Source organism: Diabrotica virgifera, chromosome 1, assembly GCF_917563875.1.
Source record: "Diabrotica virgifera virgifera chromosome 1, PGI_DIABVI_V3a".
NCBI lineage: Eukaryota > Metazoa > Arthropoda > Insecta > Coleoptera > Chrysomelidae > Diabrotica > Diabrotica virgifera.
Window position 1 is genome coordinate 316,557,854 of NC_065443.1, and position 123,876 is coordinate 316,681,729.

At 31.6% G+C, this 123,876-nt stretch overlaps 7 protein-coding genes and 1 non-coding gene across 8 annotated transcripts; 4 read left to right on the top strand and 4 right to left on the bottom strand.

Annotated features, from left to right (window-relative positions):
- Positions 1-11,687: 11,687 nt before the first annotated feature.
- LOC126879241 (zinc finger protein 493-like) lies at positions 11,688-31,268 on the bottom strand. The gene is made up of 2 exons (XM_050642294.1): positions 30,808-31,268; positions 11,688-20,245 (listed from the first exon to the last, which is right to left on the bottom strand). The coding sequence occupies exons 1-2, from the start codon at positions 31,019-31,021 to the stop codon at positions 18,276-18,278; spliced, it is 2,184 nt and encodes a 727-aa protein (XP_050498251.1). The 5' UTR covers positions 31,022-31,268; the 3' UTR covers positions 11,688-18,275.
- A 478-nt stretch (positions 31,269-31,746) lies between these two features.
- On the top strand, positions 31,747-33,851 carry LOC126879245 (E3 SUMO-protein ligase ZBED1-like). The gene has a single exon (XM_050642301.1). It carries the CDS (start codon positions 31,839-31,841, stop codon positions 33,741-33,743), a length of 1,905 nt encoding a protein of 634 aa, XP_050498258.1. The 5' UTR covers positions 31,747-31,838; the 3' UTR covers positions 33,744-33,851.
- Positions 33,852-60,792: 26,941 nt separating this feature from the next.
- Positions 60,793-65,850, top strand: LOC126879259 (uncharacterized). Its single transcript, XM_050642333.1, has 3 exons — positions 60,793-61,511; positions 62,162-62,266; positions 65,473-65,850. The coding sequence occupies exons 1-3, from the start codon at positions 61,044-61,046 to the stop codon at positions 65,833-65,835; spliced, it is 936 nt and encodes a 311-aa protein (XP_050498290.1). The 5' UTR covers positions 60,793-61,043; the 3' UTR covers positions 65,836-65,850.
- Positions 65,851-66,193: 343 nt separating this feature from the next.
- LOC126879257 (putative nuclease HARBI1) lies at positions 66,194-78,920 on the bottom strand. Its single transcript, XM_050642330.1, has 3 exons — positions 78,319-78,920; positions 77,940-78,223; positions 66,194-72,620 (listed from the first exon to the last, which is right to left on the bottom strand). Exons 1-3 carry the CDS (start codon positions 78,531-78,533, stop codon positions 72,061-72,063), a joined length of 1,059 nt encoding a protein of 352 aa, XP_050498287.1. The 5' UTR covers positions 78,534-78,920; the 3' UTR covers positions 66,194-72,060.
- Positions 78,921-80,798: 1,878 nt separating this feature from the next.
- LOC126878657 (uncharacterized) lies at positions 80,799-84,572 on the top strand. Its single transcript, XM_050641500.1, has 2 exons — positions 80,799-81,812; positions 83,622-84,572. Exons 1-2 carry the CDS (start codon positions 80,799-80,801, stop codon positions 84,570-84,572), a joined length of 1,965 nt encoding a protein of 654 aa, XP_050497457.1.
- Positions 84,573-85,010: 438 nt separating this feature from the next.
- On the top strand, positions 85,011-104,309 carry LOC126879250 (zinc finger protein 235-like). Its single transcript, XM_050642313.1, has 2 exons — positions 85,011-86,023; positions 98,295-104,309. The coding sequence occupies exons 1-2, from the start codon at positions 85,795-85,797 to the stop codon at positions 99,479-99,481; spliced, it is 1,416 nt and encodes a 471-aa protein (XP_050498270.1). The 5' UTR covers positions 85,011-85,794; the 3' UTR covers positions 99,482-104,309.
- On the bottom strand, positions 102,991-103,062 carry Trnas-gga (transfer RNA serine (anticodon GGA)). The gene has a single exon. It is a non-coding gene; the product is annotated as a tRNA-Ser (tRNA).
- A 10,522-nt stretch (positions 104,310-114,831) lies between the features above and the next one.
- LOC126879261 (uncharacterized) lies at positions 114,832-121,461 on the bottom strand. Its single transcript, XM_050642336.1, has 2 exons — positions 121,158-121,461; positions 114,832-115,129 (listed from the first exon to the last, which is right to left on the bottom strand). Exons 1-2 carry the CDS (start codon positions 121,387-121,389, stop codon positions 114,837-114,839), a joined length of 525 nt encoding a protein of 174 aa, XP_050498293.1. The 5' UTR covers positions 121,390-121,461; the 3' UTR covers positions 114,832-114,836.
- Positions 121,462-123,876: the final 2,415 nt, after the last annotated feature.

Sequence of the window (123,876 nt, forward strand, 5' to 3'; positions counted from 1 at the left end):
AAACGAAGCTTTTGCGGATATATGATTATAAAGCAAACTGTCATTATTTTTAATGCAGAATTACCCCTTAAAGTTTGTCGAACTTATTTAGTCCCTGAAACACTTTAGACTTATAACACCCTATACTGATGAAGAACATGGCTAGTTGTTAAAGTACATAACTTTTGTATTATCCAACATAAGCGAATGAATAAAAAAACACAATGTTAAGAAAACCTGAGGCTATAGTTGAATTTTAATTTCAGTATTTTATAAATGCTAGAATAATCCACAGAGTGTTGCGAACTTTGAGAAAAAAATACAGTTTGATTCGTACACCCGGTATACAATGAAAATTTACCTGTTTTGCAAAAATATTAATACAGGGATATTGACAAAGAATAGGGCTATAACATATTCAAAAAATCATTTAAATCGGACAACAGGTTTAGGAGATACGCGACATCAAAAATGACCCATTTTTTAGGGTGCCCGTTTTCTATGACGCGCAGTTTAGTTAAGTATTTATTTCGCACTATTACCTCAAAAATCGGGATAAACTCTGGTGAAAATGTTTAACACTTTTATTTCGCACAATGCGTTGTTGCCATCCATATTTAAACCTTACTAAATACATAATACTAGTTCAGTTAAAAGATGTGCAATTCTTTTAAAATTATGCAACAGGTACCTATTTCAAAAGAAAATAATTTTAGTAAACAAATAGTAAATACATAAGTATTACCTACTATTAGGTTGGATTATTTTAAATACTGTAAATCACAATCACAAACGAGTTCTTATTATCTGTTATTATTCCGTAGTGCGTACGATGTTGCCAGTTTATTAAAATTTCCAAACATTAAAATACAGGTATATGGAAAACAATGTTAACTTTTTTTTGGAAACGGTTAACTTTAGAAAAAAATGGTATAGGACTTTTATGTTCCAAATTGTGTATTCTCTCCATACCTTAAAGGAACGCACTATTTTCCGGGACACTCTGTATACAGTCCCTGGCCATATTATTATGACCACCAATGAATTTTGATGTTTTGCAGAATTGCGTGGATGTTAATTAAACACCGAAGTACTTCTAGTCAGTTTTATTTTAAAAGAAAACTCAATAATTCTACAAATAACTTAAACATCAAAATCAACATTTATTTTTCCTTGACACTTATTTTTGCTTACAGTTGACATCTGACACTTATATAACATTGTTTCCAACTACATCATACAATAACAAAAATCCCCTAGATTTGCCGTTGCTTATTTTTACTGGGTATTCAACACCCCCCCTCAACGGTAAATCTCCTAGATCTAAATTAATTTTTTATTCTAAACCTAGCAACTCTCTAAATTTTTTAAACAGAGTTAAACCTAATGGTTTTGTACATATGTCAGCCTGTTGGTCACTTGTATTAAGATATTTTAATACAACAATATTTTCCTTAATTTTATCTCGTACAAAATGAAATCTAATATCAACATGTTTTAGTCTCTTATGAAATTCCGGATTTCTACTAACCCTTATAGCGCTTTGATTGTCTGCATGAATTAGAACCGCTACATAATCAGGTTTTATTTTTAAATCATACATTAAGTATCTTAGCCAACATGCTTCACTCACACATACACTTAGTGCAACATATTCAGCTTCAGTAGAGGACAAACTGACTGTAGACTGTTTCCGTGATGCCCATGACACCGTGCAATTAAAAACTTTGAATACATATCCTGATGTAGATTTTCTATCAGTACGGTCACCTGCCCAATCTGAATCTGAGTACCCTACTATCAAATTTTCCTGTTTATATTTATGTTTATAGTATATCAAACTCATAGTAACTGTGCTTTGAATATATCTCAATACTCTTTTTATTGCTACCCACAAATCGTTACTTGCACATGTTTGATACCTGCTTAATATACCTATAGCTATACACAAATCTGGTCTTGAGCATAACATTGCATACATCAAACATCCTATAGCAACTCTACATTTCTTTTCTATCTCTATGCTCTCAGATTTTTTTCGTTTGAGAAAATCGTGGTGAAAATTATTATCCATTGGTGTTGTTGATGGTTTGCAGCTTGACATGTCAAATTTCTTCAAAACATTTTTTAAGTAAACAGTTTGATTAATTTTTATTTTGCCTTCAGACAAATTTTGAGTTATGCACATACCCAAAAAATGTTTTATTTGACCTAAGTCGTTCATTTTGAAGTTTTTGTTTAAAATGTATTTTATTTTCTCAACTTCTTGATCATTTGTACCTGCCAACAGCAAATCATCAACATACAGCAAAATGTATATCCTACCTTTTTCATTTACTTTAATATAAAGACAATATTCATATTCAGATCTTGAAAAACTCAAATTTTGCATCAAATTATGAAATTTGTCATTCCAATTTTTAGGTGAACTTTTCAAACCATATAAGGATTTTCTTAATTTGCAAATAGTGCCCTCTTTTTCTTTAAATCCCTTTGGGAGTGAAATAAAAACATTTTCTTTAATATCCCCATTTAGAAATGCACTACAAACATCTACTTGATGAATTTTCATATCAAAAGTATTACACATGGCTAAGAAAATCCTTATTGATGGTAATTTTGCTACTGGACTATAAATATCATTAAAAAACATACCAATTTGTTGAAAACCTCTAGCTACCACACGAGCTTTATATTTCACTACTTTACCATTTTCATTTTTCTTTTTCTTGAACACCCACTTGCACTCAATGACTTTTTGACCATCACTACTTTGCACAAACTCCCATGTTTCATTTTCTAGCAACGCATTTATTTCTGATTGCATAGCTTTCTTCCAATTTTTACACTCACTACTGGCCACTGCATCATCATACGTCTGGGGTTCTTCATCATCACTAAAAGTCAACAAACTCATTTCGTCATCATCCAGAACATAATCATCATATCTTGAGGGTCTTTTTATATGTCTTCTCAGGTCATATCCATGCTCCTGCTCTATTTCATTCACATCTTCAACACTGCTATCAGTTTCGAGGTCACTCTCACTGCTTTCTTCTCTATTATTTTGAGGTTCTTCTGCTTCACTGTCATCTTCTTCTGACTTTATCTCCTCACATATCATCTGTATGTTTTTATTCATGTCTGTCTCCCCATTTTTTATTTCTATGGTTTTCTCGGGCAAAAATATGACATCTCGATGAATTTCAACTTTATTTTTGTCTGGGACAAATATTTTGTAACCTTTTACATCCTCACTGTAGCCAATAAAGAAACCAAGCATATTTTTTGCATCCCATTTTAATCTCTTCTCTTTTGGGACATGCACTGATACTCTAGAACCAAAACTCTTGAGTGTAGAAATATTATTGACTTTCTTTTTGTACCATAATTCATAAGGTGTCACATTTTTTATGCTACTAGGGCCTGTTCGGTTTAAAACATACACTGCTGTATGTATGGCCTCTGCCCACAAGTTTTTATTCAACTTTTGCCCTTGTATCATAGTTCGGGCTGATTCAACTAGGGTTCTATTTTCCCTCTCAGCCCTACCGTTCTGCTGAGGCGTATACACTACTGATCTCTGATGTTTTATGCCTTGATAGTCAAGCATCTCCTTTATTTCTTGGTTCATAAACTCTAAACCGTTATCTGATCGTAAATTTTTCATCTTGCAGCCTGTCTCTCTCTCGGCTAATGATATAAAATTTTTAAGGTGTTTCTTAACTTCTGATTTATTTTTCATGAAATACGCGTACCTATAATTTGTATAGTCATCCTTTAACAACAGGAAATACCTATTTCCCCCTAAAGACTCTTCTTCCATAGGGCCACATACGTCTGTATGCACTAATTGTAATGGCTCACTTGCTCTTGATTCACTTAACTTGAATGGTATTCTGTGTTGTTTACCTGTTAAACACTGTTCACACACGAATTTTTCGTCTATAAAATCAATGTTATTTTGCCTTAAAAAGTTTCTCACATATGTAGTATTTTGATGTGCTAGTCTGCAGTGCCAAACTCTCAAACTTTCTGTTGTTTTTGCAGAATTACACTCTGATAAAAATACATCTACTAAACAGCTGTTTTCTTGAACTTGACCGTCAGACAAGTTTTCGTTAGGGGTGCGTTCCGAAATTAAAATATTTGCAAAGGTTTCAGTGTTTTGTTCTTGTGAGAATAACATTTTGTATAATTTGTTATCCCGTGTTGCCAATGCTCTTATTTCTCCTTTGTCATTATAAAATTCACATTTTTCATTGTTTGAAAACATCTTATAACCTTTATCTAAGGCACATCCAGCTGAGAATAAATTAAATTGTAAATCTGGCACAAATAATACATCTGACAGGGTTGACTTTATAAATTTCTTACCATTAAATGCCCATAGAGTTATTTTTCCAATACCTTTAACTGGTAATTTTTCTCCATTTCCGACTTTTACTTGTTTTTTATAGCTTATCTCTATCAATTCTTCAAACAGATCTTGATTCCAGCACATATGTTCGCTAGCTCCTGTGTCCAAGCACCATTCATTTTTATTTTTCTTACTCCCAGTATATACCATGAATGCATTACTGTCAATTTTATTTTCTTCTCTGCTTGTCTGTTGTTTTTCATTTTTATTTTTATTAAACCAACACTCTTGTAAGTTGTGTCCTCGTCTTTTACATTGACTGCATACTTTTATGTCTTTCTGGCTATTATTATCTCTCTCTTTCTTCTTGAAAAAGCAATTTTTCGCAATATGGCCACCTCTGCCACAAAAATGGCACTTTAATCTGGTTTTCTTTTGCCCTTTAAATTCTCTGCTTGTATCACTTTTCATCGCCAATGCTGTGCTGCCCTGTGCTGACTTACTTCTTTCTTCTTCGATAAGTAGTCTTGATGTAAGTTCATCTAGGGTTTGTTTATCAGATGGTACGGATTCCCATGCGGATCGAAAATGCTTATATTCCTCTGGCAATGCCATAAGTATTTTTGTCATGATCATTTTATCGGACAGCTCTTCACCAGCTTGCTTTAGCTTATTTTTTATCTCTTCAAGCTGTGATATGAATGAGGCAACATTTTTACCTGATGAAAACTCCAAGAGAAAAAACTTTTGTTGCATTAAATGAATGCTCACCTCTGACTCTTTGTCGTAGACAGACTTCAACTTTGTCCACATATCTTTCGAGGTCTCACAGGATAAAATGTGTGTCATAGGGCCTTGCTCTATTCTGGTTACTATAAATTCTTGTGCTTTTGAATCACTAGCATCCCATTTCTTTTGGTCATCTCCAGTAGTGCTCGGTCTCACAGACTTTCCTATTACTATGTCATAATAACCACGGCTTTTTAGCACTACCCTTGTTTGAAATTTCCAGGCTACCCAGTTGTCACCACCACTAAGTTTCAACGCAGCCGATGAATTTTCCATTTTTCGGATTTATGTTTTTCTTTTTTTATGTATATATACTCGAGCTTCTTTTTCACCTTTTTTTCAGCTTTTCTTTTTTTTATTTTCGTTGGCCGCGGCAAACTACCGACACAGGCTCTTCAACACTGACTTTTTTACTGGCGAAATACTCACGAAACAAGTGATCTGGGCCATAACCTGATGTTTTGCAGAATTGCGTGGATGTTAATTAAACACCGAAGTACTTCTAGTCAGTTTTATTTTAAAAGAAAACTCAATAATTCTACAAATAACTTAAACATCAAAATCAACATTTATTTTTCCTTGACACTTATTTTTGCTTACAGTTGACATCTGACACTTATATAACATTGTTTCCAACTACATCATACAATAACAAAAATCCCCTAGATTTGCCGTTGCTTATTTTTACTGGGTATTCAACAAATTTTTATAAAAATCAACTATTCCACTAGTTACATTTTGTTTAAAATGTGATTTTTAAATTTAATTTTGTTATGTAATGTTAATGTTATACATTAACGATATTATATTTATTAATAACCACCAATAAAACATTTGAAAATATTACATGTTTATTTATTTTTTAATAATTTGTTGAACTTCTGGCCTTAATCAGATGGAAAATATTTGGAAGCTTATAAACGAGAAATTTCCGATAAAAAGGTCACTAACGAAATTGTTTTGATTAAATGACTAATATATCATTGAAACCACAATGACAAATTGAAGCAAAAAAAAATTTAACTGCATTCAAAGTATGGCAAGACGGATACAAGTGCTAATCAAAGTTAAAGGTGGCTAACAAAATATTGGAAAAATCAAAATATGTGATATTTTTAAATGTTTTATTGGTGTTTTTTATTAAATATAATACATTTAATAATAAACAGCAATAGACCATTTGAAAATATCACATATTAGTATTTTTTTAATATTTTGCTGAGCCCCCTCTAACTTTGATTACCGCTAGTACCCGTCTTGGCATACTTTGAATGCAGTTAAATTTTTTTTGCTTCAATTTGTTATTGTGGTTTCAACGATATATTAGTTCTTTAATCAAAACAAATTCGTTAGTGACCTTTTCATCGGAAATTTCTCGTTTTAAAATCTCCCAAATATTTTCCATCTGATTAAGGTCAGAAGTTCAACAAAATATTAAAAATATATAAATATGTAATATTTTCAAATATTTTATTGCTGTTTATTATTAAATATATTATATTTAATGCATAACATTAACATTGCATAACAAAATTAAATTTAAAAATCATATTTGAAACAAAACGTACCTAGTGTAATAGCTCTTTCTTAAAAATTCATAGGTCATATTAATATGGCCAGGGACTGTATGTGCATCAAATGTTTAACGTCAAATTGTCGTCGCCAAAAATGACAGGCGACTACGCTAGGTGTCGCGTCAGTCATGCACGGAGCGAATAGACTATTAGAATTAGTGACGAGTTATATGACGTCATTATTATATTTGGTGAGATTGTAAATGTTAACTGATGCCTGTAATAATATTGGAGGTTAAATATAATGTCAATTATTGTTTTCAAATTATATTTTATTTATATTTTAACAATTTATTTTTTCACCCTTCTCCTTCCCTTTCCTTGATTGGTCGATTAGGTTTTTAATAGTTTTGTTGCATGGTAGGTTTAGTTAGGCGTCAATTTTAAGAAATGTTGCTGACTAAATGGACACGCAGCTCCCAAAGGACATAAAAGACGACGAAAAAAAAGAATAAGTGTGTACTTTGTACGCACGTAAGAAGTTATACTTCTATTATATGATTTAAACGAAATTAATATACTTTTTATTTATATTTTGTTTAAATATTAAACTAATTTATACTTACTACTTAATACATCTTATAGTTAGTTCGGTTCAAGTAAAGCCGTATTTTATTGAAGAAATTAAGGAAGAACAGGAAAAAGATTCCATTTGTTTAAAATTAAAAGAATATTGTACATCGGGTTGGCCTGAACAAAATAAAATAGAGGAATGCTTAAAGCCTTATTATAATTATAGGTTGGAGTTGTCTATTAGCGATAATCTATTATTGAGAAATTCCCGATTATTTATCCCTAGAAGTCTACAATTTCGGTGTTTAGAATATCTCCACCAAGGTCATTTAGGGATTGAAAAATGTAGAGCGACAGCAAAAGCTTCAATATGGTGGTTGGGTCTATCTACTCAGATCGAAAATTTAGTCAGAAATTGTCCTATATGCATAGAACAAATCCGGTAGAGCCCCTTATAAGGGATCCTTTTCCTGAGCGCCCATGGCAGAAAGTTTCTTTGGATCTCTTTAAACATAACTGTTGGTACTTAATCGTTACTGACTATTATTCCCGTTTCTTTGAGATATTTAAATTAACCACTATGACTGAATTGGTAATAATATCCAAACTTAAAGAACTTTTTAGTCGGTATGGGATTCCGGAGATAGTGCGTTCGGATAATGGGCCTCAATTTAGAATATTTGCTTCTCAATATGATTTCAAACTTATTACCAGCAGTCCTTATTTCCCTCAATCCAATGGATGTATAGAGGCTGCAGTTAAAATAGCGAAAAATCTCCTTAAGAAAAATGAAGACCTTAGTCTAGCTTTATTAGCTTACCGTACCACACCCCTTGAATGTGGATTTTCGCCTTCCGAACTATTAATGTATCGTAAATTGAGATCTCCCTTACCCGTAATTCCAGAACTGTTAAACAATCCCGTTAATACCAATTCGGTGGTAGAAAGAGAAAATAGAGCGAAAGAAAAATCAGCCTCCCAATTTAATAAAAGACATAGGGCCAGGACTTTGTCAGATTTATCTATAGGAGACAGTGTTTGGGTAATTGATTTGAGGTTGTACGGTAAAATTTCGTCCATTTTAAATGAACCAAGATCTTATATGGTAAAAACCAAGTCAGGAAATTACAGACGAAACCGTCATGACCTCATTCCAGCACCATATTACATTGAACCTGAATTTACTCCAGCACTGCCTCTCCCCATTTCTGGTTCTGATTTTAATTGTAAAGAAGGTAGGTGGGAAGATTGTGCGGGAAACAGTGAGTTGTGTAGTGATAACGATAATGTGCTAACAGTTCCAAATACAGAAAATAACTGTTCTGATATGGAACAGGATTCTACCAGTCCGAAAAGAATATCTCAACGGCCAGCTTATTTGAAAGATTATTTAGTTTCATGAAAACTTGTTTGTGTAAAGAGGGAGATGTACTATCGGCACAATCCGGCAACCCTGTAAGTTGTGAAGTCGGTTACTAATACTTCAAAGCCGGGGCCGATGGCAGATCTCATCTCTCCTAACTCCTAACCTGACTGTTGGTATCATGTATCGTTTGTATCGAGTTCAATAAACCTGAGAAAGTGCAAGAACCCTTTTACTTATATAACAGAACATAAACCATTTCCAATACTTGGGCGTTACAATCGAAAATAATGGAAGGCAGGACAAAGATGTTGAAGAGAGGATAAGTAAAACATCAAAACTATTTCATGCAATAAAAAATAGCTTCTTAAACAAAAAGGAAATCACAAGAAAAACCAAACTAACTGTATTCAACACCATATATAGACACGTGCTCACATACGGCTGTGAATCATGGATACTAACTAGAAAACTAAAAAGCAAGATACAAGCATTAGAAATGAAGTATTTACGAAGAGTTAGATGAGTGACAATGAGAGACAGAATAAGAAGCACAGATCTTAAGACGAAATCTGTACTTGAGTATATTGAAGAAAAACAACTAAGTTGGTGGGGACACATGAAAAGAATGAAAGACAACATACCGGTGAAGAAAATATGGGAAGCCAGGATACAAAAGAAAAGAAGTAGAGGAAGACCTAGAGAAGATTGGGATACAGTAGTCGCTAAAATCATCCAAAGGAAGGGGAAAACAATAGCAGAAGCAAGCCGATTAGCATACAATAAGAAACAATGGTCAACATTTGTACACACGTGAAAGGATGTGCCAGTCCCGACACTGAAAAGTAAAAGGGACTCAAAAGACTATATATATTATTATTATTATACAATAATATCGAGCCAAAGCAGAGCTTATATGGCTCAAAGTACAAAAATAATTGTAGGTCTTAAACTAAATAATATAACATAAAACAAATTCTTACAAAATAAAAATTAAATTAAAGTAAATATTCAAAAGAATTGGTTTTCATAAAAGTTGTTACAACAATAGCAAATTAAAAAAGATACAAAAATTAGAAAGTAAGTATACCTAAAAATTACAAATTTTTTTCTCATAAAAGAAAACATAAAATATATCCTTATACTTTACAACAACTATTTTTACAAAAATTGCTAACATTACACATACAATGTCCAGTTAGTTCTCATCAAACCTGTTTTTGAAACTATTTAAGCTTATAGCCCCTACGATGTCATCACTTAAACTGTTCCATTTATCAAAAACTCGATTTACCAAAAAGCTTTGCCTTACAGTAGTTTTAAAAGGTTCCTTTTTCAATGTATAGTGATGACCTCGCAGTCTAGCATCTTCGCTGATATTAAAAAAATTCGATGTCCCCCAAAATTCTCCCCTAAGAATTCTGTAAGTAGATATTAAATCACCTCTCTCTCTTCTATGAGTCAGTGGAGACAACTTAAGCTTTCTTAATCGAGTTTCATAGCTTAATCTTGCATAATTAAAAGGTAGCTTAGTAGCTCTTCGTTGTACTCCTTCTAATAAATTAATATCTCTTTGTAAATGAGGTGACCAAACAGATACCGCAAATTCCAGGTGAGGTCTGACATAACTTTTATAGAGTTTCAAAAACAAGTCTGGAGACATTCTAGGAAAAGCTTTTGATATGAGGTATAAAGCAGAGTTAGCTTTACCGACTACTTTTGCTGTTTGAGTAGACCAACTTAACGTTTGGTTGACAGTAATATATATACATACCTTGATAATGACAAATAGCAATTAAACAAAAAAGTGCAGTCTTTGCAACAACATATTTTTGGGTACACAATTGAAGAAAATTGAAGATATTTTAAGCGTCAATTACTAACGCTTGCTCAGTACTCGAGTGCGGGGCGCGGGAGTTCGGATAACCGGTCGTTCGATTGATCCACGTTCGGATAATCGACGCTCTACTGTATATAATTTGACATGAACAGGCTTTTAAAGCTTGTAGGCTGGGTTTTATTGGTGCAATACCTTTTGTTCACCACCTCAACTTGGTACAATTATTGTTTCGAATTTTTGAGCGAGTCCAGTAACTGCTGCTTTATTTGTTGCAATTCTCTAGTAACACTAGAATTTCGATGGCCCGCTTTGTTTTTTGTGGTAATTTGGCATGCTAAAAAGTCCGTTTTAATTTTTGCCTCAGCTTCAAATAGTATTTCCAAATCTGTATTTTCTTCCTGAATTGGTTGTGAATTTTTCGTACCTGACAAGATATTAAATTAAATAAAAATGTAACCATAATAAAAATTCACAACAGTGAATAATTTTTAATATCCAAATCAGGCATTATGGAAATGTGGATTTAATTAATGGATAGCTTTAAATATTAATGTGCAATAAAGTAGAGAGGAGTATAAAGACAAAAAAAAGAATGTGTGTGTACTTTGTACGCACGTAAGAAGTTATACTTCTATTATATAATTTTAACGAAGTAATTGTATTCTATTTAAATATTAAACTAACTTTCTTATCTACCACTTTCAAAAAATTTTTATTAAAACAACTAAAAAAAAATGAATCGTAGAGGATTGGAACCCGGGACGTTTTGATCTCTGACCGAACGCTCAACAACTAGACCATCGAGGCTCATTTGATTGACACGTAACTTTCGGATATAATTATGAGTGCAGCTGATCTCACTACTACCAACTTTGTTAAATTTCGAAACAGTAATTTCACTTTTATTTAATAATGGTACGGTAAACAATCCTCATTTTTTAATATGTTATTCCTTACAAAAATACCTTTAATTTAAGCACAAATAATTAAAAATCGTAAATTTGGGTCAAAAGTTATTAACTTTTTAAGAATTCCCATAAGAGCCCATGTTAAAATTTAACTTTGACCCTTAATAGTAATTAAACGGCACGGTAAAACATAAGTCTTAGTTTTTTGAAGTAAACTATAACATACTAAAATTTCATGCAAATCCTTAATTCTTTGCCGAAGGTGTAGAACGTCATTAAACTTGTGATATTTTGAAAATTGATCAAATTATTTTAATTTTGAAGTGAAAATGATTTAGAATTGAAAAAATACAACAAAACATAGAGTAAGAAAACAATATATTAGGTGAATATTGATATAAATTTTGATGGTAATCAAATTATATAAATAAAAGTATTACATACTATATATTTTGGCAGATCAAACAGGTAGGTTTATACCTATGATATATTAACAATTATTACGTACCTGTTGCTTTTAAAAACTATTTAAAAGTCACTACAATATTATAAACTTTTTTGTTTCTGTCCTCACAACAATAAAACTAATATATTATACATTTGTTTACCTTTACCTCCAAACCACAGGTGTCCTACAGCTGCCATATTAAATAATTTTTGACATGTCATTTGAACATCCAATCAGAACAAAGTTATAATGCGCGTATGCGCCTGGGTGATGCGTATGTGCCTGGTTTTAACATATAAAAATTCACCCTCATCGCGCGTAAAGAAGTATAACTTCAAAAATTAAGATTGGTAATGATTAAAATTATTATTTTCTTTTTATTAAATTTCTTACCAAAACAATTATGAGATATATGTGAGGATGCATCTTATCAATAAGTTTTCTGCCAAGAAGGTGAACATGTTACAGATACAGTGGAACCTCGATTATCCGTCAGGGACCGGACCAAGGGTATGACAGATAATCGAAAAGACGGTTAACAAAACTTAATTGATCAAACGACTAAGTGACACAATCAATGTTCGAATTTGAATAAAATTTAATTATGGTGACACACAGATATTGACTGTAATAATTATTGTGCTGTGCATTTTTATTTTCAGCTTGCCATTCTAAAAATAGAATTTTAAAAGCAGGGTATTATTTATGACATATTTAAATTGAAATTTAATCCAGAGTTCTGAATAAGAACAAAAATTATTTACATAAAAAATGCGGTGGTGGCATAACTGCACGTGTACATTTCAAGGAATTTCGTTTGGCTTATCGCAATGTTCAAACAAAATGAATTGATGACTAAATTTTTACTTATGTAGGTATGGACCCTGACGGTTAACAGAGGTGACGGTCAATAGAGAGACAGATAATCGAGGTTCCACTGTAATCCACTTTATTAATGAATTAACATTAATTTATGCAAACACACATTACACTCCCTATGGGTTAACTGGCATTTGCAATCTCTGTTTACTTTTTCATGTGGTAAGTTTCTTGACTTTTTGAAGATAACACATATAGTATAAAATCATTGCTAAGTCCTATGTGGCTTTTTGTAAATTTACATGTACACCTTCTGCTTTCAGTGACTTGAAGAATCATAGCTGCAGGGCAGAAACTATTTTAGTACCTTGAGTTTTCAAATATTAGGTACGGTTTTGAACTAAATGACTGCAATACTTGATGTTTTCCTGATGATAAAGATTTATTTCGAAGTGTAATAAATCTTGAATCAGTTTCATTTTCTATACCATTTTTCCATATTTCGAATTCTTCAAAACTTTTAAACTTTAAAATGTCCTGTTCAACATCAATGTCATGTTTACCCTTAACCCTCTACCAGACCAATTTTATTTTCAATGGAAAAACTTAAAGCTTGATAGGTTTTGACTCAAAGGAGTCAATCAATTAGCGCTAACCAAATGTTAGTGTACTAAGGTACACTTAGAGGTATAAAGCAAAAGGCGGGTTTGCATGCTGCAGGCATAAAAATGGCTAGAAATTAAACTACCTTTAGACGGGCTTGCCTGCTAGAAGGTTAAAGGACATTTTTGCTGTTTATTCGATGTTTCATTTTTACCTTCTGAATGCAATTTTAGATAGTAAGTAAACAAGTTTTTTCTCGAAAAATTTCTACCACAATTGCAAGTGTATGAATACAAGATGTTCTGCCTTATACATATTTTAAATGCGATAGTTTAAGATCATTTTCTTAATTTTTTTTGTCGCCTCAAATTAGAAATATCCAAGTAAAAATGTTAAGAGTAATATTTTAGATATAAAAAGATCTAGATACTGGTTTAGATATTGCTCGTCCGCTATAACTTTTCCCATGCATCACGATTCATTTTCAAACAAATAAAGTCAAAACATAAAGTGAAACGAATGTCTATGTGTATATACATTTTGTATACTGTATACTATATAGATACTACACACATCGGCGTACTTGTCACTTGATTTAATTTGTTTGAAAATGAATCGTGACGCATGGGAAAAGTTATAGTGGACAAACAATATATCACAATACTGGTTGCTATATAAGTATTTTTAAAATGTTTGTTTGGGTCTATATGATTGCGGACACTAAATCCATTCGCCAATTTTACAATTTTTTACTTATTATAGTCATTTTTTCGTATACAATCTTATGCTAAAACTAATACCTACTAATATGAATCTGTAATAAATAAGCCTTTTTGTATTTTTTTGAATTGATATCCTCAGAGTTCCACAGCCAAATTCTTCTGCAGCTCTACTTAATTTGAGAGCTATTTTGCTATAGACTGTCCAAGTTCCTCATTTTTTTATATGATACCTATTTTTTCGCTTATTTTATATTGCATCAATTTACAAAGGAATACTTACTCTATATTTACCATTACAATTTAGTTTAATATCTAAAACATGTTTATACAATAGTCGGTATCACAACTCATTGTTTTCAAATGTTAACAAATAGTTTAAATTAATGGGATGGTGGACATCAGTCAAAGAATACAGTGGATTTAAAAACATAGCAACATTATTAGATATAAGAAAACAGTCCAAAATTTTGTGTTGTAGGTTATCCATCTGACCACAAACACTTTGTTTACTATTAGCTAGATTAATTTTAAATATAAAAATAATACTGGGGTTAAATCTCATTTAGTATATAGTTCTTGCTATAAGGTTTATCTGTTATGTAGTTTCTGATTACTCTGTAATCGTTTTCTGTATTTACGTTCTCATAAATATACCTTTCTTAAGCTCTTTGAATATATCTGATTCTATATCTCTAGACATACAAAGATAATGTGTTAACACTTCTTGTGTCACCGCATTTTTTGCCAATTCATCTACTATTTAATTTCCAGTTATTACACAGTGGCTTTTAATCCATGCCAACTTAACAGATTTTCCGTGTTGCTGAAGTTCTTTAGTTTTATTTATTATATATAACTCAATGTAATTAAATTTTCATTTAAGTTTTATGACACTAATTTTATTTAAAGAGCCACTATAAATTATAAACTTAGAGTGATATTAGATAAATGAGTATTTTAGTGGCTGTATTCAGCTGTGTATATTATAGTCATGAAAGAATTTACTTTAAAAATTTGACTGTTATTATTATTTATTTTTTATTACGTATTTTCTTTTTTTATTAGGTTATACATACCTACTTTCGATAATGAAAAAAGTCAATTTCTAAAATATTAATCTTTGTAAGCGTAAATTTTGTTTATTTTTTTTGTTATTTAACTCTGTTTATGTAAATTTGAGATAATACTGATATTTTGGTAAACTATGTTTTATTTCAACATTTGCCTAAAATGAGCTTGTAATCTTAAAAATTATTGATGACATTAATTCTTCAATAAAATCCATATTAATAAAGGATGTAGGCATCCATGCTAATTATAATTGAATAGGTCATTTCAAAAACAACATAAAATTATTATATAAGTCCATATTTGGAGTAAAATGACTTTTTGACACCACAATAATTTTAAAATTGAAATCAACCATTCCGCACGAAAATAATGCAAGTTACTGTTTAAAATATTGTATGGCAGGTCTGTATGTTTTCAGTTAGTTCGAAAAACAATGATTGTCCGTATCCATAACAATGAATTTAAAACATATAAAATTTATGTTTTAAATTCACTAACATTGATATGGATAAAGACATACATTGTTAATATTTTATAATATTATTAGAGGTATATAATATATAAGTTTCTATGTATTTTGACTGTTTCTTGCTGAAAATAAAGACATTTTCTTATTTTTATTGTTTTTTTGTCTTTCAGAAACATAATACTTTAATTTTAAATTTAAATTATTACCTCAAAATACTCAACTATTAATGGAACAATTTTTGTTTCCTGAAAAATTTATATAATTGTGACATGTATTGTTTTCGAAATGACCGATTCAATTATAATATATTATAACCAGATCCTGGAAGCTCGTAATTCTATTGGATTATAAAACAAAATCAGTTTTTTATTCATATTATTTTTGTATATTTTTATAAGGTTATAAGTATGACGTATTTGTCAGTTGTCACTTTATGTTATGTCACTTTAGAAGTGACGTCGCAGTTCTTTTAGTATTTTGTTTTCAGTTGTCAGTGTCTATGTGACGTCACGGTTCCTTTGAGATTTTGCTGCGGTGAGACAAACGTAGGTCTTCTGGACAAAGTCTTTTAGGCGTCTGTCAATTAGTGGAGGGTTGAATAGTTCGTCTATGAGATGGTTTGGATGATCTGCTGTGCGTTTCATGTATCTTCTGGAGTGGTCAGCAATCACATCATTGATGAAGGGAATGTTGAGGTCTGCATAAAGGGTTTGGTTTGACACGTACCATGGGGCTTTAGCTAACATACGAATAGTTTTTGACTGGAATGTCTCTAGTATTTTGGTGTTGGATGGTTTGCTACAGCCCCACAACTCGATTCCGTATGGCCACACTGGTTTGAGTATTGTTTTATAGATGGTCAGTTTGTTTTTTAATGAAAGTTGCGACAGAAGGTTTAAAATAAATTTCCCACTTACGATCTCTCTTTCGCGTGCACTCTCCAATGTAATTTCAAACCAATTGCTCGACTATATTGCTTGAAACAAATCTCACACTTGTAAGGTTTCTCCCCAGTATGCACTCTCAAATTTCACACTTGTAAGGCTTTTTCTCCAGTGTGTACTGAAAAATGCATTTTCAAATGTGCCTTGTTACTAAATTGCTTAGAACAAATTTCACACTTGTGAGGTTGTTCACTAGTGTGCACTCTCAAATGCTCTTTCAAATTTACATTTTGACTAAATTGCTTAAAACAAATTTCACACTTGTAAGGTTTCTCTCCAGTGTGTACTCTCAAATGAACTTTCAAATTCCTTGTTTTACTAAACTGCTTAGAACAAATTTCACACTTGTAACGTTTTTCACCAGTGTGCACTCTCAAATGTATTTTCAAATCACTTGCTCGCATAAATTTCTTAAGACAAATTTCACATGAGTGGGGTTTCTCTCCAGTATGTATCTTGTAATGCATTTTTAAATGTTGTTCTAGCCTAAATTGATTAAAACAAATTTCACACTTGTAAGGTTTTTCTCCAGTGTGTACCCTTAAATGTCCTTTCAAACTCTTTGCTTGAGTAAATTGCTTAGAACAAATTTCACATTGATGAGGCTTTTCTCCAGTGTGTACTCTCAAATGTCTTTTCATATTTTGTTTAGTAAACTGCTTAAAACATATTTCACACTTGTAAGGATTTTCTCCACTGTGCACTCTCAAATGCTGTTTCAAGCGACTTGCTGATGGAAACTGCTTAGAACAAATTTCACACTTATAACATTTTTCACCAGTGTGCACTTTCAAATGTTCTTTCAAATGTCCATTAAGACTAAATTTCTTAAAACAAATTTCACATTTAAAAGGTTTCTTACCAGTGTGACCTATTTTATGTATATCCAAAGAATTCTTATGAGAAAACTGTTTTAAACAAATATCACACTTCTAAGGCTTTTTTCCAGTGTGTATCCTTAAATGTCCTTTCAAACTTCCTTCTTGAGTAAATTGCTTAGAACAAATTTCACACTTATAACATTTTTCACCAGTGTGCACTTTCAAATGTTCTTTCAAATGTCCATTAAGACTAAATTTCTTAAAACAAATTTCACATTTAAAAGGTTTCTTACCAGTGTGACCTATTTTATGTATATCCAAAGAATTCTTATGAGAAAACTGTTTTAAACAAATATCACACTTCTAAGGCTTTTTTCCAGTGTGTATCCTTAAATGTCCTTTCAAACTTCCTTTTTGAGTAAATTGCTTAGAACAAATTTCACACTTATAACATTTTTCATCAGTGTGCACTCTCAATGCCTTTTCAAATTTCCATATTGACTAAACTGCTTATAACAAATTTCACACTTATAAGGTTTGTCACCAGTGTGTATCCTTAAATGTCCTTTCAAATTCCATTCTTGAGTAAATTGCTTATAACAAATTTCACACTTATAACGTTTTTCACACTTATAACATTTTTCACCAGTGTGCACTTTCAAATGTCCATTAAGACTAAATTTCTTAAAACAAATTTCACATTTGAAAGGTTTTTTACCAGTGTGACCTGTTTTATGTATATCCAAAGAATTCTTATGAGAAAACTGTTTTAAACAAATATCACACTTGTAAGGCTTTTCTCAAGGCCTTAAATGTCCTTTTAAACTTCCTTCTTGAGTAAATTGCTTAGAACAAATTTCACACTCGTGAGGTTTTTCAGCAGTGTGCACTCTCAAATGCCTTTTCAAATTTCCATATTGACTAAACTGCTTATAACAAATTTCACACTTATAAGGTTTGTCACCAGTGTGTATCCTTAAATGTCCTTTCAAATTCCATTCTTGAGTAAATTGCTTATAACAAATTTCACACTTATAACGTTTTTCACACTTCTAACGTTTTTCACACTTATAACGTTTTTCACCAGTGTGCACTTTCAAATGTTCTTTCAAATGTCCATTAAGACTAAATTTCTTAAAACAAATTTCACATTTGAAAGGTTTTTTACCAGTGTGACCTGTTTTATGTATATCCAAAGAATTCTTATGAGAAAACTGTTTTAAACAAATATCACACTTGTAAGGCTTTTCTCCAGTGTGTATCCTTAAATGTGTTTTTAAACTTCCTTCTTGAGTAAATTGCTTAGAACAAATTTCACACTTGTAAGGCTTTTCTCCAGTGTGTATCCTTAAATGTCCTTTCAAACTTCCTTCTTGAGTAAATTGCTTAGAACAAATTTCACACTTGTAAGGCTTTTCTCCAGTGTGTATCCTTAAATGTCCTTTCAAACTTCCTTCTTGAGTAAATTGCTTAGAACAAATTTCACACTTGTAAAGTTTTTCTCCAGTGTGTATCCTTAAATGTCCTTTCAAACTCTTTGCTTGAGTAAATTGCTTAGAACAAATTTCACATTGATGAGGCTTTTCTCCAGTGTGTAATATCAAATGCTTTCTCAAACTGCTTCTGTCACCAAACTGCTTGAAACACATTTCACACTTGTAAGGATTTTCACCACTGTGCACTCTCAAATGCTGTTTCAAGCGACTTGCTGATGGAAACTGCTTAGAACAAATTTCACACTTATAACATTTTTCACCAGTGTGCACTTTCAAATGTTCTTTCAAATTTCCATTAAGACTAAATTTCTTAAAACAAATTTCACATTTAAAAGGTTTCTTACCAGTGTGACCTATTTTATGTATATCCAAAGAATTCTTATGAGAAAACTGTTTTAAACAAATATCACACTTGTAAGGCTTTTCTCCAGTGTGTATCCTTAAATGTCCTTTCAAACTTCCTTCTTGAGTAAATTGCTTAGAACAAATTTCACACTCGTGAGGTTTTTCAGCAGTGTGCACTCTCAAATGCCTTTTCAAATTTCCATATTGACTAAACTGCTTATAACAAATTTCACACTTATAAGGTTTGTCACCAGTGTGTATCCTTAAATGGTCTTTCAAATTGCATTCTTGAGTAAATTGCTTATAACAAATTTCACACTTATAACGTTTTTCACACTTATAACGTTTTTCACACTTATAACGTTTTTCACCAGTGTGCACTTTCAAATGTTCTTTCAAATGTCCATTAAGACTAAATTTCTTAAAACAAATTTCACATTTGAAAGGTTTTTTACCAGTGTGACCTGTTTTATGTATATCCAAAGAATTCTTACGAGAAAACTGTTTTAAACAAATATCACACTTGTAAGGCTTTTCTCCAGTGTGTATCCTTAAATGTCCTTTCAAATTTCCTTCTTGAGTAAATTGCTTAGAACAAATTTCACACTTGTAAGGCTTCTCTCCAGTGTGTACTCTTAAATGCGTTTTTAAATGTTCATTTTGACTAAACTGCTTAAAACAAATTTCACACTTGTAAGGTTTTTCACCAGTGTGCACTTTCAAATGTTCTTTCAAATGTCCATTACGACTAAATTGCTTAAAACAAATTTCACATTTGAAAGGTTTTTTACCAGTGTGACCTGTTTTATGTATATCCAAAGAAGTCTTACAAGAAAACTGTTTTAAACAAATATCACACTTGTAAGGCTTTTCTCCAGTGTGTATCCTTAAATGTGTTTTCAAATGTTCATTTCGATTAAATTGCTTAGAACAAATTTCACACTTGTACGGTTCTTCGCCAGTGTGTACCCTTAAATGTCCTTTCAAATCACTATCTTGAGTAAATTTTTTTCTAGTGTGTGTTTCCATATGTTTGTTTAAATAACTTTTACGACCAAACTGCTTAAAACAAATTTCACATTTTATTTCTTCATCAGGTCGACTCGCACCTTCTTCGTTACATGTATGTAAAGCTATTGTTTCCGTAATTTCCAATGTGTTCTTCTCCTCTCCGAGAGGGCCTAAAATAAAAGAAAAGATTTAACACAAGAGAAAGAAAAAAAAAACAACTGAAAAGGTAAAGAAACAACATGAAAAGAAAATTTTAATAACACGTCTCTATTGCCACATTATTTTACTGACAAAATTGTGGCAGTATGGCATTAGGGGGTGTAGTGTTTGACTGGCTTAATAATTATCTATCAAATCGCAAGCAGAAGGTTAAATTCAATAATTTTATGATAGATGAACTTAACATTGATATAGGTGTACAGGGTTATTCACTATATTTTGACCCCCCTGTAAACTGCTTTATTTACAGAATTAGAAAAAAATGTAAAATACAAAATATATTCCATTTTTAAGTTATGATTTTTTTACATATATATCGTACTAGTGACGTCATCCATCTGGGCGTGATGACGTAATCGACTATTTTTGAAGTGAACACTTGTTTAGGGACGTTGTGCACTTTTTGGATAGGGGTAAAAGCATTGAATTCGCGACCGTCATCGCACTTTTTGGATGGGGTAAAAGCATTGAATTCGCGACCGTCATCGCTTCAGCGAAATAAATATTGTGCGTATATATTATAAATATGTATATATTGTTATGATCTGCTTCTTATTAATTTTATATTAATTATTATTTATTTGATTAATTATTTAATTGTCGCAAATCATACATAAAAATGCATAAAAAAATCTCAGGGTGCCTTTTTATAATATCAAGAAAATGTCTAAATTATCTTACGTTATACTTATCTTCTCTCGTGGGTTCAGTATCTCTTAGTTGATCCTAATCGGGATAAAATAGGGAAAAGAAATAAAGCCAAATATAAAATAAACATACAGAATTGTCTTTTATTTATCAAAATCGATACTCTAAAATCTATCAAATCTAAAACCTGTGGACACAGATGTCCGAATGAAATTTCTACCATTTAAATTTATTCTAGTTAAAAGAATATTTATCGGTTTGTTCCCGATGACTTTGGTACAACAAAATAAACAAAACCAAATTATGTATTCGCAAGATTAGCTATACTCCCTATTTACTTTCTGAAATATTGGAATTTTAATTCCTACGCTTTTTACTCAAAATTTTAGTTTCCGAACATAAAAATATCTTTCACATAAGTTGACTGACCTTTTGCTTCAATCACTCTGATGTCTTCTCGTGACCCAAAAACAGCTCTCCCTCTTTGACTATGTTAAAGGCTACTCATCAAAGCCCTCTCCGTTCTCCAGCTTCAAAACTATCAGCATACCAGCACCAATTCTCCAACAAGCCGGGCCTCTTTTGACACGTACTCGATTCAAACAAAACTCCAAAAATTCTCTGCTCTCCTTCTCACAATAATACAGAATCAAAGAGGTATTTCGTCTCAATTTGATCTGTCTCTCGTTCCACTTTTCAGCACTATTCTCCACTATCAAACAACCACTGGTACTTGCTAACTATCTATTCACGAAAACGTCGAACTGCTCCTCAGCGATGCCAAAAACATAATGACTTCTTTCTCAAACTCTCTCAATCATTCAAACCACTTTTCCCCTTCCAACTTGCCAAGAATCAGAAACAATCTTTTCCATTCGACAAACAGTAATTTTCAAAATTATTCCGACCATCCTAATTACTTTCGGGGAACTATACAACATTTACTCGTGTTAAAACAAAGATATTAAAATTCCAAACTTTCTTTTAAACCACTTTTCTAGAAATTGATAATTACCTCTGCCCTGTGGATTTTATAGTTCCCGTAATAAACAATCTTTTTCCATTTTAAATCGAAATACATCGTTATTTTCACTTTAATTATTCACAAAAGTCTTTAATGGTTCATCGGCATTGATAATATGATAAACTGGCCTAGACAGTATAAAGCTGCATTCTTTTAGAAGAATAGGAGGAATCCCATCGGGTCCGGGTTCCTTATTAATATTCAGTTGTGACAATCTATCATATATTTTTGATATTTGAATGTGGTAGGAAGATACATTAACATTGAAGTGGATTTGGTTATGGTAATAATTTAGTCTTTGGTTAGTATACACAGATGAAAAATGATTAGCAAATAAATTGGATATATAATTTCCATGACAGGCAATAGAATCGTTTAGTTTCATTGTGTCAGGTATTATGTTGTTTTCTTTTTTCCTATTGACGAATTTCCAAAATGACTTAACGTTAAGTTTAATGGAGTTTTCAGTTTCATGAATATAATTAGTATAGCAATCCCTTGTTAAAAGTTTACATTGGGCTCTAAGCCGACTAAATTCTACATAGCTTTCAGATGATCTGGTAGCTTTAAACATTTTATGAGCAATTTCTTTGTTATGTATTATTTCTTTAAGATTAGGTGTAAACCAGCATGGAAATTTTTTAGAGCATACTTTTTTTTGTGGAACATACAGATTAATAACATAATACAGAGAGTCATACAATATAGAAATCATTTCATTGAGTTGTTTATTATGTAAGAGATTGTCCCAGTCAATAGATTCAAAACTTTGGCGAATGGCTGTGAAATTTGCACTGCGAAAGTCATAGTAGTATTCCATAACTGATGTTGTGCTTTTTTCAACTGCAAGTTGTAAAGTGGTTACTAGCGGAGGATGGTGAACATCTTGCTGGATCAGAAAATTGTGTGCTTTGTGTACTATTAGTTCTTGTGGAGATAGAATCAGATCAAGAAGAACCCCTCTGTTGTTGAGCACAGTATTAGATTGGAAAAGATTATGAATGGCACATATATTTGAGACTACTTCAACAGCTTCAGCCTCTGCCAATGGGGAGGTCGGTTGACAGGTTGCTAATGAACAGAAATCTTCTATTTCCCATATAGCAGATGGAATATTATAATCACCAAATAGATAAAATGTAGAATTAGGAAATTGTTCACTTGTGGTTAGTAGTTGTTCAGAATGAATTTCATATTTGTTAATTTCAGACCTGGGTGGAATATACAGGGTGTAACAAAAATACAGGTCATAAATTTAATTACAAATTTTGAGACCAAAAATAGTTCGATTGAACCTAACTTACCTTAGTACAAATGTGCATATAAAAAAAGTTACAGCCCTTTGAAATTACAAAATTAAAATCGATTTTTTCCAATATATCGAAAACTATTAGAGATATTTTATTGAAAATAGACATGTGGCATTCTTATGGTAGTAGTATCTTAAGAAAAAATTATAGTTAAATTTGGACACCCCATAAAAATTTTATGGGGGTTTTGTTCTTTTAAACCCCCCCAAACTTTTGTGTACGTTCTAATTTAATTATTATTATAGCACCATTAGTTAAACACAATATTTTAAAAACTTTTTTGCCTCCTAGTACTTTTTCGAAAAGTCAGCTTTTATCGAGATATTGTAAACATTTGTCAAATCCACCACATATTTGTATATGGCTAAGTACGATTATGGAGACTTTGTAATAATATGAAAATTTATTTATGATTTACATTTTTAGGTATATTTTGAACCATATTAAAAAAGAAGTAATATCTCGATAAAAAGTGCCTTCTCGAAAAAATACAAAGAGGCAAAAATGTTTTAAAAACACTGTGTTTAACTAATGGTACCGCAGTAAAAGTTTAATTGGAACATACACAAACATTTGGGGGGTTTAAAGGAACAAAACCCCCATAAAATTTTGATGTAAACATATTAAAAAAGAAGCTGCAACTCGATAAAAACTGCCTTATCGAAAAAATACTAAGAAGCAAAAAAGTTTTAGAAATATTAACTTTAACTAATGGTACCACAATAATAATTTAATTGGAACGTACACAAAAGTTTGGGGGGGTTTAAGGGAACGAAACCCCCATAAAATTTTTATGGGGTGCACAAATTTCACTATAATTCTTTTTTAAGATGTTCTTGCCATAAGAATGTAACATGTCCATTTTCAATAAAAAATCTCTAATAGTTTTCGATATATTCGGAAAAATCTATTTTCATTTTGTAAATTCAAAGGGCTGTAACTTTTTTTATGTGCATATTTGTACTAAAGTAAATTAGGTTTATTCGAACTATTTTTGGTCTCAGAATATGTGATTTAATTTATGACCTGTATTTTCGTTACACCCTGTATACAGCCCCTAAAATTATGTTTTTATTTAACTGAACAAAAACTTGTTCGACTGCTGAATTAGATTGGATGAGACTTGTTGACAACTTCTTGTTAACTGCTATTAGCACGCCACCTCCTCTACTAAGACTACTGGATTCCAGTGAACGATCTCGCCTGTAGACATTAAAATTTGATAAACCTAGTTCAGCATTGTTGATATCAGCTGTTAGCCAAGTTTCTGTGAGAATGATGACATCATAAAAGCAATTTGATACATTAAGACTAAGTTCAGTTAATTTGGTCCGAAGTCCTCTGACGTTTTGATAGTAAATTGAGAGCTTGCCTAAGTCAGTGAGCTTTAGCGGTTTTTTTGAACGATCTTGGGAACATTTTTAAAATATTTAATTGTTAGGTCCTGCTCACCAGCTTGTTGACGATTCAGCAGCTCTGTTTTCACAGACTCTAAAGCTTTTCTTTGAAGCGAAGTTTGATCCAGCTGAATAAAGATTTTTTTATCTCGACAGATGTGTTTGTTTTTTATTACTGCATGGGCGTCCATTGAGGAAGACATTATAACTCTAAGAGGGCGATGTCCATTCTTATTCCTATTTCCAAAGCGAGAAATTTTGATATTATTTGAGTTTATAAGATTGTTTGAAATCGTGTTTAGAATAGATTTAACTTGATTAATATCATCTGTGGCTGTATTTGGTTCTTGAAGATTGAAAATCAGTAGATTGTTTGCCTTTTTTTGACGTTCGTGCAATTCGTTTAACACTTCTTCTGCCGAGAAGGGGGTAGCATCTCTATTTTCCTTCAGTTTCTTGATTTCGGATTTTAGTGAGGAAACCTCAGATTTAAGGTTCTCTATTTCTCTGATTAATTTAGGAACACTCTTAAACGATAATCGACAGTCACTGCAGAAATAGTTGAGAGTTCTTTTCTGTATAATAACAGCACGAAGTTCTGAAGCCGCTAAACCAGTGCAGGTTTCATTAGGGTGCACTGTAATATGACAGCTGTCACACGCTACTAGCTTGTCACCTAATGCATCACCACAATGGGCACAATTATCGCCGGCCATGTTCTAAATTTTACTGGACTATAACGACTGTGTATAAAATATCCGTGATTTTTTCCTGGACTATAAGCAGATAAGTAATTGAACTGTTAATTACAGTAACAAAAAAAAACTGAAGAAAAACTAGTCCTCGTTTACGGTAGTTGAAATATTTGCTATTTATTCTTCAAATACAGATGCAATTTAAACTAAGTTTCATAAATTATTACTTATTGTAGGTACTTATCTGATGTATCAAATTGTAGATAAGAATTAGCTGCTTCTTTTGGTATGCAATTTATTGTAATAGCTTAAATTATTCCACTATAAAAACGTATTTGAAACAGAGCAGCATGTTGACACTACTGATACTATAATGATACTAGACTGAGACTGTGTACTAAATTTGCATTTAGTACACAGTTCTGAAGGCATGGTTATCCTCACTGTTGAATTTTAATTTAATTCAGAAATGACTATTAACAGCTAAATCTTATGTGTAAAATATAAATAAATAAAGATATTAATCCTGATGATGGAGTAGTAGCCACTTCATAAAAATTATGACGTAGTCATAGTGTAGGTATTATCATTAAAATAGATTATTTCACATCTCACAGCATTATTGACGGCAACCAGCAACACTGAACTGTCATTTGCGTTTGAATGTATGAGTAGCGTACGAATGTCTAAAATATTTAACTAAAATAATTATTTTTTGGAATATTGAACTTAAATAATTGTTTTAGAAAATTTATATTATTTATTTATTTATTCACGGGCAAGCCCTTTTCAGATATAAATGTTACAGTGTTCTAAATTTGTTCTAACATTAATGTTAACCAATTATATAACATAATCTAATTTGTGTGACATTTTAATTGTATCATGTACTAATGGACTTCGGTCCGTAAATAAATAATAAATAAATAAATAAATTATCATAATATAACATAACAAAGTGGTTTGAGAAAAAATAATTCTATGAGTAGTACAGTTACAAAAAAGAAAAAAAAAAGAATAAGATAACATTAGGTCAGTACAATTACAAACAAAAGATATCACCTAAATCAATTCAGAAATGTTCCAAGGTATAATGGTTTTGAGTTATCTAATACATACAGGTCATGTAACACTAATCACAACACAAAAGCTCTGGCCGAAAATATTGAAAAGTTAACAGTTAGTTAATAAATGTTTTTGGTTCTTTAATTAATATAATTCTAAAATTCTCAATGTATTCTTTTAGAATTCTGTATTCCTTTAGAATTTTAGAATTATGTATTCTTTTAGAATTATTTAATTAAAAAATATTAATTAAATAATTCTAAAATTCTCAATGTAATCGCGGTTACATTTTTCTTATTAAAATACCATGTGGACGCTTATACAAGATCGGGCAGTTCTGTATTGGTGTCGTATTTTAGCTGTGCTACACAAATTTCAGTTCTAGAATTGATGTTATGGAATATCATTATTTTCGTTAAGATTAACAAATAATATATTTCGGCAATTGATGAAATCCGATTGACATCATTAATTAGAATAAAGAATTAAAGATATTATTTTTCTAGTAAACAAAAACAAAGAAAAATATCTGACAAGTAATGACATTAACGTGGCCATGATAAAAAGTCACATTCTAATGTTTTGACAGTGCTTTTACGTCAGAAATTTTGACCTACGTAATCTTGCTTTTGTAGTAAAAATACTTTAAAAGTCTAACTTTATAACATTTTAAACAACGTCCGGGGTGGCGAATGGGCTAATGCTGGTTACGTAAATCAAATTTTGAGCGGACTGTAGGGATATTATAACAAAAAAATTCTTACCTTATTTAACTGGTAGGTGTTGATGTCTTCAGTTATTACTAAGGTGAGAAAGGAAGGAGAGAGGGTTAATTTATTTTTTAGTATAACTGAACCGGCGATTTGTGGCGACACTTGTTAATTGCCTACGACCGACAACTTTAAACTAGGTATATAAGAAACGACGACTAAACAATGAATGTGTTCTTACTATGTGAAACAATGACTATTTACTACTAATATCTAAAAGTAATTAACGAAAAACCGAAAAATTTAGTACAGTATCTGGACAAGTAAATAGGCCAGGTACTTCGAATAAAATAAATATAATGAGGCCAAAACAACGTCTAAATTATAAAAAATATTTTAAACGTCTAAGGCCCGGCCTTTTCCCCTCCGAATAACTAGTTATCAGGAAGTTTATTTGACACATTTACATGGAATCTGCCGGATAAACTTCACGATAACTATTTATTCGGAGGTGAAAAATATGGCAACACTGTAGGCTCGTTGTCCTAAACTGTAAGCTGTTCGCTGTTGTAAGTTGCCCAATTCTTTACAAGCGGATACCTAGAAATCCTCAGCGGTCGTCCCGGCACAGGAGCGTGTGTGCGAAAACTATTTGTAATTTTAAATCTCACAAGTTGCTATTAGGTTCTCAAATTGTTGGTTACATACAATAAGAACTAATTGTTTTTCTATTTTACTAGTCTATTATAATTAATGGGTTACCAGAGTTGTAGCCAATATTATTCAGACTAGGTATTATTTACTTTTCTGACGATAAAATTAAAAATATCGTCTCTATTATTATATACCTTGGTCAACTTTAGCACTTCCACGATGCATATTAAATTTAATTGACTCAATTAGCAGAATTACTAAATGTATTAACGCGTTAATTTATTTTTAATATAGACAAAATTTATAAAATCTAATAAGTATTAAATGGAATTAACACATTTTTAAATGTGTCTGCCTAACTTTATGCAACCAAGAAAACGTGTGGACTTCTTTTAATTATCATTAAAGATTTTAAAATGTTTATATTAATAAGAGGATAAAGTATTTAAAATGTTTCTGTTATTATAAATAATTACTATTATATTACTATTTCAAAAACCATTTTCGTATTCATAACATGTTGACGTTCAAAACAAAAGTGTAAAAATCATGTCAAAAATAGGCCATTTTAAAAATAGTTCCAAAAATGTTCAAATATGTCAAAATTAATTTGAAATACTATTACTCTTCTACCAAGGTATACAATAATTATTATAACAGAGACGGTATTTTTAATTTTATTGTCAGAAAAGTAAATGATACACCTAGTCTGCATAATATTGGCTACAACCTACAACTCTGGCAACCCATTAATTATAATAAAATAGAGAACCAATTATTTCTTATTGTATGTAACCAACAATTTATTTATTCATTTATTAACGGGCCTTGCCCACTTTTAGTACAATAATTTACAGTTTAAAAACCTCAATAGCATTAGTCAAATAATAAAATCTTAATATAAAAACAATCTAAATACAGTCCAAAAAGTGCAAAAACAATACAACATTGATATATAAAACTGACAGGTACAAAATCTTTAGTTACACGTTATTGCAATATATCACATTGAAAAATTTATATCACAATTTGCTTTAACAGGCTCACAAATTTACTAAAGCTTTCATTAAAAAAATCCAAACTATCAGCATAACAGTTAGCCATTAGTGACACTCTAGGTACAGTTGAGTCCGCGAGTCTTTACCCGTGTGTCATTAATACCTGAAGAGATAAAACACATACTTTTTATCTAGCATCATTCTCTTCCACGCATGAAACTCATGACAAACCAGCTGCGGTTTGTTATTTATTAAGTAACAACACATGTTATTTTTATGAACCATCTAGAGTCAGTGCATTGAAAAGAGATAGGTACAAAAAAAGACGATTCGGTATGTTTTCATATTTTAAGCACAATTTGTTTGACGTTTCTGCTTTGTTTACTTTTGTCGCTGTCAGTCAGTTGAATTTTTTGCGGTTTTTGTCAAATTTTTGCGTTTTGAAGTTTCTTTATATTACACAAACAGTTGTTTTCACAACTAATTTTATATTGGACTTTGAAATTTTAAGGTAAATAATTATATTTTGGCAATTAATATTTAAAACATACAAAGCTAACATCATTCACACAGTAAAGAAATGATTGTGTTTAGATTTCTGTCAAAGTGAATAAAATAACAAAAATAAAATATGTTATTGAATTTTTTTATAAATTGTTTATTTATTTATAAATCAATAATAATAATAGAATTTATTAAGCTACTTTAATTGTAGCTGTAATGCTGCACAAAAATTTTGAAGCAAAACTTACATTTGACATTCTATATATTTGATAACGTCAAATTTTATAATAAAACTCGTAATAGGAACAGTAGCCACTTTCTGTCAGTTGTTGTTGTTGCGTGAAATAGATTTCCGACTTATTTCGTATGCTTTAAATGATGACGCACGGGTAAAGACTCGTGGACTCAACTGTATATAAGAATTAAGGCCAACATTGGTTCTCCTAATAGCTCTCCATAGTTATTCCAATATTAACTTACTATACATGCATTTATTGCTATATCTGCTAGATTTACTTAGGTCCATTTTCCAGATGTAAAAATATCTAATAAACGCAATATTGATTAAATTAAAAATAATAAAAGTAAAGTTGGTATGGGATTCGAACCACAATTATCCACGTCCTGAACTAAAGACCATTTCTCATCACCACCCACTCGAACTGTCAATGCATAATACTCGATAAAGTGGGATAGTCACGTCGTCGATATTCCCGTTAAATTAAAAAGAGACTACCTACCTAATAGGCTCATTTTTCTCTGTCACAACTGTCACCCATTTTAAGATGGCAGGGCGCAATCTGGAGTATTATATATCTATGGTCCCACCTTGACTTTACAGTATAGGGAACATAGGCAATGAAGTTTTTATGAGAGTTTTTAGCACGGTGATGCCGATTTGATCAAAAAGAACTTGTAATAAAACATTAGAGAGATCAAATTAAACATGTTTTAGAAAGATAATCTACAATTTTAGGATTCGTATGCGTTTAAGTTTATTTGATATACTATAGTTGTTAAATAAATAAATAAATAAATAAATAGTTTATTTACGGCTAATACCATTTAGAAAAATACCACCTATCACAATAGGTATAGGTAGTATCACAATCATAAATACATATTAAAATATAGAAACAATACCACTATATAAAGACTGACAACGCATTGTCTTGTTACGCATATGAATCCTAAAATTGTAGATTACCTTTCTAAAAAGTTTTAATTTAATCACTCTAATGTTCGATTACAAATTCTTTTTGATAAAATCGGCATCACCGAACTAAAAACTTTCATAAGGACTGCATTGCCTATGTTCCCTATACTATATTATGTAAAGTCAAGAGGGGACAGACTATAGCAACTTGTGAGATTTAAAAATTACAAATAGTCGCGCACGCGCTCCTGTGCAGGGACGACCGCTGACGATTTCTAGGTATCGGCTTGTCAATTCTTTTGCATGCTTGGGGTGTATTATACCCCATCACACCAATCCAGGATTCGCTTACCTTCATTTGTTTGTTTTACTTGAAGCAGACAAAGTTTATCTTCATCGTATTTTATTTCTGTCTTTAAAGGATATTCCTGCAAGTCATCAGATGAATCCTGTGTAATTTCAGTTTGAGGTTCCGCTTTAATGGTATCCAGAAGAGCATCATTCACCTCATTATTACCTATTTCTATTTTACACGTATTTTCACTAAGTTCTTGTTTAACTTCCATTTGATTTTGTATACTTCGGTAATATTTTTATAAACGTAAAGATAAACAAAATTTATTAATGACCTTTTTTTGCTACGTGGCTACGTCACAGTATAGGAGGAACGCTACGAGGAGCGCCTAAAGATTAGAGCTGTGTAGTTCGCGAACGAACTAGTTCAAAAGATCGACTCTCATAACTGAACTAAAAGATTCAATCACAAATATTAAAAAGATCGAATCATATCGAACTAAACGTAACTACAACACACCAACGAAACGGACAGAGCGAGAGAGGCAACGATGTCGATATTTTCGATTGTCGATCTCGATCTTTCAACTTTCAAGGATTTCAATCCATCTCGCCAACAGCAAACGTTTGTCGAGGTCGAGCCGATAAATATTTAAAGAAAGAGCGTCACAATTTAACCCCACGAGGAAGAGTGAGATGCAGACTCGGTTTACTGAGTTTGATTATCTGATTTGATTTGATGGATGTAGTTTCGAGTTTCGACCTACTGGCACTGGCGAAATAGAAGTAAAGGACAGTAAAGGTTGCGTTATGGGTTATGGGTTCTTTGTTCTTTTTCATTTTATGAGAATGAGATGGAGATGCGATGAAAGGTTAAAGAAAGAGATGCTGAATAATGTATTGTCCTATACTTTTCCATTAATTTTTTAAAAACCGTTATAATTATTGTTAGATTTATTTCGAGGAAAAACTTTTATTAATTAGTCACTTCACTTAGTTGTAGCATAATACACGTCAGTGCAAGGTGTTTGAACTTGTATATTTGTATAGATTTGTTTTGTAGTGATCACTTTTTAGTAGGTAGTAAGAATGGCTCCTAAAAGAAGTGAAATATGGTTTCATTTTGAAATTTTGAAGGACAAATGCAATGCAAAATGCTTGTATTGCAAACAGATTTTGTCGACAAAAAATGGTTCAATGGGTAACCTGAATCGACATATGAAGACTAAACACCCTACAATTAGTATTGCCAGGAAAGGGGTTACTAGTATAGTGTCGTTGGAAGAAATACAAGAAACAAGTGACAGAGACTTTAATTTGCCAAGTACGAGTACCGGTGCCGATGCGATATCTGGTGTTACTAGTGAAGATGAGAACATTCAACACAAACTAAAAAAACAAAAGACGCAATCCGTTTTAACCAACTTTACATACAGTAAAAAACCGCTATCAATAGCCAGATGTAAAGAAATTGACCTTCAAATATTACGATTTATAGTTAAAGGTTACCATTCATTTAGAATTGTAGAAGAAGTAGAGTTTAAGAAACTTTTTGAGATGTTATCCCCCAATTATAACGTACCATCAAGAAAAACTCTTAGCAACAATTTATTGGAACAACTGCACCAATCGAATCAAGAAAAAATCGAAATCGAATTAAGTCAAGTTGAGTACATTTGTATTACGACAGATAGCTGGACATCTATAAATAATGAGAGTTTTGTTGCAATTACTGCTCATTACATTATAGAAGAGCAGTCTCAATTAAAATTAAGGTCCCATCTGTTGGACTGTTTTGCTTACGAGGAAAGACATACTGCACAAAACTTAGCCAAACTTTTAGCTGATAAATTCAAAGAGTGGAAAATTGAATCGAAAATAGTGTGTGTGGTCACTGATAATGCAGCTAATGTTCTTGCTGCAGTGCGAGAAGGGGGATGGAACTCACGTGGTTGTTTTGCGCATTTAATTAATCTTTTAGTGCGACATGGTCTAAAAACCATAGATCCGACTTTAGACAAACTGAAATCAATTGTGGCGTTTTTTAAAAAAAGTTCCTCAGCACTTACAAAATTAACAAAAACACAAGTTCAGATGGGATTGCCTGAACTTAAAATTAAGCAGGATGTACGAACACGTTGGAATTCAACGCTTGACATGGTCAATCGGGCGTGTAAAATTAAAGATGCCATTATTTCAACATTGGCGCTAGAATGTCCCAACTTAAATAATGTAACTGGTCATGAATGGTCCGTATTGGAACAATTAATAGAGGTCCTGCACATTTTTAAGGAGATCACTGATGAAATCAGCGCGGAAAAAAATGTGACTTCCTCAAAGATACTTATTTTTGTTCGTGCCATCTATGAGCACCTTAAAAGTTTAAAAAATAATTTTAATTTGGAGGAAGAACTAAAGCAAGTTGTGGCAGATATGCTGAACCAGTTCTTTGAGCGTTTTGGGGACATAGAAAATAATGCCATTTTGGCTGAATCCACTATTTTAGATCCTCGATTCAAAAAGTTCGGATTTAAAGAGGAGAGCAAATATACAACTGCTGTAGGTAATTTGAGAAGAAAAATAAGTGCAATTTACAATAAAAACAAAACAATACTGCAAGAAATATCAGAGGCTGATTATAATGTACCATCTTCATCAGCTATAAAAAAACCAACCTTATGGTCTCATTTTGACCAAGATGTTGGTAATTTGTTACAAGAAAAAAATTCTACAGCTGCAGCTATAGTTGAATTGGATAGATATTTGAGTGAGCCACTTATTAGCAGAAATGAAGATCCATTAGCTTGGTGGATGACCCGGAAACATGTGTATCCAACATTGTTTAATTATGTAAAGAAAAGACTATGCATTCAGGCAACATCGGTTCCATGTGAACGAATTTTCTCAAAAGCAGGACTAACACTAACTCAAAAACGTTCAGCTTTGAAAAGTTCAAGAGTTAGTAAAATATTGTTTTTAAACTCAAATTTATAAATCATTACTTTTTTATGTTTAATGTTTTTGTTTAAATATTTTTTAAGTTTTCATAAGAATTAAAATATTTTAATTAGATAAATCTATGGTGCTATGTATTAAGAGTATGAGTCAAAAATGAAAAATATTTAATACTGCTCTTTAGAGTATTTATTACCACTGCTGAAATAACTATTACAACTAAAGGTTTCTACATATTATCATGCACTCATTATTTCCAGCACATAGCGTTTAGTTTCCGAAAATATTTATTTTAATGTTTTTAAATATGAACAATTCATACTGACCGGAAAATCAGGTTTTTCGGAGACTATGCTACGTGCTAGAAATGATAAGCGCATGATAATATGTAAAAACCTATATCAAAATGGTAATGAAATATGATTCATAATGGTAGTAATTACCTATTTTACATTCTATTTTGATAATACCTTATTAATTATAAAATTCAAAATATAGAAGAATGCAGAAAAAATGTTTTATGACTTATACTCTTAGTATATAGTACGTTAGAAATGTGTATTATTTGTTTTTTTAAAAGACTTAACTAAAAAATAAGAAAATAAGAGAAATTAAAAAATAATTTTATTTTTTCACTACGAATCGTAAGCTTAAAATTCTTGACAATAAATATAGATAATTTATAATAGGGAGTTATTGCAACCCTATTTTACGTTGTCTTGTAATAAAAGATCTTTTATTTTGACATAACTTATTGTCAAATTATATCAAGCAAAAAAAAGTATATTTATCACATTTTTAATAAAAGTTTTTTCTCAGATATAGATTAATAATGTTTTGACCCAAATCAATTTGAAAAAGAGCATAATTATTGAAATTAGATTTTGAAAGAACATAATAATTGAGTAATTACAAACAGTTTAAGGTATTTAAACATAATTTGTAAACAATTGAAGTGTTTAATAGGTGCAATGATCATATACGTACCTAGAATATCTTTATAACTCATTTATTAAATTCAATAGAATTTGACATGATATATAGATGTAATTTCAATAAATTTGTATTTACAAATATGCTTTAGACATTGTGGAATAGTTTAGGATTTTTTAAAGTTCTGGATCCAAAACTAGAGTATTCTATTCAACAGATAACAAACAACAATAGGTATAAACCTATTAACACAATAAAACAAAGGTGTAATTTTTGAAATATTAATGGCTTATATATTAGCATTTTCAAATGAAATGAATGAAAAGTTCCAGACTTTTGTTTTCGTGCAATCAGCCATTTGTTTATTTAAGCACTGTTAAAAATAATTAATAAACAAACTACATTATAATATTATAAAACTGATATTGATTATTATTCATATGAAATATCCATTATTATTTTTTTCAGTTAAAACAATTTTTTGTTCATACATTTTTGCTATGTAGTTGTGGAACTCCTTTTAATGGAATGTGAAGTAACCTACATTTTCTTAAAATCAATAGGTACTCAATCAATTTACTTAAAATCAAACACAAATATAATGTATTTATTCATAAATTTATTAACAACCTAAATACAGTCCAACAAAATCAAATTATCAACATTAACCATCTACGCTTGACTTAGTCTACCCATGGTACTTTTTAGTACCACCAAATTCTGGTAATACCCTTATAACCTAAGTATTGAAGTAAAAGTAAATCTAATTTGAGAATGTTTTTTTTTTAAATATCATCTATTAGTTATCAGCTGATGCTTAATACTTCAAATGACATTCAAACGATTTCTTTTAAATACACAATAAGATTTGAACCTATTCTAAAGGATTGTTGGGAAAAAACGCTTTTACTTTATTTTAAAAAGTTAAGAATGAAAAAATAAGGGGGACTTAAAAGTACCATTGGTAACTGTCCAAAAAAATCTAAACAGAGACTAAGGGTTAAATAGTGAATAATATTTTAAAACAGACACACAAACATTTGTTGCACTGCACTAGTTTTGCTCCTTGTTGAGAAAATGTACTGCCACATCGCTTGTTCTATATTACCAATATCAACAGCATACTCATTTGCCAGTATTTCAATGTTTTCTCTATTAACTACTGCAATATTATGTACTTAAGAGTTAAAACTAAACAAGCCGTTATTATTCTTTGAACGAAAGGTAACTTGCATCTCATTTCACATATTAAAATGGGAAATCTCTTCAATATACAAAATGTTCTTTCATTTCAATATAACAATTCTTGGAGCCATTTGTGAATATACTATATACTGCACTTCAACTGCTGTCTGAAGGTTCTACAATAGTGCCATTAGTAGTTAAGGACTATATATTCACTATTCCCTAATAATACATTGTCCATAAATTCCCCATTTTATATACTTAGGTACCCATAATAGGCCAAAGTATTTAACAACTCCTAAAACTACTAGGTATTTCTAATTGCACTTCCATATTGTAGAATGAGTATTATAGGTTATGGTATTCTTTAAATGAACTAATTAAATTTAACGTTTTATTCTTTTTGATGATCTTATCAACGAATCTTATTTTAATTTAGGTAACAAACAGTAACAAATACAATTTTATAGATAGGTTACTTTTTGTTTTTATTAAAGTCATTTGTCAAAATTCAAAATAAACGATTCTACTTCGATTCTCCCATCTCGGTGTATGTCATATGAATCAGTGAACTAAATGAACTAAACGAACTACTCTTTTGTACTATTCATTTTAATGAGCGAGATCGAAAGATCGAAATCCACGTAGTGAACTAAACTTCCCAGCTCTACTAAAGATACAGTGCGGCTCCCTACTTTGCGCATGCGTCAAAATATTTACAACGTTGTCATGTTGTTTACACATTGACATCGCCGGGAAATTCAAATTCAAAAACTCCTTGCAAGGAATCTTTTATTTTGACAAATGACATAATATTTTTGTAATGTAAATATAAAAATAACCTATAAAAATAAAATTCTATTTTGTTTTACCTGTACCTGTAAAAGGGTATTAAGAAAATATAAGATCATTGAAAAGAGTAAAACGTTGAATTTAATTATTTTGTCAGTTAAAGAACAACATAACCATCATACAATATGGAAGTGCTATTTTAGGTTTAGAAGTTTTTAAATACTTTTGCATATTATGGGTATATAAAATAACACCATTGCAGAATCTTCAGTCAGACAGTAGTTGAAGTGCTGTATAATCAATCACAAATTGCCTCAAGAATTGTTATAGAAAGAATATTTGGTATTTTATGCAGAAAAGATTCCCCATATTAGTATGTGAAATGAGATGCAAGTTACCTTTTGTTTGAAGAATAATATCAGCTTTATACTTTTACATAATATTGCAGTTGTTAATAGAGAAAACATTAAAATACTGGAAAAGGAGGATGCTGTTATTTAATCGAACAAGCTGTGGCAGTACCTACATTTTCAACCAGGAGCAAATTTAGTGTAACTAAATGTTGTGTGTGTGTGTGTTTGTTTTAAAAGATTATTCTCCATTTAACTCAAGCCTAAATGGTTCCCACATAACAATTTCATGTTCTTGGTAGATTCGATATTCAATATTCGATAAAAATAGACTATTGATTACTTATGTATTTTAGAAAGGAACTACAACGTTAACGGGGTTTTATTGTTTCATATAGTCAATGGACTTTTAAATATGAAAAACCCACGGAGTGCTACCATTTAAAGGGGCGAGTTTTTGAGAAAGGGGTGAATTAATCCCTAGGCACAGGACGAATTAGGGTGAGTTCTATGCACTTTTGGTACAAACACATCTGCAGGAAAATTGTTCTAGGTTAAATTTACTATCGAAACATTACATTTTAAAGTTAAAAATATTTTTTTTACAAAAATATATTCAAAAGAAAAGCAAGAAAAAAAACTTCAATCTTAACTCTTTAAAATGACATTTAGTAGAAGTCTCTATGATTTATGATTTCCAAAATATGATTTTTCAAAGTTCGCCACTCACAGCGATTTTGGCCCATTTTCCTTGTTACTTCTCAAACATTGTTCTATAACTTTTTTCTACGTAGCCTTAGGTATATGCAATGTTACATTTAATAGGAAAAAAGGTCAATTACCTTTAAAAAGTTTTATACTTTTAATGATTTTTGATATATTTTACGATTATTTTTAAATTTCTCATTATAACTTTTTTTATTGTATATGTAGGTATATAATTGGTAGGTATATTATTGTCTAATAAAAAAGAAAGCTTATTTTATTTACTTTAAAATGGTGTATCGTAAAAAATTCTGGGACTATTTTTAAACAAGATTGGAACCCTATGGAAAACTTTTTTATTATTAACTTTATGAAAAAAAATTATGATATAATATGCAATCATATTTTTCTAATTGAAAAAAATAAAAAAAATTTAAAATTTTTCTCAAATTACGGATACTCTTGGATATTCTACGGATATCGTGTTTAAAAATTGTCCTAGAGTTTTTTGCAATACACCATTTTAAAGTAAAGAAAATAAGCTTTTTTATTCCACAATGTATATACTTAAACTTACAAGAAAAAAAGTCATAATGAGAAATTTGAAAAAGCATAACTTCCTTAGAAAGAGGTATAAATAACCTTATACAATAGACTATTTTAAAGGTAATTAATTTCTCTTTCTACTATTGCATATACGTAGAAATGCGCACGAAATAGTTACAGAACAAAATTTGCGAAATAATGGGGAAAATTGCCCAAAAATGCTGTGAGCGGCAAACTTTGAAAAATCCTATTTCGGAAACTATAAATCTTAGAGAATTTTACCAAACTTCATTTTAAAGAGGAAGGATGGAAGTTATTTTTCGCTAAAGCAATGCCTATACCTATATCCCTGTGGAAAATAGTTATGGGGCTAAAAACAAAATTGCTTTCTTTCGTGTTTTTTTCTTGCTTTTATTTTGAATATATTATTTTTGTAAAAAAAAAATATTTTTGACTTTAAAATGTGATGTTTGGATAGTAAATTTAACCTGGAACAATTTTCCTGTAGATGTGTTTATATCAAAAGTGCATAGAACTCACCCTAATTCGCCCTGTGACTAGGGACTAATTCACCCCTTTCTCAAAAACTTACTCATTTCAATGGTAGCACTCCATGGTTTTTTTCTAATTTAGAGACAGATATGAGACAATAAAATCCCGTTAACATTGTAGTTCCTTTTAGTTCTCTTATTTTGAACATAATCAATAGCCTAAAAGGTTTATTCCAAGAATAAACTTTTACGAATATTCTAAGTAACTACATACATGAATGTGCTCAGTATATTTGGTCCGAGAATATTCTTCGAAGTACATGCAAAAAACATGAAATTTAGAATGTTTTTATAGTACATACTATGCTTCTACTACACACATACTAAAAAGAATATATTCCGACGAATGTTGGTAGTGTATGCTTCGAACATGAAAGGAAAATCATTGTTATGTAGTATAATGTTGATAATTTTATTTTTATTGGACTGCAGTTTGTTAATAAATTTATAAATAAATAGGTATATTATATTGGTGACTGATTTGATTTTAAGTATTTTATTATTAGCAATTTATAAATACATGATATTGGTGTTTGATTTTGAGTATCCTTTAAAATTTATTTTATACCATTCTGTTAAAAGGCCTTCCACAACTAGCAAAAATGTATGAACAAGGAAGTTATTTTAAAGGACAAAAATAATAATAGAAAAATTAGCTTTATGGTGTTTTTTTTATTAATTTTTTTGACAGAATGTTTAAATAAAAAAATGCTGATGACATGAAAATGAAAGTAATACATACTTTTGGCTCAAAACTTTATAGATTATGGGACTTATGTCCCCGTTAAACCTCGGTTAGCTAATCGGGACAGAAAAGTACCTCTTTGGGCCTCTTGCGTTGTAATATGTATAATCATAATATCATCATCATTGGCTCCGCAACCCATGGTGGGTCTTGACCTGTTCCAGAATCAGCTTCCTATCCCTCACCTTAGTTTTCCAATTTCGCACTCCTAATCATAATAATAAGTACAATCGTGTTTATGTCTATGTTATGCATACATTTCTGTCCTGATTAAACCCCGGTTAGCTAATGGCGGTTTAACCGGGACATAAAGTACTGGCGCTATATCTAAATAATAAAGGATTAAAATTCCAAAAACCTTTGTTTTATTGTATTAACCTGTTTATATTGTTCATGCCATACGTATATTATGTTATATCTGTTGAATTGAACTGTACTTTTTAATCCAGAATTTTAACAAATCCTAAACTTTTCCACAATTTCACAAGCATATTTGTGCATTCAAATTAATTGAAATTACATCTTATATATCTATACCTACTAAAAATATTTATTTCTACACAAAAATGTATAAATTAATAATTATAAAGAATGTCTATGTGATTCTTGTAAAATTAACAGTTTAAAATTATTTACAAATTATATTTATAGCTTCAATAAATGTCCTTGTTTCATATTGATTTGGGTCAAACCATGCATAATCTGTATCTGAGAATAAACTTTTATTTAGGAATCCTTTTTAATGAATAAAACAGGACATACATAACACATAACCAACTTAGATCCAAAATATAAAAATAAATCCAATTATCCAATATCCAATAATCCAATCAAAGATGTGACAGTGACAGTGGCAAATACAAAATACAATTGAAGTTAGACGCGTTTCTTGTTTCTCAACGTAATTTGTCCTTCAAACTATCTCGGAAACGGCAACGTTGGAGTTGAGGACACGCACGCGCAAATTAGGGAGCCGCACTGTATCTTTAGCCCCTCCTAACGCTACGTGGTGGCTACGTGTCACTTGTGGCAGCTGACAAATGACAATCTCTTCTTTATTTTTGTTTTATCATAGCCACCTTTACTTAACAAGCCATGAAGTTGAAACTTGGCAACATCTATTCGTAGACCGATTAATTCTGACAGTTCTCATTTGTTTTAAATAATTTTCACTGTATTTACAGAGAAACTGAAATATTTTACAATATTTCGTGCTCCAAATTATAAAGAACATTAAAAGGTATGTTATTAAGATGATTTTAGTTCAATATAATATATTTTTATATAAACTTGCGTGCATATAGAAATCGGTCCACTTAATAATTTTGTCATTTTTAATGTCTTGTATTTCCTAAACCTCTTGGCAGATTTAAGTGATTTTTTTATTATGTTATAGCATAATTCTTTAACAATACCGCTGTAATAATATTGTTGCTAAGCAGTTAAATTTTTATGGTGTACCGGGCATTTATAAAATACTGAAATTAAAACCCAACTATAGACTCCGGTTTTCTTAACATTCTCATTTTTTGATTAATTCGCTTATGTTTAACAACTAGATTTGTTCTTTATCAATTCAGGGTGTTTCTAAATAAGTGCGACAAACTTTAAGGGGAAAGGAACAAAATGCAAAATTTTGACGCCTGTATTTTAAATGTAATAATTTTTTTCGAATTCTGAGAAAACTAATAAGTATTCTTGAAAAATTTAAACGCAGAATAAAATATTACTTTATTACTGAAGGCCGAAAGTCCCTTAGAATGAATAAAAAGTTTTTTTTTAATGACATATTTGAGACTAAAAATCACACTAAATTTTCTTAGTTTTTCACCCCTGTAACTTATTAAAATAAACATAGAAGTTTTCAGGGACTTTGGGCCCTCGGTCCTAACGTAATCTTTTACTCTGCGTTTAAATTTTTGAAAAAACTTATTAGTTTTCTAAAGGCTGTATGACACTATGCATTTTCTTGTATCATTTCTAATATCGTTTCTGATATCAGAAGTTGTATACATTTTCTTGTATCGTTTCTTGTACGTACATTTGTGCCCTGTATGACACTATGTAAGTTCTTGTATCGAAAATTGTATGAAATTCGGCACGTGATTGGTCGAAATTTTGTTTGTCACCCTGTGTCACGTCTACAGCTGATTTTAAGGATTTTATAAACTTTTAAAAACATAATATTTTAATGTTAACCAGAATTTTTACGTTGACTGTTGATTATTTGTGTTTTTCATTTTGTTTTGATATTTGTGGTAAAATATTTGCATTAGAATTATCTGCAGTTTGATCCAAATTAGGAACTATGTATTGTATTTTCCTCTATTAAAAAATTATGCAACATGAAACCCAAATAAGTTATAGTTTGAACTTTACTAGGAGCTAAATATAAGGTTATTAGTAGAAGAGTAGTCCATACCAAACGGTATATTAAGTATCAATAAAAGATTTATTAATAATACCTACAAAACACAAATAAATTCATCAAGACATAAATCATATGATCTCATTTTCAACTGCCATTATGACATTTAGATGTTTTACCAGCAGGTTTTACGTTTTTGCTCTTTGCGCAGAAATTGGCGCAGTTCTTGTACAAGAATCTGTGCCTCAAGGCCCCGTCTCACCATCAAATAATTGACAGTTAATTTGATCAAACTTGACAGTTAGTGACACAAAGTGACAGTTAGTATGTATAGTTTGTGTCACTAGTCAAGTTTGACTGTCAAGTTTGATCAAATAACTGTCAATTATTTGATGGTGAGACGGGGCCTTGACACAAATTCTTGTATCGTTTCTGATATCGTTTCTTGTATCTGTGCATGACACAGTGCATTAGTGTCATACACAGATACAAGAAACGATACAAGAATTTGTGTCAGGCACAGATTCTTGTACAAGAACTGCGCCAATTTCTGCGCAAAGAGCAAAAACGTAAAACCTGCTGGTGAAATCAGCTGTAGACGTGACACAGCGTGACAAACAAAATTTCGACCAATCACGTGCCGAATTTCATACAATTTTCGATACAAGAACTTACATAGTGTCATACACGGCACAAATGTACGTACAAGAAACGATACAAGAAAATGTATACAACTTCTGATATCAGAAACGATATTAAAAATGATACAAGAAAATGTATAGTGTGATACAGCCTTTAGAAAACTAATAAGTTTTTTTCAAAAATTTAAACGCAGAGTAAAAGATTACGTTAGGATCGAGGGCCCAAAGTTCCTGAAAACTTCTATGTTTATTTTAATAAGTTACAGGGGTGAAAAACTAAGAAAATTTAGTGTGATTTTTAGTCTCAAATATGTCATTAAAAAAACTTTTTATTCAGTAATAAAGTATAATATTTTATTCTGCGTTTAAATTTTTCAAAAATACTTATTAGTTTTCTCAGAATTCGAAAAAAATGATTACATTTAAAATACAGGCGTCAAAATTTTGCATTTTGTTCCTTTCCCCTTAAAGTTTGTCGCACTTATTTAGAAACACCCTGAATTGATAAAGAACAAATCTAGTTGTTAAACATAAGCGAATTAATCAAAAAAAAGAGAATGTTAAGAAAACCGGAGTCTATAGTTGGGTTTTAATTTCAGTATTTTATAAATGCCCGGTACACCATAAAAATTTAACTGCTTAGCAACAATATTATTACAGCGGTATTGTTAAAGAATTATGCTATAACATATTAAAAAAATCACTTAAATCTGCCAAGAGGTTTAGGAAATACAAGACATTATAAATGACAAAATTATTAAGTGGACCGATTTCTATATGCACGCAAATTTATATAAAAATATATTATATTGAACTAAAATCATCTTAATAACATACCTTTTAATGTTCTTTATAATTTGGAGCACGAAATATTGTAAAATATTTCAGTTTCTCTGTAAATACAGTGAAAATTATTTAAAACAAATGAGAACTGTCAGAATTAATCGGTCTACGAATAGATGTTGCCAAGTTTCAACTTCATGGCTTGTTAAGTGTGGCTATGATAAAACAAAAATAAAGAAGAAATTTTCATTTGTCAGCTGCCACACGTGACACGTAGCAAAAAAAGGTCAATAAATTTTGTTTATCTATAAAGGGCGCTTTACAGCTTGCAATTCTACCTGCAAGACGTAAGAAAGTTGCATAAAGGCATGCGCAGTATGTCGTCAGTTGATTATTGCATGCAACTTCTTGCAATTGCGCGATAATCGGTTTGGTGCCATTTTTTCTGCAAGTTTTCATGCAAGTCTAGGGGAATTTGATTCACGAATACATGCCGATCAGCTGTTTTCTGTTTGTAAAATATATCAACGATGGAAATTGAATAATGAAATGGCACTTTCTGAGATTCTATAATTATTGTAAAATGTATATTAAGCTAGGGAAGCTCTCTCTCCTCTAGCTAAGTACCTTAGGATAATAATTAATTTGTGTTTCGCAGAAATAGTATTTCGAAATATAGATTTCTTTGTAATTGTTCAGTTTTTTCCAAGGGTTTATTAAAATGTACATTCATTCCTAGAAAATTAGAGTCATTTTCATCATCTACTTGGATAAATTCTTCTGTTGGAGATACATTATTACCCCTCTTCTTGTTCAACTAAGATCTTACTCATCATCTCCGACCTCCGATCTCGGCGTTCTAAATTAGTGACTAAAAGGCTGGCTGCAGCAATAATAATATACTTAAAGTTGCTGCTACCGCCGTTTTCCTTTTATATTTGGTTATTTCTGATAGTCTTGGCATTTCGAAATTTACCAAGTTAAATAAACAGCAATAAAGTAATTAAAAAAACAAAAGTTTATAAGTTAGATTAATAATATATTATTTTATAATATATAATTAATAAATTACACAGGATTCATCTGATGACTTGCAGGAATATCCTTTAAAGACAGAAATAAAATACGATGAAGATAAACTTTGTCTGCTTCAAGTAAAACAAACAAATGAAGGTAAGCGAATCCTGGATTGGTGTGATGGGGTATAATACACCCCAAGCATGCAAAATAATTGACAAGCCGATACCTAGAAATCCTCAGCGGTCCCTGCACAGGAGCGCGTGCGCGACTATTTGTAATTTTAAATCGCACAAGTTGCTATAAGGCCCGTTCCAAGTGACATGAAAACCGTCCTTCGTACTGCCCTCGTCATGCGCATTATAAAAAATGCGTTCCAAGCGAACATGAACGATGATTGGTATCGTACACCGTAGGTTCGTTCCAAGACGACACATTTGTACGATCCCTTGAACCGCCACGAAATCGATTGGACTGTTTTAATGCGCAGAATCGCCCTTGAACGGTTTTCTTTCGATCTCGATCCGATTACCGGTACGTAACCCTCTTGGAACGAATTCGTGTACCATTTCAAGTTCGAGTTGCGCCTGAGCCATTTTCAGTGCGAGTACCACTGTACCACTAGTAGTTTGCTAGATGGTTATGGTTAAAATTTAATATTTCTAATGTCCACTTTACATCAACAATAAATTGAATAAGAAATTGACAAAGTTATTCAATACCAAATTTGACGAGTACAAAATGTATGGTTTGTAAAAGAAAGTGAAATAATTTGATGAAATAGAACAATTGGATATGTTTTATTTTGTCAATTTTCTTTTTATTCACGGCAAAATTGGATGTAGAATTGTGTTTTGTATAAGCCAAATTTGACCTTAAATAACTTTGTCAATTTCTTGTTCAATTTATTGTTGATGTAAAGTGGACTTAACATGTTCATTAAACATCACTTCAGCTTCAAAACCTTCCCCAGAATCGATATCTGACATTAAATCGTTGTCTTCTATGAAAAAAGAAAATAATAAATTATCCATTTTTATAAGATTAATTTGAAAAAAAAAAAGAATTAATAATTATTTAAACGGAAATCAAGATTCACAGGTACTAATAGCGTAAATTGTGGATTATTCTATTATTGAATCATCAGCTGATCTCATAGCAGTGACCAGTAAAAATAAAAACAATCCTAACTGCGCAAGTCAGTACAAATAGTTTCTGCTTGAAGGCATGTATCAAAAGGGCCGTTCAGTTACCGATTTCGAAGCGGTACATGGATCGCTTGGAACAACACGGTGTACGATACCAATCATCGTTCATGTTCGCTTGGAACGCATTTTTTATAATGCGCATGACGAGGGTAGTACGAAGGACGGTTTTCATGTCACTTGGAACGCGCCTCGTGTTGTTCCAAGCGATCCATGTATACCGCTTCGAAATCGGTAACTGAACGGCCCTTTTGATACATGCCTTCAAGCAGAAACTATTTGTACTGACTTGCGCAGTTAGGATTGTTTTCATTTTTACTGGTCACTGCTATGAGATCAGCTGATGATTCAATAATAGAATAGAGAGTTATCAAGTAACCCTATGAGAATACGGTGTAAAGTATACAGTAAAATAGCGTTACCGTATTCTCCTAGGGTTACTTGATAACTCTCTAATAATCCACAATTTACGCTATTAGTACCTGTGAATCTTGATTTCCGTTTAAATAATTATTAATTCTTTTTTTTTTCAAATTAATCTTATAAAAATGGATAATTTATTATTTTCTTTTTTCATAGAAGACAACGATTTAATGTCAGATATTTTTAGATATATTTTCAGAATATTTTTATTAACGATATAAAAGACTGTTTCCAATATGCGAAATTTCTTTTATTTGCTGACGATGTTAAGTTTTACTGCCACATTAGGAATCCACTCGACTGTTTAAGGCTTCAGTCCGATTTGAATCGGTTGAATGAATGGTGCAGCAACAATGACATGGTTCTCAACTCCTGCAAATGTTTTCACATTTCATTCACGCGTTCGAAAAGTCCTATCTCTTTCACTTACAAAATAGGTGATATAAATATCACAACAGTCACATCCATAAAAGATCTTGGAGTTACACTTGACTCTGGACTAACTTTCAATATTCATATAAGCAATATCATCTCAAAATCGCTTCAACTGTTAGGTTTTATTAAAAGATGCTCCCAAGACTTTAAGCAGTTGAGATCGTTTAAACTGTTGTACTGTGCAATGGTGAGGCCAATCATGGAATATGTATCTTGCGTCTGGTCACCCGCCTATGAGACATACAACTGTAAGATTGAAAGGATCCAGCACCTATTCCTTAGGTTCGTCGCATTCAAAACAAACCGTAGAGACTGGAATTATATGGATCTTGAACTAGAACTTAACATTGACACCTTATCAAGCAGACGGAAAAAGAAGGACATGTACATGTTGTATTTATTTATTTATTATTTATTTACGGACCGAAGTCCATTAGTACATGATACAATTAAATTTTTTTTTTTTACAATTAAAATGTCACACAAATTAGAAAAATAAGATCTAGTAGATATTCTTTTTCTCATGATCATCTTTCAGTGCGTCACAGTTTTTCGATTTCTCTCTAACGCATTAAATTGTATGTGACAGAAAAAAAGGCACGTCTGTGAATACTTTGGTAATTATTATAGTTCGGTGATTATTCTAGTTGTCGATAGATGGCGCCATAATCAAAAAAGAATTATTTATTAAATAAAATAATAATATTATCAATATAATCTGTAATTTATAAGACTATACAAATGAAAGAAAATACCATTTTATAAATGCAATAGACAAAATTGATTTGGTTTTATTCCAAATTGAAAATAAAATTTGACAACTGTCAGTTTTAACTAAAATGTCACGTTACAATAAATGTCATAAATGTGTATTATCACGGACTTACTTTTTTTTCTATAATTTGTGACGCACTGAAAAATGTTCATGAAAAGGAGAATACACAATTGGTAAATACATAACAAACAATAATAAAGAATAAACTTACTTGCTCTCATTCAACAATTGAGAGCTAGAACATTTTGAAATTGACAAATACAACTTATCCTAGAACAAAGACAATAACAGTAGTTGACAAATCAGTCTTGAAATTAGAACATTAAGTTAAGTATAAATATAATTGTGTGGAAAACGCAGTAAAGTCGTTCACAAAGAAATCAATTTGCGGAGATAATGTGTTTGCTAATTTAAGAGTTTTAGAGAGATAGGAACTTGAACCATAGTTTGTGCGGTTAATGACCTCGTGGAAGGTGTTCACAGAACGGGTGGTTCTTGAAGGTACATGTAGACCAATTTTATTTAAAAGTGGGATACAGAATTTATGACCATGAATTAAGTTATATAAGAAGCAAAGATCTTTATGTTGACGACGACTCTGTAATGAGTCAAGTCGAATAATTTGCAGTAAAGACTCATAACTTTGACCAGTGAGATGCATCTTATAAGCATAATAACGTAAGAATTTACGCTGAACTTGTTCGATTTTATTAATATGACAGTTATATTGAGGTGACCAAACACATGATGCATAATCTAAATGTGGTCTAACCAAAGAACAATAAAGAAATTTTAAAGAACGACCAGTCGTAAAGTCATAGCTGCATCTTTTAACAAAGCCAAGCATCTTTAATGACTTAGAAACCATGCTATTAATGTGTAGGTTGAAATTTAAGTTAGTATCAAGAATAACACCCAGATCTATAACTGAGTCAACTAATTGTAACCTAGTGTCCCGTATAAAGTAAGAATTATTCTCAAAGTGTCTTAGTCGAGTAAAAGTTATAGCATGGCATTTGCTTGCATTTAAGTCCATACCATTAAGTGAGCACCATTCCACAAGACCATTAAGATCTGATTGCAAATTGTAGTGATCCAAATCAGAGGTAATTATGTGAAATAATTTAAGGTCATCAGCAAATAGAAGAAATTGAGCAAAATTGAAGCTTTTATTTATGTCATTTATAAATAAATTAAAAAGGATAGGTCCTAAGTGGGAGCCTTGAGGTACACCCGATGTAACTATAATTTCATTAGAGAAATAATTCTTAATACGAACTATCTGCCTTCTATCTAATAGATAATTTCGAATCCAACTAAGCAGAGGATCAGAGAAACCCAACTGTTCGATCTTATGTAACAATAACGTATGGTTGACTCTATCGAATGCCTTGGAAAAATCTGTATAAATCGCATCTACCTGTTGTTTACTTTCCAATGCTTCATTTAAGAAGGAGGTATAATTTAACAAGTTCATTTCAGTTGATCTCCCCATAACAAAACCATACTGTTGTTCAATGATTACATTTTGTATAGTAGGCTTAATTTTGTCACATATTAAACTCTCGAATAGTTTAGGTATAGTATTAAGGATACTAATAGGTCTGTAGCTCTGTACCCCGCTTCTATCTCCATTCTTGAATATCGGTGATATAAAACTAACTTTCCAAACGGGAGGGAATTCACTCGTTTGTAATGATTTTTGAAAAATAAAGAATAAGGGACGAGCAAGATTAAAACTACAGTATTTCAGTAACTTGGGTGGGATTCCATCAGGCCCTGGACCCTTATGTATGTTTAGCTGGGATAATTTGGTATATACCTCTGAAATAGATAAGTCACAACCAGTAATGTTGAAACTAGTGTTAGCCCTTGCACTATTTGGAATAGGACATTCGTCCTCACTATATACTGCAGCAAAGTACTGAGCAAACATCTTGGCTATGGTAGGACCATCGGAACTGGTTTGGCCATTATGGTTTAAAGTGTTCGGAATGCTATTATTGTTCCTTTTAGAATTTACGAACCTCCAGAAGCTTTTAATGTTACTAGGAAGTGTATGTTCAACGTTTGCTACAAACTGATTGTATGCTTGACCTGATAAGGACTTGCATATCGACCTCAATCTAGAAAATTCATTATAGTCTTGAGGTAACCTGGTCACTTTAAATTTCTTATGAGCTTTCTTTTTAGCAATGATGCAGTTTCTTAACTCTCGGGTATACCATTTAGGAAAATTGCCGGTATAAAACTTTTTCATTGGTACATAAACATCGATAGCGCCATATAAGACATCATAAAGTATATTGACCATATCATCTAAACTTTTGTCTCTGAAAATTTCATCCCAGTATATTGTGTCTAAGTAATCAGAAATACCTTGAAAATTTGCTGATTTAAAGTCGTAGAAAAAGCCTTCAGCTTTCATTTCATCAGTTAAAACATCTCCGCGGTTTAAATTAAAGCATAAAGGAGGGTGGAAACTATCGGGGTCAACTAATCCCTCATCAGCTTCTGCGACAATGCAATTTTCATCATGAACCAAAACTAGATCAAGTAATGAGTTTACATTATTATAGATGTTATTGCGTTGGAAAAGATTTTGATAGGAACATATATGATTCATAATATTTATAGCATCTTCTATAATATAATATTATATAGTATTATATAGTATAATATTATAAACTCAATTCACGACTGCCCTGAGCTCCTTGAGGAAGTAGGTTTACATATTCCCTCCAGAATCACACGTTCAAGATCTACGTTTCATACTCCCATCAGCAGAACTAACTTCACTGCAAATTCTTTCATCTCGAGGGTTTCTAGACAGGCAAATGCTTGCTCCAATTGTGTGGATTTCTTTGCGGATAGTTTGCGATTTTTAAAAACGCTAAAGGATTGCACCCTCTAGTTTTATGTTCTTGAATATTTTAAACTTGTGATTATATATCTTTACCTGTTATTTTTACTTTTTGACTTGCTTTATTGTCGTAGTGTTTATTGTATCTTATTGTATTTTACGTATATTTATAATATTTTGTTAGTTCTTCATATCTTCTGTAATGTTTTATTGTAATGAGCTTTGCTCGTAAATATATATAAATAAATAAATAAATAAATAAATAGATATCGATTCTGGGGAAGGTTTTGAAGCTGAAGTGATGTTTAATGAACATGTTAAGTCCACTTTACATCAACAATAAATTGAACAAGAAATTGACAAAGTTATTCAAGGTAAAATTTGGCTTATACAAAACACAATCCTACATCCAATTTTGCCGTGAATAAAAAGAAAATTGACAAAATAAAACATATCCAATTGTTCTATTTCATCAAATTATTTCACTTTCTTTTACAAACCATACATTTTGTACTCGTCAAATTTGGTATTGAATAACTTTGTCAATTTCTTGTTCAATTTATTGTTGATGTAAAGTGGACATTAGAAATATTAATTTCTAACCATCTAGCAAACTACTAGTGGTACAGTGGTACATAGATAAATAATATATAGCAGTGGTACTCGCACTGAAAATGGCTCAGGCGCAACTCGAACTTGAAATGGTACACGAATTCGTTCCAAGAGGGTTACGTACCGGTAATCGGATCGAGATCGAAAGAAAACCGTTCAAGGGCGATTCTGCGCATTAAAACAATCTAATCGATTTCGTGGCGGTTCAAGGGATCGTACAAATGTGTCGTCTTGGAACGAACCTATATAGTCTGTCCCCTCTTGACTTTACATACAGTATAGGGCACAGATCACCTACCTCCTCTAGATGTTTCACGATAACGCTTTGGTTAAATATGAAAAACAGTGCTCCATACCGCTTGTATCGGAACTAATGCAAGCGGGAATTTCAAAATGTAATTTTGGTGGGAAGAAAATATTAGGTTAAAATATTTGTATAGTTGAAAAAAAAAATAATTTGGTTTTAAAATATGCAAATTATTTTTAATTTCAAATATACAAAATATCATTTAGGAAAAAATAAGACATGACAACGTATTTTTATTTATTTATTTAATACCAGCAAAACCACTTTGTATATACTTTTTTACAAATCGTATCTTTACAAATGAAATTATTAATAGTAATCTTCCAAATTGAGTTCCAAATACTTCTACAAAAGGGTATCTCAAATGATTGAAACATGTGTGCATCTCTACTTGTTGAAGGACTTTCAACTAAAACAAAAAATTAATATAATTGATTTGATAATAACCATATTCATTTCACGTAAAATAATTTTTATTAATTATATATTTTCAGTAGGGGTTACTTACTTGGTGTTACATTCGTTTGCTTCCCTACACCACTAACTGTGTTACTTGTTCTCTAATAACAAATACTTGTTGAACTCACCATGCAAATGTAAGCTAGGAATTTGATCTTCCTAGGGATCTTCAAATCACATTCGTTTTGTTTAAAAAACTGCATTTGAATCCATTTTATCTAAATCAGGATTTTTTATTATTGCTAAAAATCAGATAAACATTTACTGACATAAAGATAAAGGCATACTGACCAGTGTTCCCAAACGAAAAAAAATAAAATCGGTGAAATGCTGTCAAAAATTCGTTAGATTGCGGAGCCAAATCGGTAGATTTGATATTAGCTTTGTTCGCACAGTCCATTGACTGGTTTTTGACTCATGCGCATGCGCAGTTCAGTTTTCAAGCGTTTGAAAACGGAACTGCGCATGCGCTTCAGTCAGAAACCAATCATAGACTGTCTCCACGAACAAAGCTAATGATGAAAATGAGAAGTTGGCATTGCTGGCTTGTTGACAACTTGACAAGTAACAATAAGGAAGTTGGAAAATACAAAATTACTCTGTTTCCAGATTTTCTTTTGGTGAATATTAAGGTCAGGATTCGTTTTGTCATGTTTATTACACACTAGTAAAAATTGTTTGTGTCTTATTTCTTCTCAGATTTAGGAATAAGTAAGAATTTCTATCTGAATATAAAATTAGGTAGAATTTCAGTACATTTCGTTAGATCGGTAAAAATGCGTCGAAATCGTTAGATCTACCTAATTTTCGGTAGGTTTGGGAACACTGATACTGACAATAGGGAGTTTTTGTGCACACAAATACGTAAACGTATCGCATCTTTTTGACATATACGCTTGCGCATTAATGGTTGAACTCCCGTATCGCGATACGTATTACCTAAGGTTACGGGCTGGTACGTTAGGTTCATACGCATCCCTATCGAGCCGAAAGTCACCGAATGCACACGAGGATCTTGCCCGATTACCTACCAAATGAACATTTCATCAGCGTACTACCTGTTTATAAACATTTTAAGGTTATATTGGTTATTGGTTTAGTCTATTTGAGTAAAATTATTCTGTGTTTGTAATTGGAAATTGGAGCTTCATAATAGATTTAAAATTTTATTGTTTTAAGTTGTCTATTAATAAAGCAAAACAAACAAATCTTGTATTAATTTACGAAATACAGTGATCACCACAATTAATAACTAGATAAACAAATGACCTAGTTTCAGTAAAATTTTCAAATAAATATTACCACACTATTTACATTATACCTACTGGAATTCTGATGTAGGTATACAATAATTTACAACTAAAAAGTAGGTATAAACAAAAATAAAACAATTTTAACCTAAGGAAAAATAATATTTTTATATTTAAATAGAAGCAATTAAAACCATACAATTTCATCATTCATTTATCTTTTTTTACATTTGTATATTAATTGTATATTGTGTGAACATTGTTTTATTTTTTTAAATGTCAACGGAATTTAAAAATGACTTTACGATTTGCTTTACGTTACGTTAAGGCAGTTACAAAAACTACCTATTTTAACATTCATCCTCTACGACACGTTAGTTGCTTTACGTATACGGAGATGCGTACGTTACGTAGCAACAAAAACTCCCTAATGATGAAAATTGACAAATTATAATGACACTCAGACTCAGTGATATAGAAGAAATCTTCACTCCAGGTGCATGGCGACATCTCAAAAAACGTATCATTATTAAAAATGACATTTAGTTTAGGATGACCTTGAGATACCTGCGTGAAACATCTAAAGAGAGTTAAGTGATCTGTGGTATAGGGAACATAGGCAATGCAGTCCTTATGAAAGTTTTTAGTTCGGTGATGCCGATTTTATCAAAAAGAATTTGTAATCGAACATTTAGAGTGATTAAATTAAAACTTTTTAGAAAGGTAATCTACAATTTTAGGATTCATATGCGTAACAACTATAGTATATCAAATAAACTTAAACGCATACGAATCCTAAAATTGTAGATTATCTTTCTAAAACATTTTGTTTATATACACAAAAAAAATCAGCAAGAAATTATTCTTTTTTACAAGAATAGCAAAAAATTTATCTTTAGAAACTAGACTTACTGTATATAATTCAATAATCCAACCACATTTTGATTATTGTGCATCAGTCTTATATTTGTTCAACCTAAATAAAATGGGGCAACTTCAAATATTACAAAATCGTGGCATGCGTATAATATTAAGAATGGGTCGATGGACACCAATAAATTTAATGCTGAATACATTGAACTGGTTTTCGGTATATCAAAGGTTTCAATATTTTGCATTGATTTTTGTTTATAAAATTAAAAACAATATAGCTCCCGATTATTTTCAGCAATTTATTAATTTTCCTAATACACACATACACGATACTCGAAATAAAAATAACATATACTTTTCTAAAATGAATTATAGCAGCTCAATGAATTCATTAATATTTAGAGGTTTCAGAGAATTTAATGAATTGCCTAATGAATTAAAAGACTGTAGGACAGTTAAAAGTTTTAAAGATAAATTAAAGGTTTTCCTTAAAAATTTAAAGTAGTATGTATTTGAATTGGCGGTGAACGTGCACAATATTTTTGTTTATTTTTATTGACTTTTATTGGTTGGGGAACTTGTTAATTTGATTATAATTCGTTATTACTTTTGATTATAATTTGTTATTATTTTTTAATTCATTATTTTTTTTATTGAATTTTTTTATTGTGAATCATTGTATTGTATTTTCCTTCGTTTTATATGTAAAAAAATGTATTTAAGTTAAATTTGTATATTAGGTTACCTATTTTGAAATAAAGATATCTATCTATCTCATGTTTAATTTGATCTCTCTAATGTTTTATTACAAGTTCTTTTTGATCAAATCGGCACCACCGCACTAAAAACTCTCATAATAGATGAGAACTTAATCCATTTAGCCACTCGGGGAACTAAAAAGATCATAGTCTCAAGGTTGTCTTATCTAAATATTTCAAACAGCACTTAAACTTTTTTAATATGAACTAGATAGGTAAAATATTATAAAATACCTATTCCCCAAAATATAATAAATGCAAATTTGTTGATTGGTATGGATGACGTGGCAAGCTTTATGGATGTACTATTTTTGTAATAAAAAATTGTTTGTATCTGTCTTTTCAAAATAAGAATAAAGTTTCTTTCTTGGATTTGGTCTTCTATTACATTTTTATGGTTTTTAAAACGTTTGTTCCTGTTCCAACCCGTCACATTACCGTTCTTGAATGTTTATGCGCAATAACGAATAATTATGCGCAGTAACACATTTTTCGTTACTGCGCATACTCGTAACCATTCAAGGACGGTTTATTAAGCGTTTTCCGACTTTACACGATTTTCAGTAGTCGAATTTCACGATTATTGCTTCACTTCATCTGGCAACCCTGGTGTCAAGTAAAAGTAAAATAGAACCATGCCCCGCTAACTCTAATAAAAAACATGTAATCGTATTTTCCTTCCGTTTAGTCAGAGGCGCTGATGTCGGCATTGTGATTGGTGGAACATGACTTTTGACAAATCGTGCGCTATCTGTAATCTGTGTTCGTGTTCGTTCGTTCGTTGTCGTTCACTTATTTTATATGGTCGGTTATGATGTGATGTGTTTGGTGTTTGTGTTTAGTTTGTGTTTGTGTCACCATAAAAAGCTGATATTCAGTCGTGTTTTTTGATATTTTTGTTATTTCATAATCGAGTACCTTTTTAAAGGTAAGTTTTTCTGATTGTAGGTACTGTTTATCCAACAGTTTTAAAATACACATTTTATTTCGCGTTTTGTTGTTGGGTCTAATGGCCGATCAGCTGTTGTGTGCAGCCGATAAATTCAACAAGTAAACATATATTTAATCGAAATTAAATACCTACTAATATTTCTATGTAAAATATCACATTATTGTATAAATAAATAATTAAGAAACAAAAGTTGTTTGTGTTTTACCTTTATTGGCCACTTTAATAAAATAATATTAAATATTGGAAGTACCGTATGAAGGCTATGGTGTAACTAGCGTGGAGGCTAGATAACGCTACCCTTCCTATCCAATCAACAGCAAGAACGTTTAAAATTTCACACCTTCCCCTGTCGGGGAGAGATTAAATGTCCAGCAAACGACGGCACTGTTGCCAGATTTACCTTTTTCCTTTTAGCGGGAATTTTAAAATTAGTCTAATGCCACTTTGGTTTTAAAAGAGAGTTCTGTATTCTTAAATTCATAACCTTACTTTTACAAGTAATTAGGATTATTTTATTTACATGTAATTATTGAAACAAGTATTGTACTGTGTCATAATTTAAAACTCATGTTGCAGTATTTTGAAAAAAAAATGAAGCTCAAAAGAAATATACTTATACAGTACAAATTATTTTTTAATGGGAATGGAAATTTACGATTTCAAAGGTGAAAATGTGTTGGGATAGTATAGATATAGATGGACACTTTTTTATTTTAGTATTAAGTGGTTACATAATTATTCAGAATATTAATAAAATTACTAGTAATTTGAATTAGTTTTAATATGTATTATAATAGTATTAATTCTCATCATGTATGTAGCTAAACAGCTAAGCGCCAAAGCCGCAAAATAAAAAAAATTGAAAAAAACATTCCTAGTGGCCTAGCACCTTTACTTTGCCTGGGGGCGAGGCGAGTTAATAAATTCTATTTTCTTATTGCAGTCATTTTGTCACGCCTTAAGAAGTTACATAAATGATGTCTTTAGAAATACGAAGCAAGTTTTCAATCCTAATAGCAAATAATTAATATTGAAAAATATCAAAAATCACTAAAAGATTTTTAAATTGAAAACTTACTGGTACATCCCCATGTATACGCCTCCAAGACTTCTACAATTTGCAAGTCATATGGATGCTGCAGTAAAGACGATAGGGAAGGAATTCTAAACCTTGCAATTCAAATCCCCCGTCTGCAGCCGGCTAGGAACTGAAAGATGCACCATAGTTACTCTACTGAGTAATACGAAAATAAAATAATAAAAATGTGTACCATTTTTATTCGGCTGCAATACGAAGGAAAAACAATCTTACTCTTTAATTAGAATAAGGAGTGCAGCCAGTCCCTTTAACTGCAGTTTTCTGCTCTTATTGGAGCGTCATCAGAAGGAACGTAGGCACTGTTCTCCTTAATCCAATCAAATTGCATCGAAAGGTTTTCCCAAATATTGCAGCCAAAGTGATGGTAATGGGTGGCTAGCGCCATCTGGCCGTAAAAATACGAAGCAAGTTTTCAATCCTAATAGCAAATAATTAATATTGAAAAATATCAAAAATCACTAAAAGATTTTTAAATTGAAAACTTACTGGTACATCCCCATGTATACGCCTCCAAGACTTCTACAATTTGCAAGTCATATGGATGCTGCAGTAAAGACGATAGGGAAGGAATTCTAAACCTTGCAATTCAAATCCCCCGTCTGCAGCCGGCTAGGAACTGAAAGATGCACCATAGTTACTCTACTGAGTAATACGAAAATAAAATAATAAAAATGTGTACCATTTTTATTCGGCTGCAATACGAAGGAAAAACAATCTTACTCTTTAATTAGAATAAGGAGTGCAGCCAGTCCCTTTAACTGCAGTTTTCTGCTCTTATTGGAGCGTCATCAGAAGGAACGTAGGCACTGTTCTCCTTAATCCAATCAAATTGCATCGAAAGGTTTTCCCAAATATTGCAGCCAAAGTGATGGTAATGGGTGGCTAGCGCCATCTGGCCGTAAAAATACGAAGCAAGTTTTCAATCCTAATAGCTTCGTCACATAAGTATGTCACATAACTACGACACATAAGTTATGGGAGTAGTACTATGTAACTAAATAAATGATTTAAGTATGTGGTACCAGCCAAGTGGAGCTTGTTCGAGATGGGCACCAAACATGTTAATCTGGTCATGCACAGAGACTTATACTATAGTATGTTATATCTCATATTGCTCACTATTGTAATGAGTGAGCCTGCATACACGAACTATAATATATTATTATGGTTCTGTGTATGCAGGCTCACTCATTACTACTGTAGTGAACAATATGAGATGTAATATTATGAGATATACCTATTATATATTATGGTATAGCTCTCCATGAGTGCCAAGTTTTAAACTTAACTGAAAACAACTAATGGATACCCTTTTATCCAAAATTTTATGAAAATTTTGAATGGTCATATTGGTATTAATTCCACAACCCCTTCCTATAACAATAGGCCCATTGTTGGATGTTATTGCAGTAGTTCTACTGGAAATACTTACTAAAATTGTATGTATCTGCATCACTTAGAAGTCTACCCAAAAAGCTATTAATACTCTCTAAACCATCATTAATACATCTTGTATACATAATAGGGTTTTTTTCAGAATCATATATTTTATTAAGATTTACTTACCATGGCCCTATCAATGTGCCAGGCACTTAACAGTCTATTAGGAGCAATACCCATTACACTTGACGGGGCATTGTAAAACGTGTCGCTTAATGCCTGATATGAAAACATTTGACTATACATATAATACCAACACAGACATGTATTTAAAAAAATTGGTAAATTAAAGTAGGTATCTTTTCTATTTGAAAATAAGAAAGCAGTACAAGATTTACCAAACTTAATTAACATTTCCTTTTGGCACAGTATTAAGGAAAATAAGACAAAAATCATAAATGTTAAATTCAGAATGAATATCCATTAGTATGCCCTGTTGTTTGTAAAATAATATTGGACATGAGTCTGTAAGCATTCAACCCAAAAATAAACACTGGTTGCATCATCATTGTACATATACCCATCTTTCAAATCAATGCCATAAGAGAGTTTAATGTTTGTGATATCTTTTCTTGTAAGTAAATCAATTCTTTTTAATTCGCCTCCTATGCTATTATGCTATCCTGAACAGTCTGAAGTTTACTAAAAAAGTAAAATATAGGTATAGGAGAATCAAACACACTAGTTTGAAATTGTAAACTGTAGTAAATATTCATGAGTAATATTTAAAAAGTGGTTTAGTGGTAACATTCTTGTTTTAAATTATATTGTGTATATCGACGGTGGAAAGGCAGGACCTCATAACTGAAAAATTTGTATAAAATGAGTTACTTCGGTCACAGCATAATAAACGAAACCAGCAAGGACACTCCCTGATGCCGCCTTTGAAGTTGAAAAGTACAGGGTCGCCGTTTTTCGCGTAGTACATCTCAGTGGTGATGTGATGTGTTTGTTCATCAGTGTTGTCGATGTCACCAACTTTATTACCCGTGAGAGATTCTTTTTGAATAATTTCTGGAATTTATGCAAAAGATTAACAATACAATCGCCATTCATCGTCAATATTTTGTGTTATGTCCCAATTATTGACATAATTCTTACAGGCATACGTATAAAATTATGTTAAAAAATATTTAATATTATCAGAATGTCATAAAAGTTAAGTAAATCTGATAATTATGTACAAATCGGCAACACTGTCGATTTTCTACATTGTCTGGTACTACGCACAAAATGGCCGACGATCTGCGCCGTAATAGTGCGCGAACTTTTCCCGCCTACTAGTGTGTCACTGCTGTTGCGTTTTCTATGCTGTGGTAGGGTTAAGATTTTTGACTTGAGAAAACAGAACTGTCAAATTTAAAACCAAACTGCTATAAAATTTTAAAATTCCCGCTAAAAGGAATCTGGCAACATTGCCGTCGTTTGCTGGACATTCAGGGCCGGTACTTTATGCTTTTCCTTAATCGCCCCGTTACTAAACCAGCCGATTAACTTTAACAGCCCGTTAAATATCGATTAAAATATATTTCAGTACTTTGCGACAAATTTTGTGCTCGTTAAGTTAACCTTGGTTAAATCGTGGCTGTTAATTTAACTCTAATAATATGTCAACTTGTCAATATTTTAGGCGGTAAACCATAGCCACCTTTACTTAACAAGCCATGAAGAGAAAAAGGCAACATCGCAATTGATGACGTGCGTAGTCCGACTTTCGGACTACCGCTTTTGAAAACACAATTTTAAAGTAGAAATTCTGGTAAAATTTATAGTATTTTCTGAGTCGAACAAGAAAATATTATTAATTAGAAGTTTGTACAAAATAAAATTAAAAGTACTTCCTTGTAAGTAACGTTTATTATACAAAAAAAAACCAATAACAAGAATATACATGGGATTAATTTCTTTCGAATCCTAAGAAAACTAATGAGTATTTTTCAAAAATTTAAACGCAGAATGAAAGATTACATTAGGACCGAGGGCCGAAAGTCCCTGAAAACTTCTATGTTTATTTTAATAAGTTACAGGGGCGAAAAATTAAGAAAATTTAGTGTGATTTTTAGTTTCAAGTATGTCATTCAAAAACAACTTTTCATTCATTCTAAGGGACTTTCGGCCCTCGGTAATAAAGTAATCTTTCATTCAGCGTTTAAATTTTTCAAAAATACTTATTAGTTTTCTCAGGATTCGAAAAAAATGATTGCATTTAAAATACACTGAAAATTTTGACAGGCGTCAAAATTTTGCATTTTGTTCCTTTCCCTTTAAAGTTTTTCGCACTTATTTAGAAACACCCTGAATTGATAAAGAACAAAAATCTAGTTGTTAAAGTAGCTAACTTTTTTTTATTATCCAACATAAACGAAATAATAAAAAAAACAGAATGTTATTAAGAAAACCAGAGTCGGGTTTTAATATATTATTATTATTATACAAAAAAAAACCAATAACAAGAATATGTGTAAAGTACTTTATTTTAAATAAATAATATCTTATTTTAAATTATATACAAATATCGCTAGAAATAACTATAACAACAATTTCTCACATGGTTTGATGTGAAGTGTTGGGGTTTAGAATTAACTGCTTAGCAACAATATTATTACAGCGTATTTTGTTAAAGAATCAGGCTATAACATATTAAAAAAATCACTTGAATCGGCCAACAGGTTTAGTAAATATAAGACATCAAAAATGACAAAAATTTTAAGTGGACGCATTTCTATATGCACGGAAGTTTATATAAAAATATATTATACTATAAAATATAGTATATAAAAATATATTATATTGAACTAAAATCATCTTAATACATACCTTTTAATATTCTTTATAATGTGGAGCACGAAATATTGTAAAATGTTTGAGTTTTTCTGTAAATACAGTGAATATTATTTAAAAATAAATGAGAACTGTCAGAATTAACCGGTCTACGCTTAGATGTTGCCAAGTTTCAACTTCATGGCTTGTAAAGTAAAGGTGGCTATGGGTAAACTGAAATGTTTTTTTACGCTGTTTACGCGCCAAATTAAATATTTCTCTTTTCTTTCTCGAGGATAGTAGAGCTTGTTGAAGTGTAATCTTTGGTTCTCGTGGTGATTGTTTATTTGAATTTTTGTTATTAGTGTATATAATTATTTAAATTTATTTTGTTTCTAGTTTATTTAGTAGTACCGTACCGTATTTTATTTAGCGTTATTGTGTAAATTAGTGTTTAATTAGTGTTAGTGTTATTGTTTAAATTAGTGTAAGTTGAAATTCGCTGTAAAGAAATGAATACTGTAAAAAAAAGGTCCTCAAACTTTTCTGGTCCAGAAATCAATAATTTAATGAACATTATGTTTCAAGAGATTCACATAATTGAGGACAAAAAAACCGACCACGTGTCTTTAAACCAAAAAAAGGAGTCCTGGCAAAGAGTTGTACAATTGTACAATGCAACAAACACTAACAAAAGAGATTTAGCGTCTATTAAATCGAAATATGATAACATTAAACGTAATATGAAGAAGACAGTGGCCCAAATGAAGCGAAATAAAAATAAAACTGGTGGAGGGCCACCAGAAAAGACAGAGTTAACGTGGTATGAAGACCAGTTACACCATATTTTAAGTGAAATCGTTGATGGCTTAACAGCAGAAGGTGACAGTGATGATCGTAACATGACCCAGGCATGCAGGCCTATAAAAGAACATATGCCTATAAAAGAAAATTTGCATATAGAAGAAAATGATAATGAAGTAAGTAATATCAAGAATTATGTAGTTATTTCACAGAACAATGACCACATATCAGAGAACAATGACCGTTATGTGGTCATTGTTAGAGAACAATGACCGTTATGGGGTCATTGTTATCTGGTTATGTATTGTATAGAGCAGTTTTTTTCTAAAAAGGATTTGTTAATGTAGAGCAGTGGTTCTCACCCTTTCAAGCAATGTACCATAAAATACTTTTTATTTTTTCTTTTGGTATCACGTAACTGAAATATCGATGTATATAGGTAATCTAATCAACTATAATAGTGCTGATTTTGGCTAAGTTTTTGCGTACCACCGCAAATAATGATATGTACCATCAGTGATACATCATCGCTGATTTGCAAAAAGGGGCCAAGTAACATTTTTATATTTTTACTAAGTAGAAGTTTCTTACCTCCTTTTTACACAACTAGTTTAAAAAAATGTTACTTAGCACCAAAAAATTATGAGACTATCTCAAAAACAATAAATAATACACTTGACCCGTTTTTACAGAATATGTAAAACCTTTGTATCTACCATTTTTGCACATAATCCCTCTTTTGAATAAAACGTCACTTGGCCAGCGACGACATGTACCACATATTGAGAACCGTTGGTAGAGTATTTAAAAGTATATGTATTTACAGGTCCAGGAAGATTGGCAAGAAGTAGACAATCAAGCTGACTCAATTTCAATTGAAGATGGCCCGGGTACATCCGGAATTGGACAAGAAGTGACCCAATGTAAAGTGGTATGTACAGTATTTTATAACAGTAAAATAAAAATTATAAGGTACATAACCTTTATACACAGGTGATGCCTCTGTATATTAGTTTAGTTAGTTTTGTATGTATTTTGTATGACCCAACGTAAAGTGGTATGTAAAGTATTTTATAATAGTAAAATAAAATTATATGGTACATAACCTTTATACGCAAGTGGTGTCTCTATATGTTATGTGTGTTTTAGCATTTTAGTTTGGTTTTGTATGTATTTTGTAAAATCCACAAAGAAAATAATTTCCTATAATCAGCTGGATATCATTAATCACCAACCTTTATAAAAGGTGCATTTAATTTAAAAAATTCCTTAAAGGGCTACATTACAGAACATTTTTGAACTAAATAGTTCATTATCACTGCTATTATAACATGAAATGAGTATAATCATTTTTGAAAGCAAACTTTACATTTAAATTTTGACTAAGGTTAACACTAGAATGTCTGGCTTAGCATACCTACCTAGAAAGCCGGAAGGGATCATTTTGGCCCCACATTCTTTAATCAATTAAAACTGTTTAAAGAAATTAAATCAACTCTAGACGGTAGAATCTAATTTTATTTTTTACTTTTATTGTTTAACACATTCGCTGCCCATCAGAATCATTCGGAACACCATACAATTTGCAGTTTTTGATATTTGCCACACATTGCCTTGTTACAGCCGTGGCAATGATTTGAAGTATGATTTCCTTTACAAAATATTTTCAACTGATATTTTTTTCGTTTTTGGATAGTAACAGTGATAGTTGTTGGTAGACCTGGTGTTGCTAGACGTAGTTCCAGATTTCGGGAGACAAGGTATGGGGCCCATAATTCTTCACACAGCCGAAGAATAAACTTACGGAAACTGAGTCTACTTCCAGTTATTTCTTTATAAATAATCCATGCATTTATTGCTTCCAAGTCAAGAGTATGATAAAACACATACATAGGCCATTGTCTTGAAGTTGCTTTTGTAGTATAAAGACGCGTCATTTGGTCCTCTACACCAACAATTGCATCTTTGTGTTCACTTGTGTTCGCCAACAATTGTATCTTTATTACGTAGATGATCAGTACCAGTATAAGGGTAACCATTTACAATAAACATACATAAATATAATTTTACCCATTCGACAGGAATTTGAAAGAAAGGATCGTCGAATTTACCAGAAAACGATAATAACTTACACGGGGCCAATCTGGCCCCTTTAGGCTTCTATGATAGATTTTAAAAAAAAAACATTAAATAAATTTAGTAAACAATATTTTTTTGTTTTAAATAAGGCTTTGTATCAAAATATTAAAAGTCATAAAATAGGAAAATATTATTGCCTCAAATAAAAAAAACTACAATAACTTTAAATCGCAACAGGGGCCAAATTGGCCCCTCCGGCTTTCTAGTGTTAAAAAAATACTAGAGATAAGTATAAAGTTACTAAAAATTTCAATCTAATATGTGCTGTCATTAAAACGGATATACTCATTTCAAGTTAGCAGCACTGATGATGAACTCTTTATTTTGAAAATGTTCTGTGATGTAGCCCTTTAAAGGATTTTTTAAATAAAATATAATTTATATAACTACATACAGTTTAGCAGCACTGATGATGAACTCTTTATTTTGAAAATGTTCTGTGATGTAGCCCTTTAAAGGATTTTTTAAATAAAATATAATTTATATAACTACATACATAAAATATATAAGCTGTCTTATAGTGAAAGGGACTATCATGAATGTAGTAGGTATGTTGAGGGCACAATTTAAACAATTGAGTCAAGAGTGTTACAAAAATTATCTGACATCTGTAAATCGAGATTTGATTATTAATCCATAGAATTCCCTGGAAATTCATTAATGGTAGGAGAACATCAAGTAATATTCCAAAAAACATGGTTCTAAATAATTCAGTCGCTACCAATGGTCAACAAATTGTTTACTTATTTGCTAATCACTTTTCTGCAGTCTTCTCAAATACAAAGGCAATGCCTCCTGAAAGATTTTCTAGCCAAATTAACATAGATTGTCCTGTGATACGGGTATCTGAGGTTTTCGAAAAGTTAGGGACTCTTTCTAGGTCATAAGCTAATGATTGGTGCTGATTGCATTCCAAATCTTGTTTTAAAACAGTGCAAATATTCATTATCTCGGCCATTGTGTAAACTGTTTAATTTGTCTCCATCTACTGGAATTTTTCCTCATATCTGGAAAGAAAGTTAAATCTCTCCTATATTTAAAACAGGCTTCAGAAATGATGTTAAAAACTATCATAGTGTATCCATACAATCATCTATCCCAAAACTGTTTAGTAGTCTCATGTATAGTTATTTGAACTGGCATTGCAAACAGATCATTATTGATGATTCCACAATGACCAACTTGCTTCTATACCATGGTATGTTGTTGGATGCCTTGGAGAGGGGGTATCAAGTTGAGGTTGTATACTGACTTCTCCAAGGCATTTGATAAGGTCAATGACTTATTATTGGGTGAGAAACTAAGAAATATAGGTTTCTCTGATAGATTGGTGGAATGGTTGCTTAGTTTTTTGAGCGATAGAAGGCTAGTAGTTAAAATCGGTAACTTTATATCTAGAGTGATTGAGATATGTTCAGGGGTTCCTCAGGGGGGCACTGCTCTCCTTTGTTATTTAACCTGTTTGTTAATGACCTTAAAAAGGTCTTGAAGTATTGTAGAGAACTCTTTTTGAAATATTTTGTTGTTATATTGCTATTACATATATGTACCAGTTTACTACTAGTGATAACTTACGTACAGTCGGAAAAATGAAAGAATACCCATGAACAATCACATCAATCACTTATTTTGTATTTGCTATCTTTTTCTATAACAAACGTTTGTCATTTATAGAAAACAACAGCAAATACAAAATAAGTGATTGATCTGATTGTCCATGGGTATTCTTTCATTTTTCCAACTGTACCTAATGGATTTATTGTTTAAGTAACTTTTTGTTAATTTTGTATATGTATATATATATTTATATGTACCTATATGTATCCTTAAGGCTTTTCTTAATAGGATGCTATTTAGACTAGTCTTGATATAGCCTTTAATTAAAAATGTACTATTATTGTTTGCAATGGGGGTTTCCCGTCTAATAAATAAATAAACTTTCATAAAAGATTTTAACAAATTTTTTATTTAGTGTAATTTTGTTTAATATACTTTCAGGACAGTAAAAACCAAAATCAAGGCAAAGGAAACAGAAAAAGAACTACCTCAACAACGACAGAACGAGGAGAAAGCCTTGAAAAATTCAGCAAACTGGCTCAAACTAAAACAGAAGTATCAGAATTGCAAAAAAGTTGCTACGAAGCAGATTTGAATAATAAAGAAAATGATGCATTGAAAAAACAAGAAGAGTGGGACAAGAAACAAGAAATGCTGGATTTAGACCTGCTTATAAAACAAGAAGAATATGAGGAGCTGCTAAGACAGAATGCTAGGAGGGAAGAACTGTTTCAGTTGGAGAGGAGAGAGAGAAGGTTAAGAGTATTTATTTTACAAAAGAAAAGAAACAGAATGAATAAATAAACAATTATTCTCAGACATAGATTTTTAATGTTTTGACCCAAATAAATAGCCACAATTTTATTTTAAAATAAAGTTTGTTTGACCTTTGGATTTCCACTTCAGAAATCATACAAAACATGAATAAATTAAACAAATTTTGTTTTTATTGCATGGTAAAAATTCTTGTAATATGTAATTTAATCTTACATGACTTATTCATATTGACATATATCTGGATTGATATGAATTAAGGTTTATTAAGCAACAAAATTATTAATGTTTTGTACTTAGAACTATGAAGTGCAAATCAAAATATGAAATAAACTTAATTTTAGAGTAAAATTGTAGCTTATTCTCAACAAAAATAGTAAAAGTCAAATAAAAAAAAAACATTTTTATTTATGGTTGAGTTGTTACAAGTTTAAGGAATTTAAATATAGTTTGTAAACAATTTTATGTGTTTAATAATTATGACAATGATTATTTCATTCATAGAAGATTCTGACCAATAGAAAGCTACAGAAATAAAAATTAAACTGATAATTTTAGATAATATCCTGTCGTCAAGTATATTACATCAGATGCCCTTCGTTGCTACGAAAAAATACATTCAGTGACATTAATGACAATTAATGTTTTAAAAATTATAAAAGTGATGACTTTCAACCGTCAAATATTTATAACAACTGTGTTTAATTGTACTAATTTGTATTTACATAAATAAATTACAATAAAATTTTGGTTTTGAACAGTTTTATTCATGAAATAATCACAACAAATTGCACTCAATCTCTAAAATTATTATCGAATTTTTGCCATCGTGACACTTTCACATAATTTCACTCCAACCAACCAACCAATACAATAATTATGTATTACAAAGTAACTAGTGTTAGTAGCATTTTTCAGTTGAACCTAATTATAGCCATCGCACATCTGCAATATATGCAATCGAAATCACAGAGTTCACTTCATACAAATTTACAAACAGGGATCGAAAATATATTTATCTAAATATCAGAGATATTATTATATCCAAATGTTAATACATATTTATTTTGCATGTCCAGTATTATGTGTTTCCCAATAGCTATATAATGAATAATAAAAATAACTTTTAATTAATATTATTACAGAAGTAAAAAAAGTTTCCATTAACTGTTAGATATAGTAACAAAATATAAAAACAAAAATTAATTCAAAGCCCAGAAGATATTTTTTAAAAATGATATAGGGGAGTGCAATTAGAACGACAACATGCATTGTTTCAGAATAATTCAAACAAGCTTATATTTTTCTAAAACTTTTTTTGTTAATTTATATACATGTTAAAGTCAAAAATTCTACTCGCAGATTTGGCCGCTAATTGTTTATTAATTGTTTAAACAATAACAATTGTTTTGTATAAATAATTTTAAAAATATCGTTGAGTTCATCATTTTACTTTGATCAAATATGTTTCTATTCTGTTTTTGGTTATGCTAAATCCGAATATAGCATTACAATTTGAAAATTCTTATACAGTGTGTTTAGGAACCACATGGAAAACTTTTTTATTATCAATTTTACAGAAAAAAGTTATTTTTCATAAAATACTCTGGATAGTCAAAAATCTAAAACTTAACCATCAGATATTAAATTTTATCAATTTTATACTAGGTATGTCAAAAATATGAATTTCTTTAAAGAGTAAAGTATGTACCTTTATATTGAAGAATATCAAAAAATGCTATTATGAAAAGTTGTTTGAAAGTAAATACTATATTTTAATATACAATTACATCATTCTAATCGAAAAAAAATTCAATTTTTTCTCAAATTACGAATAACCAGCATCATTTTATTTCAATTATTGTAACTATTTTATTATCAATTATCTGAAAAAAAGTTATTCTTCATAAAATGCTCTACCTGGTCTAAAATCTAAGATACAACCATCAGATATCAAACTTTTTGAGTTTTATACGAGGTATGTAAAAAATATGAATTTTTCTTAAGAGTTAAGCTCCTTTATTATTCACAATATTTTAATTAGAAGGATGTAATTGAACACTGAAACATATTTTTTAATTTCAAACAACTTTTCTTAAGAGGATCGGTACGTATTTTCGGCTGCAATGCTATTCAAATGGGAATTCATTTTTTTCGAATCCTGAGAAAACTAATAAGTATTTTTGAAAAATTTAAACGCAGAATGAAAGATTACGTTATTAGCGAGGGCCGAAAGTCCCTGAGAACTTCTATAATGTTTATTTTAATAAGTTACAGGGGTGAAAAACTAAGAGAAAATTTAGTGTGAAATTTAATTTCAAATATCTCATTCAAAATAAACTTTTTATTTATTCTAAGGGACTTTCGGCCCTCGGTAATAATTTAATCTTTCATTCTGCGTTTAAATTTTTCAGAAATATTTATTGGTTTTTTCAGGATTCGAAAAAAATGAACACAATGCCGTGGTAATATTTTCCAAATCTATCTTTGTCTTACAACGCACTCAGCCGAATATAATATTGTCAGCATATATTGTCAGTCAGACACTGACAATCAGTGACAATTTTAAATATTTGACATTGCACCGGGAGTATTTTGAGGTATTGATTAAATATTATTGATATATAGTATATTTGATAAATAATTGATTTAAGACGTGAACTTAATAAAAAGTTATTTATTGTGTATTATTTTTGGAAGATCCAAGCAGAGAATACATCAGGATAATATATTCTGTGATCCAAGTATTTTGTTGTTAAAGATGTTCAAAATTATTGTAAGCGTTCCATAACTAAAAAAACACTTTTCCTCTTTTCTCGATTGGGTATTAGTTTTTGTTGTACAAATAAATTATTTCAATCACTGAATACATAGTTAGTGAAAAAATTATTACATTTATTAACTGAATTAATAATTTGCAATTATAAAAATAACAGTTATCCAAGAATATTCAAAAGCCATCTCTCTAAATTAATGATGACATTTTCAAGTAGAATGACATTCTAGTAATGTTTACATATCCATACCAGTGTGAATTTTACTACACGTAATTTGTCGTGTAAAGACAGAAAAAGTAGGGATACACGTAAAATATTTGCGAATTATGTACCCATAGCCTTAATAACAGTTTTCGATATTGTGAATTATAGAAGTACTTTACTCTTGAGTGAAATTCATATTTTTTGACATACCACATATAAAATTAATAAAATTTTATATTTGCTGGTTGCGTCTTAGGTCATATATGATGCAGAGTATTTTATAAAGAATAACTTTTTTCGTAAGACTGATAATAAAAAAGTTATCAATAGGTTCCAAGTTACGCAGACATACTGTATAAGAGCTAAAAAAAAATTTTTGTTGAACATTTATTATTGTTGAAGCATATTATTAAATGTATTTTAGGTAAGTTTTACAGAAAAAAGTTTTGATCACTTTGTATAAACATTTTTATAGCTGGTAATTTTCGGTTTTTATATTACATTTTTGTTATCTGTCTTAATTTTCTCAAAAAGAAATATCGTATTTCATTTCTAAAGTAAAATAATTTGGTGCGTTTTAAAGACTACATCCTAAGCTTTAAAAAAACACTTATAAAACTGTTATAGACCTATTCAAACTTGAGTAATACCGCCTTAAAGTGGTGTTAATTCTGTAAAAATATGAAGTTTTTAAAAATTACATTTTTTGAGACGTATCATTTGAATTAAATTTTTTGAGATTTTTTTTGAATAAAACATCGTTTAGTAAGATGTGTGAAAGGTAAGTTGTGCAAAATTGAGAGTTTTACAAGAAAAATTGTATTAGTTACACATTTTTAAATTATTTTTAAACAAAATTCATGTAAGTCTCACTTTCAGCCCACGCCGTACTTATGGCCATAAATTTTATTTTTTTTATTATAACCATAAGACAGCTTAATTTCAAGTCAAATTTCTAAAATTTCATTAGATCGATCGGTTAGAGAATTACATTAAAATAACTCAACCGTGCACTTCGCCATACGCTAGTTTACAGCGCGCCAATGTTTGTGAGAAGGGTGGCTTTAGCGTTATAAATAAAAAATTATAGAAGCTACAGATTTAATTTTAGAAAATCCTTTATAAAAGGTTTTTGTAAAATTTTCTGAATTTTTCAATGGTCAAGTCAGTTTTTTTCTAAAATTTATATTTTCTGAGGTATTTAAAAAAAATGAAGCACCCACTTCTCGAGTAGAACTTTTTGATAGATTGTTTATTAAACATTTCGTAATGAAATTACAAAAAGTTCTATCTTGTTTGATTTTTCCGAAGTGAAAATCTATATGCACTCCCCTATAATGGTTCATCATTAGAACTGGACAAATCAACAGTCTCTGGTGCAGATCCATTGGTGACATTTCCCAGATCCAGTCGAACTTAGGATATTTCGATCCAGTTAGTTGCATGAGGTATTTAAATAGGAGAACAAGCTTAGATGTCAACCTATTTTGAAGTTTGGACTGAACTAATTAAAAAAATTAAAAATTTCTTTCTATAGCTGCTGTTGCTGCATTCTCATCTATAGCTGAAAATTTCCAAAAACCAATGGCATTTTTTTTTTTTTCGAAAATGTTCACCATACAATAATTTGGAAATGGTTTCGACTGAGTCATTATTGCCATCACAGATGATAAAAATAGTGGATTTATCTCACTGATAAACTGGTAAGCTTGTTCTTTTTGTACATTGTTTAATCATCTTTCAAGAAACTTATGGTCTAGTCTAACATGTTTGCTGCAAAATGAGCACAACCCAAAGCCTTCTACTTCTGAAAAATGTTTTTTAACTTTTATAGGTTGGTCTTTTAAAGCATATTCCAATGTTTCCTCCCGATTTATATCCCTGATATCTCTTTTGAACTCTTGTCTACAATTTTATGTAATATAAAAAATTAATTTGTCTAAAGGAGAAGCGGTATTTATAATTTATATGAGCAAAAGGACATATTATGTAGGTGTATAATAGTTATAGAGAAAGTCAACAGATTGGCCAAAGATGAAATAACTGCTCAAATACTTAGTAAACAACCATATATCCTAGCTTTATCAGAAACAAGAACTACTATTGATATGGGTGATGATGAGATCAATGTACCTCGCTATTGCTGTGTTCGATGTGATGCCCCTAACCGCTGTACAGGAGGAGTGATAATTTTTATACGAAATGATACAATTTATGAAAATGGATGTATTTATTCTGAAGATGGTAATTGTTGGTGTGCTTTTATACATGTGAAACTTAATAGCATAAGTTGGTTGATCAGCTGTCTATATAGGTCACCTAATGGTAGCTTAGCAGCTTTCTTGAGTAAGTTGGAGGATATTATTGAAAAAAATATGACCATAAATAAAAAATGTATATTGGTAGGAGATTTTAACATAAATTATTTTAATAAATTATAATATTATTATACTAAATTATTACTAATATTATTTATGCCGAAAAAGACTATTAAGAACTATACCTTCAACTTTGTATCAATAGAACAAGTCAATATGTGGTAATGTAAAATAAATAAAATTATTTTACCGTAGATATTATTGATAGTACATACGCCAATTAATTATCGTTTTTTGCTTCTCCTGAAAAGTTAACTAAATTGACTTTACTTGTTTTACCGAGCATCCTAGATGTATATTTGACTATTTGAAAGAAATAAATATTGTCATTTAAATGAAAGTTTACATATAAAAAACTAATAGATGACAGTAAAAACAAATATCTGTAGCCAACGAACCTGCTTCCAAACCAACTTGTCACACTAAACTGACTTACGTGGTGAATAATATTTTTAACAAATGACACTGTTTATATAAAATCGTTACAGTGTCATTAGCCTAGTGTAATGTAATACAATATACCTATACTGAGTTGAGTGGCCATTTGCCAAAAGCTGATATTTTTCAGAACAGCAAATTCAAATGTCCATAAAATCAGTTTTAGAAATATCCTATTTGGTTTTGGGTTTACTGTTTATACAGCTATTTATGTGAGTTTACATATAAGGAAAAACTAATTTTATGGCCGTCGTGGAAACAATTTGCCTCCTGAAAAGTACCAAAATATCTGCTTTTTACTGACGACCACTGAAATTAAAAGTTGTTAAAAATTATGCTCATATTTTTTAAAAGAAATAAATACATAGATTTTTAAAACTACACAATTATATCAATAAACTAACTAATATTAAATACTTAATAATAAATTAATATAAAATAAACTACCATTAAATGATCTATAACAATGTTTCAAAATAATTAATAAAACTTCGTTGGACTGGAATTGCTCCTGGATGGAAATGTACTGCTACAACTTGTTCTAAATCAACATCAACTGCATCATCATTTACCAGTATTTCTCTATTAATTATTGCAATATTGTGCAAAACTGAACAAGCTGTTATTATCCGTTGAATAAAAGGTAACTTACATCTCATTCCACATGTTAAAATGGGAAATCTGCTCTTTAAAAGACCAAATGTTCTCTCAATCACAATTCTTGATGCAATATGAGATTCATTATACAGTACTTCAGCTGCTCTCTGAGGATTCTGTAATGGTGTCATTAGGTAGTTGAGGACTGGATATCCACTATCCCCTAATAACACTTTATCCATAAATTCCCCATTTTCAAATCTTGTCTTTAAAGAGGAGTTATTAAAAATATGGCTATCATGGCAAGAACCTGGCCAACGACAAACTACATCCATAATATAATTGTTGGCATCACAAACCACTTGAACATTTAAAGAAAAGAAACCTTTTCTGTTTCTGAAAAATTCAGCATTGTTGCCACCTAAAATCAAATAATACCTATAACTTACAATTGGGGGTTAGAAGTAAAAGAGATTAAGGCCCGGTACTTTATGTCTCCGTTAACAGCCAGTTAGTTAACGGGGGTTTAATCGGGACCTCTTTAGGGTCTCTTGCGTTGTAATAAATGCAATTACAAGTATAAATAAGTACAATAATAATTATAATTGCATTTATTACAACGCAAGAGATCCTAAACAGGTCCCAATCAAACCCCATTTAACTAATCGGCTATTAATCGAGACACAAAGTACTGGAACTAAAAAGTATAGTCTAAAGAAGGCTTTATAGACAAACATAAAACCGAAATTATCATTACTTTTCATCACAAAACTATTTGTAGTATTCTGTAAAAACAAGTATGTAGTAGTAAATGGGTTTACGTGCGCTTGAATCATTTTACCACAAAACTATTTTTAGTATTCTGTAAATACAAATAGCATAAAATGGGTTTACGTGCGCTTGAATAATTTGACCAAAAACCTATTTTTAGTGTTCTGTAAAAACACATCATGTTAATACAGGATGAATTTCAAGTAAATGAATATTAGATTTGTGTCATATTTTAAAGACTAATTAACACATTGACTGACAGTGCATCAAATGTATAAGCAAGTGTTGTGACACTATATGTATTTTGCAAAGTAGAATGGGGAAAAGTGCAACATCTATAGACATGTGTCACATTCCATTAATGGAAATTAGATGTCTATAGACATTCTGTCCATCAAAGTGTTACGTATTATGCAACATGCCAGTTGTAATTACACTGTGGATAACAGCTGGGATAAAAACGATTAGTAATATTTAACATCTGTACTTGAACTATTTTACCAATATCTTATCAACACCATGCACCGACAAGGGCGGATCCATGGCCCCCTCCGAGAATAAAAAAATATAGATTTAAATATTTGCAGTTCAAATGTTTTTAGTTTCAAACACATATGTAAGTACAAAACAGGGGATAAATATATCTTCTGGACTAGAATTGAACAAAAGCAGTAATGGAAGCTTTAAGACAATGTGGAATATCATTAATGAGTATATAGTCCTGTCGCCAGGGGGGGTACAACGGCCTCGTTAATTCAGATGGACTTACTCAAGTTTTTTTTATGTATTTTGACCCGTAGAACACGAATTTTTTGGGTAACAGTTGATCCGGATGTCGATAAGATTGTTATAGACCAAGAACTTGAGGAATCAAATAACAGCGATTTTTGGCAAAACAAAACAATATTTTGTATTTTTTGGGCCATTTTAAGTAAAAAATATTTCTACAAGTTTTTTCGTAGGATGCACAGTTTTCGAGATAAACGCGGTTGAACTTTAAAAAAATCGAAAAATTGCAATTTTTGAACCCGAATAACTTTTGATTAAAAAATAAAATAGCAAGTCTGCTTACCGCATTTGAAAGTTTAAGTCAAATTATATCGGTTTTGATTATTTGCATTGGTAAAAATTTATTTTTTTATTGTTTAACAAAGCTATAAACACGTAGGGTTTCCCGTGCTTTTACATGCGTTTTAACGCATGTAACGTAGAAATAGTCTTGATTGCACTAGTACCTATTCTACCTACTCGTTCGATTTTAAATGAGAAATCATAGAAACATCACTCACGCACTAGTTGTTTGTAGCTTTGTTTAGCAATAACACAATAAATTTTTAGCAATGCAAATAATCAAAACCGACATAATTTGACTTGAACTTTCAAAGGCGCTAAGCAGAATTGCTATTTTATTTTTTAATCAAAAGTTATTCGGGTTTAAAAATTGCAGTTTTTCGATTTTTTGAAAGTTCAACCGCGTTTATCTCGAAAACTGTGCATCCTACTAAAAAACTTGTAGAAATATTTTTTGCTTAAAATGACCCAAAAAATACAAAATATTGTTTTGTTTTGCCAAAAATCGCTGTTATTTGATTCCTCAAGTTCTTGGTCTATAACAATCTTATCGACATCCGGATCAACTGTTACCCAAAAAATTCGTGTTCTACGGGTCAAAATACATAAAAAAAATTTGGGTAAGTCCATCTGAATTAACGAGGCCGTTGTACCCCCCCTGGCGACAGGACTAATAGAGGCATCACAAAAACTGAAACTAATTCTAATATAACACCTGATCAATTTAATCATTATTTTTTAAACATTGCCTCCGAGCTGCATAGCCGTACTCCTGCACCCCACAATGACCCACTCAACTATACACCACTTTATGCTGAACAGATGTTTGAATTCCAACCAGTCTCCTTTAATGAGGTAAGAGATATTGTGAACTCTCTCAAAAATAAAAAAAGTAAGGACCCATTTAATTTAACTGTCAGCTTAATCAAAGGGATAAAAAATCTAATAATATGTCCTCTGACCAAGCTCATAAACTTATGTATAGCTGAGGGGGTTTTTCCTGAAGTTTTAAAAACTGCGGTGGTCATTCCGGTTTTTAAAAAGGGAGAGACAGATCAAATGTCTAATTACAGACCTATCTCTCTGTTACCTAAATTCTCGAAGATATTTGAAAAATGTCTTGCTGGAAAAATAGCAAGTTTCTTTGAGTCTAACGGGCTCTTCGTTGAATCTCAATTTGGCTTCAGAAAGGGTTTGAAGACTGTTCAGGGTATTTTGAATCTTGTAACATACATCCAAGATGCTTTTGAACAAGGTAACTATGTGTCTTCCAACTTTTGCGACCTAAGTAAAGCCTTCGATTGTGTGTCCCACGAAATTCTTACTGCTAAATTGAGTAAATATAACTTCTCAATCTCCAGTATATCATTGATAAAAAATTATTTGACGGACCGCTGCCAGAGGGTGAGATTTGCAGGTGTTGAATCGGAGAGAGGATGCTTGCGCATAGGAGTTCCTCAGGGCTCTGTGTTGGGTCCCTTAATATTCTTGATATACATCAATGATTTACCACTTTCATGTCAAACTGCGCATTTCACTCTCTTTGCAGATGACACAACAATCTCATCCTGCAGTAAGGATTTGGTAACAGCAGTGGGGAGTTCGTGGGGTTCAGTGTCGGAGGCAGAACAATGGTTCCATTCTAATAGGCTGTTTCTCAATACAACCAAAACACAGTCCTTACTTTTTTCAACTAGAAATATTCCTGATGAACTGGACAATGCATCCTGTGCTAAATTTCTTGGTGTTCTGCTGGACCCTGGTCTGATATGGGATGCTCATACCACCTCTTTAGTGGCAAAGCTATCATCAAATACATTTTTGCTTCGTGGACTTTCATCCTGTGTTTCCGCTTCCATACTAAAGCAGGCATATTTTTCTTTGTGTCACTCACATATCTCCTATGTTCTTCTCGCATGGGGCCATAGTGCAGGAGCGAAGGATGTATTCAGACTGCAGAGAAGGGCCATTCGCATTGTCGCAGGCTTGCCATATAGAGCCGATTGCAGACAAGTTTTTATAGATTGGAAAATATTAACATTACCTTGCCAGTATATATATGATAATCTTATATATGTAAAATGCAATATGCATAAATTCCAGACTCATGAACAGATTCATAATATTAACACACGCTTTAGAGGGAACCTTGCCCCAAAGTTTCGTAGGCTGGAGAGGTGCAGAGATGGCTCATCATGTCTGGCTATACATTTCTTTAATAAATTACCCCTAATAATTCGAGAACTGCCCTTAGATACATACAAAATAAAAATCAAAGAACTTCTTTTGGTGGGTGCTTACTATTCTCAGGAGGAATATCTCGGGCTACCCTGTTGTGATAGTCCTACAGCTCTCTTAAATGTTCTGTGTGCTTTTGTGTTTTTATGCTAATATTCTAACTTTGTGTTAAGTATTTAGACTAGGTGATAAAATTTTATAGATTTTACTTATTAAGTGTTAGCTTGCCAATGTATTTCAATGATGCATTTTAACAGACTTTGACTTATGTAAATACTTTGTATATTGACATCAATAAACTGAATTGAATTGAATTGAAAAAGAATGACATTAAGATGTTGTGTAAATCAAAATGTTGATAATTTTACAAAGTGCCAATGGTTATAACGACCTTGGCAGCCATCAAATTCGTATCAATTTCTATACTCCCAAAGAAGGAGTTAATTGGTACTTTCACACATTCAGAAAGGATTGTTTTGCGAGTATTGCGTTTTATTTTTCTAATGAAATATGGTCATAATAGAGGGGATGACAGCCCAAAGCCTTGTCACGAACCCTTTAACATCTTTCGCCAAAGTAATGGGCAACAACGGAGCTATACAATCCCATGACAAAAACATCAATCAGACCACAATGAGTGCCTTCAGGTTGAGCTAGATTTTCTACAAAATTATCTCAACCCTCAAAAGTCAGTCATTAACCAGATAGACTCTCAGAGGTCTAAACAGATACAAGAAAATAGAGAAAGACTACGACCAATAGTAGAGTCGATAGTGTTCTTAGGTCGACAACATATTCCTGCCTTCTGCTTCTGGACGAAGATGCTGGATCTAGCAATGATGGGAATTGTGAAGGTTTAAAATCGTATTAGGAACGACTCTTAAACAACACCCATCCACAGCATCTTCCCGAGCAACATACATTAGTAGCACCAGTCAAAATCGATTGATAACATGTTGTAGTGAAGAAATATTTGAACAAATAATGAATCAGGTTCAAGGTGCAAATTATTACTCTGTCATATTTGATGAAACGACCGACGTATCTCACGTGAAACAGCTTTCTCTAAATTTGAGATACATACACAATAACAACATTCGTGAACATTGTTCAAGTTCATTGACGCTTATGAGAACATAAAAATAATTAGTGCAAGAAAGTGGGGAAGAACAAAGCCTGACAAGAGAAGCATTAGAAAAAATAGTATTAAACTTTAAAAGAACTGCACTTGAATGAATTTAATAATACTTTAATAAGGATAAGTTTTGAATACTTTATGACAATTAAAAGTGTGTGAAAAGTACCTTAAAACTCACCATTGAAACCCTAATTTTTTAAAATTACCCTCAGACCCCCGGTACCTCCTCCCAAAAAAAGTTCATGGCCCCTCCCGAAAATCGGTCTTGGATCCACCCTTGTGCACCGATTCAAGTACATTTTTTTAATAATTGAAAAAAGGAAGGACGTAGTAATAGGTAAATAATATGTATATCCTGTTTTTATCATTTTATAGAACCTAGATATTATATTTTAGTTTTAAGTTTAATTATCTCAGAACTATCAAAACTACACTTAAACCATTTTATGTCTGACCCCTGACCACCCTCAATTCAAACAATCAAAATCGTACATTTAATAAACATCTTAGACTCGTATTTACCTGGTGATTTTATGGGGATGTGAGTACAATCTATTGCACCAATAACTTTTGGAAATCTAGCAAATCTATAAAAGCTTAATTGAACATTATCTATGTCCTCAATATTGGGAAATTTTACATATTGGGGCCTTAAAGAAACGATGGCATCTGTTACTCGTTTTATGATTCTTCCTGCTGTTGTTTTATGGATGCCACCAAAATCACCCATAACTATGTAAAAACTTCCAGTAGCATAAAATCTTAAAGTTATTAAAACTTGTGCTGTAGCATCAAGCTCGTGGTACCTAAAACAAAAAGATTTTTAGTATTAAATATCAAACAAAAATTAAATTAAATATCTATGTCCCCATGAAAGAAAGGTTTTATATACTTTACTTACATAAGATTTACATGGTGTAAAACGGGACCCAGCTCTTTCACCAGTTGTCTTACTGTATTCTTAGGAAAACGAAACCTGAACGAAAATTCGTTTTCATCGAATTCTAACATATAATTTTTTCTCTCTCGTACATTATACGTTCTGAAGTTATTTAAAAAATATATTATTTCCTCATCGTCATCTTCAAACAGTTCTTCAAGTTCTTGAAGGTCCATTTCCTCGATATAAATAGTAAATTTTGCAAAAAATAAAACAATAGTTCACCAAACAAAAACACAAACATTGATTTTATAAATGTAGGGTTAGAATGCTTTCGTAATCTGCTCGTTAAAGTTAAACAGTCGTTAACGAGCTGTTAAGTCTTAACCGGGGATGAAAGTACAGACTAGCGCTGGTTAACGTTAACGGCCTGTCAAAATTCCTTAACGAGGGTTTAATCAGGACCATCACTCCCTCCCACATCACTGATCAGGACATAAAGTACCGGCCCTTAATCTCTCCCATCATGTCGAAGCTACAGACCACTTATGTGGAGGCCAGATTTGTAGTATCCTTCCAATTTCCCAGGTGCTGAAATACGTGACATATTTTTTGAAGGGTAAGATCGCTTTCGGTTTTTTGAAAAGTATAACAACAATCAAGGTCAGAAAAATCTTAAATCATCGCGTTAAAATTGTTATAAATTAAGTAATTATACTGTAGATATAGTTAGTTAGTGTTTGAACATTAATTTAGTAGTTAAGTTAAAAGTTAAAACGGGATAATACGTTAGTAGTGAATTAGAAATACTAAGGACTTTTCTGTAAGTTTTGCCTTTATATAATCATAGTAGCAGTAGTATAGTAGAGTAGAGGCTGGCTTAGGAGATGGACACTAACTCTCCCGGCCCCCCTGACAAAGGGGGCGGGATCTATGCTTTGCTTTCATTGAACTCGCAAAATTTTTTAAATTCCATACACATGCTAGCCCCGAGACATAAAAATAACATTAATTTAATAGAAAAAGAACTCTGTGCTTTAAAAAATAAATTCCAAAACGATCAGATCATGTTAACAGAAGTTAATAACTTATCATCTAGGATTGAAAATATTAGTAGAAGAAAAGTTGAATACAAGGACACTGACTTCGGCCCATTCCTTATTATGATAGAGAGTGACAAGGGAAAAGCAGGAAATATCCATCCTATGGATATTGGGAAAGTATTTCATACAATGGGTACGACTGGAATTAAAGAAATTAGTAGAAAAGGCATGAATAGAATTGGAGTAATTTTTAACACCTCCAAACAGGCAAATATGGTACTAAATAGTACAGAAATCCTTGAGAAAGGATTTCTTGCTTATATACCTCAAAAAATGCTGACATCAAGGGGTATTATTAGAGATGTAAGTATAAATATTTCAATGGAAAACATAGTTAACGACAGTAAATTACAAAAAAACGTGAAAATTATATCGGCCAGAAGACTTAACAGAAGAGTTTTAGATAGCAATGGGACCGTTACATACATTCCAACAGGAACTGTACAACTACTCTTTGACGTAAGAACTCCCCCTAAAGAAATAATCATATATTCAAACTTGGTAACAGTAGATCCATACATCCCTCCTGTACAGCAATGCTTCAAATGCCTAAGATTTGGGCACTCACAAAGACAGTGCAGGGGAAAAGCAAGATGCCCGAAATGTTCCGATGAACATACAGTACAAAGCTGCACAGTTTCTGTACCAAAATGCCTATACTGCGATCTTGATCACCTTGCCACAAATAAAATTTGCAAAGAATTCGAAAGACAAAAAAAGATAAATGAAGTAATGGTCTTCCAAGATCTCACCTTTTTTGAAGCTGCCAAGCTGTTTCCCCCAATTAAGGAAAAGCCAGAGAATTCGAGAATGTTTCAGAGGAGAAGTAGGGATTTTCCTTCTTTACTATCCAGCTCACCCAGAGCATTTACTCAAGCACTTCAAAAATCCCCATCCTCCACTCCCCATTTCCAGAGTCAAAGTCATGTGGTCCCAGTTAAAAGGAAAAATAAAGTAATTCTTAAAGACATTAGTTATGACAAAGAGGCGCATAAAGCTCTATTAAATGAGGATCTAAGCAGAAATTTACCTAGATTACCGATTTTAAACAAATTAAATGATTCACAAAAGTATACGGGATCACAAGGCCCAAGTTTTGCACTCTCATTAACAAGCAAACGTGTACATTCTCAGGATAGTGTATTTTCAAAAAACGTTGATTTAACCTCTGATAATAATATGGATTTTGCAGGTTTTGATGAGTCACATAATACATCTAATTTTAGTAAAAGTAGTGTTGACTGAATTTTCATATATTTCTTACAGATAATATAATATATTATTTTTTATATTAAAAAGAAAAAATAATAATAATAGTAACAAATTATATATATAGTTATGATATTTAATATTTTGCATTGGAATATTAATGGTTTCTTTAACAATAAGCAAGATCTAATGGTGTTTCTTAACGAATATGATGTTAATATCATTCTTCTAAATGAAACACATCTGAAATTTTCACAGCACTTGCATATTCCCAATTTTTACTGCTATAGGGATGATAGGATTGATGGATGGGGTGGAATAGCTGTACTTATTCATCAGTCTCTGGCAGCTGATAGGATAGACATTTCACATATTCACTTGCCTGAAAAATGGCAGGCTATCATTATCAAATTTGAAAATTTTTTTATTATAGGATCGTATAAGACACCAGATGTTCGTTTTCGTAAGGAGATCTTTAGAGAATTGGTTCAAATGTGTGATAAACCGTTTTTCTTCATAGGTGACTTGAATTGCCAACATTCTTTATGGGGTTCATCATCTAACAATCCGAACGGCAATCGTCTTGCAGATCTTTTGGAGGAGGATAACTTGTGTTTTCTCAATACGGGTGAGGCGACAAGAATCTCACCACCTGACTCAAACAGTGTCCCTGACGTAGCTATAGCATCTCCAGGTTTGGCTGTGGACTGCCTCTGGGAAGTTTTTCCAGAGATAGGAGCAAGTGATCACTTTCCTTTTGTAGTGTGTTACGGGCAGGATAGAAATAGTCCCCAAGGAAATGACCCTCTTCAAGATCGCAGTATCTTTAATGTGAAAAAAGCCAATTGGGAACAATTCAACCAATATATTGAGTCTAACATTAACAACATCCCTAATGAGTCTTACACAGATTTTCAAAACCTAATATTAGACGCAGCAAACAGGTTCATCCCTAAGAAAAAGCGTGTTAGATTCCATAAACCACAATTACCTTGGTGGGATGAAGAGTGTTCAGTTTTAATTAAATCAAAGAGGGAGGCAGTCAAGAAGTTCAAACAGGTACCTTCTTTAGAAAACTTCATTAATTTTAAAAAAATTAGGGCACATTGTAAAAAAGAACTTAAATCCAAAAAGAAAAAATCATTTGTTGTGTTTTGTTCCACAATTTCACCTGATACTCCAATATCAGTAATGTGGAGAAAAGTGAGAAGTTTCCATAAGGCTTTCACTAAAGCCTCAGTTAGAACTCCTAGTAATTCATCGTTAGGGGAGGAAATGCTTTGTTCATTGACTCCACCTGTATTTGAGGACATTGCGTCTCACCCAGTGAAATCTAATACTATCGAGTGTGAACTCTTCACTTTAAACGAACTTTCATTGGTTTTGGTTGAACGAAAGGATACTGTGCCGGGCCAGGATGGTATAACATTTTCTATGTTGCAACATCTTCCAGAGTCAGCAATCAAGTTCCTGTTAAAATTTTTCAATTTATGTTTAAAGGAGGGAATGCTTATTCCCACTCAATGGAAATCACAAACAGTGTGTTTAATTCCCAAACCCAATAAAAATATAAATTGTCTTTCGGGCTGGAGACCAATCGTTTTATCATCGTGTGTTAGTAAACTTTTAAGGCCCCGTCTCACCATCAAATAATTGACAGTTAATTTGATCAAACTTGACAGTTAGTGACACAAAGTGACAGTTAGTATGTATAGTTTGTGTCACTAGTCAAGTTTGACTGTCAAGTTTGATCAAATTAACTGTCAATTATTTGATGGTGAGACGGGGCCTTATGAGAACATGATAAAAATAAGGTTAGATTGGTATGTAGAACATTTTATGATCCTATCGCCTTTCCAGACTGGCTTTCGTAAAGGTAGAGGGGTGTCTGAAAACATAATTCATCTGGTCAATGAAATCTCAATGAATATCTCAAAAAGGAAACCAGCAGCTGCTGTTATGTTAGACATTTCTTCTGCATATGATAAAGTGTCAATCATCCAATTATTGGACGCTTTGGGAGATCTCAATTTGCCATGGTTACTTATTGAATTGGTTAAACATTTATTGACTAATCGTTTGGTGTCTGTTCGTGATCCTATTTCCTTAAATCTGCTAGGACCAAGAACTACCAATGTGGGCCTTCCTCAGGGTTCCCCTTTGAGTCCAGTACTATTTAATATTGTCATCAATATAATTTCATTTTGTGTGCCAGAGGATGTTCTAATTACTCAGTATGCAGACGATGTTGCCCTCTATTGCTCCGGCAACAGCTGGGTGGATGTTGTGGAAAAATTGAATGGTACAGTAGAAAGTATTTCTAATAAACTTCATGATATGGGAATGTATCTGTCATCTAGCAAGAGTCAAGCAATTTTTTTTGATAGAAATAGGAATAATATTCCGAATTTACTAATATCAGTGAATAACACACGTTTAGATTGGAAACAAGAAGTTTCTCATTTGGGAGTTATTCTAGATAGTTCCCTTTCTTGAAGTCAAATTGAAAAGATGGCATTGAGGGCTTCCAGTGGAGTCAATATTATTCGTTGTTTGTGTCGAACTTGGTAGGGAGCACATCCTGCAACTTTACTCACTCTATATAAGGCATACATTAGATCACATCTTGACTATGGATCCATTTTTCTGGGAGGTTGTGCACGTTCTCTACTTGCAAAATTGGATAAGGTTCAGTATAGAGCTCTTAGAGTGGTGGGGGGATTTATGAGGTCTTCTCCAGTTCATATAATTTTGTCAGAGTGTGGAGAAACACCGTTAGATCTCAGAAGAATATGGCTAGCATCTAAATTCATTTTAAAAGTAGTAGCCTATGACAACCCAATATATGCCTCAATTGAGCAATTTCACAATGTCTTTCTGGGTTACTTTAGTTTTTGGAGAAGAGAATATTTCCCACCAATACTGGCTGCTTTCCAGAATATTTTACATGAAATTCATGAGGTAGCACATAGCTCCTTATTTCCTTGTCACTCCTTTCCACTTAATATTCAGATTTCTCCTATGGCTTATGAAACTGTCAATATGGGCAAAGAAGCAAATAACCAAACCAAGTTTATGGAATGGTACCTCAATAACTGGTCGGAATATAAACTTATTTTCACAGATGGATCCAAAGATAAACAAGGTAATGTAGGTATTGGGATATACCTTAACGAGAGAACACAGTTAACAGCAAGATTACCCTCCGCTAATTCAATTTGCTCAGCAGAAGTATTTGCCATTAAAAAAGCATTAGAGTTAATCCAACAGAATAATTTTACAAAGTGCCTCATCTGTAGTGATTCTAAGAGTGCTCTAGAAAAAATCACAAGATCAAGCTACAAGGCGGCAATAGACTCACAAACTCTCCAACTAAAACAAAAACTATGTGAATTTGATGAACAACATAGAGAAATTAAATTTGCATGGATTCCAAGTCACACTGGAATTATTGGGAATGATAGAGCTGACCATCTTGCGAATCTTGGAAGAAAGCTGCCCATTAGTGAAGAACCAAAGGCCCCCTTTAAAGATTTTCAAATTAAATATAAAGAAAACCTATGGATCGGTTGGGAAAATCGATTCCAACAAATAGGACAGGCAAAAGGAATTACTTATTGCTCACAAGTTACAGTTCCATATAAAAAGGCATGGTTTACAAAATTTCCCAACCTGGGGAGAGGTATAATCACACAAATGTGTCGTATGAGAAGTGGACATTGTAGTGTTCCTGTACATTTATTTAGATTGAAGGTAGTGAATTCAAACCAGTGTTTATGCGGCAGTGTAGGAACTTTACAACATGTTTTATTGGAATGTACTAGGTTCCAAAGAGAGTCCCAGTTGCTTAGAAGGGAACTAGAAGGTGATCCGACATTAACTGATGTGTTGTTTAAAAATTTAAACTCAAAGACATTAATCGCAGTGCAAAAGTTTTTAACATCAACAATGACTCGTGTGTAGCTTGCTTAAAAACTTTATGACTTTATGCTTGCTTGCAATGCATGTGCTTTGTGCTTAGTGCGGTTTTGCGTGGTAGTACTAGAACTAGACCATTAATAGTAGAACTTTAGTTATGGAACTTATAAACAATTACAAAGTTTTTTTTTTATCTCTTAATATTTCAGATTCAGGAGCTATGAGCTTAAGCCCAGATGTACCTCAGGTACGGCTCTTGAATATTCAAGTCTATATTCACGGATCCTGGCCGGATAGCCCTGGCAGCTAAGGCCATTCAAATGAAGAGAAGAAGAAGAAGATCGCATTCTACCAAATCAGACAACACTTTTTTCTGAATAGAACATGAATCAATGAACTGTCAATACGGATGGAATAGGCACAAAGACAACTAATGTAGCCACGATACAAGAGAGAGGTCCTAGAGAGAGACAAACAAGGTGGTGGAAACTTTGACAGGCCGTGTAATTTGAGTTGCCTATAACAACTTAAATCGGGGAAATATAAAAGTCTAAATATAAAAGTAACATAAAAACATAATCAAGGACTTCTTCACTTTGTATAAAACAGTCACTAATTTAGTATTTAAATGGTTTTAAAATTATTAACTCCCAAATACTTTAGGAAAGTAGGTATTTGTTTTGATAAATACAAATAACAATTCTGAAAAGTATCTAAACACCAAGTATGGCACTGTGTACTCTATTTATCCCCTAAATACAAAAAAGTGGTTAAATTTTGAAATATGTACTGCCAATCAGCATTAGGCCTTAGCCAAGTTAAAATATTCAACGAACTGTAAATACTGATTCAATCGGGTCCATTTATATAGGCAACTCAAATTACACGGCCTGTCAAATTCTCCACTACCTTGTCTGTCTCTCTCTAGGACCTCTCTCTTGTATGTTGGTGTCAATCTTGCTTCACTATTTGAATGGGACATGGCCATTCCATCCGTATTGACAGTTCATTGACATGAATACATGAACATAGAAAGAAGTAAACATTTAGGACAACGGACAAGGAAAGAGAAGTAAACCAAAACTCTAAATTTATATTTTTGTTTTGTGTTAAAGTTAAAGGAAATTAGGAAATGAACATCAAAATAATATGATCAAAATCAAGCGCGAACTTTTCTTTGTGTTTCGTTTATAGTCTGGAATTTGTATATTGATTTATTTACTTTTTGTACCTATGTTTAATTATTATTGAAATACAAAACTATCAAATGGAAGTAAAGCAAGAAGTTAGTGATGGGGCGTATAAAGCAGAAGAGACGTGTTATAAAGCTGTAAATGAGGGTCGTTTGAATATTTGTAAAATTGATATCAAGGAGGAACCCAAACCAAAAAGCGCATACGATGCATTTGATTATGTAGAATTCCCCATAAAGACTAAAATAGAACAAGAGGAACATAAACTTACGTCATGTGAAGAAATACAAACAAATCCAGAGGGTGAGTAAACTACAAAGTTACTAATACTGTCTAAGGGTTGGAGTGATAGGAATATAAAATAGATTCTGCCTTAGCTGACCCAGTGTGTTGTGTTTTTGCAATATTTCTTTGTGTTGGTCAGGTTTTCTGCTCTGCCTCGTTTTAGGTGTCCATTAGCTCTTCAGGAGGTGTATAAACTTCGGGCTAATCAATGGTGATTGACCATATTCTTGAATTAATCATTTTAATATAAAAACTTCATTTGGAAAAAGGGATATATTTTGAGTTTTTGCTGTTTGACAAGAGTTATTTTTCTAATATATTTTTTTGTTGTTAGCGTCAACCATAGCAACATCGATCATAAAATCAAAGCTTACATTAAAAAATGTAACAAAATAAATTTTATAAAATGTCTAAACAGGTGGTTTGTTTTTTGTGGTTGTTGGCACTGGGGTGTCATGGATCAACTGGTGGTATCATTGGGTGCGTTCGGACGACCACAGTGGCTGGCTGTCAGCACAAATCCGCTGAGTGGTTGTATCCAGCGCTGATAGGGAAAGCCTAGTAAATCTCTCAGCTGCTGACTTCCAGCGGTGTCGTCTGAATGCTATCGCTTACTCAGCTGTCCAGCCACTGTGGTCGTCTGAACGCACCCATTGTCTTTTGGAGGACTGGATTCTGGAGGAGCAACCTTTCAGAGGAGAAAGGGTTTTGGAATGAAATGATGCTATTCAGAATTTTAATATTTATAATCATAAACCCATTTACCCTAAGGTGTCGGGTGTAATATCTTTAGTTAGTTGCATGTACAATTTTATTTATTTATTTATTTACGCATCCATTTACAAGTTTTACACACAACAAGACTTTTACAAGTTACACCTCAACAATAATAAATTATTAAAATAATAAACACATCAGAATAATACAAACAAACATATTGTAAGAACAATACAGAACTACAACAAACTTATTGTAAGATACCCCTTACTTGTTTTTTGAACAAACCAATTTTGGAGTCAAAAATATCCATTTGTCTTGGCAGGCTATTAGCACTCCGAACCAATCGTGTAGTCGGTTCATTTATACCAAAATTAGTGTGGTGAAATGTCACTGAAAACATTTCTGATTGTCTGTTGCTTCTACTAGGAACTTTAAGACTAAAAAGTGATATCAATTGAGGACAATCTATGAAAGCATTAATAACTTTGTGTAGGAAGCATAAATCTAACAATGTCCTCCTTGACTCAAGTGTTGGTAAATTTAGACTATCTCTTACCCACTGATAGTCATATTCCTCTCTCCTGTATCCACTCTTATAAGCTGCTACCCTCAAAAATTTATTTTGGACTCTTTCAATATGTTCAATGTAACAGTTGTATGATGGGGACCATACAACTGATCCAAACTCTAGAATGGGCCTAACGAGACCACAATAAAGTTTTCTAAATGTGAACAAAGACAGGTCTACAGATGTGCGTTGGATAAATCCCAGTACTTTCATCGCCCTGTTTGTTACTTGATTGATGTGGCATGAGAATGACAGTTTGGTGTCTAACCAGATTCCCAAATCTGATACTTCATTTTTAGAGGCTAATGGCAAGTTATTAATATAATAAACGAATGTAATTGGATTTCTTTTCCTCGAGAACGTCATTTTATGACATTTGTTTATATTAAGTGACATTCTGTTTAAACTGCACCAATCATAAAAAGATTTAAGATCTTCCTGTAGTATAACAGCATCATCCCAGGATTGAATTTTTCTAAACAGTTTTACATCGTCAGCAAACATAAGAACACTACAATTTTTAATTTTTTCTACTAAATCAACCAGAAACAAGCAAAACAAAACAGGGCCACAATGAGAGCCTTGCGGCACGCCCGATGGAACTGTTATTTCAATCGAAGTAACACCTCCTAAGTTAACTGCCTGCGTACGACCGCTAATAAATTCTGAAATCCACTGAAGAAGGGGATCCACAATACCCAAAGCTCTTAGTTTTTGTAATAGGACCCCATGGTTAACCCGATCAAATGCTTTAGAAAAGTCAGTATAGATCGAGTCAACCTGGAATCCCTCTTCAAAGCTGTTATATATATGATTGACATACAAAACTAGGCTGGCATCTGCTGACCTCCCTTTCATAAAGCCAAATTGTTCAGGATTAAAAATGCCTCTAAAACACCATGTCAGTTTCTTACTAACCAAACAATCAAGCAACTTTGGCAGCTCTGACTGATTACAGACAGCTCGATAGTTTGATATGTCTTTCCTTGCACCTGATTTAAAAATCGGCTTTAAAAAGCTCTTCTTCCAGAGACTGGGAAAGCTACCAGTACCAAGTGATCTGTTAAAAATAAACAAAATTGGTTTTGTAAGTACACACATACATTTTTTCAGAAAATAGGCTGGGATTCCGGCCCTGCACATAATCGGTTTTTACAACTTGCAATAGTATCATAGACCTCAGTTGCTGTAAGTATTATGGAACTCAAACAAATCGAACTTTCAAAACTAAAAAAAGGTAAAGTATCTTGTTGGTCATCTGAGTAGACAGATGAGAAATATTCTGCAAACATATTGGCAGAGTCCTTGACATTCAAGCCAACCCTGTCATTATAGACCATTGTATTTTATTATTTATTTTATTTATCAACGGGCAATCACCCAATTAAAATACAGTATAAACATTAATCACAGGAGATTTATAACCTAACCTAAAGAAAATTTAAAAATTTTAATCATACAAACTAGGAACATTAAATAAATAACAAACATTAACAAAAAATGTACAAAACACAAGGATATCAAGTTATCACGCACAGTTTTTAAGCTGAGCTTTAAATTTATTTGGAAAACTGTAACAATCTAAACCTTCCGAATATTGGTTAGCAAATCTAGGTGTTCTGGACATGAAGGAGTTGTGTCCGTAGTTAGTGCGATGCGGTCTAATGTAAAAAGGTTGATTTAGCCTCGTTTGTCTACTGGGAACATGGAGGCTAATTTTCTCCAATAGTTGAGGACTAAAATTATTGGAGTGTAGTATATTATAAAACATTGTGAGATCCTTATGCATGCGTCGGATTTGGAGAGAGGTTATGTTGAGTGACTTTTCTATATTAGAATAGTTAATTTCATCAACCCTCTGATTTTGTTTAAATGCAACAAATCTCAAGAACTTGTGCTGAACTCTCTCAATAGCTAGAATATGGGTGTTATAGTGTGGAGACCAAACACATGAACAGTAATCTAGGTGAGGTCTCACAAGTGAACAATACAATACTTTTATGGATGGGATATTTAGAAAGTCTTTTGCACAACGTTTGATAAACCCTAAAAGTTGAAGTGATTTTGAGACAATAGATGAGATATGGGGGACGTAGGATAAGCTGGAATCGAGCACAACACCTAGGTCTTTTATCTGAGATACAGAGTCTAAAGGACAATCCTTAATAGTATAGATATGATTTGCAGGAGTTCTATTTCGACCAAAAACCATTAAGTGACACTTTTTAACATTAAGTTCCATTCCGTTGTTATCACACCAATAGCTCAACCGATCCAAGTCAGATTGTAATTTTTGACAGTCACCGTCATTCTCGATTTTCAAATATAATTTTAAATCGTCAGCAAACATTAGGAAAAAAGCAAAGTGGAAACAGGAGGCAATATCATTAACATAAATATTGAATAGAAGGGGTCCAAGGTGTGACCCTTGTGGCACTCCTGAAGGTACCTTAATTTCAAACGATTGAAAACCCTGAACACGCACTATTTGTATTCTTTCAGATAGGTAGGATAACAACCATTCTGAAAGTTCACCCTGGATACCCAGACCTCTCAACTTATTGATTAAAATCTTATGATTTACCCAGTCAAACGCCTTTGTAAAGTCTGTGTATACAGCATGAACCTGGAAGCCACCTTCAAGAGATTCCACAAGGAAGTCGGTAAATGACAATAAATTAAGTTCAGTGGAGCGGCTAGAGAGAAATCCAAATTGCTGGTCGATAAAACAGCATTTTAAACTTGCTGACAAATAGTCACAAACAAGACTCTCAAAAACTTTAGGAATACAACTCAGAATGCTAATCGGACGATAATTGTTCACTTGAGACTTATCTCCAGATTTTAGTATTGGGGTAATAAAGCTAGTTTTCCAGTAGTCTGGGAACATCCCGGTCTTTAATGACAGGTTAAAAATGTGAAAAAGAGGTCTCGAAAGTAAAAAGCTTAAGTGTTTAAGAAAAGAAGGTGGAAGACCATCTGGACCTGGCCCCTTGTTGCTATCCAAAATGGAAAGTTTTTCATATATAGACGAAATAGAAATGACAAATTGAGATATAGTAAATTGTGATAAGTTGATGTCACCAGAATCTAAAATATTATCCTGTAAATCACAATCTCTATCACTATAAGTTTTTGAAAAGTATTCAGCAAACAAATTAACAATTTCTGTACCACTAGAACCAGTGATATTATTATAGTGTACAACTGATGGTATATTAGGTTTGCTATTTTTATTACTAACGAATTTCCAAAAATTTCTAATATTATCCCTGAGAGATGATTCAGTTAATGCAATGTAATCACGATAACATTGTTGTTTTAAGCGTTTACATTGAGCCCTTAATGCAGAAAACTCATTAAAGAGAGGGGGGTATTTAGTTTTTAGATATTCTTTGTGAACTTTCTTTTTCTGAATAATTGTAACTTTGAGATCAGGAGAAAACCACACCGGAAATTTCTTTGCTGAATACTTTTTAACAGGAACATAAAGATCAATTGTTAAGTATATAATATCGTAAAAAATACTGATCATGTCATCAAGAGACTTATTTTTAAACAAATTATCCCAATTAAATTGAGAAAGAAAACTTGTAACATCTAGGACGTTCATCGCATGGAAATCTCTATAAAAAGCATCACCAGTCAGTCCAGGGTTGTTAACACATGATTCACACTTAAATTCAAAAGATATAGGTGGATGATGAATATCCAAAGGAAGTAGGACTATCTCTGCTGTTGATATCTTAGCTTCGCCATCGTCCATGAAAATCAGATCCAGCAAATTGTTGTGTGCATTTTTAATGGAGTTGACTTGATAAAGGTTATGGTATGAACATGAAGCTGAGAGAATCTGTATGGATTCAACTTCACGAGGTGAAGCTCCTATCAAAGGGGTACCCACTGAAGACATTCCATCCTTGGACCAGTTACAGTAAGGAAGGTTAAAGTCCCCAAGGATACAAAGCTTGTGATCTGGATTTTCATCCGATAGTTTCTCCACATTCTCCGTAAACTCCCAATATTTCTCTGGTTCACTTCGTGGTGGGAAATAAGCAGTAGCAATGATGATCTTATTGCTTCCAACTTCAATTTTAACAAACAAATGTTCAACACTGTTACTTGCTAACAAAACTGTGCTAGATATTGTTTTACGGACAGCTATAAGCACCCCACCTCCACCAAAGGTGAGAAAAAATGCTTGTTGATAAAGATCTATCCTTTCGGTGGATGTTATAGTCGAACATTTGTAGTTCAGAATTGTTAATGTCACTAGTCAACCATGTTTCATTTAGCACTATAATGTCATATTGTGAGTATGATATATTCTCATAGAGTAGATTAAGTTTTGTTCGCAGACCTCTGACGTTCTGAAAATAAACAGGTATTGACGAAGTGGCTTGAACTTTTAATTCTGTTGATTTTCTATGTTTTTTGTGAGCAATTTTGGTATACCGTTTACATATTTTAGAATGAGATTTGATTCACCATTACGCTGCCTTTCTTTAAGTTCTGTTTTCAGAGAATTAACCTCTGCACGTTGTTCGTTAGTTAAGTCAGCCTCAATAAACACTTTTAAGGTTCTATCGAGTCTTCTTTTGTTCCTCAAGATTGAGCGAACAATCTCAGGAGACTCAAGGGTTAGGCGTAATGATTGATGTCCATTTTTATTGCGTTTCCCAATTCTGGCTGAGCTCAGTATGTTGACTGGGGAGTCTGACAGACCCAAGAGGATGTCGTTGGCTCTAGATAAGTCGTCTTCCTCATTGTTTTGGATTAAATTAAACATCATTAAGTTACATGCTCTCTTTTGCCTCTCAGACACTTCAAACATCACATTATTATGTACCACTGGTGCAGTATTCCCGGAGCCACCCTGTGTAGACGATGAGGTGGTGGAACTTTTAATAATGGAAAGATCCCTTTTAATATCATCAAGACATGATGAAAAACTAGTTCTCATACTCTTAACTTCGTCTGCTATCACACCAACTTGTTTCTCGAGCTCCTCGATTTTCTGGCTGTTGTCAATTTTGACCTCACTTAAGGCATTCTCCAGGGCTCTGACTCTGTTATCAAGACTTACTGCTGACTTTATTACTGACACACAATCTCCACAAAGGTAAGGAAAAATGCGTGATGATAACACGAGGCAACGAATCTCTGTAGCACTGACACCTGAGCAACTTTTACATAAAACTTTTTTACAAAAATCACATGGATAACCAAAAACCTCCCCATTATTCTTAGGTTCTTTAAAAATACATTTGGTAGAACAATTACAACATTTACCAGACATCTTTAAAAACTAGAAGAAAAGATTATTGGACGCCACTGGATTTAATTTGCTTAAAACCTTACTATTTGTGTTTCTTATAATAGTCAAGTTTTGGTTTTATGATGTTCCTTTCACTGATTAAAACAACTGGTATACTCTTATCTACACTAATGAGGTGTTTTTGTTCCCTTTGAATAAAAGCACTGAGGAATTTTGTTAAAGAATTGAAATAAACTGCACTTTTTCAACTATAAACAACAGCAAATGGTCAAAACACTTTATCGATGTTGTAGATTTTGTTTGTTAATTTCCCCTTTGTACTCATCTAAATTTAAAACACTGTTTTACTAGATAAATTTTCAAGATTTTGTAAGGTGATTTTATTGACTAGTGAACTCATCAAATGCTCATTACTGAATTGTAGTTGGTATGTTATACCCATTTCTTTTGCTTTTAATGTAAGACCAAAAATATTTTGGATTATCGGAAATGTTGTTTTGTATCCTATCTAAATACTGTTTCTGACAGTCTGCTCTTAAAATTTCACACTGATTTCTTAAAGCCACGAAACGGTCATAATCATCTTGCCTATTACTAATTTTATATTGTTTGTGGGCCTGTTTTTTACATACAATTAGGTTACGCAGCTCTGAAGAGAACCAAGAGGGAAAGGTAGAGATCTTATATTTCTTAAGTGGAACAAAGTGTTCTATCAATGAGTAAATTACATCATAAAAAATGACCACCATACTATCAGCTGTACCACTAAGAAACAGTTCCTCCCAATTTATACTTGCTAAATAATTATTTATTGAAAAGTAGTCATCATTTCTGAAATCATAAATTGGAGATTTTTCTCCAATGTTTCTTATTCTTTACGTGGTTCAGAATTTTGATGCTAAAAAATAATAATATGAAATGACTGAATTTACGATTTTACTGAAGTTAACACGTTGATGGACAGAACGTCTATAGACGTCTAATTTCCATTGATGCAGCTTATACATTTGACGAAGTGTCCGTCAACGTGTTAAGAATGATAAAATTGATTGAATGCACTGAACTGAGGGCAGCTGTGGCTGTCACCTCCCTATGGACAGGTATAATTGTGCAATGAGATCAGGAAACCACAGAAAACCGATCTCTCCGGCTGCTAGTAGCAGATCTTGAAGTGAGCTATTTATCTAACAAATGGTATAATATAAAAAGTGGAGTTGCTTCTGGGATGTCCATGTATTCTTCAGGGACTTAGTTATTGACATAAGCCAGCAATTTTGTGGTAAGGAAGGGTAGTTTGCTCTGAGGACATTTTGGATTCTGAAGTTTTGGCTGTTGATGACTTTTGTCATGTAACTTCTGCTCAGAGAGGTGAGCCTCTCATGTATGGATTAGATGTTTGAGGTTTGATGAATTAAGAGGAAAGGGTACATAGTCGTTTTGTTTGTAGTTTACTTTGTGCAGTATACTCCTTTCCAACCTCTGCAATGTTAATGCATGTTGTGATTGAGCAAGACATATAGCTTCAGCTACCTATTAATGAATACATTTATAGCATATGGAACATCCTACAATATAGTGTAAAGTGAACATAGAGTTCAATTTTCATATAATGAATTGTTAAACTCTGGCTACCACATTTTCAGATTGGATTGTAACTTAAGAACTAGTACTAAGCAGCATGGAGCAGGAGTTTTAATTTTGTTACAAAACCATTTAAAGCTAAACAAATCAAACCTGACATTGATAATGTTGAGCATCTGTTTGTTCAAGTGGATTCAAAGATTCAAAGATTCAAAAATTTATTGACTACGTTTACAAAAAAAAATTTTGAATTGTAGCAAGTCAATTTGATATATATAAAATACATGATATAATGTGTAAATATATACAATATAACACATAGAAATATAATTACATTCACGCACATTTACAAAATATGACATCGGAAAACATAGTGAGTAATATTCATGTCCATGATACTGCTTTAAAATGATCGAAATATTCACTAACAGAGTAAAAAGCAAATCTCAGTAGATATTTTTTCAGAATGACTTTAAATTTATTGATTGTAAGGTTTTTAAAATCTATAGGTAGGACATTATATATGTTAAAATCAATTGAGTTTTTTTGTGATTTACTCAAACGATATTTGACTGTTCTGATATTATTTGCACCTCTTGTGCTGTAATTATGCAAGTCAGACTGTTTAACTAAAGTATCTGCAGTTCTGTGTGTTTCCACGAGAACATTGTATAGCCATAGTGTTGGCAAGGGCATTATTTTATATTTAATAAATAATGGTTTGCAAGATTCCAAGTAACCAACTTTTGCAATTATTCTAATTGCTTTTTTTTGCAATTTAAATATTGTTAGTGCATTGCAAGAGTTTCCCCACAAAATAACGCCATAGCTCAAAAACGAATGGAAGAGAGAAAAATAAATTGTTCTTAAGGTATCAACACTTGTAACAAGTTTTAGTTGTCTAAGTAAAAATAAAGTACTGGAAAGTTTGCCTTTGAGATGGTCAATATGGTTATACCAAGTCAGTGTGTTGTCCATTGTCATGCCCAGCAATTTTACAGTATTTTTTCCACATGAGCATCGGATGGATTAGTTGAAATGAATAAATTTTGAGCTTTGGTGTCATTTAGTCTGTTTATTTGCTGCGAACCATGATTGAGCATTTGAATTTATGTTCCTAGAATTGGTTTCTAAAAGAACGATTTCTGTCAGAAAAAATAAAAGTAGTGTCATCTGCAAATAGTACTGTTTTACATGGAGCCATAAAATTGGGCAAGTCATTAACATATATAATAAATAATAGAGGGCCCAAAACAGAACCTTGTGGAACTCCATGCTTAACATGCTTAAATTCAGAGAGACAATTTCCGTATCTGACTGCTTGGTATCTATCACTTAGATAAGATTTAATTAGTTCTAGAGGAGTACCTCTGATGCCGTAAAAGTGCAGTTTTTTTAGTAAAATTTCATGAGAAACACAGTCGAAGGCCTTTGAAAGATCACACAACGTTACAGCAGTTTGGTTATGCTTCTCCAGGCCATCCACTATGCCACTCATCACATCTAAGAGTGCATGAGTTGTGGAACGATCCTTTCTAAACCCATATTGTGAACTGGTAAGAAAGTTATTGGTTTCAAAGTACGATATTATGCGTTGCTTCAGAATTTTTTCTATTATTTTACTGAATATGGAAACGATAGAAATTGGTCTATAATTGTCTACAAGATCACGATCGCCCTTCTTAAATACAGGAACAATTTTGGAGTATTTAAATCCAGTTGGAAATATCCCGATTGAAAAAATGTTATTAATGAGATGTGTTAAAGGATCAGTAATTATTTCACAAGTATTTTTTATAAAAGAAGCGTTTAGCTCATTTGTATCCAAACAATTTGAATTTTTTAGTGAATTTATAACCTCCGATACTTCTTGTTGAGTAGTTGGAGATAGAAAGAATGAACTCGATGGAGCTGGGAAGTTTTGATAGTTCAAGATTATGTCGATTGTGGATTGTGAATGTGCACCAGTTGTGTTGGGTGGAGTATACATTCCTCCGAACTCATCAGAAGATATCTACCTTGGTCATTGCTCAGCAGTTGAAACTATTAGAAACAATAGGTCAAACTTACCTGTATATTTATTTGGCGACTACAATTTACCACTGGCTTCTTGGGCTCACTCAAATGAAGAGGGCTTGCTCATTGACTGCCCACAAAACTATCCAGCTAAGCTGATATGCGAATGCTTCTCTTACCTAAACCTGAGGCAATCAAATATCATACCAAATCAATGTGGAGTATTTTTTTGGATCTCATTTTCCACAGTATTGAAGTACCAGAAACTGTCTATGTCACAGTCTATGAAGCAGTTGACACTTTGCTTCCCAATAATTTTCATCATGTGGCAATTACTCGTGATTTTAGTTTTAGTGGTAATGTTAAACAATTAGATTATAATACTACATATTTTGACTATCGTAATGCAAATTTTGTGGGTCTAAATATTTTTTTTTCTTCTGTTGGATGGAATATTGTTTTTGATGATGCAAATATTAATATCTCAGTAAATAATTTCTATGAAGTAGTCTCTGAGGCAATATCACTTTTTGTTCCGAGAAAAATATATAAACCTTCAAAATTTCCTCGTTGGTTTTCTCCAGAATTAAAAAAACTTGTTATTTAAAAAAACTGCTCATACTAGATTCAAACATTCTCAGTCGGCTACTGATTATATACCTACCTTATTTTCAGATCTCAGAACACAATGCAAAACATTAACAAATCAATGCTATAGATCTTATATCTCCAACATTGAGGAATCTATTCACTCAGATTCTAAACAATTTTGGAATCATGTTAACTCATTGAATAAAAGTCATGAACTTCCAAGTATTATACATTTTAATGACATGTCAGCAGAATGAAGTGAGGAAATAGCAAATTTGTTTGCGAGCCATTTCTCTAGTGTCTATCGCTCTGACAAAGTTAATTTAAGTAACTACGATTTTAAATTTAAAAATTCGGTCGACATTCTGTTTATTCAATTTTAACTTTCTGAAGTCTTTGAGTCTATAAATGGTCTCAAGGATAAACTCAGTTATGGCCCTGATAACATTCCAACATATTTTTTTAAAAATATGTGTCTGCAGTTTATCTAAACCTTTACATGTATTATTTAATTTATCTTTGAGACTACATACCTTCCCTAGTAAGTGGCGTGAAAGTTATATAACTCCGGTATTTAAAAACGGTGACAGAGACAATATAAAAAATTATAGACCTGTTGTTATGTTATCTGCCATTCCCAAACTTTTTGAATTAATTTTAAACAAATATCTTACTTGGCACTGTAGAAATCTCTTGATTAATGAGCAACATTGATTTAGGCAGGGTAAATCTACATCTACAAATCTTGTTTTATATCATGATTATATTGTCAGATCTTTCGAAGATGGGTACCAAGTGGACTCCATTTATACTGATTTCTCGAAGGCCTTTGACACAGTGGTCCATTCTTTACTCATCTTTAAATTAAGATGTATTGGTTTTCCTAAGTGGTTTCTTTCAAGGTTGAGTAGTTATCTTGATGAAAGAGTTCAGTTTGTTTTTATAAAGGGTTCACTTTCGTTTCCTATCTTGCAAAAAATTTGAAACTTTATTGTTTATTTATGAAGCATATCGTAAACAATTAACGTAAAAAGTGAAATTATGTATAGTTCATATCATTAGCTACAATCCGTAAAAGTTTCAAGTTTTTACATTGCAAAAAACAAGAAAATTTAAGCATTTTCCAATAAAATCGTTTTTTTTTATTTAAACAATTATTAATAAACAAAAAAAAATTATTGACTATTCGTGTATTGTTCCCGAGAATGCATATGTCTGCAAATTTTCATTCATGTGCATTGGAGAAAAGGCAGTCAAATTAACGTCTAAAAATTTGACGCAAACTATTGAACTAAATAAAAGCGTTTAAAAAATGATTATTTTTGGTCTTCTAAAGTGTACTAGTGCCTTAAATTACAGGAAACGATTACCAAACATAATAAGACACGCCCTAAATGAAAAATGATTCGGTTTTTTTGGTCTCCTGTAAAATCATCATCTTGCCACTTACGAGTTCCTGCTTTTCTTCCGCCGATATGCCGCAAAAAACAGTTTCAGAACCTTGCTAAAAATTTATATTTCGGTTTTTATTTTAGGCTTTCCCCAAGACCAGGACACGTTGGAGAGTATGAAAACAATTGACACACATTCATGGAATGAAAAACAACCTGTGAGTCACCCAGCTGAAGAAAAAACATTGAAATGTGAAATTTGTTTTAAGCTGTTTGCTAAAAAAATGCGTTTAGACGAACATATGAGAATTCACTCTACAGAAAAACTTCACAAGTGTGACATTTGTCTTAAGCAATTTCGTGCAGCAGACAGTGTGATACGACATATGAGATCACACACTGGAGAAAAGCCTTACAAGTGTGAAATTTGTTTAAAGCAATTTACTACAGCAACACATTTGAAAGTACATTCGAGAGTACATACTGGTGAGAAACCTTACAAGTGTGAGTTGTGTCTTAAGCGATTTAGTGTAGCAAGTGCTTTGAAAAGACATTTGAGAGTGCACACGGGAGAAAAGCCTTACAAGTGTGAAATTTGTTTTAAGCCATTTTCCCGAGTTTACACATTTAAACAACATATCAAATTGCACTCTGAAGAAAAACCTCACAAGTGTGAGATTTGTTTTAAGCAGTTTAGTACAGCACAGTGTTTAAAATACCATCTGGGAACACACAGTGGAGAAATGCCTTTCAAGTGTGGAATTTGTTATAAGCAGTTTTCTCAGAAAGGACATTTGGATAGTCATCATTTAATCGTGCACAAGTGCGAAATTTGTTTTAAGCAGTTTCAATCAACAAATCACTTAAAAAGGCATTTGAGAGTGCACACTGGTGAAAAACCTTACAAGTGCAAGATTTGTTCTAAGCAATTTAGTGAATCAAATTCTCTGAAAAGACATTTGAGAGTGCACACTGGAGAAAAGCCTTACAAGTGTGAAATTTGTTTTAAGCCATTTACTCAAGATGCAGATCTGACAAGACATTTAAGGATACACATTGAAGACAACCCTTACAAGTGTGAAATTTGTTTGAAGCAGTTTAGTCAATATGGAAATTTGAAAAGCCACATGAAAGTGCACACTGGAGAAAAGCCTCACAAGTGTGAAATTTGTTTTAAGCGTTTTAGTGCAGCAGTTAGTTTGAGAAAGCATTTAAGGATACACACTGGAGAAAAGCCTTACAAATGTGAAATTTGTTCTAAGCAGTTTGCTCGATTAGATAATATGAAAAATCATATGAATACACACCGGAGAAAAAAGTTACAAGTGTAAAATTTATTTTAATTCTTTCAGTCCCACTTTTTTTACTTAACCCGCGATTACACGCGCTATGAGGGAATACCTCACCATATTTGTTTATAACCAATAAAATTGTCTTAACCTTAGATATATAATACTCTAGATTGCGCCCTGTCATCTTAAAATGGGTGACGGTTGCGACAGAGATAAATGAGCCTATTTGGTCGTTAGTCTCTTTTTAATTTAAGGGGAATATCGACGACGTGACTATCCCACTTTATCGAGTAATATGTATTGACAGTTCGAGCGGGTGGTGACGAGAAATGGTCTTTGGTCTTCGGACGTGGATAATCGTGGTTCGAATCCCATACCAACTTTACCTTTTTTATTTTTAATTTAATCAATATTGCGTTTATTAGATATTTTTACATCTGAAAAATGGACCTAAGTAAATCTAGCAGATAATAAATGTATGTATAGTAAGTTAATATTGGAATACATAATTTGTGAACTGCATAGTAAAATAAAAGTCATTCGTTATTAACATAAATTCGGCCTTATTCGAATGATGTGAATAATGTTTGTTTTGCTTCTACCTTTTTAAATAATTGTAACAATAGTTTCATAGATAAAAATAATGTCAAAAACAGCAACGTCCACAATTTTCAGAAACTAACTTTTTGAGAGGAATAGACTCCTTTAAGATAAACGTTGTGTGCAAAAACGACACCAGTCCAGTAAAAACATTAGGAACAAAACTAACATATAACTCTGAATTTTGATGTCATCCATTTCATCCATCTTTCGACTATATAGTTTTAGTTTTCTTTGCTCTTCTGTAAAATTAGGAATATGTGACTCGTGTTGTTTTTGAAATGACCGATTCAATTAATAAATCGATGGTACATTATGTTGATATTAATTATTGGTAATTTGTACGAATATTTTTAACAATTACTTTATACTATTCTACCATTAACTTATTAAAAAAAATAGCATTGGCTTTTATATTTTTAAAAATATATAGGTACCTACACAGTTTTTCTTATTTGTTATATATTTCTTTGCATAGATTTATTTTAGAGATGTAATAATATCTAATAAACGCAATATTAATTAAATTAAAAATAAAAAAAGTAACGATTGGTATGGGATTCGAACCACGATTATCCACGTCCGAAGACCAAAGACCAGTTCTCGTCGCCATCCGCTCGAACTGTCAAAACATTTAAATAATACTCGATAGAGTAGGATAGTGACGTCGTCGATACTCTCCTTGAATTAGAAAGAGACTACCGACCAAATAGGCTCATTGCAGGGCGCAATCTAGAATACTATATATCTATGGTCTTAACTAATACGATAACCTTGAGTACCCAGGAATGCCTTTAGCATCGTTCATGAGAGGGCATGACAAAATTATAAAATATTTCAGGCGGTCAGTGTGCTGTATGATACTTAACCCGCCGTTACACGCGTCTTCTATTGTGACGTGGTTGCACGCGTATGAGCGTCGCCCTCACCTACATAAATTCGACTTATTTCGAGGAAGAATGAATGTCAACATGTATAAATATAAAATGGGTTGTACTCACATATTATAGAAAGTCTCGTAAACCAATTTTTTTATTAATTTAACAAAACAAAAGTAAAAATAATATAGATCAAAAGCAAGTTTTCTTAATTTTCAATTTCAGCAAGCCACTGAAGAAATTAACCTTCTTTACGCGAATTCATTTTACTAAAAATACAAGTTAAAATTAAAAACTGTTCTGAAGCTGTTTCTTTGTGGCGTTTATGTAATTAACTATTAATATTTTGTATTTTGATAACTACGTCCGAGGTGGAATTCGAAACGTCAATAAAATCAATTTTTCAAGTTAAATTGTGACTTATTTCCCAATTAGAATAGGTAAATTTAAAAATGGGTTCTTAACCAGTGGCGCACCTAGAATTTTCCTCTGGGGGGGGGGAGCGAGGGGGGTTTGCTTGGGCACCGAAAGTTTTTTGTATTATTTGTGAAAGACAAGTTACATTTTCCTACTTTTTTTTATATATATTTCTATATGCTCTGGGTGGGAATTTCCCCCAAACCCCCCTCGGTGTGCCACTGTTCCTAACCTAATCCAAACAATAATATTTTAATTAAACCTACCTAAATATTAAATAAAAACCTAAAAGTTTCTTTGAGATAATAGAAACGTGATTGCACGCGCAGTGAGGAATTCTCTCACTTGAAGAGGGATGTCTCTTCTTTCAACTATCACATAGCACACTGGCCGCCTGAAATATTCTATAACTTTTTCATACCCTCTCATAAACCATGCTAAAGGCATTCCTGGGTGCTTGAGGTTATCGTATTAGTTTACACAATTTCATTGGTTATAAACAAATATGGTGAGGGATTTCCTCATAGCGCGTGTAATGGCGGGTTAAAAGAAGTGATATTCCTCTTCAAGGGAGAGAATTCCTCACTGGTTAGATTAGGAATAGTGGCGCTCCGAGGGGGGGTTTGGGGTTAAAATCCCTCCCAGAACATAATTATATAAAAGAAAGTAGGAAAATGAAACTTGTCTTTCACAAATAATACCAAAAACTTTCGGTGCCCAAGCCAACCCCCGCCCCCCCCCAGAATAAAATTCTAGGTGCACCACTGGTTAAGAACCAATTCTTATTTTTACCTATTCTAATTGGAAAATAAGCCACAATTTAAATTGAAAATTGATTTTATTGACGTTTCGAATTCCACCCCGGACGTCGTTATCAAAATACAAAATATTAATAGTTAATTACATAAATGCCACAGAGAAATAGCTTCAGAACAATTGTTATTTTAATTTATATTTTTAGTAAAATGATTTGCGAAAAGAACGTCAATTACTTCAGTGGCTTGCTGAAATTGAAAATGAAGAAAACAGCGAAGGTTATAAAAATATTAATATTATGAAAATACTAATATTGAATTGCCGCGAACATAAGACCTATCCCTGTATTGTTACGAATGCAAATATGGGACCATTTGGGAATTCGAGATGAAGCAGAGCCTGTGGAAATGGAACAAGTATCAAATAAATGTGCATACTGTCCTAAGAAGAAGAACAGAGAAACTCAGACATAATGCTGCAAGCCAAATTGTAGAAGACGAATTTGTAAGGAACACACAAAAACTTTGTTTAATTCCTGTTGGGAAATAGAGAAGGAATAATCTGAGTAGATGTATTTATTATCTTAGATGTGTGCAATATTTTTAAAACTTTTCATGGTGTATTGATTATCTCTTTTGTCTATTATCATATCATTTTTGCTTTATGTATTTGACATTTTTATACTTTTGATCTATATTATTTGTACTTTTGTTTTGTTAAATTAATAAAAAAAGAATGTGTGTGTACTTTGTACGCACGTAAGAAGTTATACTTCTATTATGTGATTTCGACGAAATAAATATACTTTCGGACAGTTTATTTATATTTTATTTAAAGATTAGACTAATTTTTACTTACTACTTTCCAAAACTTTTGATTAAAACGTTACCAAAAATTAGAAAACACCCGGATTCGAACCGGGGACCTCTTGATCTCCAGTCAAACGCTCTACCACTGAGCTATACTCCTTTTGTTTGTGAGGGTACGGACTACAAGATTTGTCAGACAATGTGTCAAACAGACCAAGTGAAGTACAAAAATACTGTAAATATTACTTTTATTATCTTATTCCCGAGGTAGACAAATCCAAAGATACAAAAATTATAATAAATATATTTACTAAAAACACTAATATATTCTTTCCACATCTTTTTTGGACTATAATACAAAGATAACTAACATTTAGCAACGAACTCCATACTGTCTGTGTGCACATGCGCGCAGAATTATAAAAATTCACTCAAAATCGCGCCTAAAGAAGTATAACTTCAAAAAAATGGTTTAAGAGACTTTGTATATGTGAGTACAACCCATTTTATATTTATACATATGTTGTGCATTCATTCTTCCTTGGAAATAAGTCGAATTGATGTAGGTGAGGGCGACGCTCATACGCGTGCAACCACGTCACTATAGAACACGCGTGTAACGGCGGGTTAAGGCCATGGGGACATAATTCGCAAATATTTTACGGCTATCCCTACTTTTTCTGTCTTTACACGGCAAATTACGTGTAGTAAAATTCACACTGGTATGGATATGTAAACATTACTAGAATGTCATTCTACTTGAAAATGTCATCATTAACTTTAAGATATGGCTTTTGAATGTTCTTGGATAACTGTTATTTGTATATTGCAAATTATTAATTCAGTTAATAAATATGATAATTTTTTCACTAACTATGTATTCAGTGATTGTAATAATTTATATGTACAACAAAAACTAATACTCAATCGAGAAAAGAGGAAAAGTGTTAAAGTGATTTTTTAATCATATATTGTTACTATGGAACGCTTACAATTTTGAACATCTTTAACAACAAAATACTTGGATCACAGAATATATCCTGATGTATTCTCTGTTTGGATCTTCCATAAATAATAAAGAATAAATAACTTTTTATTAAGTTCACGTCTTAAATCAATTATTTATCAAATACACTATATATCAATGGCTGCGTTCACCAGAATTAATCGGTTTAAGTTTCAACTGAACAGGTGTGTTTCAGAGCTTTAAAACTACGTTCAGTCGTGCGAATGGTATTTTTCCGTTTGGCACTTTCATAGTTAGTTTTGTTTGTGTTGTCACCTGTTCTATGAACTTAACCTAAAACGAGATTTGTTGTTTTTGTTTATTTATATCGTTCAATGATAACTTAAACGTGTCTTAAACAAATTTAATTCAAAAATGGATAATATACTAGATAATACCTTTATTGTTGTTTGATATTGAAATAAACAAGAAACAATTTTTAGTGCTGCTGTGCTAGACTTGGCAGAACCATTGGATGATGATGATATATTCCCATCATAAAGAAATAATAATGTCACGAGAAATATGAATTATGTTAAAAATATTGTTCTCAACACACAGATTTACAATTTCTTGAGCGTATACAATTATGTATCTCCTCAGTTTCAATTACTTTATAATTAAAACCATTGTAAAAGTAAATATTTTCAGATAAGCGCGCCATTACAATATATTTCTTAAACACGTTCAATATTGAAGCGATGCAAATCCTACGTTGAATAAAATAGCGACCGCTTCGTCAACACGTTGAAGTTTAGCCTAAATTGACATTGACGTTCACCTGAAAAATCTTAAACAGTTTCAAAGCGCTCACACAGCGCACTGGTTTTGTGAACGCACCCAATATTATTTAATCAACAACTCAAAATATTTCCGATGCCATGTCAAATATTTAAAATTGTCACTGTCTGACTGACAATATTCTATTCGACTGAGTGCGTTGTAAGATAGAGACAGATTTGGAAAATATTACCACGTACATTGTGTTCATTTTTTTCGAATCCTGAAAAAACCAACAAATATTTTTGAAAAATTTAAACGCAGAATGAAAGACTAAATTATTACCGAGGGCCGAAAGTCCCTTAGAATAAATAAAAAGTTTATCCGGAATGAGATATTTGAAATTAAAAATCACACTAAATTTTCTCTTAGTTTTTCACCCCTGTAACTTATTAAAATAAACACAAGTTCTCAGGGACTTTCGGCCCTCACTAATAACGTAATCTTCCATTCTGCGTTTAAATTTTTCAAAAATACTTATTAGTTTTTTCAGGATTCGAAAAAATGAATCCCCATTATAGTCTATTCCTTAACGGTAAAATATTGCAAAACCTCTAAATTTTAAAGAACCGCTTGGATTGACATGAAATTTGGCATACACATAGCTAACAAGTCAAAGAAAAAAAGTGATATTGTGCCGATATGTGCTTTTGCCCTGGGGGTGGTTTTCACCCCCCCTTGGGGGTTAAAAAATATTCGTCCACAGAAAGTCAGGAAATGGGTAAACTGGCTAATTTTAAGTAACTTTTGTTCTATAGAGTTTTTTCACGAAGTCAATACTTTTCGAGTTATTTGGCAGTGAATATGTTCATTTTTTCAACAAAATAACCACGCTTTTAGACGGTTTTTCGCAAATAACTCAAATAGTAAGTATTTTGATGAAAAAGCATTCTTAGCAAAAATATAGCCTATAAAAAATTTTAAACAATGGTGTATATATCACGTCTTTTTATTTAGTAGAAGCAGAGTTACAGCTAACGAAAAATAGGTTCATATTCGTCAAATTCCAAATGGAATACTTTAACGTGAAATAACCAAAAATGAAGCACATTTCGGGGAAAACTCATTACAACTTATTTAAAGTGTTTAAAAAAAGCTTCATTTTTGTTTTATAAAAAAAATTTCTAGCATCAAAATTAAACAAGTTACGCTTAAAATAAAGTTAGTCCCTTTTGGTTTTGGTAAAAAAATCGAGAAAATCACCCCCTAATTAGTATCTTAAATGAACTTAATCGTAACGGCTTCACAAGTTTCTTGACTCGTGTATATATTGTTTATATGATCTGTAAGTTTCATCGGTTCAAAGTCCTTATTATTGAAAGGGCTGTAGTTAAAAGGGGTTGAACGAGTCACTGATCACGAATGTATGCAAATTTAGAAACACCAAATCTTGATCAATTTTTGTCTAACATAAAAACAAAAAAATACATGATATTCAGAAAAGCAAATCTGACTTTTTTTGTTTTTCAAGATTTTTGGTATCTCTAACAATTTTTAAGTTATTTTGAAAAAAAGCATATTTTTCAAAATTTAAATTTTTAAAAATTTAAAATTTAAAAATTTTTTCAAAAATAAGCACTTTGAATCGATGAAACTTACAGTTCATATAAACACAATATAAGTAAAATAATTTGTGAAGCGGCAACGATTAATTTCATTTAAGTTGCTAATTAGGGGGTGGTCTTCCCGATTTTTTTTTGCAAAAACAAAAGGGACCAACTTTATTTTGAGCGTAACTTGCTTAAATTTAATGCTAGAAACTTTTTGTAAAAACAAAAATAAAGCTTTTTTTAAATACTTTAAAAAAGTTATAATTGGTTTCCCTCAAAAATTGTTTAATTTTTTGGATATTTCACGTGGAATATTCTATTTGAAATTTGGTGAATATGAATCTATTTTTCATTGGCTATAACTCTGGTTCTACGAGATCCAAAGACCTAACGCGTACACCATTTTTTTTTTTACTTTTTTATAGGCTATATTTTTGCTAAGAACGTTTTTTTCGACAAAATACTTACTTTTTGAGTTATTTGCGAAAAACCGTCTAAAAATGTGGTTATTTTGTTGAAAAATGAACATATTCACTCGCAAATAACTCGAAAAGTGTTGACTTGGCGAAAAAGCTCTATAGAACAAAAGTTACTTAAAATTAGTCAGTTTACCCATTTCCGGACTTGTTTTGGACATATATTTTTTCACCCCCGAGAGGGGGTGAAAGTCACCCCCAGGGCAATAGCACACATTGGCACAATATCACTTTTTTCTTTGACATGTAAGCTATACGTATGCCAAATTTCATGTCAATCCAAGCGGTTCTTTAAAATTTAGAGCAAAAACCGTGAAAGAATGGACTATTAGAATAGCATTGCAGCCGAAAATAGGTACCCATCCCCTTAAATAAACGGAATTGAAATCGTAATTTATGAGCTTTTTTGTATGTAATTAGGTTACGCAAACAGGTTTTCATAAGATTTTTTCTTAGTTTTGACATTGACAAATGGGACATATATGTCCCATTGCCGCCCATTGGTATTGTTAACTGGGACGTATCCAAAAAAGGATCCAAGTGTTCTTAAACATTTATTTAACATAATTTTACAGCTTTAAGTGTAAGTATGGTCAATTCAAGTTTTATTGTCTTGCTTTTGCACTAAGAATACCACTAAAGCAAAACTACGTTTAAATCGGGACGCATTTGAGACATTAAATATTTTTAAACTATAGTGGGACATATGTATCCCGAGGGGGCCTAAAGGGTTAAGCAGTTTAGTCAATATGGAAATTTGAAAAGCCATATGTAAGTGCACACTGAAGAAAAGCCTTCAAGTGTGAAATTTGTTTTAACCTTCATCGGGCGGCATAGGTACAATTGTAACTTTTGAGTTTTCAAATTGTGATAACTTTTTTTTGTTAAAGAGACAGAGACTTCAAATTTTGTGACATCTCTACATTTATTCAGTAGATTATGTGAGCCAAATATAATAAAGAAATTTTTTATTCAGTTCCCAGCAGGGGGCTTAATTGTTCCTACCCCCATAAACGACGGCATAGGTACATTTGTACCTTGTATATTTTTTAAATGAATGTTATAAAATATCAACACATTTTGTATTTAAATGATAGTTTATTTGAACTAAAATACAATAGTGAATGTTAATGTGAATTTTTGCAGCATGTCGTTTTAGACAAAGAATAATAGGAGAGTGCATTTAGATTTTCACTTCGGAAAAATCAAACAAGATAAAACTTTTTGTAATTTCATTAAGAAATGTTTAATAAGCAACATATCAAAAAGTTCTACTCGAGAAGTGGGTGCTTAATTTTTTATTAAACAAATGAACAGCGAAGTTAGATGTTTTTTTAAATAACTCCGAAAATATAATTTTTAGAAAAATACTGACTTGACCATTGAAAAATTCAGAAAATTTTACCCAAAAAACCTTATATAAAGATTTTTCTAAAATTAAATCTCTAGCTTCTGTAATTTTTTATTTATAACGCTAAAGTCACCCTTCTCACACACATTGGCGCACTGTAAACTAGCGGTGGAAGAATTGCATGGTTGAGTTTTTTTAATGTAATTCTTTAACTAATGGATCAAAAGGAATTTTATAAATTGGACATGAAAGAGGATGAAATAATCTATCTTATGGTTGTAATATAAAGAAATAAAATGTATGGACATAAGTATGGTGTGGGCGGAAAGTGAGCCTGACATGAATTTTGTTTAAAAATGATTTAAAAATGTGTAACTAATACAATTTTACTTATAAAACTCTCAAATTTGCACAACTTACCTATCATTCATCTTACTAAACGATGTTTTATTAAAAAAAAATCTCAAAAATTGAATTTAAATAATACGATGTCTCAAAAAATGTAATTTTTGAAAACTTCGTAGTTTTACAGAATTCCCACCAATTTAAGACGGTATTACTCAAGTTTGAATAAATCTAATACAATTTTTTTGCTATTTTTTTAAAGCTTGGAATGTAATCATTAAAAATCACTGAATTATTTTAGTTTAAAAATGAAATAAACAATTTCTTTTTGAGAAAACTAAGAAAGATAACAAAAATGTAATACAAAAACCGAAAATTACCAGCTGAAAAAATGTATATGCAGAGTGATCAAAACTTTTTTCTGTAAAACTTACCTAAAATACATTTAATAATAAGCTTCAACAATAATAAATGTTTAACAAAAAAATTTTTTTAGCTCTTATACAGTATGTCTGCGTAACTTGGAACCTATTGATAACTTTTTTAATATCAGTTTTACGAAAAAAAGTTATTGTTTATAAAATACTCTGCATCGAATATAACATAAGATGAAACCATCAAATATCAAATTTTGTTAATTTTGTACGAGGTATGTTAAAAAATATGAATTTCACTCAAGAGTAAAGTACCTTTATATTTCACAATATCGAAAATTTTTATAAAGAAAAGTTGTTTGGAATTAAAAACTATGTTCCAATATGTAATTATATCCTCATCGAAAATTTGTTTTTTTTTAATATTCTTTCTAATACATTTTAATTTTTAATATTATTGTGAAAATTATTTGTTTATCTTTTTTTTAAGAATGAAATTTCATATTTGTTTGATTGGATTCTACTTGTTTTTCATTTAAATATCCGCCATTTTGGATCCGCCATTTTGAAATTTAAATTTTTAATCTTTAATTCAGATTCAACAACCTGTTAAAAATAAAGACAATAAATGTTTTGGAAAAATGTTCTTTTTAGAAAATCCGCATTTTGGATCCGCCATTTTATAGTTTAAAATGTTAACATTTAAGTTAGGTTTATCAAAGCTCTCAAAAATAAATATATGTAGAAATAAATACATTTTGTAATGAAATTATGATTTTACATTTATTTTTTAAGTTATCCGCCATTTTGGATCTGCCATTTTATAATTTAAATTATATCAAAATTTGATTCAGGTTCAGCAACCTCTCAAAAATATCCACATATATGTAAACAAACACGTTTTATAAAAAAATTAGGATTTTACAACTACTTTTTAAGGATTTTTAGGAAAAAATCCGCCATTTTGAATCCGCCATTTTGAATTTGCAAATTGTAATGTCAGATTCGGGTTCTGCATAATCAAAACTAAAATAAAATCATTTTTTATCAAAATAAAATGTTGAATTCACCCATATTCTTAACATTATTTATACAAAACAATTGTTATTGTTTAAACAATTAATAAACAATTAGCGGCGAAATTTGTGAGTAGGACTTTTTACTTTAACATATTTATAAACTAACAAAAAAAGTTTTAGAAAAATATAAACTTGTTTGATTTTTTCCGAAACATTGTATCTTTTCGTTCTAATTGCACTCCCCTATTCGCGGTGTGCAAGTACTTGGAAGGGGAAACGAGAAAAGACCCTGCGCGAGTCGCGGAGAAATATTGCAACTATCTTAAATAATTCATATTGTCAATTGAAATTGTCAAATTGACGTATATTTCATACCTTCTGTCAATGAAGCAGAAAAATTATATATTGCTCCACAATATTGATATGATATGCAATTATTATATAAAGGTAAATTTAATTAATTTTATTTTGCTTGCAGTACTGCATTTTAATAACTAATTTTATTTACTACATACAATTGTTGACGTTTTCACAACATAACCTGAATCTTATTTTTTCTTCTTATTATTTTTTTGGACTATGGCCTTGACAATTATCCAGTAACCAGGACTAATATAATTGGCCAATATAATTAAAAGTGCGAATTTTAGTATAGAGCGTAGAAATAGGGGTCGCTTTGCCGAACTTGCACGGTCCCAATAAGGTTTGTTACAGATATGTAGAAAACATACTACACAACTTTCTATCGTTTTAGGTTGTTTTTTCCGTTCGTTTTGACAAACATGGCAATTTCCAAGTACTGGAGTAGATCCACGAATGCTGCGAGATACTTGAGGAGTATCTACAGCAAGACAAAGATCTTTAGAAAGATCCTTCAACAGCTGCTTGCGTTGGTCCTTTGTTTTTTGTAATGGATTATGCTTTTGATCTCGATATAATGTACGATGCTAAGCCAGTGACGTCAATCATATTATAAAAAAAGGGCTAAGAGCCAAAGCAATGTTAGACGTTTGACCGTATATTCACCCAGCATTTTATCCATGGTATCAATACCCATTTAGTTTTACTCTAATACTCAATTATTTCCGGTCACTTGTCCTGTTATATTCATGGACGAGAGTAACACTACTGCTTGGTTTTTCTTTAGCAATTAATAGCATTCATGATTGTATGCAAGATTTCTGGAAAAAATAGCTATTTTCTTGCTTGCTTGTATATTGGTGAGAAGAAATCTCTTATTTTTTTTTTAATTGAGCCTACTAACCTCATGTGACATGAATTCTAGACTTTAGTTAGTTCATAACTGGTAAAAAGTTATCTGTGGTAACATTTCGCCCAGAACCTTTATAAGACGTAGCCAGATCCAAAACTTAATAAGTTAATGTTAGCCAACATTAATTCATCGGGAACCATAATATGCTGTTTTTCAAATATAAAAGTGAATTTGTATAGTATTTGATGCATTACAAACCCAAAATACCATGTTTAGTGGGTTTGGAAGATATATATTGTGTAAATTGTGTGTTTCCTAAACGGAAACAGTTGTTCATCTATGGTTACGCATTGGGATGGCTTGTAGCCTTAGTGCACATTTTGATTCAGCATTTTCCAGGTGTCTCGTATGAGTGCAGCCTTATCGGCTTTTTTGCATAATTGGCGGGTATTTTCGTTGTCAAATCTTATAAATCTTAGCATGGTCTTGAAACGATCACTAGACATTGCTGCACGTATTAGTGGCAGAGGCTCCATATTCCACATCTCTCACAAGATTTATTTGTTGATTCTATGTATGCCTCTTTTGTCGGCATTTCGGTAAACTAAATTTATAATCATTATTACTCGTGATAATTTTTAGGTATACACGTATTGACAAACACCAAATTATAACTAAATGTGGTTGAAATATATTATGTCTCTAATTTAAATACAATACAATGCTACTCTTCCTAGAATTTGTTTACGACTACTATTTCTAAGTTTATTGTTGCAGTTTTCAATAATTTACGGTAACAGGGGTCACTTAAAAGCGGCTTCTAATTTTTGTTTGTAAATCCGTACAAGAACAAACTACCTTATATTATTATTTATTTATTGCAATATTAAACAATTTTTAACCAATTATGCTAGTAATAAATAATACTATCTTAAAACTAACAAAAATTTCCCTTTAGATTAAGGAATTTTTAAGAAAATAAATAACAGGTACAATTGTACCTATGCCGTCTGTTACCGGTGTAAAATTATGCCGCTCGACAAAGATTAAACAGTTTAACCAAGCCAGTAATTTGAAAACACTTAAGTCTAAATCGTTCCAAATTTTAGGTAATCCATGACTGAATTGTCTAAAACTGATAATTTACGATTACTGATTATCAATTTGTAATCAAAGTTGGCTACAATTTTTGTTATTATTATATATAATCAATTGCCCTGTATGGATAAACCGATTTTTTTATTTCAAACTATTTTAAAAATGTGACTAATGCAATGATATTTTAAAGTACGTTAATGAATCGATATCTACAAATTGATGGTGGGTCAGTGGCATTAGACTGCAGATCCAGAGTTCCCTAGTTCAAACGCGGCTGATGCGTATCTTTTTTTAATTTTTTTAATAAATAATTATTAAAAGTTGATATACTTAAAATATCCATATTTTATAAGTTAATTATTATAAATAAATATTATATATACCATTTTAAACAACCGTGGTATTATAAAAAGTACTTTTCTGTACTAATGTAATTTTTGGAATTATAATTTTAACAGTAGTTAATTCACCTACTAAAAATTCATATTTTATTCTTTCGAAACATGTTGTGTCCTGTATATAACAAAACCGTGTTATTATAAAAAGTACTTTTTTATTATAGTGCAATTTTTGTATTTTTAAGCATTTTATATAGCCAAATTATTTATTTTCTCCTATAAATAATGTTTTATTCCAAAAAAGGTCTTTTTTAAGTGTAATTATTTTAATTTAAACCTGTGTTTTACTGAGTCTATTGTCCAACAGTGCTAAATAACCTGTTACAACTTCAAAAACAAAATACCCCATCTGAAATATGGGATGGGTAATATAGTTTAAACCTGTGTTTTACTGAGTCTATTGTCCAACAGTGCTAAATAACCTGTTACAACTTCAAAAACAAAATACCCCATCTGAAATATGGGATGGGTAATATAGTCCAAGTAATGAAGCTTAAAAAAGGTCAAAACCTCGCAATTTTTACAGAATGGATCGATTTGCTTAAAAGTTTGAGAATAAGTAGTGGATAGTCCAAGGATCAAAATCTATATCATGCCGAAAGGCGCTTTTACCGTGGGGGTGGTTGCCACCCCATCTCGGGGGTGGACATTTTTATTTTATTTTGACCGCAAAAGTTGGTAAAAACATTCATTCTAAGCAAAAAACGTTCTATATATTTTTTTGATAAAATTAAGTTTTCGATTTATTCGCTATCGAAAGTGTTACTTTTACATATATCGAAAAAATCAATGTTTTTAATCAGTTTTCTGCTAATAACTCAAAACAACTTTGCTTAGCAAAAATGTACCTTTTGAAAAAATAAACAAAACCGTTTTTTTATTTTTCTTTAAGACCAATAGTAATCGAGCTATACTTTATTATATGTTAGCTCTTCTTCGTCAAATGCTAAATATTGTAGTTTCAAAGTCAAAATACGGGAAAACTATGTATTTTTCGAGAATAACTTGTTGAAATTAATTTAAAGTATTTTAAAAAAATATCTATATCCAGAAATAAAAAAAATGTTTCTAGCTCATAAATTAAGTGACTTATAATGAAAAGAATGTCAGTCCCTATTTTTTTTCAGCGAAAAAGTGATTGGAATCTTCCCCCTACTTACCACCCTAATTAAAATTAGTCATTGACCTTATTTGGTCTTCTTTTTTTATGCATTATTAATAAGTTCTAGAGGTTTGACCGTCTTAGAATGATCAATTTTAAAAAAAATGGAGTTAAAAGCAAATAACGAATTTTTGCAGTTTGGTAAAAAATGCCCTTTTCTTCAGAATAGAAAGATTAGCATCAGAGATACGAAAAAATATTTAAATATAAAATTGTAGCTTGTTTAATTCCCAAGAACTAACTTGGTTTGCAACATTTTTTTCTACAGCAAAAATTGAGTGAGCTATTGACAATTAAAACTTATAACATGCAAAATCCACCTTTACCAACCCTTTCAAAGTCACCTCTTTTTGCGACTGAGGATTTAAAAGGATTTAATATTAATAGATAATAACAGATCTTGTAAAAACCCACAAAATTCTTTTTTACCGAACTTTCTAGGATAAAAAATAAAAAGTTACGGGTCAAAAATCAGTATATTTTTTTGAAAAAAAAAAAGGAGAAATACTATTGGCAGCATAATAATGTAAGTTAGCGGTGTTTTTAGTCATTGGCCTTATTCATACTTCTTTATTTATGTATTATTAATAGAGTCCAGAAGTTTGACTGGCTTAGAATGATTAGTTTTTAAAAAACTAGAGTTAAAAGCAAATAACGAATTTTTGTGGTTTGGTAAAAAGTGCCATTTTCTTCAGAATAGAAAGATTAGCATCAGAGATACGAAAAAATGTTTAAATATGAAATTGTAGGTCATTTAATTCCCAAGAACTTGGTTTGAAAAAATTTTTTCTACAGCAAAAATTGAGTGAATCGTAAATGAGTATAATATCGAAAAACATTGATTTTTTCGATATGAAACTAACACTTTCGATAGCGAATAAATAGAAAACTGTTAATTTTATCAAAAAAATGTATAGACTATTTTTTGCTTAAAATTAATGTTTTTATCAACTTTTGCGCTCAAAATATAATAAAAAATTTCCACCCCCGAGATGGGGTGGCAACCACCCCAGTGGTAGAAGCGCCTTTCAACATGATATAGATTTTGATCCTTGGACTATCCACTACTCATTCTCACATTTTCAAGCAAATCGATCTATTCTGTAAAAATTGCGAGGTGAAAAGCTTCGGTTCCTGGACTAATACAAACACATGAGTGTACTTAATGTTTATTAATTTTACTTTTTAAAATATTTATTTTATATTCAAGCTGCATCAGCTGTCTTCTCTTGTCCGCTTCTCTTTGCATCATTTCCATTTCTGTTCTCAACGCTTCCATCCTAATATTATGCAGTTTCTTCTTGAGTTCATGTTCCAGTTGCATCCGTGCCATCCTACTCTCGTGCTCTAATTGCATGATTTCCAACTTTTTCTTATATTTCTCTATATACTTTGGCTTTCTTGGCTTGGCTTTCCTCCGTGTTTCCACTAAATTTGATATATTCTTTTTGAAACCTGTAGCAAATAAAAAATTTATACAATTAATAATACCTATACAGGGTGAGTCATGAGGAACTGTACATACTCCTACCTCGTATAGAGGCCCCTATGGGGAATAACAAATGACCGTTAAAAAGTGTCTGCTCCCATTGTTTAATAATAAACAGGGCGAGTTTCGCATTTTGACAAATTTGTATTCATCATAATTTTTGAACGGTCAGATCGATGTGTCCCTTATTTTGGTCAATCGTTACACTATTACCACCTAATCAACTGATTTATTCAAACTAGAAAAAAATCAGATCCGGCTTTAAAAAATTAGTACGTTTGGGTCTTAAAAAAAATTTCACCCTGCCAAAAATTTAATTGCCAAATAGGCAATTAAAATAGCATATTTATTTTTCCCCACACGATGACTTAATTTTTTACAAAAAAATCAAATTTGACTATGAATTAAAAGTTTGGTAAAGTGAACCATAGATTTAAAAAAATTAACTTTTATTACAAAAATGATTTTTTTTAAACAAATATTTAATTTATGTTACCACCCAATCAACTGATTTATTCAAATTAGAAAAACATCTGGCCCGCCTTTAAAAAATTAGAAAAAATTTCTCCCTGCATACGCTTTTTGAAAACTCTAATGTGAATTTTACAAATTAGACAAATAGGCAATTAAAATGACATATTTATTTTTTTTCTCCACACGATTACTTAATTTTTTATTAAAAAATCAAATTTGTCGAAATCGCAATTTTACCATAAAAATAAAAAAAATTAAACAACGTTTTTCTTAAAATTAAAAGTTTCACCATTTTTTTTTCTATAACACATCTAGATCTAAAACTCCACATAACACTTCTCTTTGGACTCTATAGTTTAACATAGACGTGATCAAATAGATAAATTTTAAATTTTTTCACTTAATTTTTGCGATTTAACTTTACAATTCACGAATCTGCACCTTTTATTTTTAAAAATTCATAACTTTTACGAGAAGAAGACTGAAAGTCTACAACAATTTTCATAGTCTTCACAATTGGTAAAAGATATGTGCTGTAAAAATTTCAGAAAAAAAAATATTACAATTGGAACAGAGTTGTAGTGAGTTAAACCGGGATTTCATTTTTAGGTTAAAATTAAGATTTTGACAAATTTGATTTTTTAATAAAAAAATAAGTAATCGTGTGGGAAAACAAATAAATGAGGCGCTCAGAGCAACAGTGGCCTAACCCACATCCCACAATTTTACCAAAACGCTTTTATTACATTGAAGTTATCCCTTATTTAAGTATTTTCAGATGCAGAGTAGCTCAGGCAATGGTTGCTTGAGCCACTCTGAATCTGAAAATACTGAAGTAATGCATAACTTTAATGTAATAAAAGTGTTTTGATAAAATTGTGGGATGTGGGTTAGGCCACTGTTGCTCTGAGCGCCTCAAATATTCCATTTTAATTGCTTATTTGTCTAATTTGTAAAATTCAGAGTTTTCACAAAACGTATACAGGGTGAAATTTTTTCTAAGATCAAAACAAACTAATTTTTTAAATCCGGGCCTGATTTTTTTCTAATTTGAATAAACCAGTTGATTGGGTGGTAACATAAATTAAATATTTGTCAAAAAAAATAATTTTTGTAATAAAAGTTAATTTTTTTAAATCTATGGTTCACTTTAGCAATTTTTTAATTATTCATAGTCAAATTTGATTTTTTTTATAAAAAAAAGAATGTGTGTGTACTTTGTACGCACGTAAGAAGTTATACTTCTAAATATGATTTCAATGAAATAACGGACAGTTTATTTGTATTTTATTTAAAGATTAAATTAATTTTTACTTACTACTTTCCAAACATTTTTATTAAAACAATACCAAAAATTAAAAAAAGATTAGAAAACACCAGGATTCGAACCGGGGTCCACTTGATCTCCAGTCCAACGCTCTACCACTGAGCTATATCCTTTTGATTATCCGGGCTACAAGATTTCTCAGACATAGTGACAAACAGACGAAGTGAATTATAAAATACTTCCCAAGGTAGACAAGTCCAAATACACAAAACTTATAATAATAGTTATTTATGATATAAATGTTAAAAATACAATTTTAAGGCACGTATGTAAAAGTTTCGTGTGAAAGATTCGCTTCGCTCATTCTGCAATTCACATGAGCGCCTTAAAAATGTACTTTTTAACACGTACCTATATCATACAATATTTTTTCTACAAACGTCTTATATATCAACAATTATAATTTATTCATTCTCAATTACAGGACAATACCTACAAAAACTTTTACTTGAACTTGACTGACATTTCATTTTTATATTTTTCTTGACATTACATCAAAACTGCCTATACTGTCAATACGTAAATCAGAATAACATCTTTTATTTTTGTATATTCTAACAAATTTTAAAAAACCTTTTAAACCACCTTTTTCAAATTGCGAAAGTTGTATTATTAATATCTATTAATGTTAATAAATGAAATATAAATATTTTGACGTTTCACAATTTGACAATTCATTTTTAACTGGAGTGCCTTAAAATTTTTAAGCACCGGTGCTTTAAAGTAGCATTTTTAACGCTCCTATGGAGTGCTATAAATTGCATTTTTAACACGTTTGTAGAAAAATATATTTAAAAACACTAATATATTCTTTCCACAACTTTTCTGGACCGATAAATACATAAAACATTTAGTAACTAACTCCATACTGCCTGTGTGCGCATGCGCGCATATTAATAAAATTTCACCCTCAATGAAATCGCGCCAAAAGAAGTATCAACTTCAAAAATTAAGTAATCGTGTGGGGAAAAAATAAATATGCCATTTTAATTGCCTATTTGTCAATTTGTAAAATTCATATTAGAGTTTTCAAAAAGCGTATACGGGGTGAAATTTTTTTTAAGACCAAAACGAACTAATCTTTTAAAGCCTGACCTGATTTTTTTTTAGTTTGAATAAATCAGTTGATTGGGTGGTAACATAAATTAAAGATTTGTTCAAAAAAAATTAATTTTTGTAATAAAAGTTAATTTTTTTAAGGGCGGGTTGTTCGAACGCTAATCAAAAATGATCATTATCAAATATTTAATTACTTTCACCAACTGTCAATGCCAACTTTGTTTGGGTTGCTGAAAACATAATTATGGGATTACAATTATGAAATTAGTTAATCAATTATGTTAATAATTGTTATGTTAATTGATTAACTAATCTCATAATTATAATCAATAATGTTTTCAGCAACCCAATAAAAGTTGACATTGACAGTTGGTGACAGTAATTAAATATTTGATAGTGATCATTGTTGATTAGCGTTCGAACAACCGGCCCTAAATCTATGGTTCACTTTACCAAACTTTTAATCCATAGTCAAATTTGATTTTTTTATAAAAAAAAATAAGTAATCGTGTGCGGAAAAAAATAAATATGCCATTTTAATTGCCTATTTGTAAAATTCATATTAGAGTTTTCAAAAACCGTATACAGTGTGAAATTTTTTCTAAGACCCAAACGAACTAATTTTTTAAAGCCGGACCTGATTTTTTTCTATTTTGAATAAATCAGTTGATTGGGTGGTAACATAAATTAAATATTTGTTTAAAAAAAATTAATTTTTGTAATAAAAGTTAATTTTTTTAAATCTATGGTTCACTTTACCAAACTTTTAATTCATAGTCAAATTTTTTTTTATAAAAAATTAAGTAATCCTGTGGAGAAAAAAATAAATATGTCATTTTAATTGCGTATTTGTCTAATTTGTAAAATTCATATAGAGTTTTCAAAAAGCGTATACAGGGTGAAATTTTTTCTAAGGCCCAAACAAACTAATTTTTTAAAGCCGGACCTGATTTTTTTCTAGTTTGAATAAATCAGTTGATTAGGTGGTAATAGTGTAATGATTGACCAAAATAAGAGACACATCAATCTGACCGTTAAAAAATTATGACGAATACAAATTTCTGCCAAAATGCGAAACTAGCCCTGCATATTATTAAACAATGGGAGCAGACACTTTTTAACAGTCATTTGTTATTCCCCATAGGAGCCTCTATACGAGGTAGGAGTATGTACAGTTCCTCATGACTCAGCCTGTATAATGAAGTTTCTCTATATATCTTAAAAACTATTGAAAATACCTATGAAAAGAACAAAATGGAGGTCTGATTAGATGGACAACTTACAGAACCTACAGATATAGACAGCAGAATAAGACAGGGAGACTGATTGAGTCCTATGATCTTCAATTTAATCATGGACCATGGATGAAATCATCAAAAACATCAACAAAGGAAGAGGATATAGAATGGGAAACAAATAAGTCAAAATACTCTGCTATGCAGACGACGCAATATTGATAGCCCAAGATGAAGATAGTCTACAAACATTACTCCACAGATTTAACATAAGAGCATGTAATAGAATTCAATATGACAATTTCATCTCACAAGAATAAAACAATAGTAATCAGTAAAGAACCAATCAGATGCAAAATAGAAATTGATTGTATTGGTACTGAACAAGTAATGGAAGTAAAATACCTTTACCTGAGAAGAATTACAGGAAATACACTGAGATATTGTAAGAGGAATGAAGACATTAGAAGACAATGTAGGTAACGTAGTGTATAAATGAATGGACATCTAAATAGAAAAAAAGAATGGAATAACCACATACCGAGAATGGGTGACACATGTGTGGTCAAAATAACCAGAGATAAATCACCAATCGGTGGAAGTATCGGCCACCCTCACAAAAGATGGAGTGACAATCTTTCATAGAGGCAACGAATATATACTATTCTAGAAAAGTACTGCCCTGTAACGTTTTAGCATAGGATTTTGCGGTCCAACTGAGTAGGTGCCATGGAGGTGCATAGACCTGACAATGACTACGGAGTTTACGCGATCTCACCACCGCCCACACTGTGGCCACAACATCCCTCGTCAACAAGCCTGCTTATAAATGTAACCATTTGTTCTATGCAGTGATGAGCGCACTAATAACCGGCAAAAAATGGGAAACATATTAAATTGTGAGATAAAAAGAAATAAAACTAGTAGAGTTGTTACATTTAGGGCCGGTTGTTTGAACGCTTATCAACAATGATCATTATTAAATATTTAATTACTGTCACCAAAACTGTCAATGTCAACTTTGTTTGGGTTGCTGAAAACATAATTAATTACAATTATGAGATTTATTATTAATTATGTTAATAATTATTGTTATATTAATTGATTATAGTCTCAGAATTGTAATTAATTATGTTTTAACAATTGACATTGACAGTAATTAATTATTTGATAATGATCATTGTTGATTAGCGTTCGAACAACCGGCCCTTAGTGATAGTACCATATAAATTGACATTATATTGATTGTTTCCCACCTTTAGACGTATCAGATGAGTATGTCAACTAAAATTCACTGTGACAGTGGCATTTCTCAAACTCGTCTGATATGTCTAAAGGTGGGAAACAATCAATATAATGTCCGTCTATAAGTTACTATCGCCAAATTTAACACGTCCACTAGACTCATCTCTTTTTATCTCACAACTTAATATGTTTTTAATCTTTTACGGGTTATTAGTGCGCTCATCACTGTATAAAAGCTTCTTCTAAGAGCTATATCAATACATTTTTGGCAAAGTAACGTGACATTTTTGGCGAAAATCTTGTTTTTCCATTAAACTAACGCTATTATTGTTTAGAAGGTACTGCCAAAGTGTAGTAAGCCTGTAATTACTTTAAACATAAAATATGTATAGGCTTACTACACTTTAGTAGTACCTTCTAAATAATAATAGCATTAGTTTAATGGAAAAACATGATTTTCGCCAAAAATGTCACTTACCTTACTTTGCCAAAAATGTATCCATATATTCTTTGATAGAGGTATCAATCCGCCAATCAACCAGCAGAATTGTTGATAAAGAGGAAGAACATTAAAAATTTATAACTTTAAAAATAACTTCCGAGGATAATTGAAACGAGAATTGAAAGATACAAAATAGAAATCTTTTTATTTACCTTTTATATCTGTATGTTTTTTTTCATCTGGTTGAAGTTTATCTTCTATTTCCGTCTTTATAGGATATCTCTTTAGGTCGGAATAAAAAAATGTATCATACCTATTTTCCAGCATTGGCTCTTCCTTAATTTCAATTTTGATTGTATTGGTATTCAAAGGATCAGAACCGGCTCCACTATCATCTATTACTATTTTACAACTCATCTCATTAACTTCTTGTTTTGTTTCCATTTGATTAAATTCCTTGGTTCATACAAACAAAGAAGGGCTTTTCATCGATTGTCATTTGTTTCGAGCTTCTGTCATGTGTCATAATATTAATATATCTGCGTCATAGGTCTTTGGTTTGTATCATGGGTATATACTGGTATATACCAATAACGTACGACGTATGAGCGTCATAAAGTTAGCGAAACGGTTTTTTCAAAGTTGTTATTTTGACTTCTACCATAGCTCAAAAAATTGCACCTCGTTTGCGGATAATTGCACCATTCAAAATTTCATTTGCGGAGTTTCCGTTTTTGAGATATAAGCAAATCAAAAGTGGAGATTTCGGCGCAGCGCTAAAAATAAATGTCGATTCTCAGGGTAATAAATGCCGTAAAGTCACTAAATAACCATATCAAAAAATTGCACCTCGTTTGCGGATTATGAATAAACTGGTTTTAATTGAAAATTGTGAAAATTGAAAATGTTATAAAGGAAAAACGATTTTAATGTTGGTTGCCTATACTGTAGGGGCAAAGGAATCCAGAATAATTTTCACTTTTGGTAAACCTAAACTGTAAGGCTAAAAGTAGTATGTACCATAGTCAAAATAACTCCTCCTGACTTAAAGGTAATCCCTCCTTTGAAATTTCATTTGTGGATATTCCATTTTTAAGTTATATCAAAATGAAATTTCTCGGGACAGCGCCAAAGTATATATTTCCATTATCGGGATATTTATTAAAAGCTGTAAAAATAACAATAACTATATCATTTAATTTCTTCTGGTTTGAGGATTACGAATAGACCTGGTTTAAACTAAAAATCATAAAGCTTAAAAAATTTCCGAAGAAAAAAATTTTCCATTTTGGTGGTCCTAAACTGTATTTGCAAAAGTATTACCTGTATTGTAATGTATATCTAAAATGACTGTTTCTGACGTAAGAAAATCCCTCCATTCGAAATTTCATTTGCGGATTTTCCGTTTTCGAGATATAACCAAATAAAAAGTTGAGATTTCGAATAAATTTTAATTTTCTGGGTATAAAAAGCCGTAAAATTGCTAAATAACCATATCACCTAATTGCTCCTCTTTTGCGGATTATAAATAAACTGGCTTTAATTGAAAATAATAAAAATTGAAAATTTTATAAAGAAAAACGATATTAATGTCGGTTGTGGTTGCCTACACTGTAGGGGCAAAGGCAAAGGAATAGTAGTGATGTTTATTATAGTTACTTTCGAGGATTCGTTACAAATCGTTACTTTTGTATAAAGTAATCATTTACAAAATAAAAATGTGTACCATTTTTATTCAGTTACGATGCGAAGGCAAAGCAATTTTACTTTTCAATTAGAATACGGAGTGCAATCCAGCTCTCTGAATCGAGATTTTCGATTCTTATAGGAATCTTATCGGAGAGAGCTTAGGCTGGTTCTCCATATCCTAACTGACCAGCACCGAGAGCTTTTCCCACACATTGCAACTGAAACAAATAGGGTAGGTGACTAACGTCATCTGGCAATTGAAAGATGAAGTTTTTCAATCCTAATAGCAACATTAATAATATTGAAAAACATTAAAAATATTACTAAAAGATTTTTAAATTGAAAACTTTTTGGTCCACTTCCCTGGTGACACCTCCAAGGCTTCTACAATATGCAAGCCAAATGGATGCTGCAGTGAAGACAAAGGGAAGGAATTCTACACTATGCAATTCACATCCCCGTCTGCAGCTTGGTAAAGTTACAACGGAAAATGCACCTAGTTACTCTACGGAGTAATACGACTATAATGTAAAAATGTATACCATTTTCATTCAGTTGCAATGCGAAGGCAAAACAATCTTACTTTTCAATTAGAATACGGAGTGCAATCCAGCTCTCTGAATTGCGATTTTCGATTCTTATTTGAATCTCATCGGAGAGAGCGTAGGCTTGTTCTCCATATCCTAACTGACCAGCACCGAGAGCTTTTCCCACACATTGCAACTGAAACAAATAGGGTAGGTGACTAGCGTCATCTGGCAATTGAAAGATGAAGTTTTTCAATCCTAATAGCAACATTAATAATATTGAAAATATTAAAAATATTACTAAAAGATTTTTAAATTGAAAAACTTATTGGTACATTTTCCTGGTGACACCTCCATCCATCCATCCATCCAATGGCACTACAGCCCAAATTGAGCCTTGGCCTCCTTCAACAAGCTTCTCCAATCATTTCGATTTACCGCTGTTCTTTTCCATGAACGCGTTCCCAGGAAGTTCCTGGCATCCTCATCGACTTCGTCTTCCCATCTCTTTTTAGGTCTTCCAACAGGTTTTTTCCCCTGCATTCTTGCATTTAGAAATTTTTTGGGGATTCAATTCTCATGCATGCGGACCACGTGCCCTGCCCACCGTAATCTCTGCAGTTTAGTGTATTGTGCTAGAGTTGGTTCGCTATATTGCTCGTATATTTCTCTATTATACCTAATTCGCAAGTTGTTATTTTCACTTATTGGGCCC

Coding starts and splice junctions, on each gene's coding strand:
- LOC126879241 (XM_050642294.1), bottom strand. CDS start 31,021: ATGGAAGTTAAACAAGAACTTAGTGAAAATACGTGTAAAATAGAAATA. Junction 20,246..30,807: donor AGTAAAACAAACAAATGAAG/GTAAGCGAATCC, acceptor CTTTTATTTTAG/GCCCTCTCGGAGAGGAGAAG.
- LOC126879245 (XM_050642301.1), top strand. CDS start 31,839: ATGGCTCCTAAAAGAAGTGAAATATGGTTTCATTTTGAAATTTTGAAG.
- LOC126879259 (XM_050642333.1), top strand. CDS start 61,044: ATGAATACTGTAAAAAAAAGGTCCTCAAACTTTTCTGGTCCAGAAATC. Junction 61,512..62,161: donor TAGAAGAAAATGATAATGAA/GTAAGTAATATC, acceptor ATGTATTTACAG/GTCCAGGAAGATTGGCAAGA. Junction 62,267..65,472: donor AAGTGACCCAATGTAAAGTG/GTATGTACAGTA, acceptor ATATACTTTCAG/GACAGTAAAAACCAAAATCA.
- LOC126879257 (XM_050642330.1), bottom strand. CDS start 78,533: ATGGACCTTCAAGAACTTGAAGAACTGTTTGAAGATGACGATGAGGAA. Junction 78,224..78,318: donor TTACACCATGTAAATCTTAT/GTAAGTAAAGTA, acceptor TTTTTGTTTTAG/GTACCACGAGCTTGATGCTA. Junction 72,621..77,939: donor CATCCCCATAAAATCACCAG/GTAAATACGAGT, acceptor ATTTGATTTTAG/GTGGCAACAATGCTGAATTT.
- LOC126878657 (XM_050641500.1), top strand. CDS start 80,799: ATGGTGTTTCTTAACGAATATGATGTTAATATCATTCTTCTAAATGAA. Junction 81,813..83,621: donor TATCAGTAATGTGGAGAAAA/GTGAGAAGTTTC, acceptor CTTAATATTCAG/ATTTCTCCTATGGCTTATGA.
- LOC126879250 (XM_050642313.1), top strand. CDS start 85,795: ATGGAAGTAAAGCAAGAAGTTAGTGATGGGGCGTATAAAGCAGAAGAG. Junction 86,024..98,294: donor AATACAAACAAATCCAGAGG/GTGAGTAAACTA, acceptor TTTTTATTTTAG/GCTTTCCCCAAGACCAGGAC.
- LOC126879261 (XM_050642336.1), bottom strand. CDS start 121,389: ATGGAAACAAAACAAGAAGTTAATGAGATGAGTTGTAAAATAGTAATA. Junction 115,130..121,157: donor AAAACATACAGATATAAAAG/GTAAATAAAAAG, acceptor TATTTGCTACAG/GTTTCAAAAAGAATATATCA.